The 144,179-nt window shown below is 46.1% G+C and overlaps 2 protein-coding genes across 3 annotated transcripts in view; both read right to left on the minus strand.

Annotated features, from left to right (window-relative positions):
* Positions 1-10,739: 10,739 nt before the first annotated feature.
* On the minus strand, positions 10,740-87,389 carry MN1 (MN1 proto-oncogene, transcriptional regulator). Its single transcript, XM_038763578.1, is given in 5 exon segments — positions 10,740-15,746; positions 83,266-83,503; positions 83,537-84,053; positions 84,055-84,215; positions 84,217-87,389. Coding segments are annotated over 5 exon segments (3,933 nt in total). The 5' UTR covers positions 87,049-87,389; the 3' UTR covers positions 10,740-15,561.
* Positions 87,390-123,881: 36,492 nt separating this feature from the next.
* Positions 123,882-144,179, minus strand: part of PITPNB (phosphatidylinositol transfer protein beta) — an 80,684-nt gene continuing 60,386 nt past the window's right edge. The window contains exons 9-12 of one of the 2 annotated variants that reach the window (XM_038763577.1): positions 134,747-134,857; positions 130,466-130,588; positions 127,258-127,343; positions 123,882-125,885 (exon numbers count right to left, since the gene is read on the minus strand). In XM_038763577.1, coding sequence (XP_038619505.1) covers positions 127,296-127,343; positions 130,466-130,588; positions 134,747-134,857 — 282 coding nt within the window. In that variant the 3' untranslated portion in view covers positions 123,882-125,885; positions 127,258-127,295. The remainder of the gene's footprint in view (positions 125,886-127,257; positions 127,344-130,465; positions 130,589-134,746; positions 134,858-144,179) is intronic. The other variant, XM_038763576.1, reaches the window with a different exon arrangement.

Genomic DNA, 144,179 nt, shown 5'->3' on the forward strand with positions numbered 1-144,179 from the left:
AAGACTGTGAGCCCCCTGTGGGACAACCTGATCACCTTGTAACCTCCCCAGCGCTTAGAACAGTGCTTTGCACATAGTAAGCACTTAAATAAATGCCATCATCATCATTATTATTATTATTATTATTATTATACTCAGGTCAGACATAGTCCCTGCTCCACAAGGGGCTCACAATCTGAAAGGGAGGGTCGGCAGGTATTGAATCCCTATTTTACAAAAGAAGAAACAGAGGCACAGAGAACTGAAGTGACTTGCTCAAGGTCACACAGCAGGCAAGTGGCAGAGCAGGGATAGGAATCCAGGTCCACCGGCTGCCATCCCTGGGCTCTTTCCGCTAGGCCCCGCTGTCGATTAACCTTACTTTGACAGCTACCAAATCCCCTGCCCCACAGTCAGGGGAACTGGTGATTAGTATTAAACAAAATCTGAAACAACTGACAGATCATGTTTAGTACCAATGAAGAGAATCTTGGTCTCTTTCTAATTCGTCTGCAAGAGGGTTGGCTTCATCCCCCTCCACACAGAAGCCGCGATTGCAGAGTCAGATCTGAACGTCACCTCCCCAGGAAAAAAAAAAAACAAAAAAACCCAACACCGAGGTTATAATGACATATGATGGCACTAAGTGGGAGCAAATAAGAGCTAAGGAGGCTGGGAGACAGTATGGAGCCTGAGGCATTCTTAGAGTGGATCTCAGGCTGAAGAGAGGAGACACTGCTTAATGAGACACACCGAGAACAGTCTGCCAGATCAGGGTTAGAGAGAGTGGCATCACCAGACTGTGCTGGAAAAACATCAAGCTTCTCCTCCAAGATCCTGGGACCCCTGGAGACTCAGGTGGCTGAAAACAACTTTTTTTCTTCTTTTTTTAAAAGGAGTTGGGGTGTGGGAGAAGAGTGGAGGGAGAAAGAGCACTCTCCAGATCAATCAGGCATTCATGACAGTCACCCAGACTTTGTGCAGAAGGGCCTCTCTCAAAACTTATACAGGAGTTGGGCATATGAGATCATTCTGGACAGCATCTTTTTTCGGGGGGGGAGGGGGAAACGGTTGGGAAGGGTGGTGTGTGTGTACAGGTAGGAGGGGAGGGGGAGATGGACTTTCTTTAGGCCCTTTTACACCTCAGTCCTCCACAGCTATCACCAGCAATCACACTGCTGGAGAGATCGTGTCACCCGCTGTACAAGATCCAAGTGTCACCAGCACGCTCCTCAGCACGAAAAGCAAACAAACCATGAATGTTGACTGTGGCTGAAAACCAAGCATCACAGAGAAGGGAAAAGATCAATGTCTACAGACGTTAAAGAGCTATTTGTAAATATTTTTCTGTCTGCCTCTCCTGTTAGAGTGCAAGATCCTTGCAGGCAGGGACCACAGTACTCTCCCAAGTGCTTGGTACAGGGTTTTACACATACGGGGAGCTTAAACAAACATCATTACTACTGGAATACTAATTAGGGAATTTGTTAAGCCTTTACTCTGTGTCAGTGAGAAGCAGTGTTGTCTAATGGTTGGAGCACAAGCCTGGAAGTCAAAAGAAACTGACTGTGAGCCCCTTGCTAGACAAGGACTGATCCGATCTAATTCACTTGTATATGCCCCAGCACTTTGAACAGTGTTTGAGATGTAGTTTAACAATCTGGGGTCTAATCCCAGATCTGCCACTTGCCTGCTGTGTGACTCTAGGCAAGTCATTTTACTGAGCTTCAGTTATCTGTAAAATGGGGATTAAGAAGCAGCATGGTACATTGGAAAGAGCACGGGCTTTGGAGTCAGAGCTCATGGGTTCAAATCCTGGCTCCGCCAATTGTCAGCTGTGTGACTTTGGGCAAGTCACTTCACTTCTCTGGGCCTCAGTTACCTTGTCTGTAAAATGGGGATTAAGACTGTGAGCCCCCAGTGGGACAACCTGATCATCTTGTAACCTCCCAGTGCTTAGAACAGTGCTTTGCACATAGTAAGTGGTTAATAAATGCCATTATTATTACTAAGATTGTAAACCCCATGTGAGACATGGACTGTGTCCAACCAGATTAGCCTACCCCAGTGCTTAGTACAGTGCCTGGCACATAATAATTGCTTAATGCATACCTTTTTTTTTAAAAAAAAAAAAAGCATAGATCAACCCTCACAAGCCTGGAATTGAAGGAAAAAAAATGTGTACTGCCAGGCTAGGAGAATTTGGAGTTGGAACCTCAAGGCCTGAGGCCTAGTTTTAACTATACTGGTTATTAGCTGTGGCAGCTTGGCAAGATCGTAATCTTTGTCTCTCTGGAGCCACCTGTGTAAGAGTCCCAGCCCACAGGAGAACAATCCAGCAAGAGGAGGTGAAGTGGAAACAGCTGGGAAAACTCTGAGCCAAAAGAACAGGCCAATGGATCAACAGGGAGGGGCAGGGGAGCCAGGCAAAGGGAATTCGCAGGAGAGGGGAATTTAAAGGGCCAGAAATAAAGACAGAAAAAAACAGTAGGCGGGGAATGATCATTATGATACTTGTTAAGCGCTTTCTATGTGCCTAGCTCTGATCTAAGTGCTGGGGTAGATACAAGTTAATCAAGTTGAATACAGTGCCTGTCCCAAAAGGGGCTCACACTCTTAATCCCCATTGTACAGATGATGTCACTGAGGCCCAGAGAAGTAAAGTGATTTGCCCAATATCACACAGCAGACTTGTGGCTGCATTGGGATTAAAACCCAGATCCCTCTAACTCCCTGGCCTGTGCACTATCCACTAAGCCACAGGGAAGAGGGAAACTCTGAAAAACCTCGTTGTGGGCAGGGAATGTATATCATCTCAGTTACACTGTACTCTCCCAAGTACTTAGTATAGAGAAGCAGCATGGCTCAGTGGAAAGAGCACGAGCTTTGGAGTCAGAGGTCATGGATTCAAATCCCAGCTCCGGCTGCATTGGGATTAAAACCCAGATCCCTCTAACTCCCTGGCCTGTGCGCTATCCACTAAGCCACAGGGAAGAGGGAAACTCTCTGAAGAAGCTCCTTGTGGGCAGGGAACTTGTATCATCTCAGTTACACTGTATTCTCCCAAGCACTTAGTATAAGAGAAGCAGCATGGCTCAGTGGAAAGAGCACGGGCTTTGGACTCAGAGGTCATGGATTCAAATCCCAGCTCCACCAATTGTCAGCTGTGTAACTTTGGGCAAGTCACTAAACTTCTCTGGGCCTCAGTAACCTCTTCTGTAAAATGGGGATTAAGACTGTGAGCCCCTCGTGGGACAACCTGATCACCTTGTAACCTCCCTAGCGCTTAGAACAGTGCTTTGCACATAGTAAGCGCTTAATAAATATCATCATCAGTATTATTACAGTGCTCTGCACACAGTGGAAGCAGCTTGGTCAAGTGGATAGAGTATGTGCCTGGGTTCTAGTCCTGACTCTGCTCCTTGTGTGCTGTGTGACCTTGGCCAAGTCACTTCGCTTCTCTGTGCCTTAGTTACCTCAACTACAAAATGGGGATCAAGACTGTGAGCCCTATGTGGGCCAGGGACTGTATCCAACCTAATTTGTTTGATTCTACCTCAGTGCTTAGAACACTGCCTGGCACATAACATATACCACAATTACTATTATTACTACACCATGTAAGTACGCTCTGATTGAAAACCTAAAGGGGAGGCTCTTCAGCATGGAGGTGGAAGCTTTGAGGTGGCCTCAGGGCAAACGCTGGCCAAGACTGATGGCTAGTAAGGGAGAATAGTAATAGCCCCAGTTTTTGTTAAGCACTAATTGAGTGCTAAGCACTGGGGTAAATATAAGATAATCAACTCATAATTCCCGGGCCCACACTGGAGCCAGGAAAACCAGTAAGTATTGTCATTTTTACCACAGAGAGAACTGAAACCTAGAGAATCAATTGGTGGTATTTATTGAGCGCATACTATCAGATAGATAGTTGTGGTTAAAGTAAAAAAAAAAACAAAAAACAGAACACGTAGGGAATCCATACTGCAAATTTACTTACCTAAGAGAAGTTAAAGGACTTAACGCAGGTCATCTAATGAACAAGTAGTAGCATAGCCGCTTCAGAACCGAGGCCTCCTGACTCCTCCTTTTTCCACTAGAAGGTGAGGAAAGCCTCACGTACAAGCAGCCTGGTTTGGCCTACAGCCCCTCTGGCACAACTGGCCCTAAAGCCGGAAGAAGGGAAAATGAGGAGTGGCAAGTGGGTGTTCCAAGGAAAGTGGAAAAAGTGGGATGGGAGGGGAGAAGCAGTGCAATTAAGAGTAAATGGAAACTCCTGAAAGAGGAGGTAGTTAAGGGTGGAGGCGATTCCTCTAAATACTACAGAACCCAAGCAGTGGAACACAATATCTAGGAGGCCTTCATAGAAAAAAAAAAGCTAGATATGATCTTGACATGAGATAGATATGAGAAGCAGCGTGGCTCAGTGGAAAGAGTCCGGGCTTTGGAGTCAGAGGTCATGGGTTCAAATCCCAGCTCCACCACTTGTCAGCTCTGTGACTTTGGGCAAGTCACTTAACTTCTCTAGGCCTCAGTTATCTCATCTGTAAAATGGGGATTAAGACTGTGAGCCCCACGTGGGACAACCTGATCATTTCATAACCTCCTCAATGCTTAGAACAGTGCACTGCACATAGTAAGCACTTAATAAATGCCATTATTATTATTATCATTATTATATTTCTTCAGGAAACAAGAGCATGGATAGCAAGGACACAAAATCAACACAACAAATAACTGGAGGGCTTCTCTCTGGTGAGAGGATTGAGGCCTCCAACAGAAGTGAAGGTCTTTCGGTACCACATGGGGAGGAAGTGGGTGAGAGCTACAGGATGTGTGCTAATACTGGACACTGAAACAGGAAGGGAAAATGTTGAAGATGATTTTTTCATCATTTATTCATTAATTCATTCATATTTGAGAGCTTACTGTGTGCAGAGCACTGTACTAAGCACTTGGGAAGTACAAGTTGGAAACATATAGAGACGGTCCCTACCCAACAGCGGCTCAAGTCTAGAAGGGGGAGACAGACAACAAAACAAAACATATTAACAAAATAAAATAAATAGAATAAATATGTACAAATAAAATAGAGTAATAAATATATACAAACATATATACATATATACAGGTGCTGTGGGGAGGGGAGGGAGGTAAGGTTGGGGGATGGGGAGGGGAAGGAGGGGACTCAGTCTGGGAAGGCCCCCTGGAGGAGGTGAGCTCTTAGTAGGGCTTTGAAGGAAGGAAGAGAGCTAGCTTGGTGGATGTGCAGAGGGAGGGCATTCCAGGCCAGGGGGATGTCGTGGGTCGGGGGTCAACAGCAGAACAGGCGAGAACAAGGCACAGTGAGGAGATTAGTGGTAGAGGAGCGGAGGGTGCAGGCTGGGCTGTAGAAGGAGAGAAGGGAGCTGAGGTAGAAGGGGGCGAGGTGATGGAGAGCCTTGAAGCAGAGGGTGAGGAGTTTTTGCCTGATAAGCAATCGATCATCAGCAATTGAAGGATCAATTGCTAGTTGTCAATCCCTTAATGTTAAATCATCCCCACCGGGCTGATCTATCCGCTAACAATGTCACCAAAATCTCATGTACTTTACTTTTTAGTGTCTCTCTCCCCGGCTAAATGGTACGCTCTTTGAGGTCAGGGAACACACCTACTAACTCTACTGTATTCTCCCAAGTGTTTAGTAGAAGGGTCTGCATGCTATAGGTGTTCAATAAATTGTTACAGATACTTTTCAATAATAAATTGATAGTACTTAATGATTGATTGAAAACTATCTGTAACCTTAAAACCAAAACTAGCCCTAGCGCTCACCCTAGTTCTAGCTCTGGTTCCAAAGTTAATGGAAGCACAGGAAGCAAAAGGTTATCAAGTTGAATTCCTCCTAATGTGTTCATTTTCAAATGAAGCAGATGGTTTAACCTTTGCTTACTTTTCCTTTCATCTGTGTAGCTTGAACCTCTCATTTTTCTAACTTTAAGAAGTAGCATGGACTAGCAGAAAAAGTCTGGGGCTTGGGAGCCAGACATCCTGGGTTCTAATCCCAGCTCCATCACTTGTCTTTCTGGGTGACCTTGGACAAGCCATTTAACTCTTCTGTATCACAGTTTCCTCATCCATAAAATCAATCAACCAATTGTATTTATTGAGCACTTACTGTGGGCAGAGCACTGCACTAAGCGCTTGGGAGAATATGAGGATTCAATACCTGTTCTCCCCTACTCTTAGACTGTGAGCCCCAGCACTGATTATCTTGTGTCTACCCCACTGCTTAGTATGGTGTTTGGTACATAGACAGCGCTTAACAGTACCATTATTACTATTAACACTTTCTAGGCCTTTCTACCTATATTCCTACAAAACTCAGCTAATAAATTCTTAAATAATCCTTCAGCATGCCAAAACACTTTCTTTTGCTCCCCACACCCTCCTATCCTGTAACTATTTCTCCCTCCTTTAGCAAAATGCTACAGGTTTGAAAGCATAGTTTACCCACTCTTTTAAATTCTTTTCAACATTTTCCCTAAAAAAACAAAAACCAACCAAAAAAACCCTCACGTCAAAATGCCAACAGAAGATGTTTTAGAATTCAGACACAGCCTGATGTTTATCTAAGGTACAAATGACCTGATTGGCTCTGCCTGGGTCATACAGATCTCTTGGTTCTTGCACATATGGTCCCCTTAATCAAGAATGATTTTAAAGCTTTCTAAACAAATTATCTTTAAAAGCTTTCCTGACTTCTGAGAGGAGGTAAGATATAAATATTACCACGTACAACTTCTCCCCTTTCCCGGGGTTTATATATAAACAACTGTTTTACTTTATCCAAGGCCTTCTATCGACTGGCTCGTCACTGTTTGGGAGAGACGGCTTGGTCTCTGTTGAGATAAACAGGTGAGCCCTAATTGGGCCTTCCTAGGCAATCATAAAATCCAAGATTTTTGTTTTGTTGTTGCTAACACAAAACTCATACCATTCCCGCACTCTTATGCAATCCTGTTGATGCATCATTTGGCAAGGATTTGGAGAGTATTTCATTGGAAAAGAAAAATAAGGGAAACAAAACATATGACAAAAATTAAATGCCACACTAACTTCAGTTCTGTTTTCCAGTATTTTCAGCTGTCATAATATACCAGCAAACAGACTTACTCCCCCGTGCTTTGAAATAGATTGGAAGTGTCTGGTAAACTTCCAGACCTTTCAAAATGCTGGCCCTCCAACTGGGCCAGATTCACTCCCGGTATAATTCACTCAAATTCCTGCTTTAGACTCGCAGCTCTCCCCAGAGGAAACTTACACCAACTCCGAGGTGAGCTCATGGGTAGCTTTCGATGCTGGTTGCTTCTGGGCTGAGTGAAAGGACTGCATTCTGGGAAGGATTTCCCCTCTCCCCTTCACACCCTCCTCTGCCCACCCGAAACCCCATCACCTCTCTAATTCAGCCCCATCGCCCCAAGTCACATTGGCCTGATAGCTGCCTCCATTTGCACATAATAATAATAATTATAATAGTAGTAATAATGCTATTTGTTAAGCACTTATTATGGGGCAAGCACTGTACTAAGCGCTGGGGCTGATCCAAAATCACTGGGTCCCACATGGGGCTCACAGTTTAAGTAGGAGGGAGAACAGGGATTGAATCCCCAGTTTGCAGATGAGGGAACTGAGGCCCAAAGACGTGTAGTGACTTGCCCAAGGTCACACAGAAGAGCCAGGATTAGAAAACCAGGTCCTCTGACTCCTAGGCCTGGGATCTTTCCAGTAGACCACGCTATATCCCAGGCTGTTTATGTACTTATACCTTTCCTCAACATATACATCTGTATGCACACTGAGTCATTTATTGCTATCTCTTCCTGACATATTTGGGCTACTCTCTGTTATCTCTTTGTTCTTCTCCCTATTCCCTTTACCCTGGAAATACTTTCAGTGGGTGTCCCCCATTAGACTGATTTAGACTGAAGAAGCTCCTTGTGGGCAGGGAACATGTCTAACATCTCAGTTATACTGTACTCTCCCAAGTGCTAGTACAGTGCTCTGCACAGTGGAATCAGCTTGATAAATATGACTGATTAATTGGTATACCCTTTTCCAATGCTTAGAACAGTTCTCTGCACACAGTAACTGCTTAATCATACTATGGGCACTACTCCAATCAATCAAATTAATTGATTGATGTCCCCCCTCCCCTTCACACCCTCCTCAGCCCACCAGAAACCCCATCTGCTCTCCAATTCATCCCCATCACCCCAAGTCACATTGGCCTGATAGCTGCCTCCCCTTGCACACAACAATATTATAATACTAGTAGTAATGCTATTTGTTAAGCACTTATTATGGGGCAAGCACTGTACTAAGCGCTGGGGCTGATCCAAAATCATTGGGTCCCACACGGGGCTAGTGGAATCAGTTTGGTCTAGTGGATCTAGAGTATGGGCCTGGGAGTCAGAAGGACCTGGGTTCTAGTCCTGACTCTGCCCCCTGTCTGCTGTGTGACCTTCGGCAAGTCACTTCACTTCTCTGTGCCTCAGTTACCTCTTCCCCGACTAAGCCTTCCTTTCCTCTTCTCCCACTCCCTTGTGTCACCCTTACTTTCTTACTGACTTACCCACACACACTCCTAGCCCCACAGCAGTTATGTATATATGTAATTAATTTCTTTCTCTTAATGTCTGTCTCCCCTTCTAGACTGTAAGCTCCTTGTGGGCAGGGAATGTGTCTGTTATATTTTTGCATTGTACTCTCCCAAGTGCTTAGCACAGTGGTCTACACACAGTAAGCACTCAATAAATTGATTGGAGTAGTACCCAAAGTATGATTAAGCAGTTACTGTGTGAAGAACTGTTCTAAGCATTGGAAAAGAGTATACAAATCAGTCAATCAATCATATTTATCAAGCCCTTACTAAGTGCAGAGCATTGTACTAAATGATCGGGAGAGTACAATATAACATGAGGCAGCAAGGCCTAGTGGAAATGGCCCGGGCCTGGGTGACACAGGATCTAGGTTCTAATCCCAGCTCTGCCGATTGGTTGCTGTGTGACCTTGGGCAAGTCACTTAACTTCTCTAGACCTCAGTTTCTTCAATCTTATAATGGGGACTAAATGCTACTCCCTTCTATACACAGAAAGGGTTAGGTATCACTTCTCTTTAAATGTGCCTTTTCAGGCTAGGACTAGGGGACTCTTTGATAATAATAATAACAACAATAATAGTAATTGTGGTATTTGTTAAGCACTTACTACGTGCCAAACATTGTTCTAAGCACTGTGGTAGATACAGAATAATGGGGTTGGACAGATTCCCTGTCCCACATAGTCCAGTCTTAAACCCCAGTTTACAAATGAGGGAACTGAGGCATAGAGAAGTGGAGTAACTTGCCCAAGATCACACAGCAGGCAAGTGGCAGGGCTGAGATTAGAACCCACATCCTCTGACTCCTAGGCTCGTGCTCTTTCCACTAGGTTGTGCTGCTTCCTATTTGATCTTTGACCCAAGTTTCGTTGGGACAATAAAAACTGCCAAAGCCCTTGACACCCAAGTTTTGGCTTAGAGATGATTAGATGGATGCAGGAATGCATCAGTTCTCCTACCTAACAAGATGCCCTGCTGGGGTGGAAGAGGTGGGAGGCAGACGGGTAGGATGACCATCTGTCCGGCTCTATACCGGGCAGTCTAGCTTACAGCTGGGCCATCCTTCATCTGGTACAGGAGGGGCACTGGATGCCTCTGTGTCTGGTGCCTTCATCTTCATTTCCCAGCCCGCCTCCACCGCAGCTCCTGCAGCCGAGTGCCGTGGCTCAGAAGCGGAGTCCATGTTCCCGATGAGCCGGGAGAAGAGTTCAATCGCTCTGGAGCAAGTTGGAGATCCTGGGGAGAAACACCTTAGGATCGGGCAAACTTTTGCAAAATGTTTGTGACATCATTATGCCACCATAAATCCCTGGCATGAAGCCACAACTGTATCTGCTGCCTGGAATCTGCTGGTTCTAGATCTGGCCCCCAAATTCATTAGCATCACCATTTCACTAGGACCTGGGTTCTAATCCTGCTCTGCCACTTATCTGCTGTGTGACTTTGGGCAAGCCACTCCACTTCGCTGTGCCTCAGTTACCTCATCTGTGAAACGGGGATTAAGACCATGAGCCCCACGTGGGATATTATGTGTCCAACCTAATTTGCTTGTATCCACCCCAATGCTGAGCACAGTACCTGGAGCATTGTTAGTGCTTAACAAATACCACAATCACTGTTATTATTATTCCTACTCACTGTACCTTGATCTCGTCTATCTCACCGCTGACCTCTCACCCACAACCTACCTCTGGCCTGGAGCATCCTCCACCTTCATACCCAACAATCACTTTCCACATTTTCAAAGCCGTATTAAAAGCATACCTCCTTCAAGAGGCCTTCCCAACTAAGCCCTCATTTCCTCTCCTCCCACTCCCATGTCGCCCTCATCCCTTCTATTCAGCCCTCCCTCAGCCGCACAGCACTTACATACATATTCGTAATTTATTTATATTAATGTCTGTCTCCTCCTCTGAACTGTAAGCTTGCGGTAGACAGCGCAAGTGTCTGTCAACTCTGTTCTACTGCCCTCTCCAAAGCACTTACTACAGTGCTTGGCACACATTAAATATGACATTGTTTTTGATTGATTCCAAAACTTGCAGGAACCTATCCAGGAAGGCAACATCCTTGCAAGGAATAGACAAGGGCCACCATTAACATCATATTTATTGTTATTTAGTAGCTCAGTAAAACATATACAGATATATACAATATGCATGAATACAGAAGACTGCACTTTACATATTTTTTTTAAAAAAAAGAAAGAAAAATAACACTCAATTTCATGAGCTATTGTCACAGTCTTCCAACCAAGCATTTAAGAAATGAATTTTAACAAGAGTCAAAAAAGATTACAGGATTGCCTAACACACCGCAGGGTCAAGTTCTCATATTTTACATGTGCAATAACATTTTTCAGAAGAGTTTGCTATGCAGTATGGATTACCGGTGTTTTGATTTTTTTTTTCTTCCAACGAACCAAATTTGAAGAAATAACATCCTTTTGCTTAAGGCTGTTTTAAAGCTGTTTCATTCTTGGGTCCTGACGAGATAAAAGTTAAAACTGCCGAAATTCACAGCCTGCAGTTTCAGTCGGTCAGAATTCACTTGTAGCTGGTGGATTGGAAAGGAGAAATTCTGAAGTCAGGATTAAGATGTTTTCTCCCTTAGCATCAAGCCATCGAGGGAAAACAATTTGCAAACAGTTGCAAATATAAAATTTAAATAAAGGGACGCTGCAGTTTTTCAAGGAAAATATCCAACCCCCTAGCTAATTGGCTGTGTTCCCCTCCCTCCCGCCGCCAAATATTAGAACAGCAGGAATTGGTTCAGCACCCGTTAACAAGGTTTGTAGTCAGAACACACACCTCCTCTCTGAGAGATTAATGCAATCTCAGCCTCAGGATTGTGTCTTGAGAGACCGGGGACAGAAGGCCCAAAAGGTCAGGAGGTGTCAGCTCTGACCATCATCAGTCAGTCCTAAATCAGAAACAGAAAGGGGGTGAGGGGTGGGGGGAGGGAGTGGAGAAGGAAGACGAGGAAGAGGAGGAGAATGGGGGCAGCAGAGCTTTTCCATCCCCTATTACCCTGTGAAACGTCTGGAATTAAAAGCACATGTGACCGTGCCTCCTCTTCCCTCAGCTCAGAAATCGTGGTGACCCAGGACTTAAAAAAAATCCCCAGAAGAGCATTTAATAAATAACATGCCTATTCGTTTTTTGGCCAAGAGAATCGTCATTCTTCATTCAGCTCACCAAAGACCACATCTGGTACCCAAGCGGCCATTCCAGTGCCCAGGACACCCAAAGTCTCATTATTTTGGACACCAAAACCAAGTAATCAACAATTGAGTCATCCCCCATTCAAGGATCTGGAACTCAGCCCTGCCAGCAGAGAGTCGGGCCGTTCCGTGTTCGATCGTCATTCGAACCATTTCCAATCCATACCTGGGCAAGCAGAAAACCCTGAGGTGGCTGGGCTGCTAGAGAAGCTTTCATTTCATTTTCCCCTTATCCAGTGGTCCTCCTCAGCCCCCTGGCTGAGACAGATGTCTGCCCTTGAAAGGAAACTAAAGGAAGGAAGCAACGAATCTGGGGTGGGTGTTTTTTGTTTTGATTTGTTTTTAACATTTGGAACACAAGGGATGTGGAAAATACAGTTGCTAATATCCCCCTTCTGTGGGTATCCAACTCCACCTTCCTCTGCTCATTAGCTAAAATTGTAATTACCTGAAACATCCAACCGTAACCAAGAAAGCGATCCCTCCCTCCCTCCTCCTCCTCTCTCCCTATTTGTGGATGAGTAATCTGTTGCTCAGTCCTTACCAACTTCCAGGCCGGCCACGGATGGTTGGGGGAATACCGTAAGCCCCTCTCCCACGGATGGGGAATGTATCTAATTCCCACCGGTGTATTCTTTTCCAAAGCACTGTGCTAAGCACTGCCGACAAAAAACCCTTAACGGATACTATCACTGCTACTTTTCCTCCCACGTTACCAGGCAAGAAAAGACACTGGTTTGGATGCACAGAGGTGCAGTCCCTTTGAACAAGAAAAAGTTTTCCTTTGCTCTGGTGCAGTGGAATTGTGTAAAAGATGGAACTTTCTACAAGAAGATGGTGTGGATAGCTGGCTGTCTTCACACACCCTGAGTGTGATAGACTCAAGCGATTATATGGCCAATTTGCTCCATGGAAACAGCTCACAAGGGGAGACCAAGCCCCCAAAGGCCCGAATGATCCATTTAGGTTTCAAGTGGAGCCTTTGGACTTGATGTTTGCTCATTTCCACGACCCTCGGGCTGGATTCCCCCCTGTAAAAAGGGTTGGGTCCCAGCTTTCAGGCTTAGAGAGACACAGCTGTCCTCCAGAAAAATGTCAGAAACTTTGACTTCAGTGGATGGGAACCTGCCAGTTACCCACAACTAGAACGTAAGCTCCTTGAGGGCAGGGATCACATTTACTAATACTATTGAGCTCTACCAAGAACCTAGCAAATGAAATGTTCTGCACACAGTAGATGCTCTGGACATATTATTGACTGACTGATCAAAAGGGCCAAAATCCCTTCTTCCACCGCACATGGCTTCATGTTCCAAAAAGTTCAAAGCTCTTCTCAGGAGACAGGAAAGAGCAAGGCTGTGCAAGAAGAATCTTCCGAAATTTACCTGGGGTGAAAGAATGGGGCAAGGAGTCCAAACTTGGTAAGTTCCAAAACAACCAGTGTCATCTGGCTGTGTGCAAAACAGAATTTGAAGTACCTTGAGTTAGATCGGGAAGGGGGTGGGGAAGAGGGGTTTATTCACCTTTAGCATCCCAAGTTCAAATGCTTCCGAATCTTTCAGCTCTCTCTCTCTGTCTCTGTGTCTGTCTCTCCTTCCTGCATTTAAACAAGTTTGCTTCTGACCTGCAGCCATAATTTTCAGTGCCAGGTTGAGCAGGATCCCCAGACTAGGGGAAGCATGAACTAAATCGGGGGAGCAATGTCCCTTTACTCTTTCCAGCTTTAAAGCCACATAACGTAATAGCGAAGAGAACGAGACTCTTTTGTTTCCTCCTGAGTGGGATCCAACTTTCTGTCCAGATAAATGTTATCAGCGGGGGGCAGGAAAGACTGCCTTGTCTCTCATTGTCTATCTCTCATAATACCATTTACCGCTGCTCTCCCCATCAAGGGCCAGAACACAGAGAGACTGGGAATCACAAAGAGCTATGGATCCACTTCAGCTGGCTGCCCTCACTCTCTCTCTCTCCCGCTCCATTTATGGCACAATAACCTTAGGTGGCAGATTAGGAGTTCAAGTCAAAGCAATTTTTCCTCTCTCTAGCATCAGCCCTAAGCCCCCGCCTCTCTGTGCTGATACCCAAGGATTGTCCAGTTCCTCATCAAATGACTGGGCAGCCCACAATTCAGGGCGGGGGGCGGGGGTGTAAGGGAGATTTCTGAATCCGTTTAGGGAGGTGGCAGGATCCGGTGGAAAAAACAAGGGGTGGAGAGTCAGGGTGTGTGTGTTCTAATTCTAGCTCTGCCCCTGGCCTGCTGGGTGACTCTGGGCTAGTCTCTTGACCCCTCGAACCCTCAGTTGGCTCACCGTACAATGGAGATGATAACATCTGCTTCTCCCTACTTCCCGGGGATGCACTTTTAAGTTAACACGAGGAGGCTGACCGCCCTCCGTGTCAGAGAACCATCTTGGGCCGGGTGAAGGCAAGGACTCGGGCTGAGGTTAAGTCCTTTTGCTTCCCCGTCAGGGACAAAACTGAAATCTTTGGGCAGTCAAAGTTCACGGCAATCGAGAGCTTGTTGGGAAGATTCCAGGAGTCCTCCGTTTTGGCCCGGCAGGTTTTCCACGAGGGGAGCCTTACTGGAGAAGGTGAGAAGGAGACATTGATGGGTGGGAGGTCGAAAGACGATCGATGATTCTGCTGTTCTGCTGTCCAAAATCAATGAGGTACCTGTGCCACCCCCCTCACTGGGAGACTGGGAGAGAATGAAGAGCATGCTCAGTGCCACGGGAAATTCCTGAACCTAAAGACAGAGGGAGGGGGAAAAACGAGGGGAGAGGCAAAAGTCTCACGTCTTGAGGGCGTAGTCCATTTCCTTCCAAGAAGAAAGCCCATCTCAGTGCTTCCCTACCACGTTATCCCCTGGCTTTATATTCAAGAACACAAGTTTTAAAATAATAGCTATTGGGTGAGAAGGCTAAAAAGCCCATATTGGCTCCAAAAAGGAAGGCAGATGTGTCTCTTGTTGACAAGCAATGAACAGCAGTTTTCACCCTAAACGGGAGAGCAAAATCTGCGTGTGTGTGTATGTGTGCATGTGTGTATGTACACATTCGGGAAAGGAGACAAAATAAAAGCCCAGGCAGAACACCTAACTTGGTATTAATTGTTGGGTTATATGTGACTGACGACATCTTGGTGTCAGGATGTAAAACTGTGATGACAATTTGACTTCAACCGGCATTATTCCAGAACTGCTATTCTCCAAGATTTCCATTTTAATAAACACTGAAGGAGAAAAAAAAAAGTAGAGCGAAGAAAAGAAAAGTATCTTTTTTGTCTTATTATGACATACACTACTTGGACATACAAGCAAGATGAAAAAGAAGGAAAAGGCCTCATCTAAAAATGTATGCCAAGATTACAGAATAATGGGAAAGAATAATCTAGCAGGAAAAAAAAATTAAGCGAAAATGTGCTAACTGCAGAAGGGTTAACACTGGTAACATACTGTGGCAGAAGAATTTTTTTCCAAAAAAATTTTCTTTTTGAGGTTTCCTTTAAATTAACCCTTTTCGGTACATGTGCCACGAAGCAGGTACCAACCAAGAAAACAATAGTCCACCCGAGTGTGTGTGTGTGTGTGTGCTCGCGCGCGTGCGTGCACACGCGGGAGGGTGACATGGGGATGGATGACACCTTTCAAATTAAAAAGAAGGGATGATGGGGAGGGAGGGTGGGGCGCTGCAGAGGAAGGGGGGAAATATCTGTTTCTTCAAGTGAGGGCAGCCACAAAAGTCCCGAATCTGTTGGAGATGTCCGAGTGCAGGGATCTCCAGGTTGGCACAGCAGTCCGGCCTTTGGCCTCGCCCACGTCATCAGTGCAGTGGACCGAGAGACACTGCAGGTGGCTGCCAGGCTGCGCGGAGGCTGAGGTCTTGTTCTGGGGGAGGTCGTGGGCTGCAAGGGGTCAATAACAACAACAACAACAAAGGAGGCGTTAGTCACGGGGCTGGCGACTGACCCTGCTCGAACACTTGAGGCAACTGGGTCTTGGGGGCTCAGGGGAGGGTTTTGGAGAGGTGGGCAGAGAACAAATCCTCCCCCTCCCCCGACCCGCCCCTATCCCCAGAGCCCCGGGGGTGGGGCAGACAGCAAGCCAGGGTGGAGGTAGGGGGCATCTCTGCCTTTGCTCCAAGCCTCCCCTGGGGCCAATATATGGATTCTCCCTTCCCAGTTGTCCCCCTCCCCACCAAACGTCCTCCCCTGACCCCCCGGCAAAACCTCTGAGGCTGGGTCCTCACTGGAAGACTACCTGGACAATTCAACTCATCGATAAATTATGGTCAGGCCTCACCGTCAGCTTTTAGGCACTCAACTGGTGCTCTCTCTCCTTCCTCCCTTAGCTCGCTCCTCCTCTACTCCAACCAGCCCGCGCACTTTGTTCCTCTAACGCCAGTGTGCTCACTGTACCTCCATCTCATCTACCTCACCGATAAGCACTTGCTTATGTCTTTCCTCTCGTTGTAGGCAGGGAATGTGTCTGCTAGGTCGCTATGCTGTTCTCTCACAAGCGCTTAGTACACAGTACATGCTCGATAAAAACGATCGACTCCATCCCCCCATCTTACCTCCTTCCCTTCCCCACAGCACCTGTATATACGTATATATGTTTGTACATATTTATTACTCTATTTATTTATTTTACTTGTACATATCTATTCTATTTATTTTATTTTGTTAGTATGTTTGGTTTTGTTCTCTGTCTCCCCCTTTTAGACTGTGAGCCCACTGTTGGGTAGGGACTGTCTCTATATGTTGCCAACTTGTACTTCCCAAGCGCTTAGTACAGTGCTCTGTACACAGTAAGCGCTCAGTAAATACGATGATGATGATGATGATGATGATGACTGACTCCTTAATATTCAACAGTCCATCACTCTTCCCACTTTCAAAACCCTCCTAAAATCACACTGCCTCCAAGAGGCCTTCCCAGACTAATCCCTTTATTTCCCCTATCCCCCTCCCCTCTACGTCAACTATGCACTTGGCCGTGACCCCCTTAAGCATATGGATACACACTCCAGTCCCACAGTACTTATGGAAATATTCCTATACTCTATCTCCTCTGTCCATAATTCTGTTTTAAGTCTGTCTCTCCTGTAGGCAGGGATCATGTCTACCAACTCCGTTGAATTGCAGTTTCCCAAGCACTTAGAACAGTGTTCTGTACAGAGTAAGCACTCAATAAACACCACTGATTGATTGATAATAATAATGGCGGTATTTGTTCAGCGCTTCCTATGTGCCAAGCACTGTACAGATATAACATAAATCAGATCAGACAAGGCCTCTGTCCCACATGGGGCTCAGCGTCTAAGTAGAAGAGAGGATGGTACTGAATCCCATTTTACAGAAGAGGAAGCCAAAGCTCAGGGAAGTGATGTCACTTGCCCAAGGTCACCCAGCAGGCAAATGGCAGAGCTGAGATTAGAACCCAGGTCTTGGGACCTTTCCACTAGGCCATGCTGGTTCCCAATCACCAACATATTTTAGTGTCCATCTCCCCGCTTTCTGGACAAGCGACATCCACCAGAAGTGTCCAGAGAGTTTATTCATTCAATTGTATTTACTGAGCGCTTACTGTGTGCAAAGCACAGTATGAAGCATTTGGAAGAATACCATATAACAACAATTAGATACATTCCCTGCCCACAATGAGCTCACAGTCTAGAGACAGTTCATCCCATGATGGACATTTTACTGAGAAGAAGGGCAGAGGTGATGGAGGGAGGGGAGAAGAGCGGGAGATGTCAGTCAACTGCATTTATTGAACGCTTACTGAATGCAGATCACTGTACTAAGCTCTTGGGAGAGTACAATACAATATGACACATTCCCTGTCCTCAACAAGCTTACAGTCTAGATTTGGGGGAAGTTAAAAGGGAAAGTGGCTTGTGGTCAATAATAATAATAATGGCATTTATTAAGTGCTTACTACGTGCAAAGCACTGTTCTAAGCGCTGCAGAGGTCACAAGGTGATCAGGTTGTCCCACGGGGGGCTCACAGTCTTAATCCCCATTGTGCAGATGAGGGAACTGAGACACAGAGAAGTTAAGTGACTGGCCCAAAGTCACACAGCTGACAATTGGCAGAGCCGGGACTCGAACCCATGACCTCTGACTCTAAAGCCCGTGCTCTTTCCACTGAGCCATGCTGCTTCTCCATGGGGTTAGCCTTCTGGCCCTCCACATCAACAACACTGGGTAGCAATTCCCCGGCCAACCCATTATCCCATCGAGCAGGCATCCCAGGGGTGACAAAGTCAGACCTCAGTAGCAAACACACCAGACCCAACCAAAGAAGTTGGCATGCAGCTCAATGTGCCCAGCCAACCCCTAACTGCAAAGCGCCCAACACAGGTCTCGGTTTAAGTGGAACCTGGGGCAGGGTCAAAGAAGAGTAACGTCAAAGCAATTTCGCTAGACTGAACACTGGAAAAGTTTGCCTAAGGTCTCTTCGACCGCTCCTGAGACATGGAAGCCGGCGACTAGGTCCCGATGCTCCGACACAACCAACTGTCTTTACTGAGCGCCTACTGTGTCCAGAGCCCTGGACTGAGCGATTGGGAGAGTCCAGTGTGATCTTGGTGGACAGAAGAAGGGGCCTGGATGTCAGAAGACCTGGGTTCTAGTCCCATCTGTGCCACGGGTATTCTGCGGGTGACAAGCTTCGCTGTGCCTCAGTTCCTTCATCTATAAAATGGGGACAAGATCAATCAATCCACTGTATTTACTGAGTGCTGTACTAAGCACTTGGGAGGGTACACTATAACAAAGTTCATAGACATGGTTCCTGCCCATAATAAACCCTGGTCTTTCTCACCTCTTAGACTGTGAACACCAGGTGGGACAGGGACAGTGTCCATCTGATTCTCACATATCTAGAAGAAGCACGGCCTAGTGGATACAGCATGGGCTTCGGAGTCAGAAGGTTACTGGTTCTAATTCTGGCTCTGCCACTTGTCTACTGTGTAATCTTGTGCAAGTCACAACTTCTCTGTGCCTCGGTTACCTCATCTGTAAAATGGGGATTAAGGCTGTGAGCCCTATGTAGGACTGGGACTGTGTCCAACCAGATTATCTTGGATCTACCCCAGTGTTCTTGTTAAGCACTTATGTGTCAAGCCCTGTTCTAAGTGCTGGGGTAGATATGAGATAATCAGGATGGACACAATCCCTGTTCCACATGGGGCTCACAGGCTAAGGAAGAGGGAGTATGATTTAATCCCTATTTTACAGATGAAGAAACTGAGGCCCTCGAGAAGTTTAACGATTGTCCAAGGTCTCACAGCAGACTAGTGGCAGAGCTGGGATTAGAACTCAGATCCTCTGAGTCCCAGGCCCGGACTCTTTCCACTAGGCCATGCTACTTCTAAATTGTCAGAAAAGGCTCAAATAGGCTAGGGAATCTGTCACAGGGGGTGGGGACACTGAAGCCCCTCATAAATCTGTTATAAAGACACCAAACCTGCTTGCCACATAAACTTCTGTCCAAAGCCATGCTTCCCTCCTCAAATCTGACAGACCACTACTCTTCCCCCATCTTCAAAGCCTTATTGAAGGCCCATCTCCTCCAAGAGGCCTTCCCTGACTAAGCCCTCCTCACTTCTTCTCCCTCTCCCTTTTGCATCCTCGTGACTTCCTCCCTTCATTCATGCCCCACTCCCAGCCCTGCAGCACTTACATCCACATGTGTTATTTATTCATTTCTGTTACTGTCTGTCTTCTCCTCTAGATTGTAAGTTCGTTGTGAGCATGGAAATGTGTCTGCTATATTGTACTCTCCCAAGCACTAAGTACAGTGCTCTGCATGCAGTAAATGGTCAATAAATACGACTGAATGACTAACTGACCCTCCCTGCTGAGGGTCATTTAGGTTCAACCTTGGGCTCCTGAGTGAGGCCCAGCCACTGGAAGAGTGCTGCTCTCAGAGGCCGGGACCTCAAGTCAGGAGATCTGGGCTCTAGCATCACCTCCACCCGCTGAGTGCCTTTGGTATATCTCCAAGAAAGGGACTCAACTTCCTCATCAGTGAAATGGGGATGTCTTCAGCCGCTGGTGACAGAGGGCTGTGTTAGATCGTTTAACCCTTTTTCTAACCCCAATCAGCAATACTGAGAGAAGCAGCATGGCTTAGTGGAAAGAGCACAGGCCTGGAAGTTGGAAGCTTAAGGGTCCTAATCCCGGCTCTGCCACTTGTCTTCTGTGTGACCTTGGAAAAGTCACTTGACTTGTCTGGGCCTCAGTTACCTTATCTGGAAAATGGGGATTGAGACTGTGAGCCCCACGTGGGACAGGGATTGGGTTCGACCCGATTTGCTCGTATCTACCCCAGGTCTTAGTACAGTGCCTGGCACACAGTAAGTGCTTAACAAATACCATAATTATTGTTATTACTGGGGGAAAAGTGTTTGGCCAGGACCCCCGCAACAGATTCCTGGGGAGGCGGGCTGCTCAACTACTCCAAGGCATTTTCCTCGCAAGCCAATGAAAGATGCTGGTCAAACATAACCTCCAGAAAAAAAAAGACCCCCAGAGATCACCCCACCTTATCCCCTCTCCAGAGGTGACGAATGGCTCGCGGCAAGCCGAGAAATCTGGAGGAACTATAATTCAGCCTTGCAGACAGCCACTTGCCCGTGTGCCCGCAGACAGTAACAATTTATGACCTTATTTAATTTAGGATCCCAGGCGCGGAGGTCTGGAGTTCTGAAGGAAAGGCGGGGTGATATGAAAACAGGGAGTTGGTAAATTATTTCACACTTCGCCCATGGGACTGCCAGGGGCAAGAAGCAACCCAAGGCCCTCAGTGACATTCTACCAAGAGTTTTCGGAACACTTCACTGGGCTGGATGATAACGACAAACTTGCACTTATTAAAAAGTTCAATGAATTGGGATTACTTAGTCCAGAGCTAAAAGGATGGGAAATGATTAAATAATTCTCTTCCAGGATACTTCACTGGGCTGGATGATAATAACCAACTTGCATTCATTAAAAAGTGCAATGAATTGGGATGACAGTCTGGAGACAAAAGGATGGGAAGTGATTAAATAACTCTCTTCTAGTAGAAGAAAGAATACAATATATTAAAGATAGCCAACTGCCATTTTTTGCCTCTATTAAGATAATACAGGAGGAACCGAGATTAAAATGCAGCAGGAGGAATTTCCGGAGGAGTCGTGCCCGATCTATAACATTACCAAGGACACATCTCTCCCAGAATGCCCCACCTCCATCTGCAATTGTTCTGGTAGTATATCCATAGAGTTTTCTTGGTAAAAATCCGGAGTGGTTTACCATTGCCTCCTTCCGCGCACTAAACTTGAATCACTGCCCTCTACTCTCTCCCACGCCGCTGCTGCCCAGCCCGGTGAGTTTTGACTTGTAGCAGAATGCCTTCCACTTGCTAGCCACTGCCCAAGCGAGCAATGCAACGGGTATGCCTTTGCTTGACTCTCCCTTCTGTAGTCGAGTCTGGTAGAGTACTGGAAACTCTTCAGGTGTGACCCTAAGAGGGGTATCTACTATGTACTGAACATTTTATTGAGCAAAGTGCAATGGAATTAGTAGACCCAATCCCTACCCTCAAGGACTTAACAATCCAGGTGGGGAAAACAGACTCTAAAATTAATTAGAAAGGAAGAAGCAATTTAGTCTGAGTCTGCGAGCCCCACCTAATTAACTTGTATCTGTGTCAGTGCTTAGAACTGTACTGAACATACAGTAAGCATTTAAATACCATTAAAAAAAGATGCTTGCATAAGTGTTAAGGGGCTTGGAGGAGTGCGTGTTAGCCAATTATTATTATTTATTACTGGTAATAATAATAATTTTGGTATTTGTTAAGCGCTTACTATGTGCCAAGCACTGCATTAAGCACGGGATAGATACAAGATAATTGGGTCAGACCTAGGCCCTGTCCTACATGGGGCTCACAGTCAAGGTAGGAGGGAGAACAGGCCCTGAATCCCCATTTTACAGATGAGGAAAGTGAGTCACTGAGAAGTGACTTGCCCAAGGTCACACAGAAGAGAGGTGGCAGAGCCAGGATTAGAACCCACGCCCCCTGACTCCCAGATCCAGGCTCTTTCCATTGGTCCACGCTGCTTCTCAACTACGAACAGGAGCTTCCAGGTAAGCGCTTCAAGACTTTTAGCAGGTGTCCCAACCCAAGTTTGCCAGACCATCAGCATCGTCTTCTCACATCAGCCTTCATATTTCCTTTCCCAGTTTTGAGAATGGCCATTGAGCCATTGAGCAGACCCCGCTCTGCTTCACATTCTCAGCAACGGGAAGAGGATCAAACAGTACCCTCCTGCTCTTTTGTGCCCCAGCCATATTTTTATAATGGTATTTGTTAAATGCTTACTATGTGGCAGGCACTTTACTAAGTACAGGGATAGATACAAGCTCATCAGGCTGGACACGGTCCATGTCCCACATGGGGCTCACAGTCTTCATTCCCACTTTACAGATAAGGGAACTGAGGCACGGAGAGATGAAGCGACTTGCCCAAGGTCGCAAAGCAGACATGTGGGGGAGCTGGGATTAGAAACCAGGTCATTGTGGGACTCTTAGGATCTTGATCAAAACTCTGAGGCAGCCAGATGTTTTAATCTTGGCCGGAACTCTGCCCATCCACCTGGTAAAATTTTTCATTCCCAGGGAGCTGTCTCTGCTGTAGGCTCAGTGATCTATGCTCTTTGAGATTTTCCTGAAACTTCCAGTGGACAACCTGAGCCAGAAGGCCCTACTCACTGTCCCTCACCCTCTTCTCTCACCGCCAACCCCTTGCACATTGCCCTCCCTTCTGACTGGAATAACGAAGGAGAAGCAGTGTGGCCTAGGGGAGACAGCCCAGGCCTGGAAGTCAAAGGACCTAGGTTCTAATCCCGGCTCTGCCACTTGTCTGCTGTGTGACCTTGGACAAGTCACTTCAATTCCTCTGTGTGGGTCAGTTACCTCACCTGCAACATGGGAATCGAGACTGTAAATCCTATGAAGGGACAGGGACTGTGTTCAACCTGATTATCCTGTATCTACCTCAGCGCTTAGTACAGTGCCTGACACATAGTAAGAACTTAACAAATACTATTTTAAAAAAAACCAACACCCTCCCTCCTCCTTCATCTCCAACGGACCACATAGGGTCTCCCCTCCTTCAAATCCCTCCAGGAGGCTTTCCCTAATTTATTTCTCATCTCCCCACCTTGTCTCTCCCCCTACTGCCACTACAGCACTTCTGTATCACCTAAGCACTAGATGCTCGCAACCCCTACAATCATTCAATCAGTCGTATTTATTGATTACTAACTTATTTATTACTGTGTGTAGTGCACTCTACTAAGCATTTGGGAAAGTACAATACAACTGAGTTGGCAAGCACATTCCCTGCTCACTGAGAGAACAAAGATTGGAAAGGGAGACGGACACCGACATAAGTAAATTTCGGATATGTACATAAGTGCTGTGGGGCTGAGGGGCGAATAAAAGATGCAAATCCAACTGCAGGGGTCATGCAGAAGGGAGCAGAAGAAGAGGAACTGAGGGCCTAGACCAAGAAGGCATCTTGGAGGAGATATGCATTCAATAAACAGCATGGCTCAGTGCAAAGAGCCCAGGCTTGGGAGTCAGAGATCATGGGTTCTAATCCTGGCTCCGCCACTTGTCGGCTGTGTGACTTTGGGCAAGTCACTTTACTTCTCGGTGCCTGAGTTCCCTCATCTGTAAAGTGGGGATTAAGACTGTGAGCCCCACGGGACAACCTGATCACCTTGTATCTCCCCCAGAGCTTAGAACAGTGCTTTGCACATGATAAGCACTTAAATACCACCATTATTATTATTAATAAGCCTTTGAAGGTGGGAGAGAGTGACCGACCGTTGGATAGGAAGAGGAAAGGCATTCCAGGCCAGAGGGAGGATGTGAGTGAGAGATCGCCGGCAAGATAGATGAGACTGAGGTACAGTGAGTAGGTTGATATTAGAAGAGTGAAGTGTGCTGTCTGGGTTGAAGTAGCAAGTCAGTGAGGTAAGGTAGGAGGGGGAAAGGTGATTGAGTCCTTTAAAGACTATGGTAAGGGGTTTTTGTTTGATGTGGAGGTGGATGGGAAACCACTGGAGGCTCTTGAGGAGTTATATAGCCTGAAGGTTTTATAGAAAAATGATTCGGGCAACAGAGCGAAATATGGATTGAAGTGGGAAGACAGGAGGCAGGGAGGTCAGCAAGGAGGCTGATGCAGTCAACAAGGAAGGATAGCTTAAGTGCTTGGATTAACGTGGTAGCAGTTTGGATGGAGAGGATAGGGCAGATTTTAGCGATGTGAGGGTTGAACTGACAGAAATTAGTGATAGATTGAATATGTGGGTTGAATGAGAGAGATGAATCCAGGATTATTCCAAGGTTGCAGGCAGGCGTGTGAGACAAGGAGGATGGTGGCTCTGTCTACAGTGACAGAAAAACCAGGGGGAGGGCAGGGTTTGGATGGGAAGATAAGAAGTTGTGTTTTGGACATGTTCGGTTTGAGGTATATCGCAGGACATCCAAGTAGAGGTGTCCTGAGGCACAAGTGTTATAACTTAAGCAATTAGGTACACATTGTTACACTCTGGTGCTATCTTTATCTGTAATTTATTTTAGTGTCTGTCTCCCCAACTAGATTGTTAGCTCCTTGGGAACAGGGATTGTGCCTTTGTCTTTGGTAACTGTGGTACTTTTTAAACGCTTTCTATGCTCCAAGGACTATACTAAGAGCTTTCCCAAATGCTCAGGACAGTGTCCTGCATAGGATAAGTGCTCAGTAAATACAACTGATTGAAACAGAAAAACAAGAACACTGGGTTACACATCTGTTTCCCCAGCTGAATTACTTTTGGCCAATTTAAACTGCAATTGGTGGAAAACTAAATTTGGTGTAGAATTAATTGTGATTTTGACCCTGCATATTTTAGAGGAGGAAAATCTTCTTCCCTTAAGTCTTTGGGTGGGTGAATACTCATGCACTTCTAAGACTTAAAATAAATGGCTCTGACCCACAACCGCAAATATGGTTTAGGGGACCTTCTAATACAGACTCCTAACAAGTCATCAAAACCTGGTTTCCACTCCCAGTCTGGGTGGAAAATGGTTGGCCATGACCTAACTTGAAAATGAAAGAGCTGAATGATCCATTTTGAGGTAATTTGGGAAGGGGGAGGGGAAGCAGTGTGTTTATATGTGCAAAATTTTTAATTTCTCTTTTGACTTCAAAGCAAAAGTACTGACATTTTTTTCAACTCAGCAAAATAGCTACTTGTCACCACTCTATTCTGTGTTTGGATTGAAAGTAATCCTGCTCCACTTTCAGCAGGCCACAAGCTAAGGTGTTCACACAGTTGAAATGTTCAGCCCCCACAAACATTGCTGAGAGGACATTTCCTCACTTCTTTCTGGACTAGCAAAGCCCAGACTCCTCACCAGAGCAACAGGAAATTCATTCCCAAAGAGAAGCAGTGTGGCCTAGTGGCTGGAGCCTGGGCCTGGGGGTCAGAAGAACCTGGGTTCTAATCCTGGCTCCAACATTTGTCTGCTTTGCTTAGACAAGTCTCTTCCCTTCTCTGTGCCTCAATTATTTTATTTGGAAAATGGGGACTTTAAGATTGTGAGACCCATAAGGGACACAGACTGTGTCCAACCTGATTAGCTTGTATCTACCCCAGAGCTTAGAACAGTGCTTGGCCCTTAGTAAGCACTTAACAAATAGCATTATTATTATTATTGTTATTAAGTTGTGACAGAATAAGCTCCTTGAGGGGAGGGATCATATATACTAACTCCACTAGACTCTCCCAAGCACTCAGTACAGCACTCTGCACACAACAGTCCATCAGCTCTTTTAGGGCTGGAATCATGTCTACTATTTCTATTACACTCTCCCATGTGCTCCGTACAGTGCTCTAGACACAGTAGGCTGGAAGCCCCAGGAGAGGGGGCCATGACTACTAATCAATCAATCGTATTTATTGAGTGCTTACTATGTGCAGAGCATTGTACTAAGTTCTTGAAAAGTACAATACAGCAAATAAAAAGAGACAATCCCTGGCCACAGTGGGCTCACAGTCTGGGGCGGGAAGGGGAGGGGAGAAAGACATCGATACAAGTAAATGGGCATCAATATAAATAAATAGAATTATAGATATATACATATCTGTAGCTATATGCATATCTATCTGTGGGGTGAGAAGAGGGAGGAAGAGCAAAGGGAGCGAGTCAGGATGATGCAGAAGCCAGTGGGAGCTGAGGAAAAGTGGGGCTTTATCTGGGAAGGCCTCCTGAGAAGGTAAGTCTTCAGTAGGGCTCTACTGTACTCTCCGAAGTGCTTAGTACAGTGCTCTACACACACACACACACACACACACACACACACACACACACACACATGCTTGTAAGCTCCTGGAGGGCAGAGATCATGTCTGCTAATTATCTTGTACTCTCCCAAGCGCTTAGTACAGTGCTCTGCCCAGAAGAAGGGCTTAAAAATACCACAGACTGATTGATTGAAGGAGGTTGTCCACACTTGGCAGTCTCAGTGTCACAGGGGCTGATTATTTTGGAAAAGGAGGGTGGGGGGTCTTGTTCTAATGGTAATGCGCCCAACAATTAAAGATCAACTGGTGGTCTTGTCCCCATTCTCAAGCAGTAGGGGAAATTCCTCACTGCTAAAAAAAAAAAGCCTAGATTCCTATGGAGCAAAATATTCAGTCCCTGGAACCCACGGTGGGAGAAACATTCTGCAACCCGACTTGATCGATGAATGGCAGATGTCAGGGAAAGGAGTGTTTCCTATATACAATGTTCAAAGGAAAAATAGAATGTCTTCTTGAACAACACATCAGGAGTGTGATGCTGGAACAGCACTTAGAAAACAAGGCAAGCTGATATCAAGAAAGGAGCAGTTCTTTTTCTTTTTATGGTACTTCTTAAGCGCTTGCTGTGTATCAGGCACTGCACTAAGCACTGGGGTGGATGCAAGCTAATCAGGTCGGACACAGTCTATTCCCACATGGGACTCACAATCTTAATCCCCATTTTCCCCCTCTAGACTGTAAACTCATTGCGGGCATGTAATGTGTCTGTTTATTCTTGTATTGTGCTGTCCCAAGTGCTTAGTATTTAATTAATTTTGGTATTTGTTAAGCGCTTACTTTGTGCCAAACACTGTTCTAAGCACTGGGGGAGATACAAGGTAATCAGGTTGTACCACATGGAACTCACAGTCTTAATCCCCATTTTACAGATGAGGTAACTGAGGCTCAGAGAAGTTCAAGTGACTTGCTAGCTGATAAGTGACGGAGCCGGGATTAGAACTCCCAAGCCTGTGCTCTTTCCACTGAGCCATGCTGCTTCTCTGCACACCGTAAGTGCTCAATAAATACGACTGAATAAATGGATTTTACAGATGAAGTAACTGAGGCACTGTGAAGTGACTTCTCCAAGGTCACCCAGCAGTCGCTTCATAAGGATTCATAAGCTTCATAAGACATGAGGCAAAAAAGGAGAAAAAAACAAAAAAGGTCATGCACTGCAAACATAATAATGATGGTATTTGTTAACTGCTTACTATGTGCCAGACACTGTACTAAGCACTGGGACAGATACAAGCAATCGGGTTGGACACAGTCCCGGTCCCACTTGAGGCTCACAGTCCCTGTCCCACTTGAGGCTCACAATCAATCTTCATTTTACAGATGAGGTAACTGAGGCACACAGAAGTGAAGTGACTTGCCCAAGGCCATACAGCGGAGCCAGGATTAGAACCCACGCTATCAAGCATGACCACAAAACAGTGGACAACCTTTTTGTGTGCACAAAATATGGCTAGACCGTGGGTTCCATGTTGGCCTTTTGGGCCACACATGGGTTACACGGTTTCTACTGTGCTTCAGCCTGCATGATTCAATCCAGCTAACGTGTCATTTAAGTTGGGAACACTGATAATCCATTTTCAGACTCGGGAGAAAGGGATCAGCCCGAGAAGACTGGAAACCCTACTCCCTATTCCCCAACCCAGGCTATACTAACCTTGAGACACTGAGAAGTGGCTTGGCCTATGGAAGGAGCCCGAGCCTGGAATCAATAAATCGTATTTATTAATTATTATTATTGTGGTATTTTTTAAGCGCTTACTACGTGCAAGGCACTAAGCACTGGGGTGGATACAAGCACATCAGGTTGGACACAGTTCCTCTCCCACCTGGGGCTCACAGTCTCAATCCCCATTTCACAGATGAGATAATTGAGGCACAGAGAAGTTGTGAGTTTATTTTTTTGTTTTTTTTTAATGGCATTTATTAAGCACTTACTCTGTGCAAAGCGCTGGGGAGTTTACAAGGTGATCAGGTTGTCCCACGGGGGGCTCACAGTTTTAATCCCCATTTTACAGATGAGGTAACTGAGGCCCAGAGAAGTTAAGTGACTTGCCCAAGGTCACACAGCTGACAAGTGGCGGAGCCGGGATTTGAACCGATGACCTCTGACTCCAAAGCCCATGCTCTTTCCACTGAGCCATGCTGCTTCCCTTGGGCAAGTGAGTTGCCCAAGGTCACATAGCAGCCAAGTAGCGGAGCTGGTATTAAGCACTTGAGTACTTACCATGTGCAGAGCACTGCATGAAGCACTTGGGAGAGTAAGCACGTACCCTGTCCTCAGGGAGCTTACAGTATAGAGGGAAAAGTCAGGAGACCAAAATTCTAATCTTGGCTCTGCAGTTGCCTGCTAGGTAATCTTGGGCATGTTGCATAACTTCCCTGTTCCCTACTCCCACATTCCGCTCCTAGCCCTGCCCCTGGCAAGCTATGGGACCTTGTGTAAGTCACTGAACCTCTCTGGGCCAGGAAACTGAGGCCTAGAGAGGTCCAGGAACTTGCCCAAAGCCACCCAATAGGCCAGGGTGCAGCAGGGATCACACTGGAGTCTCCGGACTCCCTGTCGAAACAGAAGCCACCTCTGCAGGGTGCCAGACCATTTCTAAAAGGACCAGGCTGTGACTGTGGCAGTGTCCCCGACCCTTGAAATCTTGGGGACTGGGTTCCCCTGCCATCCCCCTCCAGATTACTGCTAGGGCCTCCCCAACTTCCAGCTGGGCACACAAGCAGGACACTGTGAGAACCTTTGAAGGGCCGTACCTACCTAGACCTTGTCTCCCATTTGGCATCTCTGGGCCTTTTCTGTCTACATCTCAAAACCCTCAGCTCACATCCCTTCTCATAGTTGGCTACCCAGAATCTCCATCCTCTGAGAGGGGAATGGCAACACACAGGGAAAATGGTGCTGCGGCCGAGTACTCTTGGGATTCAGCCCCTCCTCTACGCCACTCCATAGTAATTATGTACATCTCTAAAGCATTACTTCCCCCTTACCTGGACTTTATTTTAGTGTCTTTGTCCCCTGTTTGATTGGAAGCTCCTTGAGGGCAGGGATTGTGTTTGCTAATTCCACTGCACACCATAGGTGCTCAAAAAATATCACTAACTCCCAATTTCTTGAACATCTACTGCATTTGCATTTCAGTTGGTGTTCAGCTGAATCCAACTGGATTCCTGCATCAGCCTCCTTTCTGATCTCCTATCCTCCTGTCTCTCCCTGCTTTAGTTTATACTTCACTCTGCTGCCCGGATTACCTTTGAACAGAAATGCTCTGGGCATGTCACTCCCCTCCTCAAAAATCTCTAGTGATTGCCTATCAACTTTCAAATCAAGCAAAAACTCCTCATTCTCGGTTTCAAGGCTCTCAATCACCTCACCCCCTCCTACCTCACCTCTCTTCTCTCCATCTCCAGCCCAGCTCGCACCCTCTGCTCCTCTGCCGCTAACCTCACTGCGCCTCATTCTCGACTGTCCTGCCGTCGACCCCTGGCTCACGTCCTACCTCTGGCCTGGAATGCCCTCCCTCCAAACATCCGTCAAACTAGCTCTCTTCCTCCCTTCAAAGTCCTACTGAGAGCTCACCTCCTCCAAGAGGCCTTCCCAGACTGAGCCCCTACTTCTTCCTCTCCTCCTCCTCCTCCCCTCCCCATCACACCCCTACCTCCCTCTGCTCTACCCCCTTCTCCTCCCCACAGCACTTGTACATATTTGTATATATTTATTACTCTATTTTATTTGTACATATAGCTATAATGATGTGCATATAGCTATAATTCTATTTATTCTGATGGTATTGACCCCTCTCTACTTGTTTTGTTTTATTGTCTGTATCCCCCTTCTAGACTGTGAGCCTGTTGTTGGGTAGGGACCATCTTTAGATGTTGCCAATTTTTACTTCCCAAGCACTTGGTACAGTGCTCTGCACACAGTAAGCACTCAATAAATACAGCTGAATGAATGAATGAAAGAATGAGTTCAAAATGTATAAATACCCTGCTATGTGGAAAGGAAAAATGATGGGAGGCTGGTAGAAGGTTTTGTTTGTGTGTCTGTGGGGAGGGGCTAGTAATCTACTCAACTCAAATCTTTATTCATATTTCTGCTAGATATACTGAACAAGAGCTTGTATATTTCAAAATACAGTCCAATTCCTACCTGTGCACACTTTCCCAGTGCTTAGTACAGTGTTCTGCACATAGTAAGCGCTGAATAAATATTACTACTACTACTACTGTTCCAAAATAAGATTCCCTCCCTTCAAGGTTTTGTGGCAGAAGGCAGGATGGCCTGGGGGAAAGACTACAAGATCAAGAATCCAGAGACATGGGTTCTAGTCCCAGCTCTGCCACTGGCCTCTTATATGGTTTTGAGAAAGTCACTTAACTTTTCTGGACCTTAATTACTCATCTGTAAAATGGTGGGTAGTTGTGAGTTCCCTATGGGGCAGGGACTGGGTCCTATCTCAAAATCTGATATCTACCCCCACCGGCAGTAGGCACTTAATAAACGCCATAATTATAAAAATAATCGAGCAGGTGCTTAAAGCAAAATAGAGTCTAGAATAACTATGTTACTTCACAAAGATCCCCCAAATGGTATTTTTTTCATTCTCATTCCTAACTCCTTACACGCAAATACAAGTTGCGCGTCTTTCCTTAGTTGGTTAGCCATGGCCTCCAAATGCTGCAGGTCACGGTGCCACTGCAGGCCACAGTACCTCTGCAGGTCAAAGTGCTTAGTACAGTGCTCTGCACACAGTAAGTGCTCAATAAATACGACTGAATGAATGAAAGTGCCGTAGCAGGTAATGGTGCCCCTGCGGTACCGGCAGCAACTAAACTGCAGGGGGTTTGTGCTCCTAGGTATGAGGGGGCAATAAATCCAAACCTGAATTCTAGGGGGAAGAATATGGAAACTAAACAAAGCAACAAACCATGCGTGGCAAAAAGCAAACCCGAACCCAAACCAAGGGAAGGCAAAAAAAAATTTCAACCCAACAAGTAAACAAACACGCCTTTACTGCCACCTTAACTGACCTGTGGAAAAGTACAATATCGACAGAAACAGAAAGAAAGGAATGGAGGAGATGTCTGACCAGCAGTGGGAGACGCCATGTGGCCTACTGGAAAGAACAAACAAATAACTTGGAAGCAAGATAATGGGTTCTCGTTCCAGCTCTGCTGTTTCCCTGCTGTGTGACCTTGGCCAAGTCAATTAACTTCTCTGAGCCACAGTTTTCTCATCTGTAAAATAGGATAAGCTCTCTCTTTTCCCTCCCTCCTAGACTGTGAGCTCTAGGACAGGAACCAAGTATGTTCCGATTAGCTGGAATCTAGGATGTTGCTTGCCACGTGGAAAGCATTTAATATCATTGTTATTATTATTATGTATCAAGCCAAAATAGACAAATCTAGACTATCCCTGCTAATTTTGGGGTGGTGGGGGTTTCTAACTGCACAGAACTGAAATCCATTTCTTTTATTATTATGGTAGGGATTAGGTATTACTACATAGAGAAGCAGTGTGGCTTAGTGAAGAGAGCACAGGCTTGGGAATCAGAGAACATGGGTTCTAATTTCGGCTCCGCCACGTGTCTGCTGTGTGACCTTGGGGAAGTCACTTAACTTCTCTGTGCCTCAGTTACCTCATCTGTAAAATGAGGATTAAGACTGTGAGCCCCACGTGGGACAACCTAATTACCTTGTATCTGACCCAGTGCTTAGAACAGTGCTTGGCACATAGTAAGCACATAACAAATACTGTTATTATTATTATATACCAAGTGCTGTGTTTGCTCCTGCAGTAGATACATAACACTCAGATGAGACCCACTTCCTGCCTTCCTGAGGCTCACAGTCTTAAGAGGTTGGGAGAGCAGGGATCTTATCAATCAATCAGTCAATCAATCAGTGCTTACTATGTACAGAGCACGGTACTAAGTGCTTGGAAGAGTACAAGAGAATTAGCAGACACGTTCCCTGCCCATTGTAAGCACTTACTAAGAAGCATTGAAAAATATTTTCCAGCTCTTCCCTGACCTCTGGGAAGGCCAGGTTTTACAGAATAGAATCCAACTTGCTTCTTCCTGTGGATGGTTTACCATTGTGGGGGAGGTTTCATCCCTGTTAGATCTCTTCACTGGAAAGGAACCTGGGTGTTTGTGAGTTGCTGTTCTAATTCCACTTCCGAGATGACCCACGACCAAAGAGCTTCACTTCTGGGAGTCCACATTTTCTAAAAGCAGGGTGTCCTAGTGAAATGGTTACAGGCTTGAGGTCTAGGTTAGCTTACAGTCTAGAGGAGAAGACAGACATTAATATGAATAATTTATAATGTAATGTCTTATCTACATTATCCAAACGAGGAAACTGATGCCCAGAGAGGTTTAGTGATTTGCCATGGTCACAGAGTAGGCCAGAGAGAGAGCTGGGATTAGACCTGGGTCTCCTGACTCCCCGGGTTTTTCCCATTGAACCATCAAGAGATGGTATTTGTTTCCCCCTCTAGACCATAAGCTCACTGTGGACAGGGAACACATCTATCAGCTCTGTTGTACTGTACTCTCCCAAGCGCTTAGTACAGTACTCTACACAGAGTAAATGCTCAATAAATACCACGGATCGATCAAGCATCAACTAGGTGCAATACGCTGTTCTAAGCACCGGAGAAAGGAGGAAGTCAGAGAAAGCTTTCCAAACAAAGTTCTCATGCAGTATTTTTCCAAGACTGTTCAATTTCCCCAATCCTCCAGAGAAGCAAAAACTGGTGAGAAAATACGATAATAATAATAGTGGCATTTATTAAGTGCTTACTACGTGCCATGCACTGTAGTAGATGCAAGATAATCAGATCGGATGCAATCCCTGTCCCAGATGGGGCTCGTAATATAAGTGGGAGGGAGAGAGAACTGGAAATTTAATCCCCATTTTACAGATGAGGAAACTGAGGCACCCAGAAATTAAGTGACTCGCTTAAGGTCACACGGCCGGCAAGTGACAGAGTCGGAATTAAAACCTAGAACTCAACCCTGTAGACATTCCACTAGAACACCCTGCTTTTAGAAAATGAGGACTCTCAGAAGTGACGCTCTTTGGTCGTGGGTCATCTCGGAAGCAGAATTAGAACAGCAACTCACAAACTCCCATGTTCCTTTCCAGTGAAGAGATCTAACAGAGATGAAACCTCCCCCAAAATGGTAAACGAACCACAGGCATAAGCAAGATGGATTCTATTCTGTAAAACTGAGAGCCCGCTGTTGGGCAGGGACTGTCTCTATATGTTGCCAACTTGTACTTCCCAAGCGCTTAGTACAGTGCTCTGCACACAGTAAGAGCTCAATAAATACGATTGAATGAATGAATGAGTAAAACCAGGCCTTCTCAGAGGTCAGGGAAGAGCTGGCAAATATTTTTTAATGGTTCTTAGTAAGTGTTTACAATGTGCCAGGCGCTATAGTAAGTGCTAGGAGAGATCGAAGATCATCAGGTTGGACACAGTTCCTACCCAAACATGGGGCTCACAGTCTATGTTGGAGGAAGAAGTATTTAATGCCCATTTTACAAATGAGGTAACTGAGGCACAGAGACACTATGTGACTTGCCGAGGTCACACAGCTGAACAGTGGCACAGCCAGGATTAGAACCCAGGTCATCTGACTCCCAGGCTTGGGGTCTTTCCATTAGGCTATGCCACTTCCAAATTATCTAGTCGATTCAAACGCTTAAGGATGGCTCAGGCTGCCCATGTCCAGACTGATCCAGATGAGTCCCTACACTACTTGAATTCTCCAAGAAGGGAAAGATAGTCTATTTCCTGGTTAAGATATACATGACGCCTAGGAATAAATCCAGAATACAATAGTACAAAGGCAAGAAAAGGAGCTCCAAAAAAGAAGGCTGGAGTCAGTCAATTGTATTTATTGAAAGCTTACTTGTGTGAAGAGCTCTGTAGTAAACGCTTGGGAGAGTATGCTACAATTATAAACAGACATACTCCCTGCCCACAATGAGCTTACCATCTAGAGAACATTATGGATCAAGAGAGTGAATTAGAGACAATAGGAGGGATACTAAAATCCAAAAGAGAGAAGGAAAAGAATAGTAAAAGGAACATAATTACGATGTAATGGATGGGCTGTCAAGATATCCAATATAATCATTGCCAAGTGGAATTTCTGGAAACAAGGGGTGGAATAGGGAGAGAAAATGGCACTGCACACAATACGCTCAGTTTTGGATTAATTAGCGGTACTTCTAGAGTGCTTACTATGTGCAAAGCACTGTATTCGGCACTTGGGAGAATACAAGAGTCGGTAGACATGATCCCTGCCCACAAGGAGCTTACAATAAAGAGAGGGAGACAGATATTAAAATAAATGACAGATAGGGGAAATGGCAGAGTATAAGATAGTAAGCTTGTTTTTGGGCAGGTAAAGTGTCTGTTAATTCTCTGCTGTACTCTCCCAAGTACTTAGTACAGTGCTCTGCACATAGTGCTGAATAAATACGATTCATTGATTGATTTATAACAGTAGCCGAAAAACATACATTAAAGCGGTCAAGGGAGACGAGAGCGGGGGAAAAAAATCTTTTCAACATGTAACCTCAAAAGAATGTTTCCTATTAATAATGAAAGTAAAGAATGGGATAAATAATGACTCCAACAAGGCTGGAATGCACACAGCTTTTTAAGAATCTCAATCGCTATGAAGAAAAGAAGAGAAACACTCCCTCTATGGGAAACAAATGACTCTTACTAATGAAGCTATTAATAAAAATACAGTAGTGGCATTTACTAAGCACTTACCTCACACCTGGTGTGTTGTGCAAAGCACTGGGCTGGACAGGTCATCTGACTGGACACAGTCCCTTCCCCACACGGGGCTCACAATCAACCAACCAATTGTATTTATTGAGTGCTTACTATGTGCAGTGCACTGTACTAAATGCTTGGAAGGGTACAATATAACAGAGTTGGTAAATACGTTCCCTGACTTACAATGTAGAGGGGGAGACAGACAAATAAATAAATTACAGATATATACACATAAGTGCTGTGGGGCTGAGGGAGCGGCGAACAAAGGGAACAAATCCAAGTACAATCTAAGAGGGAGGCCTCAACCCATTCTGCTGTGTGACCTTGGGCAAGTCACTTCACTTCTCTGAGCCTCAGTTCCCTCATCTGGAAAAATGGGGATTAAGACTGTGAGCCCCCCGTGGGACAATTTGACCACATTGTATCCCCCCCAGCGCTTAGAACAGTGCTTTGCACATAGTAAGTGCTTAACAAATGCCATTATTATTATTATTATTATGAGGAAACTGAGGGACAGAGAGCTTAGGTATAATTGTGGTATTTGTTAAGCACTTACTATGTGCCAGGCACTGTACTAAGTGCTGGGGTGGCCTTGAGTTCTAATCCCGGCTCCACCACTTGTCTGCTGTGTAATCTCAGGCAAGTCACTTCACTTCTCTGTGCCTCAGTTCCCTCATCTGTAAAATGGGAATTGAAACTGGGTGCCCCATGTGGGACACGGACTGTGTCCTATCCAATTTGCTTGTATCCACCACAGCATTTAATACAGTGCCTAGCACCCAGTAAATGCTTAACAAATGCTGCAATTAATATTATTATTATTATTCAAGCAAATCAGGTGTTACACAGTCCCTGTCTCACACAGGGCTCACAGTCTCAATTCCCATTTTACAGATGAGTTCAATGAGGCCCAGAGAAGTGAGGTGACTTGCCCAAAGTCACTCAGCAGACAAGTTGCAGAGCCAGGATTAGAACCCATGACCTTCTGATTCCCAGGCGCATGCTCTCTCCACCTAATCATGCTGCTTCTCTGACTTGCCCAAGGTCGCCCAACAGATAAAAAGCTTGATAGCTGGAAACACAGGTAAATTTTTTGAAAGTCAGGGAATGGGCTATCCCTCCAAATGAAGGAATACTTGGCAAGTTTTAAATTAAATCGTCCCGAAAACAACAGTGGGTAGACAAGCAGTGGTGAGAAATGGTTTCCCAGAAAGGAAAGAGAACACTTTCCTGGCAATTACCTTCGGGTAAATACATGGAAATGAAAACTGGGGGGAAAAGCTGTGAAAATCAAAAGAATAACTGAGCAGTGACTGATAGTAGTACCAGAGGTAAGTCCTGTCAGACAATCAAAAACAGATTTGTTAGGTAGAACTGGAAACCACAGATAAAAGTTCAGTCGCTGAAATTCCTTCACCGGGCCAAGCGTTCTTATGGCGTCGGCAGCTTTACGTGGGAAATTAAGCTGTCACGACAACTGAAAGCTGGCTGAGAAATGGAAAAAAAGCAGCCCAAAATGGAAATAGCGGAATTTGGGCCATTCGGAGTTGAAACACCTAATGGGAGTGGAATGGGTGTTTGTGCTTGGGGTGGGGGAAGGGACAGAAATCAGTAGATCTAATAATAGTAATAATAATGGTATTTGTTAAGGCAGGTCAGTCAAAGTGCCCTGAGAGAAATAACTGTTTAAGGGCAAATATTATCTCAAAGGGATGGCACTGGTTCTTCCTCCATGGTATGTGATGAGCGCCTCCCGTGTGCTCAGTACATATCATTGATTGATTGATTGCACAGCAATGTATGAGGCACTTGGAAGAGTATCACAGCAGCAAGACACAGGTTTCTTGCCCATTGGGAGTTTCCAATCTAACAAGGGAAGCAGCATGGCCTAGTGGCTAGAGCATAGGCCTGGGAGTCAGACAGTCATGGGTTCTAATTCTGGCCCCACCACTTGACTGCTGTGTGGCCTTGGGAAAGTTGCTTCACTTCTCTGTGCCTCAGTTACCTCATCTATAAAATGATGATTAAGACTGTAAGCCCCACATGTGACAGGGACTTTGTCCAACCTGATTACTTTGTATCTACCCCAGGGCTCAGTACAGTGTCTGGCACATAGTAAGCATTTAACAAATACCATTATTATTAATACTAGTACTAATTTTAGTATTAGTATTAATACTAATATTAGTAATAATCATATCTCTGGGGTCCTACTTGCAAACAGTAATTTGGGACTCTTCGCAGGTGCACCCCATAATGCCCACATAGACAACAGTCACCACTCCTAGACAGTCTTCCCAAAAAGGCACAGGGAACATTTGGGGGTGTAGCTAACTAATCCTGTGTCCCATAGGCAAAGAATGGGGTTGTTGGGGGCGGGGGGCGGGTATGCCTATTACCTAGAATCCTCCCTGGGAGAGCGAATCTCTCAATTCCCAAATTGACCACCCACAGATAGCTGCCTCATGACCCCATATGCAACAAAGCAGGCTTCAAACACTCTTTTCCCCTCCACGATTTGGCATTCTAGGCTCAAACCTCTGTCATCCCCCAAGTCAACACATATTTAGGCATTCAGACTGCTGGAAATTAGTTACAATAACGATAATAATATGGTGTTTGTTCCTTTCTATGTGCCATTTTTCCCAGGTGGGGCAGGGGCTCTGTCCAATGTATTATCTCATATTACCCCAGAATTTAGCATGGTGCTTACTAAGCACATGTCAAGTGCTCAGTGAATATCACGATCATTATTAGTAAGCACCGAACTACGCTGTGGAGCTGATATCGATAAAATGTGGTCAAATGTAATCCCTGTTCCACACAGAGCTCAGAGTCTACGGGGAAATCAATCAATCAATCAATTGTATTTATTGAGCGCTTACTGTGTGCAGAGCACTGTACTAAGTGCTTGGGAAGTACAAGCTGGGAAAGGAAAACACATATTAAATTTCCATTTTACAGGAGAAGAAGCTGAGGCCCAAGGTCCTACAGCAGGCAAGTGGCGGAGCTGGATTAGAACCCAGGTCTTCTGACTCCCCGCCCTGTACTCTTTCTACTAGGCCATGTTGCTTCTCAGCTTTTCCCAGGCAAAGAATATTACACAGTTGGCAAAAGCCTTTCCCATGAGCTAAGTTTCCCATTCCCTCTCTCACGGTCACACCTGGAGAGTTTCCAGTCCCTCTACCAGTCTTGACTACAGGAGGGAGGGTCAAGCAGTGGCCTGACCATTCCATTCCTAGCTTGGCCAGCAGCTAGGGAGTGGCAGGGAATCTGCTACATGTCAAAACTCCCCTGTGCTAGGCAATAGTGGCATGTGATCTTGGGCAAGTCACTTCACTTCTCTGGGCCTCAGTTACCTCATTTGTAAAATGGGGATTAATACTGTAAGCCCCATGTGGGACAAGGACTGGGTCCAACCTGATTACCTTGTATCTACCCCAGAGCTAAGTACAGTCCTAATACTACTAATCCAAAGTCTTGTAGGCTTTTGGAAATGAAAACCATTACCACAGTAAATTCGATGTCCCCCTCCCCATCCCCCCCATCTTACCTCCTTCCCTTCTCCACAGCACCTGTATATATGTATATATGTTTGTACATATTTATTACTCTATTTATTTATTTATTTTACTTATACATATCTATTCTATTTATTTTATTTTGTTAGTATGTTTGGTTTTGTTCTCTGTCTCCCCATTTTAGACTGCGAGCCCACTGTTGGGTAGGAACTGTCTCTATATGTTGTCAACTTGTACTTCCCAAGCGCTTAGTACAGTGCTCTGCACACAGTGAGCGCTCAATAAATATGATTGATGATGATGATGTAAGAGAGTTGAGAGCAGAGACTCAGGTTTACTGCACGGAAGGAGGCAAGGGTAAACCACTTCTGCATTTTTACCAAGAAAACTCTAAGGATACACTACAAGAATGATTGCAGAAGGAGGTGGGGCGTTCTGGGAGAAATGTGTCCATGGTGTCGCTATGAGTTGGAGACGACTTGACAGCAAGTTCCCCATTGCCAAATGTTCCAGAGCAGTGTGGCCTGCTGGATAGAGCCCAGGCCTGGGAGTCAGAAGGACCTCGGTTCTAATCCATGCCCCGCCGCTTGTCTGCTGGGTGATCTTGGGCAAGTCACTTCACTTCTCTGGGCCTCAGTTACCTCATTTGTAAAATGGGGTTTAATACCGTGAGCCCCATGTGGGACAAGGACTGGGTCCAACCTGATTACCTTGTATCTACCCCAGAGCTAAGTACAGTCCTAATACTACTAATCCAGAGTCTTGTAGGCTTTTGGAAATGAAAACCATTACCACAGTAAATTCGATGTTGTTTAATTACCAGATTACTATACAAATTGTTACTTAAGATAGAGGGTGCATCACACACCTGACTGACCTTCTCCTGGGTGTGAAAGAGGATAAGAAGAAGAAAGAAAAGAGAGAGGGAAACAGAAAAAGAGATGTAAAGAGAGGATGGAAGTGAGAGAGAGGAGTGAGTTAGTTTGGCCCTGATCTAACAATAAAAAAAATTATGATAATAATGATGATGAAAATATTTAGTAAGCTCTTCCTATGTGTCAAGCACTGTGTTTAGTGCTGGGGTAGATGAAAGATGATCAGATCAAATTCCCTATTTCATACAAGATTCACAGTGTAGGAGGGAGGAATCTTATTCCCATTTTACAGATGAAGAAGTTGAGGCCCGGGGAGGTTAAGCGACTTACCCAAAGTCACCGGCAGGCAAATGGCAGAGCTGGGATTAGAACATAGATCTTCTGATTCCTAAAAACATGCTCTTTCCAATCAATTAGTTGGTCAGTCAATCATGTTCACTGAATGTTTACGATGAGCAGAGCACTATGCTAAGCACTTGGGAGAGAACGATAGAGTAGGTAGACTTGATCTCTGCCCTCAATGATCTTTCTCATCTATTGTGTGCAGAGCACTGCACTAAGCACTGGGGAGAGCACAATAGAGTTAGGAGACACAATCCTTGCCCTCCAGGAACTTACAGTCTAGCAGGAAAATTTACCATCCAGGCCTCACTACCTCTAAACTTTACATCTCGCACTTGAGTCATTGAGAATTTTCCTAAATGACAAAAACCTTCCAAACACAGAGGTTAACTAACTTACAAAATCAAAGGCCTTGTTCAAATTTGGTCTTCGAACTGCCAATTTCCTCCATATTTTTTCATGCCGGGACAGGGACTGTGTCTGATTTGATGATCAATCTTATATCTCCCCCAGTGCAGTGCTCAGCACATAGTAGGCACTTACTGAATGCCACTATCGTTATTATTTTTATTATTATAGTGCTCCTCACAGCCCCCTCTTACCCCCCGCCCAACCCCTACACTCCTGGCCGGAGAGGGAATCTACGTGACAGCTGCGCCTCAGCTCTGGAACTAAAAATGTGTCACTTCCCTGCACAAACCTCACCTCTAATCCTTCCTGGTTCTTTCTACCACATCCAGTTGACTCTTCCAACACCCCTTAACCCCAGGTGTGACTGGTTGCAGGGAGAAGACTGAGCTTTTTAATAATGCAATAAAAACCAGAGAAGTCACATCAGAATGTTAAAACCTTCCTGGTATCACACATCGGGCTGCTTCCCAGCTCAGACATCTGTAAACCTAATCCCATGAAAATGTAGTTTACCTATGTGATTCATTTCCCAGCACCCTGAGCCATATCTCCTCCACAGCCAATTCTTAAACTTATGAACTTATTTCAACCCTCCTCGGTATTCAGGAATTACAGGTACTAAGTTATTTACCTCAGCCACTTTAGTTGCCAATAAATTTGTCTTTCCAATTAATAATAATAATAATAATAATGATGGCATTTATTAAGCGCTTACTATGTGCAAAGCACTGTTCTAAGCGCTGGGGGGGCTACAAGGTGATCAGGTTGTCCCATGGGGGGCTCACAGTCTTAATCCCCATTTTACAGATGAGGTAACTGAGGCCCAGAGAAGTGAAGTGACTTGCCCAAAGTCACACAGCTGACAATTGGTGGAGCCGGGATTTGAACCCATGACCTCTGACTCGAAAGCCTATGCTCTTTCCACTGACCCACACTGCAATTAGAGGCTAAACTCCTTGAAGACAGGAAACATAGAACTTTATTCTTCTGAACTTCCCAAGTGCCTAGTACAGTGGGAGTAGGGGCTCAAGAAAAGACACTGGTGCTGCTCCTGCTACTACTACTATTACTACTAATAATAACTAATAATAATTATGGCATTTGTTAAGTGCGTACTATGTGCCAGGCACTGTACTAAACGCTGGGGTGGATACATGCAAATCAGGTTGGACGCTGTCCCTGTCCCACATGGGGCTCACAGACTCAATCCCCATTTTACAAATGAGGTAACTGAGGCCTGAAGAAATGAAGTGACTTCATTCATTCAATCGTATTTATTGAGCGCTTACTGTGTGCAGAGCACTGTACTAAGCGTTTGGGAAGTACAAGTTGGCAACATATAGAGACGGTCCCTCCTCAACAACGGGCTCACAGTCTAGAAGATCACTTCTAGACTTGCCCAAGATCTCATTGCAGACAAGTGGTAGAGCTGGATTAGAACCCATGACCTTCTGACTCCCAAGCCTGTGCTCTAGCCACTATGCCATGCTGCTTCCTAACTACTAACTACTACTGAGTAGTGACAGTTCGTGGAGTAACCATTCTAAAAGGGAGTCTAAGGGACGGTAGAGGCATTTAGAAGGGTAGTAAAAGGATGAATCAGCCCATCAACCAATCATACTTATTGAGTCCTTACTCTATGCGGAGCACTATACTAAGTATTTGGGAGACTATAATAAAGTTAGAAGCTCTGAACCCAGTCCTCAAGGGACTCAACACCCTAGTGGGGGTGGAAGAACAGATAAAAGATTATTCTCAGAAAGGGAAGCAGTGTGGCCTAGTGGAAAAATCACAGGACTGGTAGTTCAGAGACTCAAATCCTAATCCTAGCTCTGCTACTTACCTGCTGTGTGACTTTGTCCAAGCTGCATAACCTCTTTGTGCCTTAGTTTCCTCACTGTAAAAAGGGGATAGAATCCCTTTTCTCTCCCCCTCTTAAGACAGCAGAACAGGGACTGTGTCTGATCTGATTATCTTGTATCTACCCCAGCGCTATGCACAACGCTTGGCACATAGCAACAGGTACTTAATGCCTCAATTATGGCTAGGAAGGCAAAATGGATACTCAGAGGAGAAAATGCTAAAATAGCAGGGGGTGCAAGCTGACAGATATAGAAGTGCCTTGGGTGTGCAAGTGAGAGAGCGTCCGGAGCTGATGGCAAGTCCACAGTGCCAAACTTGCATTCCTGGAATAACAAGATCATCTCCCTCCTCCCCACTCTCCTTCTCGTTATTTCAGACACAAAAACCCGAGAGTGAGAGATGCCAGGCTGGCTGAGGCCTGGTTTGATCTAGGCTCCCCAATGGCTGCTGCCATTAATGAAAGACTCAAAGGGGTCTCCCAAGCACTTAGAACAGTGCTCTGCACATAGTAAGTGCTCAATAAATACCACTGACTGATTGATGAGTCCCATGGTTAGTACAGTGCTCTGCAAGCAGTAAGCCCCTTCAGGTCAGGGATCGAGTCTTCAACCTCTACTGCACTCTCCCAAGCACTCAGCACAGCGCTCCACTCAGTAATTCCCACCGACCGATTACAGAAACTTTGGAAAAACCAGCTTCACTCCCCTTAAATCAAAGAGGATAATAATAATAATAATAATGTGGTATTTGTTAAGTGTTTACTATGTGCCAGGCACTGTACTAAGCACTGGGGTGGATACGAGGAAATCGGGTTGGACACAGTCCCTGGCCCAAATGGGGTTCACAATCTTAAACCCCATTTTCCAGATGAGGTAACTGAGGTACACAGAAGTGAAGTGACTTGCCCAAGGTCACACAGCAGATAAGGGTCTGACTCCCTGGTGTGGACTCTTTCCACTAGGCCATGTTGCTTCTCAAATGGAATGACAAAGAGGAAGAGAAATGGAAGCTGCCCAGGCCAACCCAAGGAATTAACAAACCAAGAGAGCCATGAATCTCTCAGTGCTCCAAAGAGCTGGTTGTTCTTCAGGACCTCTCAATGCAAGCCACAATCCATCTCCCCTGGCTTTGTTCAGGAAATGGTGACCTTTGCCCTCTACCGGAGACCCCGCCATTCAGCTGACGGGACGGGGGGGAGGTGGGGAGTTGGCAAGGAAGAATCTGAAGAGGTGGTGGCCGCCCCCTTGGTCTAAAAGCCCAGCCCGTTCACCCTTAACCCCGCCGTACTGGTCCACCCGCCCTTGAGAGGCTCGACTAATTTCCCAAGAATCTTCCTCCATCAGCAGCAGGATTAATTGGAGGCACTTGGCATTGAATAGGGGCCCAGGATCAGACCATGAGGCAAAGATGTCTTTGTTCCTCTAAGGATCCTGGAAGCTGGCAATGGACTTCGTTAATGCTTCTCATTAGCCCAAAGGTGGGGTCCAGAGTATGAATTTTTTGCAGGGGAGAGGGAAATAGCCTCAGAACGGGAGGTTTCTTTCACCTATAGTATAGATTTCTCCTTTTTCTTTTTTTTCCCCTTACAGTATTTACGTGTTACTATGTGCCAAGCACTATTCTAACCGCTGGTTAGATACAAGTTAATCAGACCAGATAAAGACCCTGTCCCATGTAAGGCTCACAGGAGCAACGTGGCCTAGTGGATAGAGCATAGGCCTGTGGAAAACAAGGACCTAGTTCTAATCCAGGCTCCGCCACTTAAAAATAATAATAATAATGGCATTTATTAAGCGCTATGTGCAAAGCATTGTTCTAAGCACTGGGGAGGTTACAAGGTGATCAGGTTGTCCCACGTGGGGCTCACAGTCTTAATCCCCATTTTAGAGGTGAGGTAACTGAGGCCCAGAGAAGTGAAGTGACTTGCCCAAAGTCACACAGCTGACAAGTGGCAGAGGTGGAATTTGAACCCACAACCTCTGACTCCCAAGCCTGTGCTCTTTCCACAGGGCCACGCTGCTTCTCTTGTCTGCTATATGGCCTTGGACAAATCAGTTCACTGTTCCTCCATTCCCTCATCTGTAAAATGGGGATATTAAGTCTGTGAGTCCCCTCCGAGACAGAGACTGTGTCCAATCCAATTTGCTTGAATCCACCCCAGTACTTGGTACAGTGCCTGGCACACAGTAAGCACTTAAATGCCACAATTATTATTATATGATTATTATTATTGAGGGAGGGAGAACAGGTATTCAATCTCCACTTTGCAGTTGAGTAAACTGAGACCCCAAGAAATGAAATGACTTGTCCAAGGTCAGACAGCAGGCAAATGGAGAAGTCAGGATTAGAACCCAGGTCCTCTGGCTCCCAAACCTGGGCCCTATCCACTGGCTCACTCTGCTTCTGATATGTGTATGTATGTATGTGCATGTGTATGTATGTATGTATGTGTATGTATAGCTGCCCATTCCTGAGTAGCCAGCTAGGAAAATGGAGCCAGAGTCAGAACAGGTGCAAGGGAGGGCGAGAGAGGCAAGGAAGCCCCTAGGCTGAAAGGCAGTGATGGTCCGTAACAGCCCTGCTGTGGCCTCCACATTGACATTACCAGCTCTTCCCTGCACTTGCCCTTTGGTCCACTGGGACCAAACTGGGAATCCTACCCAAAAGGGCAGCAGCGTCCAGCTGCCAGCAAGGTAGACGGCAAGCAAGCAATTGATCTGGATGGATATTTTCTACAAAAACATTCAGGCCATGTTTCCCCGCTCCTCAAGAACCCCCACTGGTTGCCCATCCATATCCACCTCAAACAAACTCCTTACCATCGGTTTTAAAGCACTCAATCACCTTGCGCCCTCTTATCTCACCTCGCTACTCTCAAAATACAACCCAGACCATACACCTTGTTCCTCTACTGACAACCTTCTGTGTACCTCCATCTCATCTATCTTTTTGCTGACTTCTCGCCCACACCCTGCCTTTGTCCTAGAAAGCCCTCCCTCCTCATATCCCCCACTTTAAAGCCTTATTGAAGGCACATCTCCTCCAAGAGGCCTTCCCTGACTAAGCCCCCACTTTCCTCTTCCCCCACTTCCTTCTGCATCGCTCTGACTTGCTCCCTTTATTCATCTCCTCTCTCAGCCCCACAGCACTTAGGTACATATCTGTAATTGTATTTATTCATATTAATATCTGTCTCCCCCTCTAGACTGTAACCTCAGTGTGGGCAAGGAATATGTCTGTTATAGTGTATGCTCCCATGTGCTCAGTATAGTGCTCTGCATACTGTAAGCATTCAATAAATACAACTGACTGACATGGTATTTATTGAGTGCTTACTGTGTGCACAGTGCTGGACTAAGAAATTGGGAAAGGACAACAGAGTTGATGGCCATGATCCCTGATGACCCAGTAGCATTAGCATTAGTGCTTTATCTGTAATATATTTATTTCTATTAAAGTCTGTATCCCCTTCTACACTATAACCTCACTGTGGGCAGGGAACCTGTCTGTTATATTGTTCTAATGTACTTTCCTAAGCACTTAGTACAGTGCTCTGCACACAGTAAGTGCTCAATAAATATGACTGATAGACTGACTGACTGCTTCCTCTGGCCCTGAGCAGAGTCCTGAGCACAGATGCTGGGTCCTCGCAGGAAGGCTACCTTGGAACAGTAGTGGTCAGGCCCTCTTCCGGCCCAATAATAATCACAATAATACTCATATTTGTTAATCACTTCACGACATGCCAACACCACGGCCAATACAATACAATCAGATCAGACAGAGTGCCTGTCCCACATGATGCTCACAGTGTAAGGAGGAGGGAAACGGTTACTGAATACACATTTGCTAGATGAGGAAACTGAGGCAGAGAGCAGTGTGACTAACAAAAGTTCCCACAGCAGGCAAACAGTGATGCTGGGATTAGAATTTATGTCTTCTGACTTTCAGTCCTGTGATTCTTCCACAGGACCACACAACTGTGGATTCAGCTGCTAAATCCAGAGGATATACATCAACTATTGAGCACTTACTATGTGCTAAGCAATGGGGAAAATACCAGATCATCCACTCAGACTTACTCCTTGTCCCCCATTCATCCATTCAATCGTATTTAGTGAGTGCTTACTGTGTGTAAAGCACTGCATTAAGCACTTGGGAGATCACCACTATGAGTTTACGGTCATGGGGCTCACAGGCTGAGGGAGGATGAACATGTATTTTACCCCCATCTTGTAGGGCCCCATGGTGACCCAGCAGGCCAGTAGGCAGAGCCAGTACTAGGTTCCAGGTCTCCTGACTCCCAGTTCTGTGCTTTTTTTCACTAGCAACCCCCACCACCCCGAGTTCATTCATTCATTCACTCAATCGTATTTATTGAGTGCTTACTGTGTGCAGAGCACTGTACCAAGCTCTTGGGAAGTACAAATCGGCAACATCTAGAGATGGTCCCTACCCAACAACGGGCTCACAGTCTAGAAGGGGGAGACAGACAACAAAACAAAACAAGTAGACAGGTGTCAATACCATCAGAATAAATAGAATTATAGCTATGTACACATCATTAACAAGTAGAGTAATAAATATGTACAAATATGCACAAGTGCTGTGGCTAGGGAAAGGGGGTAGGGTAGAGGGAGGGAGGGGGTGATGAGGAGGGGAGGAGGAGGAAAGGAAAAAAAAGGGGGGGCTCAGTCTGGGAAGGCCTCCTGGAGGAGTTCAGCAACCAATCCCCGATTTCTGACCCTGGAGACCGGCCCTGGGAAGGTGAGCCCATCGGCGAACTCTCAGCCCCACTGGGAAGGTTCAGCGGTCCCTCCCCATTTGCGGAGGTTCCTGGGGGAGGCGTCGCCAACCCTCCAACACTCACTTTGGTGAGGAAGGAGCAGCACCCCAAGATGTGGACCTTGGCCATTGGTGTTCCCTGAGTAGGGTCCCCCCAACCTCAGGGTCCCTCCATTCCTTCTGGGCTCACGGATGACTGTTTCTGAGGAAGGGGGGGCCCCCAAAGGAGTCAATCTTGTCTGCTGTGTGACCTTGGGCAAGACACTTTACTTCTCTGTGCCTCAGTTACCTCATCTGTAAAATGGGGATTAAGGCTGTGAGCCTCACATGGGACAACTTGATGACCTTGCATCTCCCCCAGTGCTTAGAACAGTGCTTGGCACATAGTAAGCCCTTAACAAATAACATTATTATTATTACTAATAATTAATCACTGGTATTTATTCAGCGCTTCTATGTGCAGAGCACTGTATCAAGCACTTGGGAGAGTACAATACAGCCAAATTAGCAGATACGCTCCCTACCTATAAGGATCTTCAGTCTATCAATCACTCAATTTAGCACTTACTATCTGCAGAGCACCGTACTAAATGATTGGAGATGAAAATGCAACAGAATTAGTGGACACATTCCCTGCCCATAACAAATTTACAGTCTAGAGGGGGAGACAGACATTAATATAATAACTTCTTTAATTTGAAGATATTCATTCATTCATTTAATCGTGTTTATTGAGCACTTAGTGTGTGCAGGGCACTGTACTAAGCACTTGGGAGGTACAATTCAGCAACAAATAAAGACAATCCCTGCACATAACGGGCTCAAGTTCCAGCACTGAGGGGTTAGGATTAGGGTGAATATCAATTGTCCCAAGGTCACAGATCTAATCCCCTACCCCTCAAGGTGAATTTTTAAATGACTTGGGTAAACTGAAAGCAGATCTTTTAAATGTAATGATTGTGGGACCAGTTGAGCCCTTGCTATGTGCCACTTAAGGAGGTACCAGATCATCAGATTGGACACAATCCCTGCTCCACATGAGGCTCACAGTCTAAGGAGGAGGAAGAATGAGTATTTCATCCCCATTTTACAGATGAGGAAATTAAGGCACAGAAAACAGCAACAATAACTGTGGAATTCATTAAGAGCTTACTATGCAACAAGTACTGTACTAAGTACTGCGGTAAAATACAGGATCTGCAGATAGGAAACAGTCCCTGTCTCACACAGAGCTCACAGTCTAGAGAGGAGGAAAGAATCAGCATTACATCCTTATTATACAAAAGAGGAAACTGAGGTGCGGAGAAGATGCGTGACTTGCCTACAGTCACACAGCTGACAAACAGTGAAGCAAAGGATTAGAACCCACGTCTCCAGACCCCCAGCCTTGTGTGCTGCCCACTAGACTAGGCTGGTTCTCGTTCTGCACCTCATAGCTCCCTGTCAGCTCAGCCACCTCTTTCCCTCCTAAAACCCCACAAGGAAATGGCTCTTTGAAGAAAAACATCCAACCGTGGATCTAGAAACCCCCTCATGTAGACTGTAAGCCTGTAGTGGGCAGGGAACAGGTCTACCAACTTTGTTGCATTGTATTTTCCCAAGTGCTTAGTACAATGCTCTGCCCATGGTAAGCGCTCAATTAATATCGTTGTGCTGATTGATGTATTGATTCCCCTGCTTTGGGGAATCCTCTAAAAGGAAAGGAACAATTTCAAAGATTCAAAGCTTTTACCTAATGGCCACCACTATGGGAATTTTGATTCCCCCCCATTTTCCCTCTCTCACCATCAATTCTCAGTTTGCATCCCAAGCAGGTGAACCGAGTCTCCACTGTGGGCAGGGAATGTCAGTATTTATTATTGCACTGTACTTCCCCAAGCGTTTAATACAGTGCTCTGCACATAAGTGAGTGCTCCACAAATATAACTGAATTGAATGAATGAAGCACAGAGGGTCCGACCAAGGAATTCCAACCCGAGCTAACTGTGTGGGTGTTCTTCAATGAAGACGCATCAAATCTCCCTTCCGATCTTCACATGTCCTTCCTGGAAAATGTTTTTCTGAAATATCAGCTCGATTGAGAGTCACGGTAAGAATTTTGGGATTTGTTCAGCGCAAACTAAATAGCCCAGGCTCTGTGGTTCATCTGACCCAACCTGATCAGACCCAATCCCTTTCCCATAGTGGCCACATAGCCTAAGGGAAAGCAGGTATTTAATCTTCCTTTCACAGATGAGGAAACTGAGGCAAGGAGGACTCAAGCAACTTGCCCAGGTCACACACAACAGGCAGGTGGCAAAGCCAGGATTAGAACCCGGCTCTCTTGACTCCCGGTCCTGTGCTCTTTCCACTGGGCCACACTGCTTCTCTAGCTGACGCCTTATACTTTCCTGAATCTAGAAGGAATATCATACCTGTCCACTCCCTCTCCCATTCTCCCTTGCAACCAAGCTTGTCAATTGATTCTATTTGTTGAGCAGCTCCTGTGAGTAGAGCACTGTACTAAGCACCTGCAATGGGACAACACAGTCAGAAAATATGATCCCTGCCCTTGAGGAGCTCAAGCCAAAATTACTTGATTTGCCCCGGGAGAGAAGTGATAGAAAATCTCAAAACTTTATAAAGCAGAGAGAATGCCTGTAATCCAAGACCTTGGGGAGAATACAAATTCAAACTTCAATTTGAAGCTAACAGCACCCTGCCAGGTGCCATTGATAAATAGAAGCTCATTCATCCACTCATTCAATTGTATTTATTAAGCATTTACTGTATGCACAGCACTGTACTAAGTGCTTGGGAAAGTACAATACAGCAATAAAGAGTGACAATCCCTGTCCACATTGAGCTCACAGTCTGCGGGGTGGGGGGGGTGGGGAGACAGATATCAATATAAATAAATAAAATTTAAGATATACACACCCGAACTGTAGTTTCTCTGCCTACTGCCCTGGTCCATATGAGAAATGCCAAGACCCAGGAAAACAAGGTGGATTATGCTACTTTCCCAAGCACTTAGTATACCGCTCTGTACAGAGTAAGTGCTCAATTAATACTATTGGTTGGAACCCTTCCCAACTGGGGAGAAGGGATGGATGGAAGAAAAGGTATTTTTCTTGATCAATCCCACTCCTCTCTCCTAATCTAAAGGACTGGGGCAAGGACTGTATCTTCTAACTCTACAGTATTCTCCAAAGTCTCAGTACAGTGCTTGGCACATAGTAGGTGCTCAATACATCCCTGACTGGCTAAGAACCTTGGCCTTCACCTTATTGGCTAATTTCTATTTTTAAAATAATAATAATAATAACAGTAGTACTTCTTAAGTGCTTACTATGTGCCAAGCACTTGTTCTAAGCACTGGGGTAGAGACAAGTTAATCAGATTGGGCACAATCCCTATTCCACATGGGACTCACAGTCCTAATTCCCATTTTACAGATGAGGCAACTGAGACGCAGAGAAGTGAAGTGACTTGTCCAAGGTCACACAGCAGATAAATGGTGGAGCTGGGATTAGAACCCAGGTCCTCCTGATTCCCAGGCCCCTGCTCTATCCACTAGACCACGCTGCTGCATTTCTTAGCTTCTAGAAGATGTTGGAAAAACCTTCATCTCTAAGACAAATACCCTGGAGTGGAGTGTAGACTAATGCAGAGTGAAGATAGTCTGAAGTGGGGTGTAGACACACCAAAGGGGACATAGACACTCTAACATAAAATGTAGATACCCTAACGTGGAGTGCAGGTGCTACAATGTCGAGTACAGATATGCTAAAAGGAAGCGTGTCCACACCATTTTCTTTAACTTCCTGATGGGGTGGAGACCCATGTCAACCCTAAGCTTCACTCGGCATCACCTGCACCCACCTCTTCAGCCCCATCCAACATCTCATTACTGGGGCTATATCCAATCTCATTATCTTGTATTGATCCGAGCCATAGCACAGCGTTTGGCACTTAATGAGAGAACTAATATTTGTTTTAAGTGCTTGCTATATATTTAGCACTGCAGCATGGCTCAGTGGAAAGAGCACGGGCTTGAGAGTCAGAGATCAAGGGTTCTAATTCCGGCTCTGCCACTTGTCAGCTGTGTGACTTTGGTTAAGTCACTTAACTTCTCTGGGCCTCAGTTACCTCATCTGCAAAATGGGAATTAAGACTGTGAGCCCCACGTGGGACAACGTGATCACCTTATATTCCCCCCAGCGCTTAGAACAGTGTTTGGCACATAGTAAGCACTTAACAAATACCATTATTATTATTATTATTACTAAGTTCTGGGGTAGCTACTCGGTAATTGGGGCAGATACAGTCCCTTATCCCACACTGGGCTCATAGTCTAAGAGGGAGGGAGAACACATTTTACAGATGAGGAAATGAAGGCTCAAAGAAGGTACGTGATTTGCCCAAGGTCACAGAGCAGGCAAGTGATGGAGCTGGGATTAGAACCCAGGCCCGGGGTCTTTCCAGTAGGCCATAAATCACAGCTCTTACCTCAGTAAACACTTCATAAATACCATCACTATTAGACTCCCCTAGGTGATAATCATTGTTTAATTGGAAGCCCCATGTGGGACAGGGGATACGTATAATCTGATCATTTTATATCTGTCTCAGTGCTCAGCACAATGTTGGGCACCTAGCGAGTGCATAATAAATGCCATAACTAATAAATTAACCAACATTGATTTCTCCAAACCTTAGTTATTTGGGAAATCCACGCTGAGAAACCTTTGGAATGTTGCAACCTCAAACGGATTCTACAACCTACTCACTAGACATATCAGCAAATATTCTCCTTTTGCCTTTAAAGTTCTGGGCTACCCTAGGGCTAAAAGCAGGCCACCCAGTCTGCCTGGCCCACCATAAAAACCCAGAGACCCTCGTAAAAGTCAGGAGAGCCCACAAATATGAGAAACTTCCGCAACCTAAGGGCAAAAACACCTTTTCTGAACAGACGCACAACCTGGAAGCTTGTGGTTTAGGTTACGTCTCCCACAGCACTCAAACTGTATCCACCTTTGCTTTCCTAAGTCGCAGGGAGCTCCCAATCAACCACTTATCAATCAATCAATCATATTTATTGAGTGCTTACTGTACACAGAACCCTGTACTAAGCGCTTGAGAGAGTGCAATATAACAGTCAATACTGACATTCCCTGCCCACAAAGTGCTTACAGCCTAGCAGCGTGGCTTAGTGGGAAGAGCACGGGCTTGGGAGTCGGGGTCATGGGTTCTAATCCCAGCTCCGCCACTTGTCTGCTGTGTGACCTTGGGCAAGTCACTTAACTTCTCTCTGCCTCAGTTACCTCATCTGTAAAATGGGGATTAAAAGTGTGAGCCCCATATGGGACAACCTGATTACCCTGTATCTACCCCAGCGCTTAGAACAGTGCCTGGCACATAGCAAGCGCTTAATTAATACCATAATAATAATTATAACTATTACTATTATTATTCTTATGAACTCACTGGGTCCTATCTTCAGTCCTCCTGTGTAGCAATATCTATTCAATTACTTATTGGGCTCTCTTGAGACTTGTACACATTTTTACAACAGGCATCTCCCATTACAGTGGAAACTCTTCAGGGGGCAGGGGCACTTCCTTATTCTATGCTTCCCCACATGCTTAGTAAAAGTGCCCTGCAACAAATAGGCACCCAATAAATACTACTACTACTGCTACTACTACTACTTCTATTACCGCTGCTATTACTACTACCGCTACTTTTCCCACTACTATGACTACCTGTACTATTACCAACACTACTACTGCTATTACCACTACAACTACTACCACTACAACTACTATTACTAATAATTGTGGTATTTAAGTGCTTACTATGAGTCAGGCACTGTACTAAGCAATGGGGTGGATAGAAGCAAATTGGGTTGGATACGGTCCCTGTCCCATGTGGGGCTCACAGTCTCAATCCCTGTTTTACAGATGAGGGACTGAGGCACAGAGAAGAGAAGTGACTTCCCCAAGGTCACACAGCAGACAAGTGGCAGAGCCGGGATTAGAACCCATGACCTTCTGACTCTCAGGCCCGTGCCCTAACCACCAGACCATGCTGCTTCTTCTGCTACTATTACTACTTCTGCTACTACTGCAGGGAATGTGTCTATTAGTTGTTATATTGTATTCTCCCAAGTGCTTAGTACAGTGCTTTGCACCTAGTAAGCACTCAAGAAATACAGCTGAATGAATGAATACCACTGCGACCACTACTATTACCACTACTACTTCTTCCACCACTATTACTTCATTCCTGAGCTTCTCACATCCATTCTAATTCACCTTATGCTTCTGGAGGAAGCCATCTGCTTAGAGCAGGTGAATCTCCAAATCCTGACATCTCAAAAAGGTTCCTTCTCCTTTATGGACACCTGGCAACCTTTGTCCCTTCAGATGGAACTTCACTAACTCGTTCAAAGGAAAAACAGTCAGTTGACTTTCAGAAAATGTATTTTTGGGGTTTCATTTAAGTCTACCCCAGCCAGGGTGGGAGAGGAGGAGGGAAACATGTTACTCAACCCTGAAACAGTTCACTCAGTTTGGTTCCTTAACCAATCCTGGGATTATTCCAGAAAGAAAAATTAAGAGAAACCCTAGGAAGCAGCAAGGCCTAGTGGGGAGAGCAAAGGCTTGGGAGTCAGAGGTGCTAAATTCTAATCTCAGCTCCATCACTTACCTGCTGGGTGACCTGGAGCAAGTAACAACTTCTCTATGCCTCAGTTCCCTCATGTGCAAAATGGGGATTATAAATACCTGCTCTTTCTCCTACTTACGCTGTGAGGCTGATGTGGGACATGATTATCTTGTATTTACCTACCCCAGAGCTTAGAACAGTGCGTGGCATATGGTAAGCACTCATCAAATCTCATCAATCTCTCATCCTTTCCCAACTGGATTACTGCATCAGCCTCCACTCTGATCTCCCATCCTTCTGTCTCTCCCCACTTCTATCTATACTTCACTCTGCTGCCCAGATCATCCTTGTGAAGAAACACTCTGGGTACGTTACTCCCCTCCTCAAAAATCTCCAGTGGCTGCCTGTCAACCTACACATCAAGCAAAAACTCCTCACTCTCGGCTTCAAGGCTCTCCATCACCTTGCACCCTCCTACCTCACCTCCCTTCTCTCCTTCTCCAGCCCAGCCCGCACCCTCCGCTTCTCTGCTGCTAACCTCTTCACTGTACCTCGTTCTCTACCATCCCACCATCGACCCCCAGCCCACGTCCTTCCCCTGGTATGGAATGCCCTCCCTCTGCACATCCGCCAAGCTAGCTCTCTTCCTCCCTTCAAAGCCCTACTGACAGCTCACCTCCTCCAGGAAGCCTTCCCAGACTGAGCCCCCTTTTTCCTCTCCTCCTCCCCATCCCCCCCACCCTACCTCCTTCCCCTCCCCACAGCACTTGTATATATATTTATACAGATTTATTACTCTATTTTACTTGTACATATTTACTATTCTATTTATTTTGTTAATGATGTGCATACAGCTTTAATTCTATTTGTTCTGACGATTTTGACACCTGTCTACATGTTTTGTTTTGTTGTCTATCTCCCCCTTCTAGACTGTGAGCCTGTTGTTGGGTAGGGACAGTCTCTATATGCTGCCGACTTGTACTTCCCAAGTGCTTAATACAGTGCTCAGCACACAGTAAGCACTCAATAAATACAATTGAATGAATGAATGAATCAAATACCACAATTATTATACCCTTATTTGACTGCTTTAAACTGCCACCTTCACAATTAACGAGTAGTTGTATTTCTTCAAGGTGACTGATGCCTACAATTTCTATGCACTTGGCTCATGTGGGTTGCCCCTTCCCATCTCACTATTCATCATCTCAGAGTCTCCCACCAACTGGCCATCCACACTATTATAAGTTCAACTCTTTGGTCATTGGAATCCTTTATCCCCCACACAACCGCAGGTTGGAAGAGAAGAACACACTCTAAGAATCTAGATGTCCCATTTTACAGATTCCCTTCCCACTTTTCCCACGGTTCATAGCTTCACCTCATGAAACTAACCTTGGCCTGGGAGTCGGAGAACCCCTCCCCCCACTTTTTTAAAATGGTACTTGCTAAGTGCTTACTATAAGCCAGGCGCTGTACTGAATGCTGAGGTAGATACAAGATAATTGGGTTGGATACGGTCTCTATGCCAAATGGGGCTCACTGTCTTAATCCCCATTAACGTAACTGAGGCTCAGAGACATGACTTGCCCAAGATCACCCAGCAGACAAGTGGAGGAGTCGGGACTAGAACCTAGGTCCTCTGTCTCCCAAGCCCATGCTCGTTCTATTACACCATGCTGCTTCTCAATTAGGACCCGAGTCCGAATCCTCACTCCACCAATTACCTGCTGTGTGCTCTTGGCTAAGTCACATCACATCTCTGGGCCTCTGTTTCCCCATCTTTGAAAATGGAGAGTTGATGGTGCTCTCTCCCCCTTTAAGACTGTGAGCCCCATGTGAGACGGGAACTGTGTCCGACCCAATTAACTTGTCTCTACCTAGTGCTTAGTACCATGTTCAGCACATAGTAAGTGTTTAATACGACAAATTTTTTTAGTATTATTATCATTATTAGGTCTACATGGGCTCCTAGCACTATCCCTCCCTCCAGTGTAATGAGGTTTTTCAGTGAGCTGGATTCCCTTCCAATAGCTGTACTAAAATATGCCCAAGGGGCAATGAAAGAGAAGTGTCATAATGGGAGAGAATTGGCAAATATGACACATTCATGATGGTTATTCATGGGTTCAGGCAGAGACTAAAACAGAAAATTCCATCTCTCTTATTCGCTACTAAGAAAACTACTATTCCCCAGTTATTAAAAATGCAGAGATGCCACCAGACTAAGGGCCAGATGGAAACTGAGGCTGTACTAAGCAATATTTTCCTTAAAGGGGCAGAAAGAAAGATTATTCAGAATCTTTGTAGTCTTCCAGTCCTTGGGCACCAAGTAACTGATCTCATTTGATAATTTATAACGAGATCCATTTCCCTTATTACATAAACCTTCTTGGCAATCGGCTCTCCTACAAGCCTCTTTTTGGGTGTTTTTACAGAGCAGAGCATAGAGTTAACCGGGGTCACTTCCCTAAGTGCACTGGAGTTACATTCCCTTCTGAAAGAAAGGACTTAGGTATGCCCCTGCTTCACTCAGCTCTGTCTAGGGCAGTAGTCTTTTGCTATTTGTACTAATGCCAGACCTCTAATTCATAGTTACAACAGACTTCCAATTCATAATTTCCAAAGTCAACAACTCCCTTGTCATCTCACACACACACACACACACACACACACATACATTCTCTCTCCCTTGACTACACACACCCAGTCTCTCGGTGACTGAAAGAACATATGTCAGAAAACAATGTATTTTAGTAGGAGGGCTCATGTATAAGACGCATGAAAACACTGCATTGATTTACAGTGGTCTTACAAAATAGCTACAGAAAAGACCATTCCGGGTCTTTATCTAGTCCAGTCCCATTTATTCGTTAATATTACCTTGAGATATCTCCCAATCCTCTTTAGGAGCCTCCATTGTAATTTGTTTTCTTAGAAGCAGCAGTTTTTACAGTGAGTCCCTAGCAAACGGTCTGCCCTAAAATCAAAAGGAGTTCAATCAATTTTACCACTCAATGTAAGAAAGATTTTTTTTTTAAAATTCTTCTCCCCAACAAAACGAGAGCAGTTCCCTTATCTCTGACAGGTTTCCTGCCCCCTCCCCTCCAGAAAACTCAGACAAGGAAACAAAGGACTGGCTCTGGATCCCAAGAACCCTGCATACCATGTGACAAGCCGATTCAGATAAATGTCATGTGGACAGTGGGGAAAACGTCTGAAAGGGCTGAGAGCGAGCTCTTCTTTCCCTAGAATGCACCAGTGGTCAGACACTTATAAATTCACACAGTTAGAATTCAGCAGTGGAGGTATGAGCTTCAGGGTACGTGGGAGCACTCAAATTGTTCTTGATCTGCCATATTTTTTTATGGTATTCGTTAAGCGCATTCTATGTATCAAGCACTGCTCTATGCACTGGGGTAGACAGAAATTATTCAGGCCAGATACGGTTCTTGTCCCACATAGGGCTCACAGTCTAAGTAGCAGGGAAAATGGGGATAGAATCCCCATTGTGCAGTTGAGGAAGCTGAGGCACAGGGCAGCTAAGTAATTTGCCCAAAGTCACAGAGCCAGCAAGTGGTGGAGCCAGGATTAGAACCCAAGTCCTCTGGTTCCCAGGTCCATGCTTTTATCCATTAGGCCACGCTGCCTCCCATGTACATTTATGTAAATGCTGTTTCCCGTGTATGGGTACATTTAGAGACTCAGGGTTAGCAGTTTAAACCACTAGAAACAGCACAGGCGGGAAGTCAGGAAACATGGGTTCTAATCCTGGCTCTGCAACTGGCCTGTTGTGTGTCCTTGGTAAGTCATTAACCTCTCGGTGCCTCAGTTTCCTCACCTGTAAAATGAGGATTCAGTACTAATTCTCCTTCCCCCTAAGACTGTGAGTCCCAAGTGGGTCAGAAACGCTGTCCAATCTGTTTGCATCTCCTCTACCCCAAGGCTTAGTACAGTGCTTGGCACTTAGAAAGTACTTAACGAAAAGCACAATTACTATTCTTAATATTTCTCTGTGCCTCGTGTGGGACAGGCATTGTGTCTGATCTGATTATCCTGTACCACCCCAATGCTTAGCACTGTATTTGACATGCTGTAAGGGCTTAATAAATACCATTATTACTACAGTTATTACACAGGGATCAAAAGGGTTGTCAAACCCAGTTTTACTTACGCTTGTGTTTACTATGCCTTTACCCACACAATCCAGCAGGCCCTAATTTCAATACCATTAAAAATGCAGCCCAGTTTTTGTGGGGTAAGAAATGATGGCAGGGAGCGAGAACGGGATGAAGTGGATGGGAAGAAAATTCCAGGGAAGTCACTGAGGACCAAGGGGAGGTATTGACGGAAACCGTCAACACAAATTTAAAGGGTGGCGTGGGCCAAGTGCCAGTGTTTAGGTTGAAAACATTCTTTCCAGAAACCACAGAATCTCAGAAACCCAGTGCTTAAATGAAAGCCCTGGGCCGATCCCTAGACCTTCCTTCTCTGGGGCTGAGAAAGGGCAGGACAAAAGAGATAATTAATAATAATAATAATAATAATAATAATAACAGTATTTGTTAAGTGCTTATTAGGTGCCAGGCACTGTACTAAACACTGGGGTGGAAACAAGCAAATAGGGTTGTATACAGTGCCTGTCCCACATGGGACTCACAGTCTTGATCCCCATTTTACAGATGAGGCAACTGAGTCACAGAGAAATGAAGTGACTTGCCCAAGGTCATACAGTAGAAAAGTGGCAGAGCTGGGGTTGGAACCCATGTCCTTCTGAGTTAGAGGACCATGCTCTATCCATTACACCACACATCCTTCTTTCAAGCCTCCTCAGATTCATTCCCTGCCCTCTAAGATTTATAAACCCCTCAGCCACCTCTAAGACTAGAATTTGTTACTACTCAACTTCAGCAATAATAATACTATCATTAATAGTAATAATTATTGGTATTTGTTAAGTGTTTATTATGTGCCAAGTAGTGTTCTAAGCGCTGGGGTAGATACAAGATAATCAGGTCCCAAGGGGGCTCATGGTCTAAGTAGGAGTTAGGACAGTTTTGAATCCCCATTTTGCAGATGAGGGAACTGAGGCACAGAGTAGTTAAGTGACTTGCCTGAAGTTACACAGCAGGTAAGTGGCAGAACAGGGAATAGAACCCAGTCACTCTAATTCCCAGACCCGAACTCTTTCCACTATGCCATACTGCTTCAAAAATGGAATATGAGACCAGGATTCGAACACATGCACACAAAGCACAAGGGATGCAAATTGTGCATGCAAAGCACAATGGTTTTACTTCAACCATTCAGCTACCTCAGTCAACAGTACTTTGCAACATACGAAGCTCATTCAAATTTTATGTTCGGTTATCCGTCTTGATTATTCTACTTGTAAATATTTTCTCCATGTGCCAGAATCCAGCTAGACTCCTTGTGATCGGGAAAAGTATCAGTCTTCGTTCTGTACTTTCCAAGTACTTATGACAGTGCACTGCACCACGTATGTGCTCAAAAAATGCTATTACTACTACTGCAATTTGAGAGCAGGGAGTGTGTCTTCTAACTCTACCAAATGTTCCCCAGTGCATAGTATAATGATCTATACACAATAGGTACTCAATAAATACTGTAGGTTGACAGACTAGGTTCTTAGATTTAAAGGTTAGCAGCCACCTTCTCTTTGAATGGTGCAAGGAGAGAGCTCCTTCCCAAAGAAGAGTTGTCGGGATAACTGTAAATTTTGTTAGGTGGGTACTATGTGTCAAGTAATTGCGAAGCAGTGTTGCCTAGTGGATAGAGCACGGGTCTGAGAGTCGCAAGGACCTTAGTTCTAATCCTGGCTCCATTACTTGTCTGCTGTGTGCCCTTGGGCAAGTCACTTCACTGGGCCACAGTTGCCTCATCTGTAAAATGGGGATTAAGACTGTGGCCCCATGTGAGACACGGACTGTGTCCAACCTGTTTAGCTTGTATCTACCCCAGGACTTAGTGCAGTGCCTGGCATATACTATTCATGGATGACAAAAACAGGGTCTCTGATTTTTGTCTGTCTCCCTGGCACATAGTGAGGATTTAGCTAAGACCGAATAAAAAAAAAATCCTTTGGCTTGCTTACCTCCCACTAGTGAAGAATCCTGACAACTCCCTGTTCTGTCCCCTGCTTGAGGCTCTGGTGAAGCAGAAGGGACACCCCCTCCAACCTCCTAGAAAAAAGGGGGTGATGGGGTTGGTTGACCCTCTATGTATGTGAGGTCACTACCTAAATCTTTTTTTCACCTAAGTGGAGCGATAAGTACAGAAGTGGGGAAGTCTGGGAAAGGGGTTGGAATTGCCCACAAAGCTATAATTACTCTCCTAAACGCTTAGCCCAGTGCTCTGCACAGAGTAAGCACTCAGTAATTTGATTGATCGACTGATTGACTGATGGGATCCCAGTCTGAATGCTCAAAAGGCTCCCTTTCACATTTAGCAATAGTAGAAGCAGCACTTAGTGTATGTCCACTTGGTGTAATGCACCATACTAGCTGCTCCAGAAATAGAGAATAAATAAGTGATGCGATCCCTGGCCACAGTCAATCAATTGGATTTACTAATGGTACTAAGCACTTGGGAGAGAACAGCACTTTATAGGTGGTAGACAGGATGCCTGCCCACAAGGAGCTTACACTTTAACTGGGGAAGACAGACCCTACGCCCTGAGCTCATTGTGGGCATAGAATGTGTCTGTTTATTGTTATGTTGTATTCTCCCAAGTCCTTAGTACCGTGCTTTGCACACAGTAAGGGCTCAATAAATACAACGGAATGAGATAACACAACATCGGCAATTCGAGAAGTCAAAATAAATATCCAAATGACTAAACGAACAAACAGGTGATTTTAGCTCTGAGCTCTTGTTACCAAAATCCGTGCATCCTGTTCAAAACAGAAGCTTCGTAAAACAGAGAGCAGTCACTGGTGAAACATCCACCTCCAACCCATGACGCTTGAGTCCCCGTCTTCTGTCCGAAAATAGAATCCAACGGTCTCTCAGTTCTCCCTACACATCTTCCCTTCCCCACTGTCCCCTGTGCACAGAGCATTCCTTCCTGGACCCTTCTTGGCTTTAGCTTCCCACTGCAGTTTGGGGAGGTTTTTTTTAATATCTAAAAGGTTGTTCTCCTCTAGCAAGGAATTTGGGGGCAAGAGGGACCCCCCACTTGCTCCCAATGACCACTAAACTACCTTGAATCTGTTGCTCAGCAAAAAGTAGGCTGGGGCAGGAGGCTGGAAAGAGTTAACCTTCTCTTCTACCCGGCTCCAATTTCTCCGAATGTCAAAGGCCCGCTCCTCTGGTTGCCTGACTGGCTGAGGGCTGACCTCCTGACATTTCCACTCTGCTCTGTCCTTGCATTCAGAAAGTAAAATAAATAAATTACTCACCGACAACCTAAATTAGAAAAAAAGGAGTTAGCGGTTCCCTTTAATCAACCAATCAATTGTATTTATCGAGCACTTGGTACAGAGCACTATACTAAGCACTTTGGGAGAGGACAATGCAACAGAACTAGCAGACACATTCCCTGCCCATATGGATTTGATTCCCAAAAGAGAAAAAGAAACTGAGTAAATCTCACTCCCACTCGGTCCGACGTGGATGGGCAGAGTAATCAGTCCTGATCTCCCCACCTTTTTCCTCAGGAGACCCTGCCCTGTGCAGTTTAAAGACAGGGAGAGTCCTCTTGTGTGATTCACTTAGAGGCCCTGAGGGAGTAGAAATCCTATTCAGAGAACTTACGTGTTTAAAGCCCGAATGATAAGGACTTTATCAAATAAGATTGAACAGGCAAACCCTAATTAAGAGGTTATTTTCTGGTTTAATTGTATTTTAATATATGCAGTTCACATGCAGCAGCTGTAGTTTCACAATGACCTAATGAAAACATGCAAATTGAGAACGGTCCTCCGGCCCGGTTCTACTGGCCAGGCTGCCTGGCCAGAAATCTTGGGCTTCCAGGTTGGGGTGTCTCTCCTTAGAGAAGTAGCATGGCCAAGTGGATATAGCATAGGCCTGGGATGATGATGATGATGATGGTATTTGTTAAGTGCTTACTATGTGCCAAGCACTGTTCTAAGAGTCGGGGTAGATACAAGCTAATCAGGTTGTCCCACGTGAGGATTAGAGTCTTAATCCCCATTTTACAGATGAGGTAACTGAGGGGCAGAGAAGTGAAGTGACTTGCCCAAAGTCACACAGCTGATAAGAGGCAAAACTGGGATTAGAACCCATGACCTGTGACTCCTAAATCCATGCTCTTTCCACTAAGCCATGCCGCTTCCAACTTCTGGGAGTCAGCAGGTCATGGGTTCTAATCCTGGCTCCGCCACCTGTCTGCTGTATGACCTAGGGCAAGTCACTTCACTTCTCTGTGCCTGTTACCTCATCTGTAAAATGGGGATTTAGATTGTGGGACACATGGGACAGGGTTTGTTTCCAATTTGATTGGCTTGTAACCAACCCAGTACTTAGTAGAGTGCCTGGCACATAGTAAGTGCTTAACAAATACCATCATTACTATTATTAGCTTTGGACTACGCTCCAGTAGCCCATCCCAACTGTAGTAACATTAATAATAATAATTGTGGTATTTACTCGGCGCTTACTATGTGCCAAGCACTGTACTAAGAGCTGGGGGAGATATAATATAGGTAGATAGGACCAATTCCCTGCCCCCCATGGGACTCACAGTCTAGGAGGAGGGAAAACAAGCATTTAATCCCGTTTGGAGAAAAGGAAACTGAGGCACAGAGTCATTTTTCTTCCTTTCCACTATCCACCCTTGCCACACTTTTGTCTTAGTGCCAGTCTCAATGTGGCCATCCCCAAAATTCCACTTTTCTCCGAACAGACTGAAATCAATCTGTCCCTAGATTCTTGTGTTTCTTTTTCTTAGCACACATGAAACATGAAGGTCCAAAATTTGGTTCACTGAAAAACAAAGTAAACTCTCTGAGGGAAGGAATTATGTCTTCCGACTCTACTGTACTCCCCCAAGTGTTCAGCAGAGTGTTTGGCATCTAAATACTAATTGCATGATAAATACTAATGGTTGATTGAAGGGTGGTGCCTTCATCTTTAGATGAGTTGCATACTGAATCGTAAGGAAGAAGATACACTCCACAGGCACAATCCACCGGCGAGACAATTTCCTGGATCAGTCATTTGAGAATTAGGAATATTTCAGTAGAGAAAGGACCCCGAATTATATTAACTCAATGATTATTCATTCCTGTGGCATTTACACACCCACACACCCACACACCCACACACACACCCACACACCCACACCCCCCCCCCCCCAAACACAATTCCGGAGACCTCTCCAGATTCGCAATAAGTGAGGAAAAAAATGTTCCTGGCCTCTTTTAACAAAGAGCAATATTTCTGACCTGTCAAGGTGACTACATAATCTACATTTGCCCTCCTTTGAAGCCATGGATGGCACCTCACAGCGCCTCACAAGCCTGGCTTCTCCATTTTCCGTCTCCCAAGATTCCACACAAACCTGAGGTGTGAGGGATGCTGTGTAGAGGGAGTTGTCCAGGGGATACCCGTTTGTTCAGAGACAACGAATGGCCCTTTGCAAAAGGGTAGTCTAATGGGCTTGGTAATTCAGTTCCACGTGAGGTTTTCACTTCCCTCAAGCCTTCAGGACTCCTACCTCAGGAGAAGAAGCTGGGCGAGGGCTGCTTGAACTGGGAATTTTTTCTTGACAGAGTACCAGGGTATGGTCCTGTTATAACCAAGCATTCAAACTGGGTGGTGTATTTAAACCCACTAAGGGACAACCATCAGATATGAAGGATTCTCTCTTCAGGAATGAGGGATGAAGCTCAGCCCTGGGGCTTCGGGACAGAGAACCTGGGAGGAGGATTTGATTCTGGCACTAGTGGAAGGGCAGCACCACTGGTGCTCTCTCATCCCTGTCAGTTGTACTCTTGCTGGGGCCCAAGGTGCCACAGGAGAGCAAGTGGGCAAAGTGCAAATGCGGCCTTCACCTACATTAACCGGGCCTCCTGATTCCTAAAGCAGGGCTCTTTCTGCTGGACCAACAGCAGGGCTTGCTTCAAATATAGCATCTATTGATCAATCAATTAATGGTATTGAACAGTGTGACCTAGTAGAGAAGCTTCGTGGTCTAGTGAATAGAGCATGGGGCTAGGAGTCAGAGGGACCTGGGTTCTAATCCTGGCTCCATCACTTGCCTGCTGTGTCACTTAACTTCTCCTGTGTCTCAGTTACCGCATCTGTAAAATAGGGATTAAGACTGTGAGCCCCATGTGGGACAGAGACTGTGTCCAACATGATTAGTTTGTATTTATCCCAGAGCTTGGAACTGTGCTTGGCACATAGTAAGCGCTTAACAAATACCATAAAAAAATACAGCACTTACTGTGTTTAGAGCACAGGACTAAGTAATAATAATGTATGCTTGGGAGAATACAACAGAGTCTTGTCCTGTGTTATGCTGTCGAGTTGTCTGACCCATAGCGACGCCATGGTCGCATCTCTCCCCAAAAACCCCCACCTCCACCTGCAATCATTCTAATAGCGTATCCATAGAGTTTTCTTGGTAAATATATGGAAGTGGTTTACCATTGCTGCCTTCTGTGCAGTAATTTACTCTCAGCCCTCGACTCTATCCCATGCCACTGCTGCCCAGTACGGGGGAGTTTTGACTTGTAGCAGATTGCCTTCCAGTCAGTCACTGCCACTGCCCAAGCTAGGAACAGAATGGCTATGCCTCTGCTTGACTCTTCCTCCCCTAGCTGATATTGGTAGAGTACAGAAAACTCTCCAGGTGCCATCCTGAGAGGGGGACAACAGAGTCGGTAGATGCAATCGTGCTTACATGAGTTGAACCACCCAAATCCTACAATCTGTTATTATTATTGCAAATAACAATAATAATGATTGTGGTATTGGTTATGAACTTACTATATGCCAAGCATTGTCCTGGGGTAGTTATAAGCAGATCACCCTGTTGCTGTTCCACACAGGGCTCACATTTTAAGGGGGAAGGAGGGAAGTATTTTTGCCCCATTTTACAGATGAGGAAACTGAGGCACAGAGAAGTGAAGTGACTTGTCCAAAGACATGTAATAGGCAAGTGCCATGGCCAGCATTAGAACCTAGGTCTCCTGGCTCCCAGACCTGTGCTCTTTCCACTAGGCCATATTGGTTCCAGAACGCCGAAAGCCAAAGGGTCTCTGACTTCTAAACGCAGCTCTGACATCTGCTCTTCATCATCGTATGCCGGAGGCTCTTCTAAGCAAGGGTCATATCTACCAACTCTGTTGTACTGTACCCTCCCAAGCGCTCAGTACAGTGCTCTGCACAAAGTACATGCTCCATAAATACAATTGATTGATCATTGCTGGTAGCTCAGTGGCCCACCGTGAATAAACCCCAAGCACCTTTCCCATTTCAAAAATGTGTGAGGACTAATGAACAACCAGCCAATCAATCAATGGTATTTCATGAGTGCTTACTTTGTGCAGAGCGCTGTACAGAGTGCTTGAGAAAATACAATATAGTTGATAGACATGATCCCTGCCCTGAAAGAGCCTACAACCTACTGTGGGCAGAGCACTGTGCTAAGCACTGGGGAGAGAACACTAGAATAAACAGAAGTGATTCCTACCTTCAAGGAGTTATAAACATTGTGCTAGGCACTTAGGAGAGTATAATACAGTAAGTAGACATGATCCCTGCCCTCAATCAATCAATAGTACTTATTGAGCATATACTGTGTGCAGAGCACTGGCCTAAGCAGTTGGGAGTGTACAATATAACAGAGTCGGTAGACACATTCACTGTCCACAAGGAGCTTGCAGTTTATAGTGAGGAAGCAGACGTTAATATAAATTGTGAATATGTATGTAAGTGCTGTGGGGCTGAGGGTGGGGTGAATAAAGGGTGCAAACCAAATGCAAGGACAACGCAGAAGGAGGAGGGAGTAGAGGAAAGTAAGGCTCAGTGAGGGAAGGCCTCTTGGAGGAGATGTGATTTTAATAAATCTAGACTGTAAGCCCGTTGCTGGGTAGGGATCGTCTCTGTATGTTTCTGATTTGTACTTCCCAAGTGCTTAGTATAGTGCTCCGCACACAGCAAGCACTCAATAAATACGATTGATTGAATGAATGAATGAATGAATAATAAGGCTTGGATGGTGGGGATAGTGATCATCTGTTGGACATAAAGGAGAATACCAGGCTAGAGGCAGGACGTGGGTGAGGGAATGGCAGCGAGATGGACTGTAAACACCTTGTGGGCAGGGAATATGTCTACTACCTCTGTTATATTATCCTCCCCCAAGCGTTTAGTACGGTGCTGTGCACACAGTAAGCGCTCAATAAATACGACTGGTTGGTAGATGAGATAATAATAATGACGGAATTTATTAAGCGCTTACTATGTGCAAAGCACTATTCTACGCGCTGGGGAGGTTACAAGGTGATCAGGTTGTCCCACGTGGGGCTCACAGTCTTAATCTCCATTTTACAGATGAGGGAACTAAGGCCCAGAGAAGTGAAGTGACTTGCCCAAAGTCACACAGCTGACAAATGGCAGAGCTGGGATTTGAACCCATGACCTCTGACTCCAAAGCCCGTACTCTTTCCACTGAGCCACGCTGCTTCTCCTAAGGTACAGTGAACTTAGAGTTCACTAAGATCTGTAATGTACATAGATATCCTGGTTGGAGAGTCATGTAAACATAACGCAGCACTGAGATCAAGTTAACTGCCCTGAAAATCAACTCAGTATTCTACAAAACCCTGAGATAGCTGGGAGTGTAATCCATAATTAATTCTCCTCCTCCAGTTAACGAGGACAGACACTAGAGAATCTGCATAGCAGGTTCTTCTTAATAAACAGATTTCAGCAAGCCAGAGTGGATGGGGGGAGTGGGGCGGTGGCAGAGGGGCCATTGATTTTCTTCTTATTTATCTGCCTGCCAAGATTGAATGACTGAAATGCAAATTGTTTTATTTTATGGGGGAAAATTCAAAAGTTTGTTGGGGCAGGTGTAGGCAAATCCACTAGACTGTAAACTCCTTGAAGGCAGGAATCGTGTCTATTTATTCTGTTGTACTCTTCCAAGTGCATAGTACAAGAGCTCTGTCCACAGAACCCACTCAATAAACATCACTGATTGATTGATTAAGCTAAACAGCCCAAACCAATGAAAGCAGCTATGAAAGCAGAGCAAAGACAGACAGCTCAAGTGGTCTACCACTAATTCTTTTAAGTGTCGACATAGGTATTTGCTCAAAATTACCTTGAGGATTCCAACTTCCAATTACAGCTCGTAGTAATAATATATAACAATAATAATAATAATATTTGTTAAACATTCACATTGCACTCAGCACTAGGGTAGAATATACTAGAAGCAAAGTGGACACAGTCCCTGTTCCACATGGAGGAGGGAGTCTAAGTAGGGGGAGAATTTGTACCTTACTTCCATTTTTACTGATGAGGAAACAGAGGTCCAGAGAAGTTCGGCAACCTGCCCAAAGTCACACAGCAGACGAGTGGCGGGACTGGGATTAAAACCCAGATTTCCTGACCGCCCCAGTCCAGTGTGCTGCTTCTCAATGCTTTTTTTTTTTTGCCATTACGCGATTTTGTGTATTTCTAAGGACAAGGCTTGAAAATAAACCATTGCTCTTCACTGTACGTCATATATAAGCTGTAAAAAAAAATTGTCAGAGGCAATGGAAAGATACCTGTTCTCCCCTCTACTTATACTGTGAGCCCCGAATGAGACAGTGACTGTGAGCTCCATGTGGGACAGGGATGGTGTCTGATTTGATTATCTATTTTCTACCCTTGCGTTTAGACCACTGCTTAACACATAGTAATTGCTTAATACAATAAGAATAATACTTCTCCCAGCTAAGTCTCTTAAAAGTTATCTATTCTAACACTAAGATCTGATTTCATTTTAATCAAATGTCCATTTGCTAGTTCATGGCTCTGATTACCATGTGCCAGAAAGATGCTCTTTTTAAAAGACTAATTTTTAGAAATCGAAGTTCCTCCCAGAAGGCTCTTCTACTTGGAAGAGGCTCTCTTTCAGTGAAATCAAAACCTACCTTGGGAGGAAGATCCTTACTGAGGCTCTAAACACAAAGGTTTAATTTCTCGTTGCCTGAGACTGGATTGTTTATGACCACGGCTTTGCTCCTGGGGAAAAGTCCTTAGGATCCGAGTGTGTGAGCTCATCTCATGAATACCGTCATCTGGGGAAGAATGACCATTACTCACTCATATCAGGGAGCCGTTCCTTCTAATCCAAGGAAAAGCTGTCAGGGGAAAGAAAAAAATAGCTCAGTGCTCACATACAACAGCCAATGACCCATGAATGCGCAAAGCCAGAGTCAATGACAGAAGCCCATTGGGGTCTGGCTGTGATATAATTGGCCTAAAAAAGAAAATAGCATATAAAAATCACCCTCCAGAGGGAGAAAAAAAAAATCTCGGCTGTCCCTTCAAACAGACTTACATGGGGCTTTTGGGTTCACCTCTTCTGGATGGGTGTAGTGCTATTGTTCTGAACTTCTACAGTAATCATAATGGTTTTTACTTAACCCTTCCCATGTGCCACAGCACTGTGCTAAGCATTGGAGTAGCTTCTCGATAATCAGTCAGAGGCAGTTCCCATTCCACAGGGAAGGGGGAAGCGCAGGTATTTGAGGGTCAGAGAGGTTAAATGACTTCCTCGAGGTCATACAATGAGTTGGGGAGGCAGAGCTGGGATCAGAACCCAAGTGTCCTGACTCCCCGGGATCGTGCTCTTCCCACTGCCTCGAGGAACGTGGAAATGCTTAATGAATCTTCTAAATTGGTGCAGTCCCAGGATACATGCAGGCTCTGGTCCCGTGCACGGACTGGCATTTGTGGACCTCGAGTTAGGAGTCAACAATAGCGTTGCAAACTGCTGCCCTTGGGGGGAAGAGCAATTTCTGACTCAAGAGATGCCCCAATCCCCCACAGAGGGGAAATTCTGATCCAAGAGAACAAATCAAGCAGTGATCACCTAGCTAATCCCCAAAGCAGGTCCCTCTGAAGTGTTCTTGCCTAAAGGGCGTATGGGATTTACACTGCTAGGCTTGTCCTTCCCTTACTTTGGATTTTTTTTTTAACTCTTTGGGGAAGACCTCCCTAGCAAGTTCTCTGAACAGTTAGAGCCACAAAACAATGTACTCTTCCTTCAGTTCTAAGAAGTAATCACAGCCAAAAAAAAAACCAACCAAAAAACATATGCCTGAAATAGTCCGATCAGTCAGTATGTCATGTATTTTGGGTGATTTTGCTAGGGATTATAAGAGAAAGAAATGGATTAAATTCATTTCTAAATTAGCTAGGGTATTTATCCAGTGCTCACTACGTGCCAAGCACTATGCTGAGAGCAGGTAAAGTTACAAGATCATCTACAATGTTTAATATTTCATAAATGCATTCTGAATACCATTTTGGCAAAATAGCAGCACATGCTCTGATAAAAAAGCACCACCAAATAGCCCATCTGTGTGCCCAGTGCTTCTTTACAGGACAGATTGTTTATCACTCTTATAAAGCTGAAGTGGGTGGTGGGGATGAAGAAATCATCTAACACTGATTTACCTTTGGGAGTTAGAACTTTAGCAATAGTCTATGAGTGAATGACCAAAATTTCTGAACATTCCTGGCACTTAGAATGGAAGCTCTAGTCAATCGATGGCACTTCCTGAGCACTTAATATAATGTAAGAAACCTGTCTCAGGCTTCTGTTGTATTTTCCCAAGAGTTTGGAACAGCGTATTGCACCCAGTGGGCATTCAATAAATACCATTACTACTACTGCTACCACTACTTCCACTACTACTACTACTATTATTACTAACTACTACTGAACAGAAGCATTTCATTTGGGGTGGGGTGGGGTGGGGGGAATAGTTGCAAACCATGCTGAGAATCCAAAAAGAACAAATAAACAGCTGGAATTGAATATATATTTTCTCTATTTTCTGAAAATATGAAGTGTCTCATAAAACCACATCCTGCAGAAGAAAAGGGGAAAAAAATCTAATTTTGTGAATACCCCAAACACCTCCCCACTCTAGGTTAAACATGGATGATTTTCACCAATTTTATGAAATATTCACTTGAAATACTTGGCTCAACAATATTCAGCAAGTGTATGTGGCAGAGGGAGGAGCTGCTAAAAACTGGGACACCACTTTTGAAGGAATAAACACAGATCAATTTTCCCCTTAAAGTTTAAAATGAAACACTTCTATTTGGGAAAGGAATTTCATTAGGGTAAAAATATAATATAAAAATACCCATTTGGAAAGAATGTGCTATTAATTCTTAGCACTCTATGCAGAGGGGAAAATTGCATTTTTATCTAAATGGTTTTTCTGCATAAGCCATTTACAATATTCTTTCACAGTTCAGTAATAGGTACTGCTCATATTAGTATTTGGGCCAGACCAATGTTGAAGGTCAGAGCAGGCTTCACTCATATTTAATAAATAACTTCTTAAAATCAACTCATTTTTCCCTCCCTACTTTCTTTTGGGGGGGGGGGAGAAATAAAAACAGCAAGGAAGCTGAAGGGGAGGAGATTGAGGGTTTGATTCCAACAAATTCTTCCAATCCAGGAAATAGATACCATTTCTGTTTGATTGCAACTGGAGGTCTAACTAGTTCGAAGTCCACCATGGAGGGTTATGACCAATCTTGGCAACTGCACTTGGTGATTTTTGCAGACTGTGTGGGTATAGGAATCAACCATTTCCCCTAGTGCACCAAGTCAAGGAAAGAATGAAATCCAGGATATGAAAACAAACTATTTTTAACCGGTAAAGCAAACAAGCCAACTTGGTAATACTGCTAGTTTCCCATTCAAAGTATTTTCTCTCCATTTGAAAGTGAACATAATCCAAACAACAGTTCTAAATAGGCGACGCAGAGTTTGGGTGTTGTGGCCTGTACCCATCCATAACAAGCTGCAGAAATATGCTCCGTGGAGAAGTGAAAACAGACCTGGGAATGAGGCATACTTTAATTAGATTTTGCCAACCCAGTGCTTTGCTGGATAACAGTTGCAGATTTGAACATAAAGCCAACCCCCAAAATGGGTTGACTCAAAATCTGTGATAACTTTCAGTGTTTTTCAAAAAGAAAACAAAGTTCTCAATAACCAAAAAAATGCTTCAAATAAAACATTTCCCTTCTGTTCATTCCCAATTAATATCAAACATCAATCAGTCAGCTAACTGAATTTATTAAAGAGATACAAGGCCCAACAATAAGAAAAAAACAACACCATGACAACAACTTTCATTGCTGAAGTTAACCTAGCATTCTTTTTGAGTTCCTCTCCCAACAAATTTCTTTTTCAAAATCTGAAGTCCAGAAGTGTAATGGTTATAATTGATACAGGGAACAGGTGGTCATTCTCCCTACAATCTCTACCAAACACACTCTCTCTCTCTCTCTCTCTCTCTCTCTCTTCACCAATAGATTTACTGACCTGGCTGGCAATGTAGTAATTGCTGGAAACTATTTCCGTTTTAAGGGCTTAGATAAAGACCCTTCCAAATTTAAAGCCAGGCACATACCTTCTATTATGTCTAATAGGCCCACATAAAAATGTAATTGTATCACCATCTCTCCAACTACATTTTCTTCTAGTTCTCGAAGTTCATTTCTGTCTGACTCAAGGCCGGTAGATTCTCAACCCAGACTTGGTGAGAGAAAATGTTGGGGGTCTCTTGATAAATAGTTTTAAAGAAATAACCAAATAGACTGCAGGAAAGAATTTATCCATACACATGCTATTCCCTCTCAATCAATTCATCATAGTTGTTGAGTGTCTATTTTGTGCCATGCACTGTCCTGAACATGTAGGAGAGAACAGTGAAAGCAAACGACACTGTTCCTGCCCTCAAGGAGTTTACGATCTCTAATCAAACACTCATTCAATCAATCCACATTATTTGGGCATGAACTGCATACAGAGCACTGTACTAAGCACTTGGGGAGAGTACAATCCAACAGAACTGGTAGAAATAATCTCTGCCCACAAAGACCTTAAAATCTCCCTGTCTACCTCCCTAAAAGGGAAATTTTTAATGACTCGGAGTCAGACATCGCTCAGAGACAAGAGGATGATCTGAGTGAAAAAAGCTCAGGTCTTGAATCACAACGTATTCTTCAGTTCATTCGGAATGAAACCCGACCCCTTGTTAGGAAACAGGAAAGGCTATATTTTCCACCACAAGTGACATGTATGAATTTAACTTCTCCTGACTTTTAAGTGAAACAATGGATTTCTTAGAAAGCCAAAACACCCTCCTGCTTCTGCAAGCCAAAAAGGCATATGTGCCACAATTCCAAAATGTGTATCTAAGTTTCAATTTTCTAACTTCCTAGATAACCCTTTCCTTAGACTTTGGCATTCCCAAGGTAACAACTGGGCATGTAGCTTTATGTAGGCAGCTAGGTGAGAATGAAAAATAGATGCCCTGAAACTTTCTACTGTCCCAGAATAAAAAAAACACAGAGGAATTCATGCTAATTTGCAGCCTGTCTTTGTGAGCACCGGGGCCCGTCAACCAGAAAGGCACTTTAGGTGTCCAACTTTCTCTTTCCTTCTCTACAAACTAAATTCAAGATGAGAGATGGAAGGAGAATTTGTGGTCCTCTTATTTGGAAAGCAGAGAGGAGGCACCTGCAAAACTTTTAACAACAATCACAAAAAAGACCCAGTGTTGGGATTTTAAAGAAAATGATACTTCTGGTAGAAACAGTTCTAGCAAGCCTGCAAACAAACCTACTTCTCTTGCAACAAACCGGGAAACCTGTCCATTGTTATACAGAAGAAATCCTGGTGTTTCGGTGATCTGGTGCCTTTTTCATTTTCATTATGAAACTTTTCAGAATCGCATGCCGGGGAGAACTAAAACAAAACTTTTTCTCCCATCACCGTCAAAATTATTATAGTTTAAGAACTATGGAATTCCTCCTGTTTTAAAACCCAATCTGGTTCATACCCTCTCCTTCCCCAAATCAATCAATAGAATTTATTGAGCACTTACAGTGTGCAGAGCACTGTACTGTTTGAGAGAGTACAATTATAAGAGTTCCCTGCTGTTCAAAAGTCCTTTGTAATTTCAAAAAAGGTAACAGAAAAAAAGGAACATCAGGAAACTAAAAGAGGTCAGTTTATCACTCTCTTAGTTCTCTTTATCCAGCTTGAAAGGGGGAGGGTTCCCCATTACTGCAATTTGTGGGTTACCCTTAGGAAAGAAAAAAATAAGACCTATCCTCCAGGCTTGAGTTACCTCATGACCAAGTTCTTTCAACTTATTTCAGTTTCCCTCCCGCTTTTCCATCCAGAAAAGCACTGTAGGAGGAAAATGTTTTCTCCCCAAGTCCCAGGCAATGTCAGTTTATCATTGTCAGTGAAAACTCAGTAAACTCTCTTGTAGGTAAACAGAGCCTGCAAAATTCCTCCCCATGAAAAAAACAAACTCTATTATACCCTCCCAAGCTCATACTACAGTGCACACAGTAGGCGCTCAATACGACTGGCTGAAAAAAATGCCAGGCAACGAGAAATAATAGGCCGAGTGAAAAGGTTACATAGAGCGAGGCTCTGCATGCATCATTTTTCTCCCCCTCAATGTTTGGGGTCTTGATTGCGCTTTGGTAATTAAATCAGACTCTAAAACGGCTTGCCCGGGGGGGTTCCATTTGCAAGTGGGCGTGCTACTAGCTATTCATGGGTGGCAGAGCCAATGGCCGTTTTCTGTCTTCCACATGGTTCTCCTGCTATCAAAGCTCGAGGAGTCCCCTGCGTAGAAATAACAATTGCTTGTACACACATCAAATCATGTGGTCATTTGGTCATGTGCCAATCGTTTTTTCAGACCACAAAATGCCATTTCTGGCCTCTGAAGCACAATTTGAACCCGGGCCTCTGTAGATAGAATATGGCCAAAAATTACTAGAAGTCACTGTTCTGCAGCCCTGAACTGAGAGAGCCAAGTATTGTGTTTATTTATCCAAGGTAAATAGCTCTTACCAACCAAATTAAAGTGCCTGCCCTCCAAGTATGTATCTCATCCCTTTCCCAGATAGAGTGTGCAGTTTTCCTTCTGTGTGTAAATTTCTCTCTGATTTCCATCCTTCTCTTCTCACTCATCTGAACGTTCCTCTCCTTTAAAAGGCAGTGAGCTAATAAAGTCTGCCATGTAGAGGAAAGAATGATAAACACACCCAAAAATTCAGGATTCGGTTTGGAACAGCCCAACTATAATCACCCCAAACATCCACTAGTGAGCACAAATGAATAAATAAATACCTTAACCACCCATGCCTTCTCCCCCCCACCGTGCGCACACATGCATGCACACACGCGTGCGCGCGCACACATACACACACACACACACACACACACTCACTCTTCTTCCTTTATCCTCTCACCCTGGGGAAATGGAAGTGAAAGACAGAAGGCTAAACCCAAACATGACTCTTGAAATTTTAATTGTGTCTCTATTGCTTCCATTTTTATCAAGAGCTACCTGCTGTTCGGGACAATTTCGGCATTACTCAATTATCGCCTCCTGTTTGCTCCCAATATTCATGAAATACTGGGGTTCTACAAGTTAAGCCTATCTGAATATACCATTCCAAAATCGAGACGTGACACAATGCCTCTTCGCCATCACAGGGTTGACACGTGGGAGTTGAGCACGGGAAGGCAAAAGGACTCCAAACTCGTTTCATACTCCTCGCTTTCCAAAATGCTCCCAACCCTCTATGAACAGGGGAAAATAACAAAATCCCAAAGTTTTGCTCCCGAGCAAAGCCACCTAATGCAAACGACCACAATTGGGCAAGAACAGTTCTATCCTGGGATCTTCAGACTGAATACTGTTTTGAAGGCTTACCTTCCACGAAAGGTACCTTAATTTGATAGTTCACATTTTCACACTCAGAGATGGGTACAAATCATCATTTCGATAATCATAAAAGGTTCAAAATTTAACACACCCTTGCTATTAAGTCTTGTGTAAGGGAATAGCATATGTTTAAGGAGGAGGCCGCCCCAGAGGTTAAAATGAATTTTCCAAATTATCTTAGCATGTAGCTAAGTGGTCCCAGTTGTTTGTCAAGACAGGACAAAGGCAGTCTATTCTCGATTTGACTGCTGAGGACCCTATCCCAGACACATCCTTAGCAAGAAAATGGTTTTAAATGAGATACGAGTAGATGGTATTGGGATGATCTAACCTTATTCAAAAGGTAAAACTTGGAGAGGGTCCTTGTGCAATAAAGGCAAGCGGGGCCCTAGCAAAATGATCTCACTGTAGAGTTTAACCAGCTTTTGTGAATTAGTCAAATGCCCTTTTGGTTTTTAACAGGAGAAAACCAAATCTGTCTCTATTAAAAGACTGGCATCATTTCAGGTAAGAAGAAATATAGCCAAACAGATGCCAGAAGGATCCTTCAAACACAGATCAGAGAACTAGGTATTTCACTGAGCTGCAGCATTATAACTGAGGACAGCATGAAAAGGCATAAAGGCGTGAAGGCATGAAGGCCCACAATTGATTAGATCAGCTAAGAGGAAAACCTCTGTGAGCTTTGTCATTTGAAAGCAAAAGGGTTTTCTGTGGATTCTTTTTTTTTTTTGGCAATGCAATACTCTCTCAAACATTCACTCCAAAGTAAAGAAAGAGTCAGCTTGTTAAAATTAATAGATCAGACCACCCCCCACCCTCGGCCCCCTTGCTCTTAAATTTGCTGCCTTGAATTTGGGTCAGAATTATCTCCAATATAGAAACTAAATCTGCAACTCCAATACACTTCCCCATTAGAAAATTCTCTTTCCATGGCATTTCAACAATGGGAACAGAAAAAGGATTCTTGATATTTTATTACTGATGGAACAATCTGCAGCGAGTGACTTCCAATGATGGTGAGCTATGTCCCCAAGCTGGGTGACTCTCTGCCAATGTCTACTGTCACGACCCCTTTTACGCTGAGCACAAATTCAAGGTGGAGAGAAATGCTTTGCAGCTAAAATGTCCTCTCTGACTGAGGTTGGGAGTTAGAATTAATTAGGGGTTGGAAAGAAGGGATCAACCTGGATTTTAAGACTTGGAGACGTGATGCCATTTTTCTTCCCCGGTATTTCTAGGTGCTATGCAATGATCAGATTTGGCTCTGATTATCCCAAAGCTAAAAACCATCGGATTAAAATACAGTATACTAAAACAAAGCGGTTTGGTCTGACCTATCATAATTACATCCTAAATGAAGAAAGCGGTCCAATGTCTCTCTGAAGTGAATGAAAAAAAAAAACAAAAACAACAAAACAGAGCTATAGTGGGAAGAATGGAGTTTAATCTGCGGGACCAAGTAAATTGCCTCTATTAAACAGATACTAAATTCTTTCCGAGGCTATCTTCCCACCAGCATATCGCCAACTGATGGTTTGAAGACTCCCAAGTTGTAAAAGAAACCGGTTGTAGATCAATATTGTAGGAGGATCATAGATACTATGTAAATGAAGTTCATTCCAGTCTAGGAGGACCAACTACTGCTACGAAGAGGAGGGAAGAGCCTGCTGCCCTGGAAATACCTTGTTCTTCTGATTATTTTTAATGGCATTTGGAATCAACTAGCATTTCTGCTCAGGGAACTTCAGACAGTCTGAAATTAGATTGTGAATTCAACTGTCAGGGACCCGGGTTCTAAGCAATACCTACGATGATAAATATCAAACGACGATGGACGCATATTTTTGTAGACAAGGAGCATCCTCTCTTTGGAAAACTAAACCCAATCCCAATTACGAAGTATTCATATCTGGGTTTAAACCAAATGAATGCGAACATCACATAGACACGTATGAATTGAGCAGGGAGGGTCACGATCCATAGATCTCCTAGTGAAACAGAATGGGCACTGGGAAATACTGTTAACTGTATCAAAATCACCACTGCTCTGAACACAGCGGAGGCTTCATAATTATGATCCTTTAAAAATCTGCTTAATTTTAGTTCTCCCATTCAACCACTGACAGAACCTGCAGATTAGAAGCATGTATAGCCATGGCTTCCAGAATATAACTAAGGTCTAGATTGTTTTACTTAAAAGAAATAGTTTAAACAAGCAGATTATTTGTCAGAGACATATTTTACTAGCAGAATAGTGAACAGGAGCTACTCTTGCCTTCTCTCTCAAGACATTTTGGATCAGGTCTGTCCTTTAGCCCAATGCCTAACTAAATTCACTGAGTAGTTCATTTTACTATGGTTGTCTGAAAAGCCTGGCAGGAATCAGGCTGTTCAAAAATGTGTTCAAACATTTCCCCCCAGTACCTCTTTCCTCACACTCGACAGCCTTCCCTTGAAATGATCAACATTGGGGCTCCAAGGCCACAATTCCACAACCCCAAATCTGCCCACCTCAAGCTACACCAGAAAGAGAATTTACTGTAAAACAGATGCCTTCGAGAATCAAAATGTGACAAACCCCAAGGAAATAAGTTGTCAATTCCCTCTTCTTGGTTCAGAAAACTTGAATGGAAGGTTAACCCAAGACTGAGGAGAGAAAGAGGAAATTAAAACAGAGTTAAGGGCTTTCAAAAGTGAGCGAATCTCGCGCAACGGCCCGTAAGTTAATACTTCGGTTTTTATGATGCCACAGACTCAAGAGAATCCACTTCCCTTGAGAGCCTACCTGCCCAATTACTACCCTCTGACTTCTGGACAACAGAGATGTAAATATTTCACTTTTAAAAAACTTAAGACGAGCGAAGCAAATATTTAAGAGAGGCATGCATGCCCCTAAATGAAGCAATACAGCTGAGAGCTAGTCAGAGTAACCGATATGAGGCTGATGTAATTCTCACAGAGCCAGAGAGGAAAGGCGAAATCAAGCTGAATTTTCACAGATCCACAGAGTTGTTAAGAGACCAGGCTGAACCCCGCTAAACACAGAACGAGGCCTTCACCCTAATCAACGGTGGGAGAATCCTCCTTCTCATAAATCACTGTGCTCACCTAGGTCATTGATTAAAGATGTATACTTCATATCAGCGGTGTTTATCTTACCACTTTTTGGCAAGGGCCACTGCAGTTTCAGTACTCTTGAAATTGTTGGTGGAAGTTTAAAATACTTCTGTCAGGCGAACAAAATTTACCAGCAATGATGGAATTTCATTGCTAAAGAGAGAAAAATTAGTTTAGCTAAGACTCACGCCTTCCAAGAGACCTCAGGAAAACAGACGAGCATTTCAATAACCTATTGCTTTCCGGACTTTTTAAATGCCAGAAAGATAGTCACAAGAAATTGCCTTTGAACTGATGTATACTATTAAAGGTTACTCCCCAGTTCAACTCTGCAGCTCCCCCTAAAATAAAACGAAAAGCACCGGCTATCAAAAACAGAAACAACCACAGAACCCAGGAGGCGAGACAAGAGAAGCATCCACAGAGTTAATGTGCCTCTGCCCTTTATTAATATTTACTGGAAATGTGTAATTTCAGATGTGAGCTAGGATGGGGACTTTGGTTGGTTAGCTTGTCTAAAAGACAGGTTTATTACTGCAATTAAATATTAAACAAGCACTAAATATCAGTAGTTAAATGCGCTAGACTTGTAAATGAAAATACACCGAGGGCGAACATAAGAAGCAAAGACTACCATATCTATTTACCTTTACCCATCTTAAACACCTACAAAGAACTGGGTTACATATTCCTGCAGGGAAAGTACCTCAGGATCACATCTTTAGGGACCCGAGAAGTTTCAATGAGAAAACAAGGATTTGAAACTCTGGGGTCTTCCCAAAAAATAATCGTGGTTCACTAGGAGTTTCAATAAATGTGAAATTTTTAAGTTTCTTAGCCTGCCCAAAGGTAAAGAAAAACTTTCCCAATTAATTTCCAACCTTATCAGCACTGATCATTTGACCCGTTCCTTCTTTCTTAGTGAGGTCGGGTCTGGGTTCACAAAGTTAGCAGGAGAGCTGAGTCCATTTTCTAGAAATTGAGTCCTTTTTTTCTTTTTTGAAAACTCAAGAAAAAATATCCTTTGAGTTTTTGCCTCAAGTAACTGGACACTGCACATGAAAGCATGTTTTAACTCTAAAGCATTTGGATTTCCCACCATTTTCCATTTCGCTCTGCTGGCTGGGACTCGGACAGAATGACGAAATGATGTACCAAGTTCCCCATGTCGTGATGCTCCTAAAGGGGTTTATTTTTAAATCCTGTCTGATAATTTTTTTTTCTGACTGGGCCTTCAAAGAAAGCCTGAAATTCCAACAACTTTCTTCTGAACCATTTTAAACTACACTTCCTAAAAGACATGTATGTTTAGACATATAAGGCGAATATGGAAAAACACTTTCCACTGAAATGTTTAAGAAATGGTGTCTTGGACTTCTTTTAGCAATTTCTGCACTAGTTATTACCAGAGTTAGAGAAAAGCGGAAATCGGAATGAAACTAAACTTCTTGAAATATTAAACTTTCAATACAGCAAAAGTGAAGTATTAAGACTACCCACACCCACTGCAAGTGGTGCAAACTAACCCATTTTTTAGCAGAATCTAACCCATTTTGATAGTATAATCTTCAATATGCTATCATCACCACCAATCGTATTTATTGAGCGCTTACTATGTGCAGAGCACTGTACTAAGCGCTATCATGAATTAATTATCGATCCACAGTATCCCTGCCATAAAGTCCAGAAAATCCTCCCCATGATAGAACCACCGAGACATGGCGGAATTATTTTTCAATCAATGGTAACCTTTGAGACCCTCCAGTCTCCTAAACCCTTCCGACCCCTTTGTGAAAGTACGCGCACCACCATAAATGTAATTTTTAATCTTAGGCGTTTATAGTTTCCATTTACCTCTTCTAAAAATTAGAAGTCTTTCATTGTGTTGGGGATTTAAAGACTACTGGAATGGACTCCGCAATCTTTAAATACATTTTTTTTAAGTGAATCACAACTGGAAACTGCATCTTAGCAAGACTTTGGGATGAAAATCTCAATCCTGAGGGATGCGGATTTTTAGACTTTCAAGAGCCGGCACTTCCAGCAAACTTCACACTGTATATATCTATCCCAGTAAAAGCAAAAGCCCATAGGGGAATCTGATCACGTCCCAGTCATTTTATGCCGTGTGCAGTACAGAAGAGTTATTTTTATCTTTCTAGTCTTGTTATGGATCATTTTGTTAAACACAGCCCAGCGTTTTGTCTCTGTAGCTAAAATTTCAGACACAATGTTAATATTTAATATTTTTACTACATAAGTATTTTACCACATGACAAAATAAAGCATCTAGGCGAAAATGTCCATTTCTTTAAAGCATCAGGTCCTCTCTGTGCTAGTCTGAGGAAGAAATTTTGGACGGCACAATACATCTTTGTTGGACAACTGCTTATTGTTTCAAGCTCAAGCTTCGTTTTGGTTGGGGGGGGGGGGATGCATTTATATGGATCTTAAAAAAAATACCAAACCCTGGTCTTGTGAAAACCTCTCACTACTTATCACAGTCCTACCCACTCGAATGCATACATCCCCACTCCTCGCATCAATTATTCAAATTTCTGCAATAATTGCAGCTAGGACTTGAGGTTCTCAGGCTAATACGAAGTTTAATCATTCTTCTGGACTACTACTGAGGAAAACTACAGTTGATCGGGACACCACTGATAGCTTTCAGGAGCAATTAAAATGAACACTTGGACTGATATTGACCTAAATTTTGGTCTTGATCTGGGGAACTGTTCAGCTTTGCTCCTTCCCACATAGAAGAGGGGAAAACAAAGAAAGTCAAGTGGGTGCCCCCTGCCTAATTCCCACTGACTAGAGTGACAGCTCTCCCACCACAGTACTACCCTACAGCTAATGCTTATGGAGAGACACCAGGAACCTCATTTTCCTTTCAAGGAAAACCAGCCCAGAGATGACTGGCTTTTCCTTCCAAGAGTATTTATGATAATCAGGCTGTGACAGTAAAGAGCCTTTTCATCTGCTCGGGAACTAGGCCGTTCGGTTTGCTAAAATCAAAACGAGATGGATTTGATCCTTAAAAGAAAATCACCAAAAGGATTAGTCCATCTGGTACCTCTGCATTTACCTCACAAACTACATAAAAAGGAAAACTTTCTCCAACATATGTCCTATTGATTTGTCTTTCGTTTCCTGATCAGTTGAATTTTAAAAACTTATTTCTTTGCCTTTCCAATTCCCTCTCACACCAGATTTGACCAATCTGCCTTTATTTTTGGGGATGGGAAGAGGAAGGTGTGTGTGTGTGTGTGTGTGTATGTGTGTGTGTGTGTGTGTGTGTGTGTGCGCGTGCGTTTGGGGGGGCTGGGGAGAGGAGGGGGAGAGGGAGGTGCCTGCCAAGGTAGAAGTGACAGGAGCTGTGTGATTTGTGCTAACTAGCTATTGATCCAGTCCGATCGGGATGTTGTATACAAGAAACAATAAAAGAGAAGGATCCAGGAAGGATGCTGAGTGCAACTCCATTTACAAATGGGAGAGAGAGTGAGAGAGAGGGGAGAGAGGAGAGAGAGAGAGAGAAACGGGCCCCCAAACAAACCAATTTATGTCCTTGCCTGGGTGAAGCATGGAGAATGCTGATGGGCTTTCTAGTGTCTGCTGTGCATGCTAAACATTGTGGCTTCAAATGAGGGCGTCCCGAGTTGGGCATTAAACAGGAACAAAGAGGCAAACAGCAGGGGCCCCGCATTCACGCTTCAGAAAACCAAAACTGGAAAGCCATCCAAAACTGACACTAGGAAATCATCGGAGTTCTCCTTTAACCACCCAAACTCTCTTTTCGTTTTCACAAACCAGCCCTTACCTAAAATCCTGAGTCAATCGGGAAAGTGCTTAGCCAAAGATGCTGAAGGCTATTGGAAGGGGAAGTGGGAGGCGGTGCAGAAACCGGGAAAAAAAGCATAAAAGAAAAAAAAAGGGTGAGGGTCGCTGGAGGGGGGTTTAATCGGACTGCTGCTGGCGAAATGACAGTACACTGATAAGTGAGGGAAAGGGGCCTGATTGAAAAATACATTTTAAGAAACCGCTGGCTTTAAAAACGGGCTCATTACAATAAACGGGTATCTACACACGGCACAATCATCTTAGGGTTACAAAAAACCAATTTATCACGTTTTCCATTTAAAGGTTTTTTTTTTTTCTTTTTTCCTCGACTTCCAGGTTGAGAATTGAGACACACCTTTAAGGAAAACGAACGCCTGAATGAAACATCTGTCGCCAGAGCCAGGGGTTTTATTATTATCATCGTTATTATTTACAAATTCCGGTCCTTTGTGTCTCATTGTAATTTTCACCCATACCCACCCACAGCCACACACAAGCACAGACTCCCAGAACCTCCAACCCTGCAAAAGTTACTGCGGCCGGATCCTGTTCTATAAGGTCTCCAAACGTCCCCGACCCCCCCCTCAACGAGCGGCAGGTCAGTTTGGGGGGCTTTCGGTGCAACCCGAAGGGGAACAAACGGCCAATCATTAGGAACAAATGGTCGAATTGGGCATCGCCTCCGAGTAGACGAGAGCCCAGCCAAGACCTCTGTCGGCGATGCGCATCCCTCCCTGCCCGGACTGGGGCACGTCGCCCAGAAAGGCGACAATTGGTGGGGGGCAACTCATGGGGGCGACCTGGCTTGGCAACCAGCCCACGGCCCCCCTCAAGTGAAGACCGGGAAGGGGACGGGTCCGGTCCGAGGGAGATGGGGCTGATCCAACCCCCGGAGCCCCCCTCTTTTCCCACCCGACCTCGCCCAAGGTGCCGCGCTCCTGTGGGAGAGTTGGGGGTCCCGGCTGGTCCCCCCCTCCCCACGACATCACCTCCCCGACTCCCCACGCTGGGGGGCGGGTCGCCTGGGTGCCAAGGGGTCGGGAAAGCTTCTACCTGCCCCATTTGTGGAAGGCCCCAGCCCCGCCCGACGGAGGCCTGGGGTCACCTCGTGGAGTCAAATCGGGGTGGCCTAGTAGAAAGAGCCCGGGCCGGGTCGTGGGTTCTAATCCCGGCTTCTCCACTGGTCAGCCGGGTGACTCGAGGCAAGTCACTTGACTTCTCTGCGCCTCAGTTCCCTCATCTAAAACGGGGACTTGGTGAGCCCCACGTGGGACAACCTGATAATAATAATAATAATAATAATAATGGCATCTGTTAAGCGCTTACCATGTGCAGAGCACTGTTCTAAGAGCTGGGGGGGGGGGGATACAAGGTGATCAAGTTGTCCCTCGTAGGGCTCACAGTCTTAATCCCCATTTTACTGATGAGGTAACAGGATCAGAGAAGTCAAGTGATTCGTCCAAGATCACACGGCACCCATGACCTCTGACTCCAAAGCCCGGGCTCTTTCCACTGAGCCACGCTGATGACCCTGTATCTACCCCAGCGCTTAGAACAGTGCACGGCACGGGGTAAGCGCTTACCAAATGCCGGCATTACCATTACTATTATTAGATCTGAAGGCCAGGGGGAGGAGCCGCCATCCGCGGAATCCACCCCCGCCAGACCCTTCCCCTCGTCTGGACGCTGGGCATCGCAAGAGGTGGCAGGAGGAGAGAGAGGTGTCAGAGTCCCGGGCTCGGGGTGGAGAGGGAGGGGACCCCGCGACCCCCGACCTTACCTTCTTTGCTGGGGGTCTGGGGCTTGGCCTTGTCCCACGGCGCCAGGGCTTTGTCGTCGTCCGGCCCGTCCATCAGGGCCTTATCGGCGGGCAGGTACCAGGCGGAGCCGTGCTCGGCCATCAGGGAGTCGAGGTCGATGGTGCTCATGGCGCTCTTCACCGCCTCCGAACAGCAGCCGTTGAGCTCGCTGTCCCCGTTCTGGCCGGCCGAGCAGTCCGCCGCCCCCGCCGCCGTCTTCTTGCCCCCTCCCCCGGGGCCGGAGCCCCCCGCCCCCGCCCCCCCGGCCTTCATCCCCACGGGCTGGTCCTCCGAGATGCTGAACTGCTGCCGCTGCAGTTGGATCTGCGCCTGCAGGATCTCCAGCGGGTGGATCTCGTCCTGGGGGGGCGTCGAGCCGTTCCCGCCCCCGCCGCCCCCGGGGCCGGGGGTCCGCCCCTGCCCCTCCAGCCCCGGGGTGCCCGGGGGTCCGTAGCCGTCCGGGGTGGAGGTAGAGTTGGCGGTGGCGGCGGCGGCGGCGGCGGCGGCGGCCAGCAGGCCCAGGCCCAGCGGCTTCTGTCCGTTGTGCAGGCCGGGGTCACCGGGGGGGCCCGGCCCCCCGCGGGACCTTGGGGGAGCCGGCGTCCGGGGGGCTGCGGCCGGCCCTGGCCGGGGGTCCCGGGGCGCGGTCGGAGCTGGACGACACCTCGTCCTCGTGTCCGTAGCCGGCCTCGTCGGGGAAGTCACCGGGCCGCGGGGAGGTCCCGCCCGGCTTGGCGGCCGCCCGCAGGCCGCTGTCCAGCGGGGGCAGGAGGTCGGCCGGGGGCTCGCCCAGGACCAGGTCGCCGGCCTTGGCCCAGGCCGGGGGCGTCGGGGCCTTGGCGTCGTGGGGGGTGGGCGCCCCGCGCGGCTCCGCGCCCCCTTGACGGCCGGGGCTCAGCCCGGGGCCGCCGTCCGCCGCCGGCCCCCCCGCCGCCGGGCCCGAACTTGTCGAAGAAGGCGCCCGGGCTGACGTGGCCGCTGTCCCGTTTTCTCCGGCCGCGGCCTCGCCCCGCGCTGCCGCCGCCGGGCCCCGGCTTGCCGTCGTGGCCGGGACTCGGCTCCAGGGAGTAACCGGGGGACAGGCCGGTCCCCTCCCCGCCGCTGGCGTGGGCGGCCGGTCCGGGGGCCTTCCCTACGGGGAAGTAGTCGGGGCCCCCCGCAGGACCGGCCCCGGCCCCGCCCCCGCCGGCCCCGTCCGGCTCGGCCGGGCTGAGTTTCCTCTTGCCCTCGGCCTGACTCTTCTTGTTGAAGGTCACGTTGAGGTTGGGGGCGCCCAGGCTGGCGATCATGTTCTGGCAGGCGGTGGACAGGGCGGCCAGGCAGCTCTGGCCGAACAGGTTGTCCTTGGAGCTGGGCTTGCTGAAGGAGCCCAGGGACAGGGCTCCCAGCTTGCTGGCCGCCGCGGCGCGCTGGCTGGACGGGAAATCGGGCGGCGGAGGAGGCGGTGGCGGCGGCGGGGGGTAGGCCGCCGCGCCCCCGCCCCCGCCGGGCCCGGTGCCCCCCGCGGTGCCCCCGCCGGGGGAGGCGCTGAGCCCCGGGGTGCCGTGCGGGGTGTTCTGCCGGCTACCGGGCCCGAAGGGGAAGCCCGGCTGGCCGCCCAGGCCCGGGCCCGCGAAATCGGGCGGCGGGGGCGGCCTGCGGTCGGAGGGCGCCCCGGGCATCCCCACCCCGGCCCCCGGGGACTGCAGCTGCGCCAGCCCGCCCCCGAACTGGGCGTGCAGCCCGGCGGGCGACGGCAGTCCGGGCCCGTGGCCCTCGCCCGCCAGCCGCAGGGGCTCCTGCAGGCCCAGGCCCCCCGCGCCCCCGGGCCCGCGGAACAGTAGGCCGGAGCCGGCCCCGGGGGGCAGCCCCAGCTCGTGGGGACCCCCGTCGGCCGGCAGCGGGGGGGCCCCCAGCCTCCGGGGCAGGAGGTCCCCCGGGGGCGGGGGCGGCGGCCCGGGGAACCAGGCGCTGTCGGGCCCCAGGTGGTGCGGGGCCTGCGCCTCGAAGCCGGGCAGGCGCCCGCCAACGCCGCCGGGGCCGGGCCCGTCCCGCTCGAAGGGGGGTTGGGGCAGGCCGGCCGGGGGCCCTCCGTGCACCGGGCCCACGTCCCCCGGGTGGCCCAGCTGGGGCAGGGTCGGCGGGCGCAGCCGCTGCTGGGTCCGCGATGCCATCTGCTTCATCATCAGAGCGGCGTTCTGCCTCTGCTGCTGCTGATGTTGATGCTGCTGCTGCTGATGCTGTTGGTGTTGCAAGGCCTGGGGGTCCTGGGCCGGGTGCTGCAGGGGCGGGCCGGGGCCGAAGCCCTCGGGCCCCGGCGGGGTGAAGTCGCCCGGCAGGCCCGGGTAGGCCGAAGGGGACAGGTGGCTGTCCAACCCCGCCCCGCTCCACGATGGGCACCGGTCCACGGCCGGGTTGTTGGCAAAGTCGAAGCGGGGCCTCTTGGCGACGTTCAGGTAAGGGGCATCGTAGTGCTGCAGTCTCTGGTTGGGGGGCTGCTGCTGCTGAGGCGGCGGCGGGGCCGGGGGCTGCAGGTTGAACACGGGGTCGCCGTAGGGGTGCATATTCCTGTTCTCCAGCCGGTGGATGGGGTACTCGAACTGGGCGTGCTGGTTCTGCAGGAGGGGCCCGGGATCCTGATGCAAGCTGGGGTTGGGGGCGCCGGCATCCGGGGGCGGCGGCCGGGGGATGGCCGGGGGGCAGGAGTTCTGCCTGGGCAGCATACCCGGGGGCTGCTGCTGTTGCTGGGGGGCCTGCTGCTGCTGAGGTGCCTGCTGTTGAGGTGCCTGCTGCTGCTGCTGCTGCTGCTGCTGCTGCTGAGGTGCCTGCTGTTGTTGCATTAGAGGATGCCTGGCATTCACTCCGGTTTCCATGCCCACGGACATCTTCCGAGCGGCGCCAAACCTCTCAAAGAACACCCCGTGCTGCTGCTGCTGCTGCGCTTTGGCCATGCCCCCCATCCCCGGGGCCCTGGGCAGGGCGTTGGTACCGGGGAAGGTGCCCGCGGGCATCTGCCTGGCGGCCCCGTAGTGCGGCAGCTGGCCGTCGGCCTCGGAGGGCGAATAGACGGGCAGGTCGAAGTGTCCCGCGGGGCCGTCGCCGGGGTAATTGTATTCCAGGGAGTCGACGCCTCCCGGGTTGGCCACCCTCCTGGGCTCCAGGCCGTGTGGGTCGGAGGAGCCGGACGCGGGCAGGCCGTGGAAGGAGGCGGCCCGGTTGGGCGACTGGTCCAGGGGCAAGCAGGGGGCGGGCACGGCGGGCCCGGAGCCGCCCGAGCCGTGGGGCTGCTGGAAGTCCGGCAGGTTCCCGGGCCGCTGCTGCTGCTGTTGTGGCTGCTGCCCGAACCCTTCGCCCCCGGGGTGGTCGGCCAGGGGGTCGTAGCCCTCGGCGAAGGCCGGCTGCCCCCCTCCGGCCCCGTAGCCCAGCAACCGCCCCCCGTGCAGGCAGGAGGCGCCGGGGTCGGGCCCGCCGAAGCCGGCCCCGAAGTGCGGGTGTCCGGGCAGCGGCTGCTGGCCGCCGAAGAAGCCGGGCACCGGCTGCAGGGCCCCGGCGTGGAGGTCGGCGGGGCCCCTTGGCGGGTGGTAGCCGTACGGCTCCCCGTTCATGCCCAGGTTCATGCCCAGCAGGGGCCCGTCGCCCAGGGCGCCGAGGGCCGCCGGGTCCTGGAAGGCCGGGGCTTTGAAGTGGCCGTTCATGCCCAGTCCGGACTCGTGCAGGTGTCTGTGGGGCGGGCCGGCGCTCCGGCCGGGCAGCGGGGGCTCAAACTGGTCCCCCAGCCCGAACATGCTCCCGGGGGCCGGGGGCGTCAGCGGGGCATGGCCTCCGGACGCTCCGCCGCCCCCCCCCCCACCAGACCCTCCCCTCCGGACGCCCGGTTGGCGCCGAGAGCACCGCCCAACGTTGGCTCCGCCGGGACCCCGGGCTTGGGCGGGGGGTGTCGGGGGTCCCTCACATCCTGCGCCGCCCGAGGGCCTCGGCTTCGCCCCCGGGGCGCGGAGGGCTGAAAAGTTAGGAGGGGACCCCCTCCACCGGTCCCGGTTGGGTCGGGGGCGCAGAGGGCGGGCCTACCGGGGGTCCCGCCGAGCGGGGCACCATTCAGAGCGGCGGCCGGCGCCGGAGGAAGGAGGCCGCCCCCTCCTCTCCCTCGCCGGGGTCCTCCCGTCTCCTCCTCCTCCTTGTCCTTGTCCGGGGCCGGTCCGCTCACGGGGTCCCGCCCCGAGAAGCCCCCCTCCCGGGGGCGGGCATGGTGTCCGCGGGGGGCTCCGAGGTCCCCCGGCCCGGCTGGACGGGCGGGCGGGCGGGCGGGCGGGAAGCCGGGGTCCGCCCCGCCCGTCAGGAGCGCAGCGCTGGGCGCAGGGCTTGGCGCGCCGGGGGTCTCCGCTTCCTTCGGCTGCCCGGCTCCGGCTCCGGCTCCGGAGGGCGGGGAAGGGCTCTGGGGGGGACAGGAGGAGGAGGCGGGGGGGGGAGGAGGGGGTCTGAGCTCCCCTCTCCGGGCTGGGGAGGGAGAAGGGGGGTCTCGGCGCGGGCGAGGGTCTCCTCTCCCCTCCGCCCGGGTCCGTCCGCGTCTCGCCCGGCGTTGGAGGAACAGCAACAAGTTTTGCATTTCAGCAATCAATTGCAGCCGTGAGGTCTGCGCCAATCAGCGGGGCGCCAGCTGGGGGCCCGGGGAGGGGCCGCCTCTTAAGGTGGTCCGGACCCGGGGCTGGCTCGCCCCCCGCGCCGGACCCTCCCTCCTCGCCCCCCGGACCCCTCCTCCTCTCCTCGCCCCCTCGGGGTCCGGGCATCGCCCTTTCTAGCCGGGGTCCCCCCCCTTAGCCCTGGGCCGGGGCGTGGGGATGATGGGCGTCCGGCGGGGGTCTTCGGAGTTGGACACCCAACTCCCCCCACCTTGCCCTCCAAAGGGTCCCCGTGTCCGCGACCCTCGAAGGGGCCGGCCCCGGGGGTCACCCCTCGCCCCCCTCCCCAAATTGGCAGGACCTCGGGGGGGATCGGACGGTGTCTCCTCTTTGAGGGAGCAACCTCATTGGGGCCCAACGAGCCCTAAAGTTCGGACGCCGAGGATCCCCCCCCTCACCCCAACCTTGTCTCCTCCAAAGAATAATAATGATGGTATTTGTTAAGCGCTTACTATGTGCCAAGCACTGTTGTAAGCGCTGGAATCCCAGCTGAACAACTGTCCTCGCCTCCTCGGCCTTGCCTGGTCCAGCCCGTTTGGGTCTCCTGGCGAGCAGGAGCCGTCCTGGCCAGGTTTCGGGGGTCGCAGGGCCGGACAAGACGTCTCCGCCCTCTCCTGCTGCAGCAGGAGGGCTGGTGGTTAGACCGGGACCGGCCGCGCGTCTCTTCGGCCCAGACAGGGTCGCCGGGAGCGAGAGAGGAGCTGTTTTATCGCCCCCCCCCCCCCCACAACTAATTTTTTTAATTTTCTGCGCGAATCGGGCTGGTTTTAGGGGGCAAAATGATCGAAGCGTCAAACCGAACTTCCTTAAGAGATCAATTAGTCTAAAGGGGCTAAGGAGTGGAATTCGGTTGTGATACGAAAATCGATAGGTGTAATTTAATATCTGCTCCGCGCTTTATGAAATATTTATCCCAATAATCTTAGTTAAAATGTTTGGGTCTTTTTGATCTCCACTGGGGCTGAAATCCATCATGCAATTAGAAGTTTGTGTGAGTGTGTGTGTACGTGTGTGTGTTGTAGCTGTCTTAAAGAAGGCGGGAGGGGGGCTAGAGGAGGGAAAAGGTTTCTTTGAAATCAAATAGCACAAGGAGACCTTGCTAATGGGATAACATTCTTGAAAAACTCCTTTTTGAAACGTCGACCGTATCACTATTAAATCTAAATAAAATTAAGCATGGTGTAGAAAATGTTTTTTTCTAAAGTATTTATCGCCCAAGTCTGTCTAGCGTTTGCTAAATTGCGCATGAAATCTGAAATGAAATAAACGTTATAATAAAATCAACCCCGGAGCCTATTTTATTTAAAAGGCTCAGATTAAACAGCCCAACCTCCGCGGCGCGTGTTAAAAGTCACCACGTCGAAGGATACAATTCATCGCTCCCCCGAGCTGATTAGAGCCCTCGGCTAGGCTTTGTGGAGCCCCAACGCTTGAGGAAAATCATCAAGATAAACTTTGCGGCTTTATTTGCGGACAGGTACTAGTGGGAGCGAAAACGCGAGGCCGCAGCACTTTTCCAAGAAAGCGCCCTTTTAAAAAAATCCGAAGGGTCTGAAATAAATGGCCATAGGAGGCCTTCCAGGTGTTTGTGTCTCGGGGTTGTCAATAGATTTTTTTTTGAGGGGGAAATTAAAAATGAAAATTACCCCCACCCAAAATGAGATCTATAAATAAGCGGCCAGAAGAGGTATTTGTACAGGGCGGTGGAGTTTTAAAAGGATTTTTCTGCAGGATCAGGATGTTGGGCTGTGATTAAATATTGATTTTGTGTAATTAGTTTTCAGGTGAACTATCCTCCTTGCTGATGGCTTGGTGATTTCAGAACTAGAAAAGAAATGGAATTGGACATGGAAATTATTACTTTAGCCAAGTGACGGGGTGGGGGGGGGGGGTGAGGGGAAATGGGGCAGGGGCGAAGACGCCGCCGGGCCCTGAGATGTGCAGCTGGCGATGAAGAAAGCCGCGGACAATGAGGCCCGGCGGGCAGAGGCACAAAGAGGTATAAAGGGCCTCGACTCTGGTCGCCCCCACCCCTGTCTCATCGCCCCCCACTCCGCTTTCCTGGGGCAAAGCCTCCCCCACCCCCTCCTTTCAGGTCCCCCGAGCAACCAGAACGGACCCCCGCTAGCCCCCGGCCCGAACCCCTCGGGAGGGATCACCGCAGTCGGCGGGAGGGAGGCCAGGAAGGAGGAGGAGGAAAGGACCAAAGAAGGGGTTGGAGGATGAGGTGCTGGGGGCTAGGGGTCGGCCCCTGAACGCGGTGCCCCTGTGTGCCAGAGTGGGTGTCCACGACGACCCTGGAAATGGGGTGGGGGAGTCCATCAGGCTTGCGTCTACGTCTGCATCTCTGGAATGCGTGAGTGTGCATCACCCGGCGGGCCCGGGGCGGCCTCTTCCAGGTGTGTCTACCGGGACTGACTCCCGGAGTCTCCAAGAAGGAAGGGAAGGAGGGAGGGAGGGAGGGTCTCTACCGAGCGACTGCCAGTGAGAAAAGCATGTGCCAGCCTGCCGGGTCTAAAAGGTATGTATGTGTACGTGTGTATATGTGTGTGTGTGTGTGTGTGTGTGTGTGTGTGCGAGAGAGAGAGAGAGAGAGAGAGAGAGAGAGAGAGAGAGAGAGAGAGAGAGAGAGATTGGAGTCTGTTTTCCCAAAGCCTGGATCCCCTTTCAAATATCTTAGTCCCGTTTTAAAGAATTGCCAGTCTTCCAGGGTTCTGCCATAGATAAATCCCAGGGTGTATTTGTGGGGGAGAGATTGGTCTGTGCAACTGTCTTTCAAAGGTAGGATGTGTGCCTGCGTGTGCATATGTGTGTATGTATGTGTGTGTCTTTTGACGGGGGAGCGTCCACAAGGGTCCTAAGGAGTATCTTCTCCAATGCGGTATGGCTTCGCTTAGAAAGTGTTTCTGTGAGCATGGCATAAGTGAGCGTATGGGTGACTAGTCCGGCTGCAAGTCCAAGGTCTGGATTGCCCTAAGGATGGTGTACATGTCCACATCTGAAAACCATGCGGGTGGCGGGGTGGTGGTGGTGGTGTGTGTGTGTGTGTGTGTGTGTGTCTCGTAGGCCTGGGGTCTACGTGGGCTTGTAATTGGGCCCAGGGCCGGTGTGTAGGTGTCTCCTTCACTTGGCCTCCCAATTGGGCCCAGGGCCGGTGTGTAGGTCTCTCCTTCACTTGGCCTCCCAAGGCGCATGTGTGCCAGTGTGGGTCTGAAAAGAGGGTGTGTGTGTGTGTGTGTGTGTGTGTGTGTGTGTGTGTGTGTGTGTGTGTGTGTGTGTGTGTGTGTGTGTATACCTCTGTAAGGGATGTGATGTGGGGTGTGTGTTTATGTGGCCCTGAGTGTCTCACTAAGGGATGTGTAAGAAGAATGGGGAGGGGGGGGGTGTCTGTGGGTGTGAATCTGTATGTGTCTCTGTAACGGATGTGTGTTTATGTGTCCCTGCATGTCTCTGTAAGGGATGTGTGTTTGTGTGTGTGTGTGTGTGTGTGTGTGTGTGTATCCCGGGGTGTCCCTGTAAGAAGGATGGAGGAGGGTCCGTGTGTGTGTGTCCCGGTAAGGGGATGGGGGGGGGGGGCGCACAGTGTGTAAGAGAGTGTGTGTGTGTGTGTGTGTGTGTGTGTGTCCCTGTAAGGGGTGCGAATCGTTGCGGGTTGCGGGGTGCAGGGAACGGGGTTTGCCCTGCGCGCCCGCAGAGGCGGCGGCGGCGGCGGCCAAGAGTCTTCGGAACAGACACACTGCCCCCTAGTGCCCAAACTGCCGCACGCCGCCCCCGACGGCCCGCCTCAGGACCGGTCCGGCCTGACCCGGACCCCCAACCCGGACCCAACCGGGCCGGAGGGGACAGGAGGGGGGAGGGGCGAACTCAGACCCGCCCTCTGTCCCCGCTGCTACCCTCCCGGGGTCCGGCCCGCTTAGGGAATCCCCCCCTCCCAGCAGGACCGGGGATGGGGGATGGAGAGAGGGGGCAGGGGGGGACCCCCACCACCAAACCCCCGCCACCAAACCCCCGCCGTCGACCCAGGAGAGGAGCAGAACCGACTGGCCGCCCAAGACCGACCGAAGTAGAGCCAGGCTGCCCATCACACCCCGCTAAAAACTGACTCCAAACCCCAGGGCCGATCCCCCTCACCCGGCCCTCAGCATCATCCGCATCATCGTCACCATCAGGGTCCTCTTGCCTCACACAGTTTTCCCGATTCCCCTTCCCTGGCTATCCTCAATGGCAAAATCGTTTGTTTATCGATGGTTTCATTAACCATTTACTATGTGCTAAGTGCTGGGGTAGATATAATGTTACCAGATGAACTCTGTCCCTGTCCCACGTGGGGCTCCAAATCTATCTTCATTTTACAGATGAGGAAACTGAGGAGCAGCGACTTGACCAAGGCCACACAGTAGGCCAGTGGCCAAGCTGGGACTCAAACCCTAACATCCATTTTTTTAAAAATGGTATTCGTTAAGTGCTGACTATATGCCAGGCACAGTACTAAGTGCTGGGGAGATACAAAGTAATCAATCAATCAATCAATCAATTGTATTTATTGAGTGCTTACTGTGTGCACCGCACTGTACTAAGCACTTGGGAAGTACAAGTTGGCACCACATAGAGATGGTCCCTACCCAACAGTGGGCTCACAATCTAGAAGGGGGAGACAGAGAACAAAACAAAACATATTAACAAAATAAAATAAATAGAATAGATATGTACAAGTAAAATAGAGTAATAAATACGTACAAACATATATACATATATACAGGAGCTGTGGGGAAGGGAAAGAGGTAAGGCGGGGGGATGGAGAGGGGGAGGAGGGGAAGAGGAAGGAGGGGGCTCAGTCTGGGAAGGCCTCCTGGAGGAGGTGAGCTCTCAGTAGGGCCTTGAAGGGAGGAAGAGAGCTAGCTTGGTGGGTGTGGGGAGGGAGGGCATTCCAGGCTGGGGGGATGATGTGGGCTGGGGGTCGACGGCGGGACAGGCAAGAATGAGGCACGGTGAGGAGATTAGCGGCAGAGGAGCAGAGGGTGCGGGCTGGGCTGGAGAAGGAGAGAAGGGAGGTGAGGTAGGAGGGGGCGAGGTGATGGACAGCCTTGAAGCCGAGGATGAGGAGTTTCTGCCTGATGCGTAGGTTGATTGGTAATCAGGTTGGTAATCAGGTTGGATTATCACAGCTTCAATCCCATTTTACAGATGAAGTAACTGAGGCCCAAAGACGTGAAGTGACTTGCCCAAGGTCATTTAGCAGACAAATGTTGGAGTACTGGGGAAAACTATACACGCAAGAGACAAGGCCCTTAAACCTCCAAGAGCTCCCAATCTAAAAACAGGGTGGGGAGGGGCTTGGAGACAGACACAGGAGAGACATACACATTACATACACTCAAGATGACATAGAAGATGACATAACCAAAGTACAGCGTCTGACAAGGCAGGAATTATTATTATAAAAATTATGCCTGTTTTACAGATGAGGAAACAGGTACAGAGAAGCTAAATGACTTGCCCAAGGCAAGTCAGTAGGCAAGTGGCAGAGCCGATACTAGAACCCAGGTCTCCTGACTCCCAGCCCCATCCTCTTTCCATTAGATCATGCTGCCCTTCCCAGCCGGCACCTACCACTTTTCTGCTGTGTGGTTTGGGGAAAGTCACTTGACTTCTCTGTGCTTCAGTTTCCTCCTCCTTTCCCTCCCCCACAGACTGTAAGCCCCATGTGGGATAGGAACTGTGTCCAACCTGTTTATCTTGAATCTACCAGTGGCTAGTACAGAGCTTGACACGGGGATCGTGTCTACTAACTCCACTGCATTGTACTCTCCCAAGCACTTAGTACACAGGACTTGGCAGACAAAAAGTACTCAATGAAAACCACTGATTGACTGAGCACAACTAGTATTATTGTTATTTTCATTGTACTGGAAGGGTCAGACAGGTCCCTTCAACTCTATCCTGACTGACCACGCCATCCTGATTATTATCAATGATCATCACTGGTACATACTGAGCGCTTAACGTGTGCAGAGCACTGGACTATCTTTCCGATGTTCTCAGAGCAGACACACAGGCCGACTGGTTCCAGGCCCTACATTTGAACCTTCACTCTCGGTACCCCAGACCTGAACAATCAGCATTACCCTTCTTGCGTGCTTTCCCAAGGATTCTGTCAATCAAACACCAATCGACCATATTTACTGAGCGCTTACTCTGTACCGAGCAGTGGACTACCTCTGTGATGTTCTCAGAGTAGACTCGCTGGCAGACAAGTTCTAGAATCAATCGTATTTATTGAGCGCTTACTGTGTGCAGAGCACTGTACTAAGCGCTTGGGAAGTACGAGTCGGCAACACATAGAGACAGTCCCTACCCAACAGCGGGCTCACAGTCTAGAAGGGGGAGACAGAGAACAAAACGAAACATACTAACAAAATAAAATAAATAGAATAGATATGTACAAGATAGAGTAATAAATATGTACAAACATATATACATATATCCAGAACCCTGCAGTTACAGTACTGCAGAGCTGAAGAATCAACACTCCCCATGAAGCTACCTTCGACATCAAACAGAATCTCCTCACCATTGGCTTTAAAGCAGTCAATCACCTTGGCCCCTCCTACCTCACCTCGCTGCTCTCCTACTACAACCCAGCCTGCACACTGCACTCCTCTAATAATAATAATAATAATGATGGCATTTATTAAGCGCTTACTATGTGCAAAGCACTGTTCTAAGCGCTGGGGAGGTTACAAGGTGATCAGGTTGTCCCACGGGGGGCTCCCAGTCTTCATCCCCATTTTACAGATGAGGGAACTGAGGCCCAGAGAAGTGAAGTGACTTGTCCAAAGTCACACAGCTGACAACTGGCAGAGCCGGGATTAGAACCCATGACCTCTGACTCCAAAGCCTGTGCTCTTTCCACTGAGCCACGCTGCTTCTCTAATTTCTCTGCTTCTCATGCCAACCTACTCACCCTACCTCCACCTCATTTCTCTCGCCGCCAACCTCTCGCCCACCTCCTGCTTCCGGCCTGGAACGCTCTCCCTTCTTCATATCTGGCAATGACTCTCCCCACCCTCAAAACCTTATTGAAGGCACTTCTCCTCCAAGAGGCCTTCCCTCCCTAAGCCCTCCTTTCCTCTATTCCCACTCCTTTCTGGGTCACGCTGATTTGCTCCCTTTATTCACCCCTCCCGCAGCCCCACAGCACTTATGCCCATATCTGTAATTTATTTATTTCTAATAACATCTGTCTCCCCCACTGGACTGTTGAGCTCATTGTGGGTAGGGAATGTATCTACCAACTCTGTTGTAGTGTATTCTCCCCAGTGCTTCATACAGTGCTCTGTATATAGTAAGCCCTTAATGAATACAATACAGTCAACTGACTGATCTTCCACATCTTCCCATCTTCCACCAGGGCTTCAGACCGCTCGGTTCACCTCAACACCTGGAAACTCACAGGGGTGATTATAGTTCCAGCGAGCGTAAACTCAGGGCTGGCATTCATTTATTTCTCTTTGCAAAGAAGTGTTGCCTCCGCAATGGGATGGGAGACAGCAAAATGGGATTTCGGTTGTGAAATAAGATAAACTGCTTCAAGTGATTGGGTTCGAAAACTCAGACTGAGTTAAGAGCAAGGGCTACTCAACTCCACTAGGAAAAGTTGTAGCTTGGTGTATCGCAAACCACACAATTAGTAAGCAAATGCTAAAGTTCAGCTAGGTTCATAATTATTCACAAGATGCAATCCAGAACGTTTTTTTCCCTTCCCTCCAGCTATCAACTCTGTGGGTTCATTATCACTGAGAATCTAGCTGGCAAGCCAGCTTTGTAAACTGCACAAAACAGGGAGATGTGGTGTGGGAAACTCTCTCTATTATGTGTGTGTATATATATACATATATATACATACATGTGTGTGTGTGTGTGTGTATTTGTCCTTCAGACTCAAAGAAGATGCCACTGATGGTGAAATTTATGAGTGATTGTGTGGCTGCAAAGTCCAATGTGGGGGCCACATGATGCATGGAAAAAGAAGGCCCTCCTTCTGCCATGAGCTGTTCTGTCTTTGGCCTCTATGTCCCTTGCTCCTCACTATGCTTTTGTGTATAAAGAACTGCACCTGTCAATGACATTTGTTAAGCGATTACTATGTGCCAGGTACCATACTAAGCACTGGGATAAATCCAAAATAATCAGATTGGACACAGTCCATGTCCCACATGGGGCTCACAGTCTTAATCCCCATTTTACAGGTGAGGTATCTGAGGCCCAGAGAAGTTTAAGTCACTTGCTCAAGATCACACCGCAGACAAGTGGTGAACAGGGATTAGAACCCAGGTCCTCCTGACTCCCAGGCTCTAGGCCATGCTGTGTCTTGCACTTACGAATCTATTTATGCCCATCCTTGGTGCTTGTTGTATGTACCTACATACACATGTACGTACGTACGCACACGCACACACACACACCTCCCCCCGTCCTTGAGTATTCCATTTTATTTGTTCTGATTCTGCTGCTTATGTTTACCTCCCGAGTCGAGTGTAAGCTCCTTGAGGGCAGGAAGCATGTTGTGCTTCTGTTGTACTTCCCCAGCGCTGCATACAATATGTTACTCTCAGTAGGTGCTCAATAAATAACATTACTACCGTCCACCTACTCACTATACCTCAATCTCATCAGTCTCACTACCGACCCCTTGCCTGTATCCTTTCTCTGGCCTGGAACCCCCCTCTCCCTCCTAAAATCACATCTCCTCCAAGAGGCCTTCCCTGAGTCCTCATTCCCCCTACTCCCTTTTCCCTTCTGCATCACCTATGTTCTTAGATCTGTACCCTTTAAACATATTCACCTCACCCTTTGTCCCACACCACTTATGTAAATAATCCATAATTTATTTTAATGTCTGTCTCCTCCTCTAGATTCTAAGGTCCCAAAACAGCATCTATGAACTCAGTTGTACCGTACTTTCTCAAGTACTCAATAGTGCTCAGCACACAGTAACAGCTGAATAAATACCAACGATTTTTTTTAATGGTGTATATTAAGTGCTATGTGTCAAGCACTGTTGTAATCGCTGGGGTAGATAAAAATTTATCAGGTTGGACATAGTTCCTGCCCCACATCTGGCTCACAGTTTAGGTAACACTGATTTATTGATCACTTCCATTGTTCTGGAAGGGGTAATCTGGGCTAGGAACAGCTTCTTGTTGCCAAGTAGCTCAGATCAATCAATCAATCACATTTATTGAGTGCTTACTGTGTTCAGAACACTGTACTAAGTGCTTGGGGGAGGACAATACAATAGAGTTGTTAGTCATGTTACCTGTCCCCATACCAGCTCTTTCTAAATGTTTCAAAAGCCTTACTGAAGGCCCAGCTCCTCCAAGAGGCCTTCCCTGACTAAGCCCTCCTTTCCCCATCTCCCACTCCCTTCTGCATCGCCCTGACTCGCTCTGTCTATTCATCCCCCTCCCAGCTCCACAGCACTTATGGATATGGATATCCTTAATTTATTTACTTCTATTAATGTCTGTCTCCCCCTCTAGACTGTGAGCTGATTGTGGGCAGGGAATGTGTCTGTTTATTGTTGTACTGTACTCTCCCAAGTGCTTAGTACAGTGCTCCGCACACAGTAAGTGCTCGATAAATACAACTGAATGAAAAGCCATCCCTGTTGGCCCAATTTTCCAGAAGCAGACACTAAAGTTGAAAGGTGCAAATGTCACCAGCCACCTGGTGAGTTTGTGGGAGGGCCCCTAGCTGAGCATTAAGCTCTCCAGCCCTACCTCTCCTTAGCTTATCTAAGTTTGCCAACTCCCAAAGAAGCCAGAAGTGTTTGTTCAAAATGTTTCAGGCTTAGAGAGCTTTAAGAGCTAAAGTATTATACCCCCTTTCCCTCAAGAAAGCAATCTGCTATAACTCAGCGAGTCCTTCCTTCCTGAAAGCTGAGAAGATGGATGTATCACTTTGGGCCTCACATCACCCAAAAGGAAAATGCATCTTAAATCAAATGCAAGTGTGCAAAATCAGTGGTGCAGGTGCAGAAAGCTGCCGAATGGGAGCTCAGTGATCCTGGGAAAGGGACAGGACGGAAGATTCATTCACTCAATCAGATTTACTGAGCGCTTGCTGTGTGCAAAGCACTGTACTATGCACTTGGGAGAGTACACTGTAACAATATACTAGACACCTTCCCTGCCCACAACGAGTTTACAGTCTAGAGGGTGACAATGAAGAAGTCACTGTGGCCTAGTGGAAAATGTATGAGCCTGGGAGTCTGGAGGCCTGTTCTAATCCCAACTTCACCACTTGTCTGTAGAGAAGCAGCATGGCTCAGTGGAAACAGCGCGGGCTTGGGAGTCAGAGGTCATGGGTTCGAACCCCAGCTCTGCCACTTGTCAGCTGTGTGATCTTGGGCAAGCCACTTGACTTCTATATGCCTCAGTTCCCTCATCTGTAAAATGGGGATTAAGAATGTGAGCCCCAGGTGGGACAACCTGATCACCCTGTATCCCCCCAGCGCTTAGAACAGTGCTTTGCACATAGTAAGCACTTAACAAATACTATCATTATTATTATTGGGTGAACTTGGGCTAGTTACCTCACTTCTCTGTACCTCGGTTTCCACATCGTTGAGATGGGGATTAAATACTTATTCTCCCTCCCCCTTAGACTGTGAGCTGCATATGGGATGGTGATTGGGTCAGATCTGACAGTACTGTATCTGCTCCAGTGTTTGGTATAGTGAACGCTTAAGAATTGTAGCCTAGTGGAAAGAGCATGGGCCTGGGAGTCAGATGAGCTGGGTTCTAATCCTGACTCTGCCACTTCCCTGCTGTGACCACAAAGCAGGTCCCTTAACTTCTCCATTCCTCAGTTTCCTCAACAATAAAATGGGACAATCCCTGTCCTACCCTCCTATTTAGGCTGCGAAATCCATGTGGGACAGGTATTGTGTTTGACCTGACTATCTTGTATCCTCTCCAGGACAGTGCTTGGCACATAGTAAGTGCTTAAAAGGTACCACAATCACACAGTAAGTGCTCAATAAATATGACTAAATGAATTATCATTATCATTATTATTAATATAAAATTATAATATGATAATAATCAGCTCATCAAAGGCAAGGAACATGTCTACCAACTCTATTATACTGTACTCGCAAGCACTTAGTACAATGCTTTGCCCACAGTAAGCCCTCAATAAATATGATTGACTATTACCATTATTTACCACAGCTATTATTTGCTGTTCTCTATACTACTAGTACTAATAATAATGATTTAGTACGTGCCAAGCATTGTTCTAAGCACTGAGGTAGGTACAAGGAAATTAGATTGGACACAGTCCCTGTCCCACATGGGGCTCTCAATCACTTGATCCCTATTTTACAGATGAGGGAACTGAGGCACCGAAAAGTGAAGTGACTTGCCTGAAGTCACACAGCAGACAAGTGGCAGAGCCAGTATTAGGACCCAGGTCCTACTGACACCCAGATCAATACTTTATCCACTAAGCAACACTGTTTCTCAGTGAGAAGCAGCATGGCTCAGTGGAAAGAGCCCTGGCTTGGGAGCCAGAGGTCGGGGGTTTAATCCCGACTCCGCCATTTGTCAGCTGAGTGACTTTGGGCAAGTCACTTAACTTCTCTGGGCCTCAGTTCCCTCACCTGTAAAATGGGGATTAAGACTGTGAGCCCCACATGGGACAACCTGATCACCTTGTATCAACCCCAGCGCTTAGAACAGTGCTTCATTCATTCATTCAATCGTATTGAGTGAGCACTTACTGTATGCAGCACTGTACTAAGTGCTTGGGAAGTACAAGTCGGCAACATACAGAGACGGTCCCTACCCAACAACGGGCTCACAGTCACTATGTGCCAAGATTCGCACATAGTAAGCACTTAACAAATGCCATTATCATTATTATTATTATTTTACTGTAAGCTTGTTGTGGGCAGGGAACGTTTCTATCAACTCTGGGGTATTGAGGTATTGTATTCTCCCAAGCATTTAGTACAGTGCTCTGCACACAGTAAGCGCTCAGTAAATTCTAGTGATTGATCGTCTTCATAGAGAAATGACTCTGTCAATGATTCTTGTATCAAACCACTCATAAACGGGTGGGTTTGTTGGCCAAATTACTCAGAAGGATGTGGCCCATAGGGCCCTCTTGTTGTTCTGCTGTCTGGGCCTCTTCCTCCTCCTCCTCAAACAGTTGAGGAAAGGCGGGCGGAAGTACAGGCCAGGGCCAGCCTCAGGGAGGAGGTGGGCCAAGGCACTGTGAGGAGCATCACCGATGTGGAGCACTATCAACCCATCAATGGCATGTAGGGAGCGCTTACTGTCTGCAGAGTACTGTACTAAGCACTTGGGAGAGTACAATACAACAGAGTTGGTAGATACATTCCCTGCTCACAAGGAGTTAACCATTCGGAGGGAGACAGACAATAAAATGAAAAAGCAATTATGTGCCTAAGTGCTGTGGGGCTGAAGGTGGAGTGAATATCAAGTGCTTACAGGGTATGGATCCCAGCTCATAGGCAATGCAGAAGGAAGAAATGAGGGCTTGGTCGGAAGGCCTCTTGGAGGAGATGGGATTTCAGTAAGGCTTTGAAGGTGGGGAGAGTGGTGGTCTGTCGGATATTCATTCATTCAATCGTATTTATTGAGCGCTTACTGTGTGCAGAGCACTGTACTAAGCACTTGGGAAGTACAAGTTGGCAACATATAGAGACGGTCCCTACCCAACAACGGGCTCACAGTCTAGAAGGGGGAGACAGACAACAAAACATGTGGACCGGTATCAAGTCCTCAGAATAAATAGAAGTAAAGCTAGATGCACATCACTAACAAAATAAACAGAATAGCAAATATGTACAAGTAAAATAAATAGAGAGGGAGTTTCAGGCTAGAAAGAAGACATGGGCAAGAAGTCAGTGCTGAGACAGATGAGAGCAAGCTACAGTGAGGAGGTCGGCATTAGAGGACTGAGTTTGGTTAGGTGCCCAAGGTGCTGTTGGATGGTATTTTTTTTCATTTTTAATGGTATTTGTTAAGTGCTTACTATGTGTCAGGCACTGTTTTAAGAGCTGAGGTAGATGCAAGCTAATCAGGTTGGAAACAGTCCATGTCCCACATGGGGCTCACAGTCTTAATCCCCATTTTACAGATGAGGTAAAAAGCACAGAGATGTTAACTGATTTGCCCAAGGTCACCCAGCAGACGAAAGGCAAAGGCAGCATTAGAACCTAGGTCCTTCTGATTCCCAGTCCTGCACTCTATCCACTAGACCTTGGTGCTTCCAAAATTCTAGTGAGAACCACCAGAGATCGAGGCTTGAATCCACCCCAGTGCTTAGTACAGTGCCTGGCACCTAGTAAATGCTTAACAAATACCATTATTATTATCAGTATCTGATTATCTTGCATCTGCTTCAGCGCTTGGCCCATGCTAAGCACGTAATCAATACAGTTCTTGTTGACAGGAAACGGAGTCCAAAGTGGATTACAATTACAACTGCAATGATAAGGCTCTTGCAACAATGCACTGTTCCTCACACTTTCTATTTTTCACAAGCCAACTGTCCTGGCACTCTGCCCTCCTGGGAAGGGTTAAAATTCTTCCTCTTCCCAATGGCTGCTTTTCTAAGGTCATGTGACCCTCCCCCCCAGCCCCCCATCCTGGTTTGGTACAAAAGGCCCGATTTACTCCTAGTTGCAAAACACTCACAATGTGCTCCTGGATTTGTAGCAATGTCTGGCTCTCAGGTTTCTCACTAATATCCCGGGCACAGCCCCAGACAAGACCAGGAACAAAGACTTCTTTGTTAAAAAAAGAATCCCTAAAGATATTAACAGTGCAGGAGAGTTCAGGCTGCTAAGTGATTCAAATATTAGTTAATGAACACATTTGAAATGAGGTATTACAACCCAGAACATTTAGGTGATCATTTCTAGTGAATCTGCCCCGTACTTTCCTTCCGTAAACAGACGTGACTTTTTTCAAGGTTTAATTAGAGCCATTCTACAGCCTGTTCAAGGAACTTAGGGTCTACAAGCCCTTTTCTACTTTTAGCGTAGAACTGAGCCTGTCACTACTAGGGCTGATAGAAATCCTTTAATCATACTGAATGGATCTGGCTTACGTGATATGCAAAACGACTATTAAATCTCTGGGAGAGTTTGAAAGATTCCTAAAAAATAGTTAGCCCTGCGTGAGTGATTGTTCTTTTGAGTTAGAAGACGATGCTGCTGAGAGTGAAATTTCATCCGAATACCAACTATTATGTGACCTAACGGAGCCCCTCAAGCAGTAATAGTAAAGGTATTAGTGTAGCAACCCCTGGGGGGAATTACACTATACAGCAGTTTGGTAGACAAGATACATTCCCTTCCCACTAGGAGCTTACATTCTAATGTGGGTAAAAAGATATAACAAATTTTAAAGCCACAAAAATAGTCCTTTGCTTTGCTGTTGAGCTACCCCTATACTCCGTTAAATTTATGGTAGCCACGCTAGGACATGGGAATCAAACTTCCAAATGGAGTAGGGGAGTCTGAATTTGATGATTGAATATATTGTATTTTATCACAAAGTAGAAAATCGGGCCTTTTGTACCAAACCAGGATGGCGGGTCACGTGACCTTTGAAAAGCAGCTTTTGGGAAGTGGAAGAATTTTAACCCTTCCCAGGGGGGCAGACTGCCAGGTGAGTTGGCCTGTGAAAAATAGAAAGTGTAAGGAACAGTGGATTGTTGCAAAAGCCGTAAGCCCCTACTCTGGGCACAACACTGTATCAAATGGTGGGAGAAAATACACAGGTGAAAATGAGGCCCAATCTAAGAAAAAGTGGGAGGGCACAGGACAGGTGGCAGACCCAAAAAAGGATGAGATAATGAAAATACAAAACAACAACAGAATAATGATAATATTTGTCAAGTCCTTACTTATGGGTCAAGCACAGTTCACATGGAGCTCACGGTCTAAGAGAACAGGTATTGAATCCCCATTTTACTCTGTTTTTACTAACTGTTAGACTGTAGTAATAATAATTGTGGTATTTGGTGAGCACTTACTATGTGCCAGTCATTATACTAAGCACTGGGGTAGATACAAGATAACTGGGTTGGGCACAGTCCCTCTTCTGCATGGGGCTCACATTCTCAATCTCCATTTTACAGGTGAGGAAACTGAGGCCCAGAGAAGTGAAGTAAGTTAGCAAGATCCGCCCTTTCCTCTCCATCCAAACCACTACCCTGCTCATTCAAGCTCTCATCCTATCCCGTCTGGATTACTGTATCAGCCTCCTCTCCGATCTCCCATCCTCCTGTCTCTCCCCTCTTCAATCCATACTTCACGCCGCTGCCCGGATTGTCTTTGCCTAGAAATGCTCTGGCCATGTTACTCCCCTCCTCAAAAATCTCCAGTGACTACCAATCAACCTATGCATCAGGCAGAAACTCCTCACCCTCGGCTTCAAGGCTCTCCATCACCTCGCCCCCTCCTATCTCACCTCCCTTCTCTCCTTCTACAGCCCAGCCCGCACCCTCCGCTCCTCTGCCGCTAATCTCCTCACCGTGCCTCGTTCTCACCTGTCCCGCCATCGACCCCCAGCCCACGTCATTCCCCTGGCCTGGAATGCCTTCCCTCCGCACATCCGCCAAGCTAGATCTCTTCCTCCCTCCAAGGCCCTACTGAGAGCTCACCTCCTCCAGGAGGCCTTCCCAGACTGAGCCCCCTCCTTCCTCTCCCCCTCCACCCCCTCTCTATCCCCCCCGGCTTACCTCCTTCCCCTCCCCACAGCACCTGTATATATGTATATATGTTTGTACGTATTTATTACTCTATTTATTTTACTTGTACATATCTATTCTATTTTATTTTGTTAATATGTTTCGTTTTGTTCCCTGTCTCCCCCTTCTAGGCTGTGAGCCCACTGTTGGGTAGGGACCGTCTCTATATGTTGCCAACTTGTACTTCCCAAGCACTTAGTACAGTGCTCTGCACACAGTAAGCTCTCAATAAATACGATTGAATGAATGAATGAATGAAAAGTGGTGGAGGATAAGGATGAGGATAAAAGTACGGGCAAGCGAGAGGGATAGGGCAGTGCAGCTATCGGGAGCAGAGTTTGGGGCTCCTCTCGGCTCAGAATCTGACAGTCCCGGTTATGGCCGTGTAGCTTTGGCCACACCCCTCCCCTCGTTCTCCCTTCCGGAGAAGGTATGTTGCCGGCTGAAGGAGGCAGAACCTTAAAGCTTTTATTGCCTATAAAATTACCCCCAGGCTAGCTGCTAGAGTGTTTTGGAAGACCCACTCACATTTGAAATGCTGAATCAGGCAAACTAAGTAAATATGGATTTCTCTTCCAATGTTTTACCAATTAAATCACAGGAAGGTCAGACCAAAACCAGAACTTCAAAAGGAAAACCAAAAAGTGACACTGGCCCCGCTTTTGCCCTAGAGGCTGGTTCTACTCCCAACTTGCCATTGGCCTGCTGCATCATCTTAGACAAGTCTACCTCTCTGGGCCTCAGTTTCCCATAGCCCTCCTTTCCTCTTCTCCCACCCCCTTCTGCATTACCCTGACTTGCTCCCTTTATTCATCCCCTTAACACTGATGTCCATATCTGTAATTTATTTATTTATATTGTCTGTCTCCCTCTCTAGACTGAAAGTTCATTGTGGGCAGGGAATGTGTGAGTCTACTGTTATATTGTATTCTCCCAAGCTCTGCATACAGTACAATAACTATTATTGAACGAATGAATGAATGAATAGGGATAAGATGCTTGTTTTCTCTCCCTCTTACATGGTGATCCCAGGGTGGGACAGGAGCTGACTCTGCTCTGTGTATCTTATATCTTCCTGAGTGCTTGGCACAGAGTAAGCATTGTAAAACTACCACGATTATTATTAAATATTATAATTTTTTATGGCAGTTGTTAAACTCTCACGATGTATTAGGCAATGCCCTGGGGTAGATACAAGAGAGTTGGATAAAGCCCATGTTCCACATGGGGTTCACAACCTTAATCCTCATTTTATAGATGAGGCCACTGATGCATGGAGAAGTAACATGCCCAAGATCATACAGCAGACAAGTGGTAGAGCGGGGATTAGAACCCAGTCCCAGGCTCTATCCACTTGTCTTGTCTTAAACTGTCAAGTTGTCTCCAACCCATAGCAACGGCATGGCCAAGTCTCTCCCAGAATGCCCCACCTCCATCTGCAATCGTTCTACTAATGTATCCAGAGTTTTCTCTCTGGAAGTGGTTTACCACTGCCTCCTTCCGCACAGTAAACTTCAGTTTCCGCCCTCGACTCTCTCCTGTGCCGCTGCTGCCTAGCATGACTTGTAGCAGATTGTCTGCCATTCGTTAGCCACTGCCCAAGCTAGGATTGGAATGGGTATGCCTCTGCTTGACTCTCTGTCCTGTAACTGAGATGAGTAGATTACTGGAAACTCTCCATGTGTGACCCTGTGAGGGGGCTCTATCCACTAGGCCACTATTATAATTGTTTACCTTCTGATACACTTGTTTCTGTGTAACCTTTCCTGGAGAATTAGTGCTGAAACAGGCCCAGAGAATGATGTAAAATCAGAACCTGTGTCTCTTTGAGAGTGAGGGTTAAGGTTACATTTGAATCAAAGGAAAGGTCAGTCAGATTTATGGAGCACCTGGACAGGACTGTATTGAGTGCTTGGGAGACTACCATTGATAAAGGAAACACAATCCCTACCTTACTTTCACATCCTTAGGCCTGGTTTCTCTCTGAGTCTAAATCTGCAATATTGTGTTAGAGTCTAGATTTTCAATAGTTAGTCTCGATGCTTAAATTTCAGGGTTATTTTTTTTTTGACAGCTCGAGCAAAACCACCAAAATTACAAGAAGATATTTTTAAAAATACCCTTTTGCAGTACAAAATGTTCCTTGTGCTTAAAGAGTTGTTATTATTGCTACTTCTAGGGAGCTTCATAAATACTTAGTACAATTGCAGTTATGTAACTGCGGCTTCTGCTGTGGGGGTTGAAAACGGAATCCATCTTTTAAATGAGGGGAAAGCATTGGCGGGTGTGCTTTTTATTAAAAAAGCAAAAAAAGGAAATTGAAGACAAAACATTCTCAATTGATGAAACTCGGAGACGTAAAGGTTTAAGAGCCCCAGAATTGAGGACATAAAGAATTAAGGTTCTTCAGAGACATTGACTTCCCCACAGGGCAAACTTACGACAGATTCCAAAATCTTTAATTTTGACAGTGACAGTGTTAGTTATTCTGTGTTTCCGGAGAAGCCCTTCGTTTTTGCACTTCTCTACATGTGAAATTTCAAACGGAAAATGTTTATGACATAATAACAGTTTTTCTTTCAGTTACCTTCTTTCCTTTCGTTCAGAGACCTTTTCCATGAATACTCAGTGTTCAGTGTCCCCTGCTGGTTTGTACAGGAATAGTAGCCTAAGCCGATAATTTTTCGCAGAAAAGGCAGCAGCAAGAGGTTTGGAACAATCTGTTTGCAAAGAAACAAGGTCAGGGAAAGCGGGTCGTGGCGCTGATTGAGGAGAAGAGCAGGGGCAAGTGGTTCCTTCAGAATTCTACAAAAATGGAACTAAATACCAGTGACTTTGGAGAACTGAAAAGTCTCACTTAAATTACTGACTCTGGAATCAATTAAAAGTATGAATTGAGCACTTGGTGTTTGCAGAGCAGTGTACTAAGCGTATGGGAGAGTACAAATACAACAGAATTAGCAGACATGTTCCCTGCTCAAAACTATTCCTTTGAACTCTCCCAAGTACTTAGTTCAATGCACATGGGAGACTGTAAGCTTGAGGGTAAGGATAGTGTCTACTAACTCTATTGTACACTCTCAAGTGCCTTAGTACAGTGTTCTGCACACAGTATGAGCTCAATAAATAGACCTGATTGATTTGAAATGCTGTGGATGGGTTCTGCTAAATACAGTCAATTCAAAATCATCTATGGAACACGGAGAAGTTAGAAAAATCAGAAAAAAACCACAAGATAATCATAACCCTTATTTTTCTACCTCAGAGCTTAGTACTGATAAAGCACTTAACAAATACCACTATATTATCATCATTATTATTATTATATTAGCATGGCATAGTGGAAAGAGCTCAGGCCTTGAAAACACCTGCTGAGTGACCTTGGCCAAGTTACTTAAGTTCTCTGTGCCTCATTTCCCCTTGTCTGGAAAATGAGGATTCAATACCTGTGCTCCCTCCTACTTAGAATGCGAGCCCCATATGGGGCATGATTATCTTGTTTCTAAGCCAGCGCTTAGAATAGTGCTTGGCACATTGTAACAAATACTATTACTATTATTATTATTTACAATGCCATTCCTCCCAAACACAACTCCCAAGGGGCTAAGAATAGGAAATGAATTGGTTTGAGTTTTCCCAGCTCTCTGCCAACAGGACAAATAGAGCCTGCTCCGGAAACAATCAATAATAAATCAATCAATGGTATTTATTCAGCACTTAACTGTGTACAGAATCAATCAATGAATGTTATTTATTGAGCATCTACTATGTGCAGAGCACTGAACTTAGCATTTGGCAGCATGGCCTAGTGGATAGAATATGGGCCCTGGGAGTCAGAAGGAGCTAGGTGACCTTGGGCAAGTCACTTGACTTATCTGGGCCTCAGTTACCTAATCCGTAAAATGGGGATTGAGACTGGGAGCCCTATGTGGGAAAGGGACTGTGTCCAACCCCAGCACTTAGTACAGTGCCTGGCACATAGTAAGTGCTTAACAAATACCACAATTATGTTGATTATTACAATACCGCAGAGTTAGCAGGCATGTTCCCTGCCCGCAATGAGCTTACTGGCTAGGGGGACGTGTGACTCCGTGACATGTACCATGTTTCTACGCAGGGCAAATGAAATGACTCAGGAATCCATTCTTTCCATTAAGAGAAATGAACTTCCGAGTTTCACTGCAGTAAACATTGGAACAAATGAGAAGTAACTGGGCCTCAGTTACCTCATCCGTAAAATGGGGATTAAGACTGTGACCCCATGTGGGACATGGCCTGTTCAACCTGATTAGTTGGTATCTTCCCCAGCGCTTAGAATAGTGCTTGACACATAGTAAGCATTTAACAAATACCATCATTATTGTTATTATTATTGTTTCCTTTGTGTCTGGTTGAAGAGATTGTGTTCAACTGCAGTGCTCCTAGTCTCAGCAATCATCTGATACCATATCCTGGGAAATGAGCCATAGACTGTACTATGAGCTCACTGTGGGCAGGGAATGTATCTGTTTACTGTTATAAGGTACTCTCCCCCAAATGCTTAGTAAAGTGCTCTCCACAGTAAGCGATCAGTAAATATGACTGCATGAAGAAATGAACGAATGGATTTGTGGTGACCACAGAGCTGTTCATGGGTACTAAGAAACAGCAAGAGGATTATTGGAAAAGAGAAATGTTTCTGGTCAAGGGAAGAAAGGTAGACTGGGAAACTACAGGGCACATTTTCAGCTCTAATCTTTAGTATCTTCAATCTGCAGATCAATCGTATTTATTAAGTGCCTCCTCAGGGCAGAACACTGTACTAAGCACACAGTAAGTGCTCGATAAATACAAATGATTGATTGATTAATTGAGAACACAAGAGGGTTAGTAGACATGATCCCTGCCCTCAAGGAGTTTACAATCCAGCAGAGCAGCTGGATACTAAAATAAATTACCAACTGGGGAAAGCAGAAGAGTATAAATCAACCAGTTAATCAGTGGTGTATAGTGATTGCTTAGATCTCCCCCAGGGCTTAGAACAGTGCTTGGCACATAGTAAGCACTTAACAAATACCATCGTTATTATTATTTGTACATGCTTGCCGCATATTAGCACTTAATAAATACCACAATTATTATTATTAATAGTAGCAGTAGAAGTAGTGGTAGTAGTAGCAGTAGTATACTTTTCTAGCTATACACAGTGGATGGCCATCAGGAACACAGCTGAATGGGAGACTCACAAAACATCTCTCAATATTTGAACAAATACTCCAAGGAGCAAGTGGACAGCAAAATTAGAGCTCTCTTCCATGTGATGAGAGGAAAAAGGTTAAAATGATTGAGGGCTACATTCACAGTAGCTTTCCATCACAAAGAAATGAGAAAAGTGTTTGGGCACTCTTCCAAGATCTCTTTCTGAAGTACTGTGTTCAGTTGTCAGATACGGAAACACAACAGATAAACTCAAAGACTTATGAGAAGACAGAGAAGAATGAGGAAGCGTGGGGATGGAGTAGAGGGATTAAATAAATTACTTCGAGTCTACCTAAGTGAAGAGGGGCCTTAATAAGAAGTACTTGGGTGGCAGCTCCAAGAGAGAGAAGAATTATATAAGTAGCAGCAAAATTCCTAGACCAAAAGAATGGGCTGAAATCAGAAAAACAATAGAATGATCTCAAATAGCAAAAACGTATTCCTGACTAAGATCCATTCAACTGTGAAATAGTCTTATCAAGTGATGTGGTGAGACGTCCTTCCTTGGAGATTTTGAGCTGACAGAAAGAGGGAGAGAGAGGGGGAGAGAGCAAGATGGATGGAGAGGGAGACAGAATGGGAGAGAAAGGAAGAAGGAAAATGGAAAGCATGAGAGGAATTGATAAGGAGAGAGGGAAAAAGAGAGGTAGAGAGTGGGGGAGAGAATCAAATCAATTAATCAATGGCATTTACAGAGCGCTTACTGTGCAGAACACTGTGGCCTAGTGGAAAGAACACAGGCCTGGGAATCAGAGGACCAGGATTCTAGGGATCATGCCTGCCAATTCTATCCTATGCCCTCAAGTGCTTAGTACAGTGCTTCACCACAGTAAATGCACGATAAATGCTGTTGCTTTATTGTTCGTTTTAGAACTCATGCTGGAATCCGGTATCCTAGATGTTTAATAATACATTTCTAACCCTAAATTATTATTATGATTAACAACAATAATCATAATCCTCTAATAATGCTTAGGGAAGCAGTGTAGTGTAGTGGAAAGAGTACAGGCTAGGATTCAGAAGCCCTGTGTTCTATTGTAACTTTGCCATCTGCCAGCTGTGTGCCCTTGGGCAAATCACTTAACTTCTCTGTACCTTGGTTTTCTTTTCTGTAAAATGGGGAGAACATACTTTTCTTCTTCCCCCTTAGTTTGTGTTCTTGCGAGATAGGGCTTTCGTCCAATTTTATTACCCTTTATACACTCCAGGGCTTAGCACAGTGCTTGGAACAGAATAATCTCTTAACATACACCACAATCCTTATCATTACATTAACGAGACTATATGCCAACAGATAATCAAGTTGCCAAAGGTTTCAGACACTCATGCCCCTTATATAAGTGCCAAAAAGGAATATTACTGAAGAAACACTTGCCATGCAAGTGTTGTACATGAACCTCAAAACTAAGAGCTAAAATAAAACTTGACATTTTGGGAAATTAAAAGCCGACTTTTACCCAAATGTTTAGCAAAACAATAAAACCCACTAATTATCCCAGCCAAATTATATATATTTTTAACACCCCCACCAAATCTATACCCTACTATTTCAAAAATTGGGGGTTTTATTTCCGCTGTCATTTTTACGACTCACATACAACCGCATCTGTCAGCAAGTTGAATTGTCCTTTCATATGAAGATGTCTCTGCCACCAGTGAGTACACAGTCATGAATGTGAGAGCTTTAGACGGAGAATTGCTTTCATGCTTTGCCCTTCAAAATACAGTCGTGCACCATTCTTTGCCCCTTGCCATATGGGCACTGCTCAGACAATTACTCTCCCCTCCTTCAAAGCCTCAACGAAGGCACACTCCTTCAAGAGGCCCTCCCTAACTGAGCCCTTATTTCCTCTTCTCCCCTTCCCTTCCGTATCACCTTGACTTGCTCCCTTTATTCATTCCCCTGTCCCAGCCCCTTAGCACTTGTATTCATATCTGTAATTTTATTTATATCAATGACTGTTTCCATCTCTAGACTGTAACCTGGTTGTGGGGAGGGAATGTGTCACATTGTTCTATTGTACTCTCTCAAGCGCATAGTACAGTGCTCTGCACACAGTAAGCACTCAATAAATACAATTGACTCACTCACTAACTCACTTTCCACTAAAGGGAGAGGTTAAGCAGATTAAACACTCAGTTAACCATGGAATCTCCGTTACACTGTAAACTTTCATTCATTCATTCAATCGTATTTATTGAGTGCTTACTGCGTGTACAGCACTGTACTAAGTGCTTGGGACAATACAACAATAAACAGACACATTCCCTGCCCATAATGAGATTACAATAAACTTCTGGAGGGCAGGGATAATGCTTATGAATTCTAATAAAAATACTAATAATAATGGTATTTGTTAAGCACGTACTACACTTACGAGGGCTTAGTATAGTGCTTCTGCTCTGCTGAAATCATAACTCCTCATAGTAAGTGCTTTAACAAATACAATTATTATTATCATCACTCCTCGTTGAAGCCTCCTCAGACTAAGTTCTCAGCCCCCTCACCCTACTTTCCCTCTCAACCACCTCTACCAAAAGTACTCCCCCCTACCATCTTCACTCCCCCAGCACTTAGGTCCATAACCTTCTACTCAGTTGCTTCCCTTTCCTGTCAATTATTTTGATGGACTCTTGATAAATAATAATGATGGCATTTATTAAGCACTATGTGCCAAGCACTATTGGGAAGGGTAAGATCCACTTTTAAATGCCACTGAAATTTACTCAGTAACTATTGTTATTATTATTAATAATAATAATAATAATTGTGGTATTTGTTAAGCACTTATTATGTGCCAGGCACTGTGCTAAGCACTGGGGTAGAACACAGGTCCTGTCCCACAAAGGGCTCACTGTCTTATTCCCCATTTGCTACATTAGGGAACTGAGGCCCAGAGAAGTTGTGACTTGCCCAAGGTCACACAACAGCAGACAAGTGGTGGAGCCCGGATTAGAACCCAGGACCTCTGAGTCCCACATTGCTTCTCATAATATTTGGCAAACGTTCCTACGAGCAAACAACCCTTAGTCTCGGACTCTCTTTTGACTCTTCAAGATAAACTGGAAATTTAGTTCTTTTTCCTTGAGGTACTACTTGGGGCCCGTGTAAAGAATCTTTCTGCTAAATGTTTCTCAGCAGTTTTTATTCCATTTTATTTTCAGACTGGATTCCTTTCATTTGGTAGTAGCGTAGCAATAGTATTTATTTAGGGCTTAGGTTTTCCAAAGCACTGTACTAAGTTTAGTCAGTCTCTTCCCCCTGCACTCTATGCTGCTGCCTTTCTTGAACTCTTTAGGGGTCTCCAAACTGGATATCAGACTAGTGCATCAACTGAGTCCTGCCTCTAGCCATTTTGTCTGAATCCTTTCTGTTCTTCTTACCATGGAGGTGGCAGTCTTAGTGAATTAACTCCCCCTCGCATTGCCCAAAACACTCTGTCCCATTCTCACTCTTCTGCTACTCCAATCCAGGTGTGGCAGTACGTACATACATACACAGACACATATTCTCTCTCTCTTTCCTTTTTCCTGGGGGACGAGGAGAAGCATATGATCTTGCATCTGGTATGCCAGTCACTCAACCTACTGTGATGATGTCATGGGCACCATTTTGCGGAAGTCTTCCCGAAACCACCATAACCCAAAGCCTTCTTTTGGGGGACCCCTGGCCCTCCCCACTGCTTGCAATCCCCTCCCAGGTCCTTGTGAACTCAGGGGTCATCTCTGAGCCAACCTACTCACTGTACCTCAAGGTCATCTATCTCGCTGACAACCCCTTGCTCACATCCTGCCTTCGGCCTGGGACGCCTTCCCTCTTCAGATCTGACAGAGGATCACTTCCCCAACCTTCAAGGCCTTATTGAAGGCACATATCCTCCAAGAGGCCTTCCCAAGCCCTCATTTCCTCTTCTCCCACCTTTGCACTTGGATTTGTACCCATTATTCACCTTTCCCTCAGCCACCACAGCACTTATGTCCATATCCATAGTTTTACTTATTTATATTAGTGTGTCTCCCCCTCTAAACTGTAAGCTCAGTGTGGGCAGGGAATGGGTCTACAAACTCTATTATATTGTTCTCTCCCAAGCACTTAGTACAGTGCTCTGCTCACAGTAAGCACTCCATAAATACAACTGATTGACTGATTTGCTGATTGAGCCAGCGGATTCAGGGGCAGGAGCTGAGAAGGATGGGGGCCGGGTGCTGAAATAAAAACACACCCAGTGGCAAATCTGGAGCAGACAGGGGATGGACTAGCTGAAAACCAGACTGACGGATCTCAAACTAAACAGCCACCCTAACTGCATCTATCAAATCAGGAGCAGCTGAAAGAATAATTATGGCTTTGAGAATCGATGTTTGGTTGGTGCGTAACCAGACTGAATCAATTTTGTTTGAATAAAATCCGTGAAATGTTCTAATATGCCCAAGACTCACCTACCGCATTATGATGCTTCAAGTCACAAGGACACTTGATTTTCCCTTCAGACTGGAGATTCCAGGACCGGCAAGTATTCCAGAAGTTCTTGGGCTTTTGAACAATAGAACTTGGTCTTTTGTCCTCCAAAAATGAGACCTGAAGAACATCAAAGAACGTCTTTTTCACCCCTTGTTCTTCAGATCTCCCCCTACACCTGTGTTCTCTCTTTCAGACCACAATTGTCTGCAGCAGCCATGTGAATGACCAGTGCCTTTGGAAAATGAGCTCAGTTGATGCTTTGAGGAATGCTAGGGTGCTGTCTACTCAATTGAATATTCAATTGTTTATTTTGATTACTCTGTTAAGTATTTTATGTTCATCTCCCCATTAAAATGTAAACTTCTTGAGGGCAAGAAGCATGCATTTTTTTGGTATTTTCCCAAGCCCCTAGTGCAGTAACGATGGTACTTTTTAATCACTTACTATGTGCCAAGCACTGTTCTAAGTGTGGAGGCTCAATAATTAATCAATGGTATTTACTGAGCAATTACTGTGCGCTGAACACTGCACTAAATGCTAATATATGCTACTACTACCACTAGTACTATTTCATAGTGGCATAGCTGCCAACTTTTAATTTTGAGTAAAGGGGGTGGAAAAAGGAGCAGGATGTGGGGGGCCGTGAGGTCTTGGTTACGGGGAGGTTTCAAAGAGCTAACAGGACAGAAAGACAGACGACTGCCCTCCCTGTGTTCAAAGCCCTTCTGAAATCATATCTCCTCCAGGAAGTCTTCCCAGACTATGCTCTCAGCCATTCTACCCTATTTTCCCTCCTTACCGCCTCTAGCTTAGTTTTGTTACTCACTTAGTCCCACCTCTAAACATAGGTACTACCCTCCCCTACCCCACCTCCACAGTCTTTATGTCTACAGTCTTAGACTCAGTTGCTTCCCTTATCTGTAATTAATTTATTTTTATGTCTGTCTCTCCCATTAGGCTGTGAGTTGCAGTGTTGCCTAGTGGCTAGAGCCCGGGCTTGGGAGTCAGAAGAACCTGGGTTCTAATCCTGGCTCTGCCATGTCTCCTTTGTGACTATAGGCAAGTCACTTGACTTCTCTGGGCCTCAGTTACCTCATTTATGAAATGGGGATCAAGAGTGTGAGCCCCATGTGGGACAGAGGCTATGTCCAACCTGCTTAACTTGTATCTCCACTCCCGTGCTTAGCACATAGTAAGCGGCTAGCAAGTACCATGATAATTATTATTATTGTTAATGGTAGGGATCGCGACTACCAACCGTATTGTATCCTCCCAAGTGCTTAGTACACTGCTCTGCCCCAAGTAAGCAGTTAATAAATACTATTGATCGATGGATATAAACTTTGGGTCTCGATCCAAATTTTCCAGAGGCAGGGGTGATCAAGGCTTGCTAGCAAGGGGCAGAGTGGGAATCAGAGCTCCTGATCTCCTGACTGCCAGGCCTGGGTTCTTTCTGCAAGACAGCACTGATACCCGCTCTGCTTTGGATTGAGATTCATGAGAGTCTTCTCTGCGTCCAGAATAAAGAGAGCTTTTTCTGTTTCGGTAGCTGCTGGGGTTGGCACTCGGCTTTCAGAGGCGGAAACAAGGCATTTCAGAACCATAGAAGCAGCGTGGCTTTGTGGAAAGAGCACAGGCTTGGGAGTCAGAGGTCATGGGTTCTAATCCCGTCTCCAACACTGGTCTGCTCTGTGACCTTGGGCAAGTCACTTAACTTCTCTGTGCCTCAGTTACCTCATCTGTAAAATGGGGATTAAAAGTGTGAACCCCATGTGGGACAACCTGATTACCCTGTATCTACCCCAGCGCTTAGAACAGTGCTTGACACATACTAAGCACTTAAATACCATAATTATTATTCATTCATTCAATCCTATTTACTGAGCACTTACTGTGTGCAGAGCACTGTACATATCGGCAACATATAGAGATGGTCCCTCCCCAGCAAAAGGCTCACAGTCGAGAAAGGGGAGACAGACAACAAAACAAAACAAGTAGACAGGTGTCAATACCATAATTGTTATTATTATTATAATGTCTGTCTCCTCTGTTAGATTGTAAGATCCCTGTGAACAAGGACTGTCTCTACCAACTCTGTTGTATTATCCTCTCTCAAGTGGGCAGGGAATGTGTCCATTATACTATTAAAAGGTACTCTCCCAAGAACTTAGTACAGTGTCTTGCACACAGTAAGCACTCAATAAATACTATTGACTTAGTACAGTGCACTGCATATGGTAAGCGCCCAATAAACACAATCAATCAGTTTACTCTAGGCCTAAATCCCATCGCTTACCCCCTTTAGTATTTCAACCACAATAGGGTGAAATTGAGCTCATTTTGTCTTAAACTTAAGCGACTTAAGAAGGAGCATGGCCTAGTAGATAGAGCACGGGCCTGGGAGTTGGAAGGACCCAAGTTCTATTCCCAGCTCTGCCACTCGCCTGCTCTATGACCCTGGGCAACTCGCTTAACTTCTCTGTGCCTCAGTTCCCTCATCTGTAAAATGGGGATTAGCCGTGAGCCCCATGTGGGACCAAGACTGTGTCCACCCGATCACCTTCTATCTACCCTGGTGCTTAGCACAGTGCCAGGCACACAGTGCTCAACAAATACCATTAACAACAATAACCAACCCACCTTTTGGGGAGGATTTAGAGTTCAAAACTATTTACTTCGACTGGCAGAGGAGAGAGGTCACAACGTTCGAAAGCATCTGCATTCCCTAAAGATCTTGGTTAATTATAAAGGTAGAAGCAGAGCCCTGGGGGCATTATTTCCAGGAGTTCTGGGAATTGCAAGGACACCCGGCTGAGAGAAGGAAATTCATTTGTGTTGCAGGACACCCCCAAAATAGCTTTATCTGCCCAGGCAATGCAGAGAGTACATCCTGTGAGGTGCACGGTATACTACCAGCAGCATCACAAGGTCACAAGATCATCTACTCCAAATTCAAACCTGCCACAGAAAAGAGCCATTATTTTCCTTTCCCTTTTGTCCTCTACTCATGGCTGGGCCCAGAAAATGATCTTTTTTAAAAAAAATTTTAATGGTATTTGCTAAGGACTTACTATGTTGCAGGCACTGTACTAAGCACTGTACTAAGATTTTTAGCTCTGACTCCCCTGTAAGAGTCTAAGCTTCTTGTGGCAAGAAACTTGTCACTTTTCTATTTTGTAATAAGAAGCAGTGGGCCCAATGGAAAGAGTATGGGCCTAGGAGTCAGAAGACCTGGGTTCTAATTCTAGCTCTGCCACTTTCCTGCTGTGTGACCTTAGGCAAGTCAGTTAACTTCTCTTGTGCCTCAGATTCCTCATCTGTAAAACCTGTAAAATGTCCCACTTGGGCTGTGAGCCCTGTGTGGATAGGACTGTGTTCAATCTGAATATCTTTTAGCTTCCCCAGCATTTAGAACAGCAAATAGTAAGTACGTAAATAGTATTACTATGATTATGTATCCCCCTGATCTTACCTCCTTCCCTTCCCCACAGCATCATCAATCGTACTTATTGAGCGCTTACTGTGTGCAGAGCACTGTACTAAGCACTTGTACACAGCACCTGTATATATGTATATATGTTTATACATATTTATTACTCTATTTATTTATTTATTTAACTTGTACATATCTATTCTATTTATTTTATTTTGTTAATATGTTTGGTTTTGTTCTCTGTCTCCCCCTTCTAGACTGTGAGCCCACTGTTGGGTAGGGACTGTCTCTATATTGCCAACTTGTACTTCCCAAGCACTTAGTACACTGCTCTGCGCACAGTAAGCGCTCAATAAATACGACTGATTGATTGATTGATGTGGGGGCAGAGAAGGGCCAATACCAAATTGTAAAGATCATAGATCCAAGTGCATAGGCGACGTAGGAGGGAGAGCTAGCTAGGTAAAGGGGGCTTAATTGGGGAAGGCCTCTTGGAGGAGATCTGATCTTAAATGCTTTGAAAGTGGAATGGTGTTCTGGTGTATATTTAGGAGGAAGGATTTCTAGGCTAGGGGAGGACGTGGGAAAGGGGCCGGCGGCAAGACAGCTGCGATCAGGGCACAGTGAGGAAGGTGGTGCTACAGGAGCAGGGTTTGCGGGCTAAGCTGGAGTAGGAGATCAGTGAAGTGATGTAAGACGGAGTGAGCTGATTACGTGCTTTAAAGCCGAAGGTAAAGAGTTTCTGTTTGGTGCAGCGGTGGATGGGCAGCCATTGGGGGTTCTTGAGGAGTGGGGAGACATGAACTGAACGTTTTTCAGTCCCCAAGGATCAATGTAGGGATGGAGAATGAGAGAAGGAAAGCAAAAGAGGGATCAAAATGGTTAAGAATGGAGGCTTGAATGCTTCATCCACGTACCTTAATTTGTCTACCCAGGAGTTCCTGTGGTTTGGTGACTGGGTTCTGAAAACACACCAGACATCAGATAATACACAGAAGATGAGGAGCGACTTTTCTGATAGGCAAAGCTTTTCGATGCAGATTAGAGCAGAAATATTATCTCCCGCACCTTGCCTGTTCCCTCCATTCATACACATTCCCATATCCTATTTCTTTTTAAATAACTGACTACATTCCTGAATCATGCAACTAGGAGTCACCGATGATGCCCAGATCTTTTTTGGTTATATTTACATCTTATGGTGAGATGGTGAACCTCCTGTGGGAACTGGATCTGACCTGATTGACTTTTATCTGTCTCTGTGTTTAACAATGCTGGGTGCATAAGTGCTTGGTAAATATCAATCAATCAATGAGCACTTCATAAATGAGTATTTATTGAGCACTGACCATATGCAAAACACTGTACTAAGCGCTTGGGGCAGAATAATAAAACAGAATAATGCTCATGGTGGGCAGGGAATATGTTTATTGTTATATTGTGCTCTCCCAAGCACTTAGTACAGTACTCTGCACACAGCGCCAATAAATACGATTTAAAAAAAAGTTGTTAGACACATCCCCTGCCCAGGGCGAGCTAACAGTCTAGGGGCAAGTTCAGGCCTTCTGCAATCAGAAAATCTGAGTTTATCGATGCACAGACAAAGACTCTCCTACAAGTCCTCCAAAACATTCAAGGAACTCAACCTTTCCCATGGAACGCTGAAATCTTTGTGCAGTGGAGTTATTTATTGAAGTTCTACCGAAGCATGGATCACAGCACTCCACAACAGTGAATAAATATCACATCTCCATGTTCAGTTAAACAGAACTATGCTGCGCTTCTATTACTTCATGTGGATTAGCCATCTGGAAGCTGAAATCGGAGCACGGAGGAAAGAACGGAATCCAATTTTGCATTTACCAAAATGAGCGAAGCTCGCCTCGATTTATGGCAGACGGTAATGAAATCTCACCGGGCAAAGATCCCTTCCCAAAGAAGATGGTTTTGGCCAATTACCGTAATAAGATCGAGCAAAACCATATTCAATTTGCCTGGGCTTGAAATGTGTACTCCAGGTGGCAAAATCAAAGCACTTAGTACAAAAATCAAGCACTTAGTACAGTACTCTGCACACAGTAAGGGCTCATAAATACCACTGATTGCTAGCAGTGCTCTCCTCATTAAGATAAGGTGTGAAAACACTGTAGTACTGTTCTTTGGCTTTCAGTCCCATCTCTTAAAGGGATTTGGCAGGAAGAGATAATCTATTGGATGGCCCCTGGCTTGTGCTCTGAGGGCAAGAGACAGGCCTTACCCTGGGGAATTTGAGGTGATTTTCCACCTGAAGAGGTAGAATTACCACTAACGCCCTTAGAGAACCGCAGAAGTCTAACAGGCCAAGGCTGACTTTTCTGTCAGCTGGAGAGAGGAAAGCAGGGTGTAGGACAAGAGCCCAAGACTGGGAGGAGATCTGGGTTCTATGCCTGGCCCTACTACTTGCTGTGTGACCTTGGGCAAGTCACCGCACTTCTCAGTGACTTAGTTTCTGTAAAATAGGGATAAGATACTTGCTCTCCCTCTCTCTAAGACTGTGAGTCCTGTGCAAGACAGGGACTGAATCAGAAGGACCTGGATTCTAATCCCAGCTCTGCCAAATGCTTGCTTTGTGACCTTGGACAAGTCACTTAACTTTTCCATGCCTCCGTTCTCCTGTTCTCCCTCCTTCTTAGGCTGTGAGCCCATGCGGGACAGGGACTGTGTTCAACCTAATTCACTTGTACCTACCCCAGAACTGAGAACAGTGTGTGACACATAGGGCTTAATAGCATGAAAAAAAATCAGCTTTCTCCCCGCTACTTATCCTCGCTCCTTTTCTACTATGCTTTCGCTCCTCTAATGCCAACCTTCTCAAACTCATCTATCTTCCTGCCAACCCCTCGCCACGTCACCTCTGGCCTGGTACACCTCCTTCCTCATATCCGACTATTTCTCCTCTTCTCCCACTCCCTTCTGCTTTGCCCTGATTTGCTCCCTTGATTCATTCCTCCTCCCAGCCCCACAGCACTTATATACATATCTGCAATTTATTTATATTAATGTTTGTCTCCCCCTCTAGACTGTAGGCAGGGAATGTGTCTTGTTTATTGTTGTACTGTACTCTCCCAAAGCACTCAGTACAGTGCTCTGCACGTAGCAAACACTCAATAAATACCAGTAACTGACTGACCTTCAATCCACACACTTCACTCCTTTCAAGCCAACCTTTTCACTGTGCTTCATTCTCCTCTTGTCACCGAACTGTGGTTCACTCTTCCTTTTCTACCTAGAACTCTTTTCTCCTCCTCATCTGGCAGATCACCTGTCCCTATCTTCAATTACCTTCTGAAACTATATCTGCCCCAGGAGGCCTTCCTTGATTAATCCTTCATCATTTTTTTAAATTGGTATTCATTCATTCATTCAATCGTATTTATTGAGCGCTTACTGTGTGCAGAACACTGTACTAAGTGCTTGGGAACTACAAGTTGGCAACATATTGAGATGGTCCCTACCCAACAGCGGGCTCACAGTCTAGAAGGGGGAGACAGACAACAAAACAAGACATATTAACAAAATAAAATAAATAGAATATGTACAAATAAAATAGAGTAATATATATGTACAAACATATATACATATATACAGGTGCTGTGGGGAGGGGAAGGAGGTAAGGCGGGGGGATGGGGAGGGGGAGGAGGAGGAGAGGGAGGAGGGGGTGAGGTGATGGAGAGCCTTGAAGCCAAGGGTGAGGAGTTTTTGCCTGATGCGTAGGTTGATTGGTAGCCACTGGAGATTTTTGAGGAGGGGAGTAACATGCCCGGAGCGTTTCTGCACAAAGACGATCCGGGCAGCGGCGTGAAGTATGGATTGAAGTGGGGAGAGACAGGAGGATGGGAGATCAGAGAGGAGGCTGATGCAGTATTAATTGGTATTTGTTAGGTGCTTACTATGGACCACACACTATGCTAGGCGCTGAAGTAGATATAAGCTAATCAGGTTGGACACAGTCCATGTCCCACATTAATCCCCACTTTTTACAGATGAGATGAACTGAAGCACAGGAAAGTCAGTGACTTACCCACGGTCCAAGAGCAGACAAGTGGCAGAGCCAGGACTAGAACCCAGGTCCTTCTGACTCTCAGGCCTACGCTCTATCTACTAGGCCATGCTGCTCCTCTTCACCCTATTCTTCCACTCCTGCCACTTCATTTCTTCCACCGCATCTAAGCATTGGATTCTCATCTGTAAAATGGGCATGAAATACTTGTTCTCCCTTCTACTTGGACCTTGAGCCCTGCATGGTACAGGGACTCTAGCCAACCTGATTTTCCTTTATCCAGGATTTAGTACTGTTTGGCACATGGTAAGCCCTTAAATACCACAATTATTTTTCACCCCCCACCTCCATTTACACTTTTATACAAATACTTACACTCTTTTGCTTCCCCCTATTTGTAATTTACTCGAGTGTCTATCTCCCCCACTAGACTGTAAGCTGCTTGGGGGCAGAGAAAACGTCTACTAACTTTATTGTGCTCTCCCAAGCACCTAGTACAGTGTTCAGTGAATACTACTGATTGATTATTACTTTTCAACAATATGCAGCATCTGTGAGTCAATCATATTTATTGAGCACTTACTGTGTGCGGGACACTATACTAAGTGCTTGGAAGTGGACAACAGAAGAGACACAAACATGAAAAGGAAAACCTTAGTATGGTACTTTCTTCCTGACTGAGGAAATCTCAGTGAACAATTTTGCCAGTTACAGCCTGATACTCTCTATCCGCTCGTTAATGAATCCGTACTACTACATTCGTTTCATTCAATCGTATTTACTGAACGCTTACTGTGTGCAGAGCAGTTACCACATGTCAGCAGCCCTAAATAGAGGGAAAACTTAATGCCTTTCTCAGCAATAAAGTGTTTTTGCATTTCTGGAAAGAGATGGTGCTTTTTGGACGTCATAATAGCAAGGTAAATATTCATTCATTCATTCAATCATATTTATTGAGCGCTTACTGTGTATGCAAACAGAAATCTCCCATTTGGGCTTTACCAGGAATGTCTGAATGTTATTTTATGCCTCAACAACCTGCTTAACATTCTGATTATCATATTTAACATTAAGCATCTGAGGTTTCAGGGGCAAAACCAAACACATAAGAGACGTGGTTTTGCTTTCACTGAGCTAACGGCAATAACATTTACATTTGCACATGAAAATGCCAATAGGGAAAAACGTAAATTAATGCATTATGTTTTTTGATATTTATTTATCTGAAAATGGACTGTGGAAAAATAAAAATATAACGATTCTGCACTAAAGGTTTATTACTTTGGAGATTCCCGTGCTGCCTCAAACACTTGAAAACTGTTAAACAGGGGTGTTAAGTGGTTTTCAAGCTTTATCATTGGAAGGAGAGGGAGTATCAAATGGAGGTTAGTCAGTGGACCTATGTACTTTTGCTAGGGAACACAAGTAGCCTAGTGGATAGAGCACAGGCCTGGAAGTCTTAAGTACGTGGGTTCTAAAACTGACTCTGCCACCTGTCTGTTGTGTGAACATGGGCAAGTCACTTCACTTCTCTGGGCCTCCGTTACCTCATCTGTAAAATGGGGATTAAGACTGTGAGCTCCAAGTAGGACATGGACTATATCCAACCTTAGTAACTCCTATCCACCCCAGAGTTTAGTACAGTGCCTGGCACATAATAAATGCTTAACAAATACCATTTAAAAAAAAACAAAAAAAACCCCACACACAACCAAAAATAAACTGAGGGCTATTATGTACCTGCAGAATGGGAATGGCCATGAAGTCTGAAGCCAATATTCCACAGAGATTTTTTTCAAGCACTGCTTCCACTCTTCAGCAGGTCTGAGCATTTCAGAGCTCCTTGGTGATATCAGCTGGAGGGGAATCTGTGGTTAATTTTACATCTTCCCAACTTCCATCCCCCCAGTGACCACTTCAGCCCTCTTGGGTCATCAATTAGTGGTATTCATTGTGTGCCTACTATACTTACTGTATGCAAAGCATTGTACCAAGAGCTTGGGAGAGAACTCTGGACTGGTAACTCGCTCTGGACTGGGGACGTGCCGGCTAATTCTTTTGCACTGTGCTCTCCGAGCACTTAATACAGTGCTCTGCACTTAGTAGGTGCTCAATAAAAACCACCAGTTGACTGATACAATAGAGTTGGTAGAAACTTTCCCTGCCTGAAAGCAGTTTCAACTTACTACCCACCTCCCTTCATGGCATTTGTGTCCATATCTTGATTACTCAATGACTTCCTTCCACCTGTAATTTACTTTAGTGTTTATCATCCCTGCTGGACTGTATGCTCCTGGAGGGCAGGGAATGAGGTCTACTTACTCTATTGTATTCTCCCAGAGGGCTTAGGATAGTGCTCCTCACACAGTAGGTCTCAACAAATATTACCGACTGATTGGCCAGTTAAGGTTTCTCCCTTGATAGATACTTCTCCTAGACACAATCTTCCAGGCAGCAGTTCAGGCTGTGGGTAGAACAAGGAGACAATAAGAAGACTGTTAAGAACTGGAGCCAGCTGAGGAAAGGATAAGGATCAGGCTGTGCATCATCTGATCATACGGTACCTATCGCAGCCCTTAGCAGAGTACACTGTACTTTACACAGTACATAGTAAAAGTGTAACAAATATCATCATTACTATTGTTATGCAACTCCAACCACTCTGCTCTGAGAACTTCACCAGCTACATGGTCCAACAGGTGGCTTTGGTATTGAGCTACTGCCCCCCTGGGATATTTGCAAACACCAGAAAAGAGTGCCCAGGCCTCAAGAGAATGCCGATGTAAACATAATACAAACTACACTGAAACCTGAAATTTCTGACTCTTAGAAATCTAAATCCCATCTTTATCTGAATTACAGGGTGAAAAACACCCCAATGTTATCCCCGAATTATGGTCTTCATTCTGCAAAGCTGAGTGTCCAAAATCATACAACGTAAACCAGAGAAAAATAACCACCCATGGAGACAGAAATGGCATTTTGTGATCAAATTTATTTTTTTTTCCATGTCTTTGCCTTTGTTTTACGTTCATTTACAACAAGACGGTCAAGTAAACTAGATATTGTACATTCGCCAGATTTTCCCTCAAACCCCCATCGGTCGTCTGAAAAACATAAAAACCCCGGTGCCAAGGGTAGTTGAGTCCATCCGTGGGAAGAAAGATGGCCCTTTGTCTCACAAGAGGAGGAGCAGGAGCCCTCCTTGTCCTCCGCCGCTTTTGACCACGATTCCGCTTCAGTCGGAGCCCACCTCACCGTGACACTCAGGGAGTACACACCGTTTCCAACCCCGAGAACCCAGAGGACAGACGATGGGGGGAAGAGGAGGGTCCTGCAACCCAAGGAGGATGGGGAGGGCAGTCACAGCGCAGCCCGGCAACCTCATCCGAGTCACTGAAATCACTCCGGTGAAGGCCACAATCGCCCAGGGGAAGGGGAGAGGGGTTGCTGAGGCAGGGCTGGCTGGGCTCGGTGGAAAAATTCAGATGCAAACTGGCTTCCGCTAGATTCAGAGTTGGGTGTGTTTTCGGTGGCAAGAGGGGAAGAAGTGTGATTTACAACTTCATGGCTGAAACAAACCTCATCCTACACAGGCTTCTAGGACGGATTGTGGGGGCGTTGGGTGGGGCGGAATCCAAGTTCGACAGAGAAGTCCGATAAAATCTAACCTAGCTAACTGTTTCTAAAATAATTTTTAAAATTTGTTCTACCTACCAAGCATTTTAATAATATAGACCTAGGATATGCTCCATTTTAATATTTTCTTAAAAAATCCTGAAGACAATGTCCTTGTTGAGGGCCGCTGACACGAGGTTTGTATGCTACCTTCTCCTTTTCACCAGTTCTAACAGATGCTATAACTTTTGCACTTTCATCGCAGCTGAAAGTGAACATCTTTTTATTAAAGTGTATTTTCAACATGAAAAGAGCTCAGAGTCATCATTCTATTCCACTGTGTAAGTTGTGAGAAACCTAGACCATTTGCATAGTTTTTCCCAATGGCAATTTCAGAAAATAGTCATTTCTGAAACTAGGAGTTTCACTCCACTTCCAATTTCTATACACCCCCCCTACGGTACACCTTAAGACTAAATACCAGTATTACCAATTTCTTTTTTGCCTAACAGACTCCTGAAAAGTTTAAAGTGTTCATTATAAATCACAAGCTGTCATCTCCGTTTCTGCCAGTTTTTGCTCTAGAAAAATACTTGAAATTCAAACGTACAAAAAATCCAATAAAATGGGGATGTTTTCTTTTAAAGGATTTTCCCATCAAGGCAAGTAAAAAAAATTGGACTGCAACTGTATTCTTTACTCATGGAAATCTTCAAATTTGGCTGTGAGATAATGATCGTCCAGAAATAAATAGGCTATAAATACATTCATAGTTTACATTCCAGAATCAGAGGGATAACAAAAAAGGCAGAATAAACTTTTGCTCTGGGACTAAATTGCTTGCTTCTAGGCTAAAATAGAAAGTCGGAAGAGACTGATTCAAGGGAAGAAAAATCCATTAAAAAAGTACAGATTGGTCCACAAACTGATATCTTGAAACATACCGGCTAGCACATCGCAATCGAATCATCCTTTTAATGGCATTACTCCGTTAATTATTAAAATCTGCTTCAGGTATATATAATGAAAATATTTTCCTTTGCATTTTTGCTGAAGATAGGTACAGTACTTGGGAGAAATTGTACGAATCCCCTCAATAAATGTATGTATGTATGTACATATATATATACACACGTGGGCAAGTGTAGTATCTGCTCCTCTAGCTTTATGGGCCTCATATACAGCTACAGGCGAAGATACACCCACGTCCACATATACACACGGGTTTGTTGACGTGTACATGTACATACAGCGTCCCATGCACACATTTGTGAAACATCAACACTGCAAGTTTCTGGTCAGATCCGTCTTCATTCATCACTGGCAGCACTTGTTCCCCTCACTTGACCTTGATTACGTAACTGGAAGAAAACGGAAGGATAAAAGCGCAGTGTTATGGATTAGAAACTCGGCTCTCGGTACGGTACATTTATATGAACACGCTCCATGAAAGGAGAGGCTGACTGCCACAGGGTCTTTATCAGCAGCAAGTGATCTTAAACTCAGGTGGAGCAATTTAAGGGCAATCGATCTCTTCACATTTCGATCCCAACAGCAGGCCGACTGAAATCGAGGGTCGCCGCTGAAATACATTGCTGGGATGAACCCAAACTTTGCAAAACCAAGTTCAAATGTGAACCAGGAGTAAAGATGGGTCTTTCGGTTTGGGATCTAATTCTGTCCTACTACAGGTAAGGACCATTGACTTAATTCCAGGTGCTGGCAGCTCATATTTATGCTGTAATACATTCTTGAAGCCAGAGAGGAAGGGTGGTGAGTTTTCTTGGTTAATCCACTAAAATCTGAGTTATGCCAATGGATTTTCTGAACCTATGACCGGCTTCAACATTTTGGAATGGTTGGTGAAGTTACTAATTTACTCTTAGAAAGGAATATTTTGCTTCAGGCATAGGATCCAATACTCAAGTACTGCCAAAGTACTTTCATTGTGAGAGAAATTACAAATATTACAAATGAGAAGCAGCGTGGCTTAGTGGAAAGAGCACGGGCTTCGGAGCCAGAGGACATGAGTATTAATCCCACTTCTGCCACTTGTCTTCTGTGTGACCTTGGGCAAGTCACTTAACTTCTCTGTGCCTCAGTAACCTCATTTGTAAAATGGGGATTAAGACTGTGAGCCCCAGGTGGGACAACTTTGTATCTACTCAAGCACTTAGAACAGTGCTTGGCAAACACTAAACGCTTAACAAATACCATAATTACTATTATTATTAATATTGTATGAGTGAAATGACCAAAATTAAGTGGGCAGTGGAAGTCATCAGGCCCTTATCACAGAAGATGCTCCTAGGGTCAGGATTCCTGAGTGGGAATATTAGATTAGGTACCTAAAGGAGAAGTTAATGCTATTTTCCTCTGGTTGGACCAGACATGCCAACGCTTAACTTTCTGTGGGCTTCAAAAGGCAGAGCTGCAGGGTTCCAAAAGGCTGCAAGTAGCTCCGGTCCCAACTAAAACCTCTGCCAACAGCGAGGCCAGGGTGGCTGTGTCCACAAATATCTGCAAACGGGACTTCAAGTTGGCAAACCCCTGATTATCGAACATTTTTATTCCATCTGGGTTCTCTTCCCCCACCCACCAATCCCAAGTGAAATTCCCCCAGAGGTTCCCTGTGGTTCAGATCAAAGTTCAGAAAGTGAACTGCCCATCACCAGAGAGGTGGTTTTTTTTTTTTTTTGATTTCCCTGTTTATCACCCAACTCTTCCACTTACACAGCTTGATTTTGCCTCTGACTCTACAGAGGATTCATCTAGGCATCAGCCGCTGTTGTACCTCGGACGGAGCCCTTCTTACGCATCTAAACGTAAAATAAAACTGTGAGCTACTGTATAGAAGAATCTGAATTTGGGTTAGTAAGAGGAAAGGAGAGAAAAAAAAAAAGATGACTTAAAAAAGACCCCTCTGGTGATAGCTATATCATGGCTGCTCTTGAAGCTACGGGAGGTCCCCTAGGCAGCCTTTTCTAAACCATTCAGGACAGGCTCGGTGAAGGTTTGAAGCGGAGCAATTAGGCGAATCCCACATTGCCTAGGTCTGAAAATGATGTCTCTAGCAACGCTGAAGGTGATGTGGCCTCAGAAGTAGGACTGTGCTCCTCAACTCCCACTGGAGTTCTGACAATTTCAAGTGGCTTCTTGGCTCGGGTGCCCTGGGCCTGATTAGTCAGTCCTCTGCTTTAAAATGAATGGGATGCGATGTGCTATTCGGCACTTTCATGGGGCAGAGGAAAGGGGAGGGTGGACAGAGGTTGACAGACGAGGAGTACAGGGCGAAGCGTAGGAAGGAATGACCAAGCCCCAGAGACAAGTTATTCGAAGAGGGAAAAGCACGAAATGCTCAGCGTTACACATGTTGCAGGAGACCGAGTCAGGCTCTCAACAATGCTGGGCTTGAATAACGATGAGAGGGAAAGGAGGAAGCTCAGACAGGAAAGGAGGGGTGATAATCCAATATGAGAAATACAGATTTCCAGAACAATCTCAGATTTTTTTGAAGACAACAGTCAAGGTAATTCTTGGAGGGAGCAGCCTGTACAGAAATCAATCAACGGCATTTATTGAGCGCTTGCTTTACGCAGAGCACTATACTAATCATGCGTGGGAGGGCACACTCCCTGCCCACAAGCTTACAGTCTAGAGCTTACAGTTCCAAGCGGATAACCTCCTCTCCTCAGAACTGCAAGACTGTAGACTTTAAGCTGGTTGTGGGCAAGGGAAAGTGTCTGTTTATTGTTATACTGTACTCTCCCAAGTCCTCAGTACAGTGCTCTGCACACAGTAAGTGCTCAGTAAATAAGATCGAATGAACAGCTGAATGAACTGCAAGGGAGAACAGTGCTACTGTACCTAACACCTCCATTCTAGGAACCTTCCATTCTAGGAACCTTCTGGGCTAGGGCCAGCACTCATCCTCTGAACTGCCTACATGCCTGAAATGTTTGAGAATTACAAGAATTTCCATTCATCACCAGGTATCAAACAGGTGTCAGGGGAATGTGATTATCTTCTATCACCCTTTGTGTTTAGTGCGGTGCTTGGCACCTAGTAAGCAGTTAAGCTCACGATTAATTCTTGACCTGAAGTGGAAATTCTTCCCTGGAGAAATGGACTCAAAAATGTTTGGCTTGTGAAGCTGAGCTTCATGGGGGAAGAGCCCCTGCCCTGGATTAGCTCCTATCCACAGTTCACAGATGCTTGCCAACACATTTGGTTAGTAGACAAAGTAATAGCAACAAATAAAATGCATAAAATACATTAATTACAAAGAGCCCAGGCAACTCAAAAACTGGTTCTGAGCTGATGGGGACACTGCTGCACTTTTATCAAAACAAAATATGATGTGATCAGGACCATTATTGCTTTTTGAAATACTTTTTCAATTACTAAAATAAGTTACGCCCCTTTCTCCCTCACCCATACTTCCCTCACGTAAAAGGTAATTCGTTAAGAATAGAGCTTTCTTTATACGGCACTTAAAAGATGCACCCTGTAAGTACTTTTAACAAAAAAATTTCATCGGCCAAAATAAAAAGAATCAGGAAGCATTAACTATCAAACTGATGGTGAATAAGACCATTCAATATCAGCTCCTTTTTATACTGTGCTGAAAAAATACAATGATTTACATGTATTTTCTCTATTTCTCTTTTACCTAAACAAACAGGTTATCTCCTCCCTGCAGACCTGGAAACAAATGAAGCGGCATGGCCTAGTGGAAAAGAACCCAGGCCCGGAAATCAGAGGACCTGGCTTTTAATCTTGGTTCCACCATTTGCCTGCTGTGTGACCACTTAAGTTAAAGTACGCCAAATTAACCACTTAAATCACTTAACTCCTCTGTGCCTCAGTTTCCTAATCTGTAAAATGGGGGTGTGATGCCTGTGCTACCTCCTCCTTAAATTGTGAGCTCTAGGTGAGACAGGGACTATGGCTGTTCAGATTGTACCCATCTCAGCATCTAGTACATGCTTGGCATAGTAATAGAAATACTAATAATATTAATATTATTTTAAGCACCACCATATTTTATTATTATAATCACTTTTGTTATTACTGTTATTGTCGTTATTTTTACGCTTCCCAAGCTGAAATTCCAGGTATATTGTTCATCCACCTGGCCAAAGATACAGAAGTGTAAGCACCCTTCTTTGGATGGTCTTTTCCATCCTGGCCGCAAGCTACTACTCAGAGTGAGACTGGGCCAGTTAGATGTGGGCAAGGAAGAGTCAAGCAGAGGACACTTCTCCAGAGGGGCACTACTGGTCTTTAAGGGAGCCGCTTTAGAGTCCACACCGATAGCTGCCTGGAATAGTAACAGTTTGCATTTTGCTTTGGCACCAATGACCTCATTTTCCTCCTCAAAACAGCCCTGTGAGGTCGGGGGGCAGGAGGAGGAACGGGGGGAAGGGCAAATTAGCCAAACGGAGTGCAAGTTGGAGGACAATCCGGGGCAATTGGATGTTGAAAAGCGGTTTATACGGCTATGCCTCTCGCTTTCACGAAAATGTGGCCTCACCCAGGACCTTATGCCAAAAATCAAAGTTCATCTTGAGGAACTAAAATATTCTGGAAACTCGTGGAAGTGCTGTATTGTCTCTGAGCTTCCTGAAGAAGACCCAAGAGCAAGTCATCTGAGGTGTGAAGTAGTGAATGGCAAATGATACGTGAGTTCATGGAAGACTAATCTGATGTTTTACGGACATCAAGCGGCAAGAAAAACATCGCCTCAATTTTTTCAGTTAGAAATCTAGGCCTGGAAAGCTCTGACACAGAAGGTGTCAAGCCAAATCTAAAATGAGCTGATTCTGGGAATGGTAGATTGGTGATGGTCATGTATTTGGATAAATACTGGCCTACTTCAATCTAAACACACATGGAAAAGACAATGGAAGAATTTTCCCCTAGAAAAACAATCTCATACCGCTTCAAGCTCTTTCTGTGTTTCATCCTCCATTCTCCTGATGTCTTCCATACTCAGGTCAATCCACTTGTCGATCCAACAGAAGAGTTGGCGATGAAAGTTTGTAAATATCCTTTTTTCTTGCTTTTAAACAGAAATAAGACAGCATTAGGTGGCAAATACCTTCTAGTTAGCAATGAGGGGATACTTGCAATTGAAATGCAATCACTATCATTATATCTAGTGATTAACATGTTCTTTAGGCCAAAATACTTCTATTCTCCTTTCCCTGATGAGAGAAGAATGGGAGTATTTAGTCAAGGGGGAAAAAATCAACTTCTTCTCACTGACTTGCTAATAGAAAGGAAGGCTATATACAAGGCAGTAAAAATGAGAAAGACCTTTATGGGAGAAATCATGGACTAACTGGGAGTCAATAGCAACTGCTTCATATTAGAAGCCCCTGGAAGGGACTGAGGCAAAAAAAAAAAACCCCAACAAACCCTGCCACTAAAATGAGACACATAACCACCTTGCAGGGAGAGAGCATTGAACTAGAAGTGGTTTTTTTATTTACGAAGGGTGGCTCCATTTAGGAAACTTATTTTTGGCTGCCCAGTTAATCGCATGAATTTCATCCTTGTCTGCTTTTTTAATTGAGTTAAAACAGACCTGACAAAGCTACTCCTCCAGTCCTGACCAGCTGATTTTTCCTTCTGTGCCTGGGAAATCTCCATTTAGATTTCCATCCAACACTTAAAAACTCAAGTCCTTGTCTTCTGTCCCAAACTCTACCTTTTTCTTAATTTCTTGCCCCATTAGATGATGTTCTATACTTCTTGTTCTTTGCAATTGCAATGTTGAGGTTCTCTTTTGAGCCTCTTTCCAACTGTCCCTCAAATCCAATCAGTCATCAAGTCCTGCCATCCTGTTATGAGCCCTAATTCATGAACGCACCCCTTTCTCTTTCCATATAATAATAATAATGGTTGTAGTATTTATTAATAATAATAATGACATTTGTTAAGCGCTTACTATGTGCAAAGCACTGTTCTAAGCGCTGGGGAGGTTACAAGGTGATCAGGCTGTCCCACGTGGGGCTCACAGTCTTAATTCCCATTTTACAGATGAGGTAACTTAGGCACAGAGAAGTTAAGTGACTTACCCAAAGTCACACAGCTGACAATTGGCACAGTCAGAATTCGAACACATGACCTCTGACTCCAGAGCCCGTGCTCTTTTCACTGAGCCACGCTGCTTCTCTTAAGTGCTTACTATATGCCAGGCACTGATCTAAGCACTGGGGTAGATACCAGATAATGTCCCACTATTGCTTATTTGAATGTCTCGCTCCCCTACTAGATAATAAGCTCCCTGAAGGCAAGGGACCATGTCTACTAACTCTACTGTATTCATAAATGCTTATCCTCGCGCTAAGTAATAGCGATGGTCTTTATTAACGGCTTACTCCGTTTCCAACACAGTGTCCCACATGAGACTCACAGTCAGAGAGAATGGCAGTGCGGTTATCTTATCCCTGTTTTACCAATAAGTTAGGTGACTTGCCTTGGGTCACACGGCAGAGCCAGGTCTACAGCTCAGGTCTCCCAACTCTCAGCCCGCATGTTCTTTCCACTGGACCACGCTGCCTCAACACAATGCTGAAGGTTCACTGAATATTAATGTTCCTCATGAATATTTCACGGATCAGAGGAGTCCTCTCCACAGGCACTAGTCAAAGCATCACGATTGCATCTTTCAACTCCCGCGATTGCTCCTTTGCTGTTATCACCGCTTGCACTATCACTCTTCTCCCACCCTTCTGTTCTAAACTTGGGAGTCCAATCACATGCCCTCAACCAAAGCCTACCTGGGCTTCCATAGCCACGCTCATCTGGGTTGAGCTCCCGGACTCAGATTCAGAGCTCTCAAGCCTCTTCTCCCTCTCAGATTCAGAGCTCTCAAGCCTCTTCTCCCTCCATCTCCATCCCAGTAACATTTTCCACTCTGCCCAACCAATGCCTTCAGCATTTCCTGCTCAAGAGTCTCCCATCCTTGACTGATCACTCACTCCAATGGCCACACCTGCAACCCCCTCTGAAGTCTGCTTTGCCAACTCCGACTCCTGCCCCGCCTTCAAAACCTCTTCCTACATGAAGCTTTTCCTGATTAACCACTATTGCCCACCCCTACCCCCAGTATACCCAGTCACTTCAACCACCACAACCTCCCTTTGTATTTCTCTGCACTTACTTGTGCTTTGCCACGCATAGTTAACTCCTTGCATTTGAGAGTAAATTTCGAGGCCCGGGTCCCCTGTTTTAGACTTCTCTTGCAAATCCCTTAATTGATCAATTCATCAGTGGTATTTATTGAGCACTTACTATGTGCAGAGCACTGTACTGAGTCCTTGGGAAAGTACCATACCACAGAATGAGCAGGTATGTACCCTACCCTTAACGAGCTTACAGGCCAGAGGGAGAGACAGACATTAATATAATTTATAGCATATAATTTGAAATATATAATTTAAATATATGTACATATCTTAACACCAATTACAGTGATTAGCACAAATTAAGGTGCCATGCACTTCTAACTTTCACCATTATAGTAACTGTGGTATTTGTTAAACGCTTACTCTGTGCCAGGCACTGTATTAAGTGCCGGGGTGAAGACAAGCAAATCAGGTTGGACACAGTTCCTGTCCCATGTGGGGATCACAGTCTCACTCTCCATTTTACAGACGAGGTAAATGAGACACAGAGAAGTACACTGACTTACCCAAGGTCACACAGTAGACAAGTGGTGGAGCCAGGATTAGAACCCATGACCTTCTAACTCCGAGACCCATGCTCTATCCACTATGCCATGCTGTTTCTCATTACACATTACATGTGATTACCATTATCAGCAGCAATTGTCATTCTAGACAATCACTGTCAATCACACAGCTCCAACCTCAGCAGAGCTTACTATACTTATCAATAATGATGATGATGATGATCTTGGTACTTGTTAAATGCTTACTACATGCCAAGCCTCATACAAAGTGCTGGAGATATTTCTAAGACTTGCACACAAGTAGTGAGATTTTTCTGGTGGCCACTAAACATGGGTTGCTTGCCCGTTGAGAGGCCAGAGTGACTTCCAATGTGCTGGCCAGGTGATTATTCCTTCCCCACAAGGGGAGGGCAAAGGAGGCTTTTCTCCCTGCTGTTTCCAAGAAGGCAAGTGAAAGGCTTTGAGCACCCTGGATGGACGAGGGGCACAAACTGGAAATCAGAGTAGAGCTGTATTTTTTTTTAACAGTATTTGTTCAGGGCTATGTGTCAAACACTGTTCTAGGGTAGACAAAAGTTAATTAGTTTGGATAGCCCCTGTCCTGCATGGGGCTTACAGTCTATGTAGAAGGGAGAAGAGGAGAACTGAGGCACAGAGAACTGAAGTAACTTGTCCAACGTCACACAGCAAGCATTTGGCAGAGCTGGGATTAAAATCCAGGTCCTCTGGCTCCCAGGCCTGTGTTCTATCCACTAGGTCATACTGCCTCTATGAGACTTCCCAATTCTCTTACAGGCAAGCAAAAACCTGCTTCCTTCATAGCTTGCGCCTTCCTCTCTGCTAACAGTATTCTGTGATGACTGGTATTCTAACTTGCTACCAAAGCCTTTCACGTAGAATGACTTTTTTTTTTGGCAACATAGAATTGGAGTATAAACTCACTGTGGGCAGGGAACGTATTAAGTGCTTACTATATTCCAAGCATTGTTCTAAGCACTGAGGTAGATACAAGTTAATCAGGCAGGACACAGTCCCTGTCCTACATAGGGCTCACACTCTTAATTCCCATTTCACAGATGAGGTAACTGAGGCACAGAGAAGTGAAGTGATTTGCCCAACGTTCCACAGCAGACAAGTGGAGCAGCCAGGATTAGAACCCAGGTCCTTCTAACCCAAGCGCTGGGACAGTGTTCTGCACACAGTAAGTGCTCAATAAATACAACTGAATGAACAACTGAATGAATGACCTGCCATTTTCTAACTTTTTCAGGAAGGAGAGTCACCATTTTCTTGCCCCGTATAGATCTAAGTTCTGTACAGCGACAGCTCGTTTCAACAAACCACAAGGATTAGTAAGAGTGGATTGAGTTCTCACACAGTTGCCGCAGGATTTACTGCAGTATATTTTATCCAATTCACCAAACGGAACCCCTCATTATAACAGAACTGCCTCTACGGCAAAACTCCCTCTGGCATTTTATCTTTAATAAAGTTCAGTTTTTTTAAAGTAGGCCTTACCTTTTGGATAAAGTTTTCTACCTTATTCTGCAGTCCCCACCATTTGAATTTGATGGTGACCAGCTTGTAGGCACACATCTGAGGACAGTCTTCGTTGCTTGCCAGTTCTTTCTGGGGGAGGAAAATGAAAAAGGAGAATATTTTAAACATGTTTTGAATTAAAATCCTCCCCTAGGTCCAGAGATCATTTGGGCATTAAAAAAAAAAAACCCAAACTTAAGGTGACTGGCTTTAATTTAGATTTTTGGGACTTTCAAATCATTTCCAAATCCAAGGAGCAAAAGCTCCCCGCTGTTTCCCTCCTCCCCGGGACTGGGGCTCCGACCCAATTTTCAGGTTCATTAAGTACGTGGTTCGGCTCCAAGCCCCTGCAATTCCAAGGGCCCGTTAAACTTCAAATTCTGTCCAAGTCGCAACCATGTTGAACATCTTATAATGAATTGTTCTCACGCTGCTATGATCTCCCTCCCACTGTGAGGGTAGAAGGCAGTCCAACAGAAAGAGATTAAGAACGTCAATCTCCCTCTGCGGCAACTGGAGCTTTTCAGGGAATTCGACTTGAAAACGGAAGGAGCAGAGGCTGTTCGTAGACAGGTCAATTAGAAGCCAGGCGGGCCTCTTTCTCTTTTGCCCAGGCTGCTGGGGGCTGCCCACTCCCACGTGAAGAGGTGGCAGTGCGAGGAGGAGGACTGCTCAAGGAGAGGGATGTGGCTGTGCCTCCTGTTTGCTCCTTGCTGCCCAGGACCCAATCAGGAATCCCCCACAGTTCGGTTATCAGGGACTGTACGGTTTCCTCTAGACTGTGAGCTCCTGTGGGCAGGGAATGTTAGGGGTTTTTTGTTTCTTTGTTTTGAACGGTATTTGATAAGCACTTACTCTGTGCCACCTATTGTACTAAGCGCTGGGGTAGAAACAAGCTAATCAGGTCGGACACGATCCCTGCCCCACATGGGCCTCAGTCCTCACTTTACTGATGAAGAAACTGAGGCCCAGAGAAGTGAAGTTACTTGCCCAAGGACACACAGCAGACAAGTGCTGGAGCCGGATGAGAACTCAAGTCCTTCTAACTCCCAGGCCTGTGCTCTTTCCACCTGGCCACGCTGCTTTTCATGCTACTCCTACTAACTCAGTTGTATGGTACTTTCCAGAGTGTTTATTCCAGTGCTTTGCACACAGCTAGCGCTCAATACATACCATTAATTGATTAACTCAACGGGCAGAGATCGCTGGCGGCATCTGTGGCAGGCTAGCAACTGGATAAGGAACCATGAGTAGAGGGGCATGTGCTAGCAACAGATGCCTTCCACAGGATGGTACAAATCACAAAGTGGGCTGGGTTCGGCTTCCAGGATGGATTTTTGTCCCTTTCCAGGCAATGTCAATAATTGGGACTACTTACTGAGTGCAGTACCAAGCACTTGGTAGCGTATCACCGAGTTAGTTGACATAAGTCCTGGCCATAAGGAGCTTACAGTCTATTAATTATGGCATTTGTTAAGCGCTATGTGCCAGGAACTGTACTAAGCACTGGGGTGGATACAAGCAAATCAGGTTGGACACAGTCCCTGTCCCATGTGGGGCTCAGAGTCTCAATTCCTCATTTTACAGGTGAGGTAACAGAGGCACAGAGAAGTAAACTGACTTGCCCAAGATCACACAGCAAACAAGTGGCGGAGCCAGGATGGGAACCCATCCTTTCAGGCCCGTGCTCTTTCCACTATGCCAAGCTGCTTCTGTTTATTGTGGGCAGAGTGCTGTATTAAGCACCTGGGAAAGTACAACGGAGTTCATAGGCATGAACTCTGCTCTCAGGGAGGTTACACTCTAGCGGTAGAGTCTCAAAAGCATAATGCACACAGTGGTGGAAAACAAATCCCACATATTTAGCTAATATGGGGTATGCACATCCCCATAGTTGCTATACATAACCTGAAAAGCCTATCGCCAAAAATCAAATGAACAGATGAACCTGGTTTAGTCTTCTCTTCTTAGAAAAATTCTATTATAGCATCACATCCAGTTAGTGTGTTTTTTTAATTGTATTTTTTAAGCACATACTGTGTATCAAGCACTGTTTTGAGCACCGGGGAAGATACAAGTTAATCAGGTTGGCTACGGTCTCAGTCCTACATGGGACTTGCAGAATAAGTAGGGGGGAGAACAGGTATAGCATCCCCATTTTACAGCTGAGGAAACACAGGCAAAGAGAAGTGACTTGCCCATGGTTATACAGCGGGCAAGAGGCGGAGCCAGGATTAGAACCCAGGTTCTCTGACTCCCCAGCCCAAGCTCTTTCCGCTAACCCACGCTGCTACCCAGTTCCAGAGAATTACTCTTAAAATGCAGGTTATATGGTGTTATGTGTCTTTGTATAGCATCTGAATATAGCAGAACCACCTCTTGCTATTATTTTGTCACATTTATTAAGCGTGCTCAACACTGTGTGAAGCGCTTGAGCAAAAACAAGGAAGGTGAGACCCAATCCCTGTCCCTTAGGGGAACGATATCTAATAGGTAGGGAGACCAGGTGCCTTATCTCCATTTAACAGATGAGAAGGCCTCATATGCCAATCCCAAAATCAGGTCTACAGCTGGGACTAAAACCTAAGGCTCCTGATCCCTTCCCCATAGTCTTTCCACTGCACTGCTGTTTTGACTCACTGAGTCAATCAATGGTATTTATTGAGTGCTTACTGTGTGCAGAGCACCATACTAAGCACTTGGGAGACTACGATACTGCAGAGTTGGTTGTCCCGATCCTGACCCACAAGGAGCTTACAGTCTAATAATAATAATAATGATGATGGTGGTATTTGTTAAGTGCTTACTATGTGCAAAGCACTGTTCTAAGCGCTGGGGAGGTTACAAAGTGATCAGGTTGTCCCACGGGGGGCTCACAGTTTTAATCCCCATTTTACAGACGAGGTAACTGGGGCACAGAGAAGTTAAGTGACTTGCCCAAAGTCACACAGCTGACAGTTGCCAGAGCCGGGGTTTGAACCCATGACCTCTGACTCCAAAGCCCGGGCTCTTTCCACTGAGCCACACTGCTTCTCTAAAGAGGGATACAGACTCTAGACTGTAACCTCGCTATGGGTAGGGAACCTGTCCACTAATTCTGTAGTACTGTATTCTCCCAAATGCTTAGTTCAGTGTATTGCACACAGTAAGTGCTCAATACATACCATTGATTGATAAAGTACATTACAGCTAGGGGAAATGAGAGCATAAGGATACAGAGTGGGGGTTGGGGGACTAGTGCTTTCAGGGGTACAGATTCAAGGGCACAAGCTACTGTAACTAACATCCCAAATTCAGCTTCAAGATACAGAAGATGAGTGCCACAATGCTGATAAATACAAGTGCTTAGTTCAGTGCTTCGCACATAGTAAGTATTCAATAAATGCCACTGACTGATGGATTTGCTGTGTCCCCTGTAGCACTCAGCATGCTACTCAGCATGCTACTGTTGCCATCAGCAGCAGTACTGAGCTCCTGGTTTTACAAAAACTGGCACTAGTGGAGTGGGGGAAGTACAGAAGTATGAGGTGCGATCTGGGGCTAACGGTCAAGTGGAGATCAAAAATGCATAAAGATAACAATATTTTGCATACAATCCAAGTAACAGGGAGAACCAAAGCAATGTCTTTGGTGACAAAGCCAAACCTCAGGTGCTGTGACAGAGAAGCAGACAGGCGGGAGGGAGAAGCAGAACACCCTCAAGCACTGAGGGGAAGGAATGAAGCCTGTGAGGCACCTTGCCCTTCTCCAAGCAGATCCAGTGGGCCCCGATCTGCTTTGATCATGCATGGGTCCGATGAGGTGCATCCGCCCACCGTGACGATTTCAACATCGGCAGTCACCTCTGACTCCACTGTAACTCCACTCCACTTGGGGAGTCCCCCACCCAGTCGGAATTTTTTGTTTTTTAAATGGCATCTGTTAAGCGCTTACTATGTGCCGGGCACTGTACTAAGCACTGGGGTAGATACAGGCTAATCTGGTTGGACACAGTCCCTGCCCACGTGGGGCTCACAGTCTTAACCTCCATTTATCAGATGAGGGAACTGAGGCACAGAAGTGAAGTACTAATAATCATATTTGTATTTTTTAAGTGTTAATTGTGTGCCAGGCACTGTACTAAGTGCTGGGGTGGATACACGCAAATCAGGTTGGACACAGTCATTGTCCCACACGGGGCTCCCAGTCTCAATCTTCATTTTACAGATGAGGGAACCGAGGCACAGAGGAGTGAAGTGACTTGCCCAAGGTCACACAGCAGACAAGTGGGAGGGCTGGGATTAGAACCCATGACTTTCTGACTCCCAAACACATGCTCTATCCACAATGCAAGTGACTTTCCACATGGTGGACAAGTGGCCGAGCCAGCATTAGAACTCAGGTCCTTCGGAATTCCTGGCCCATGCTCCACCGACTAGGCCACACTGCTTCTCAAGGCTGACCACTGAGGCTTGGGGGCTGCACCCCCTCTAGACTGTAAGCTCGTTGTGGGCAGGGAATATGTCTGTTCTATTGTCCTCTCCCAAGTGCTTAGTACAGTGCTCTGCGTACAGTAAGCGCTCAAGAAATATGACTGACTGTCCCTTCCTGCTGCTCACAAAGCCTGCAGACCTACAGGACACCCGCTCCCCAATTCACTGGGCTTGGCAATGGCTTTGTCTTGTGAGTTAGCCCGCTCTGGGACATTCTCCCCTACTCTCTCCCTACCCACCCCCAGATTTTCCCGACAGAAAAGCCAGGCCCCAGTGGAATGAGTCCCCATTAGCAGGCACTTGGGGACTTGCTGTACTAATCTTAATCGCCTTAGGTAAGAAAAGCAATCGACTCATTTTTTCCTGCTCCAGCTGCCTCTGAAGAGCTCCTCTGCTAATGCTTCGGCAGCCAGCAAAACTGGATCGAGGCAACAAAGGCCTCTGCTCACTGCTCTTCCCCCACCCCCACTCCATAATTACCTGGAATCTACCCCAGAGGTTGGTACAGAGCTTGGCACATGGTACGCGCTTAACAAATACCATTAAAGGAAAACAACCCCAAGACCTTGGACCTCCTTGGAAAAAAAGAACACCATGACCCTGTCAGGTTGATAGACCAGGTGGGGACCAAGCTGCTTAACCTGCAGCTTTCCCTTCACCTAAGAGTAACTGTGGTATTTGCTAAGTGCTTTCTATGTCCCAAGCACTGCGCTACGGGCTGGGGGTAGATGCAATGCAATCAGATCAGACCCAATCCTTGTTCTGCAAGGAGTTCACACTCTAAGGGCTAGGGAAGGGCAGTGTGGCCTAGTGGAAAGAGGCCGGGCATGGGAGGCAGAGGACCTGGGTTCTAATTCCAACTCCACCACTTCTCTGTTTTGTGACCTCGGACAAGTCTCTTAACTTTGGTTTGCCTGACCTACCTCAACTGAAAAGTGGGGATTAAGGCTATAAGGTACACATCAATCAATCAATCAATCGTATTTATTGAGCGCTTACTATGTGCAGAGCACTGTACTAAGCGCTTGGGAAGTACAAATTGGCATCACATAGAGACAGTCCCTGCCCAACAGTGGGCTCACAGTCTAAAAGGGGGAGACAGAGAACAGAACCAAACATACCAACAAAATAAAATAAGTAGGCTAGAAATGTACAAGTAAAATAAATAAATAAATAAATAGAGTAATAAATATGTACAACCATATATACATATATACAGGTGCTGTGGGGAAGGGAAGGAGGTAAGATGGGGGATGGAGAGGGGGACGAGGGGGACAGGAAAGAAGGGGCTCAGTCTGGGAAGGCCTCCTGGAGGAGGTGAGCTCTCAGCAGGGCCTTGAAGGGAGGAAGAGAGCTAGCTTGGCGGATGGGCAGAGGGAGGGCATTCCAGGCCCGGGGGATGACGTGGGCCGGGGGTCGATGGCGGGACAGGCGAGAGCGAGGTACAGTGAGGAGATTAGTGGTGTGGTGGAGGAGCGGAGGGTGCGGGCTGGGCAGTAGAAGGAGAGAAGGGAGGTGAGGTAGGAGGGGGCAAGGTGATGGAGAGCCTTGAAGCCCAGGGTGAGGAGTTTCTGCCTGATGCGCAGATTGATCGGTAGCCATTGGAGGTTTTTGAGGAGGGGAGTAATATGTCCAGAGCGTTTCTGGACAAAGATAATCCGGGCAGCAGCATGAAGTATGGATTGAAGTGGAGAGAGACACGAGGATGGGAGATCAGAGAGAAGGCTAGTGCAGTAGTCCAGACGGGATAGGATGAGAGCTTGAATTAGCAGGGTAGCGGTTTGGATGGAGAGGAAAGGGCGGATCTTGGCAATGTTGCGGAGCTGAGACCGGCAGGTTTTGGTGACGGCTTGGATGTGAGGGGTGAATGAGAGAGCGGAGTCGAGGATGACACCAAGGTTGCGGGCTTGTGAGACGGGAAGGATGGTAGTGCCGTCAACAGAGATGGGAAAGTCAGGGAGAGGACAAGGTTTGGGAGGGAAGACAAGGAGCTCAGTCTTCGACATGTTGAGCTTTAGGTGGCGGGCAAACATCCAGATGGAGATGTCCTGAAGGCAGAAGGAGATGCGAGCCTGGAGGGAGGGGGAGAGAGCAGGGGCAGAGATGTAAATCTGGGTGTCATCAGCGTAGAGATGATAGTTGAAGCCGTGGGAGCGAATGAGGTCACCAAGGGAGTGAGTGTAGATTGAGAACAGAAGGGGACCAAGCACTGAACCTTGGGGAACCCCCACAGTAAGAGGATGGGAGGGGGAGGAGGAGCCTGCAAAAGAGACTGAGAAAGAACGACCGGAGAGATAAGAGGAGAACCAGGAGAGGACGGAGTCTGTGAAGCCAAGGTCAGATAACGTGTTGAGGAGAAGGGGGTGGTCCACAGTGTCAAAGGCAGCTGAGAGGTTGAGGAGGATTAGGACAGAGTAGGAGCCGTTGGATTTGGCAAGCAGGAGGTCATTGGTGACCTTTGAGAGCGCAGTTTCCGTGGAATGAAGGGGACGGAAGCCAGACCGGAGGGGGTCGAGGAGAGAGTTGTTGTTGAGGAATTCTAGGCAGCGCGTGTAGACAACTCGTTCAAGGAGTTTGGAAAGGAATGGTAGGAGGGATATGGGACGATAACTAGAAGGTGAGGTGGGGTCAAGAGAGGGTTTTTTTAGGATGGGAGAGACATGGGCATGTTTGAAGGCAGAGGGGAAGGAACCAGTGGAGAGTGAGCGGTTGAAGATGGAAGTTAAGGAGGGGAGAAGGGATGGAGCGAGAGATTTCATAAGATGAGAGGGAATGGGGTCAGAAGCACAGGTGGCCGGAGTAGCACTTGAGAGGAGGGAGGAGAGTTCCTCTGAGGATACCGCTGGGAAGGATGGGAGAGTAGCAGAGAGTGTTGAGAGCCGGGGGGTTGGAGAAAGGGGGGAAGAGACTTTGGGGAGGTCGGACCTGATGGATTTAATTTTGTTAATGAAGTAGGAGGCCAGATCGTTGGGGGTGAGGGAAGGAGGAGGGGGGAGGAACCAGGGGCATGGAACACATGGAACATGGACTGTGTCCAACCTTGTATCTACCCCAGAACTAAGGTACCTGGCACTTAGGGCTTAACAGACACCATTAAAAAAAAACCAACAACAAAAAAAAAGATATTCTAGCCTTGCCACTGTAGTGATTACTTGTGCCATTCACTAGATTCCACACATTCTTTCAACTTTCATCCAATTTTATCAGCAGCTATTTCATATCAACTCTCACCACACTGAGCTTTCACCTCTATTAGCAGCCCTTCCTAGAACAGATGAAGACGGCTCTTTCCAAAGATATGGAAGCACAAAACATTTGGGAAACTTAACTCGTGTTGACCCAAATGAAATCGCCAAAACTCGGGTCTTCAAAATCAGACTAATAATAATAGTAGTATTTGTTAAGCTCTTACTATGTTCCAGGCACAATTCTAAGCGCTGGGGTGAATAAAAGCAAATACAGTTGGACACAGTACCTGTCCCATACGCGACTCACAGTCTCAACCCCCACTTTACAGATGAGGTAACTGAGGCACAGAGGCGGAATTAGAACCCATGACCTAAAGACTAAAATGGTCTATCATAAAGACGGGCTTTGATATGACGACTGCAGATCATTTCCTTTTCTAGCAGTAAAATTATTTATGGTATTTGTTAAGTAAAGTGATTTCCCTGAGGTCACCCAGCAGACAAGTGGCAGAGCCGGGATTAGAATCCAGGTCCTCTGACTCTCAGGCCTGTGCTCTATCCACTAGGCCAAGCTGCTTCTCTCAATGAACAACAGCCACGACAATAATAATAATCATAGTATTTCTTAAAGTGCTTACTAGGTGCCAAGCACTATGCTAAGGGCTGAAATAAATTCAAACCAATTACAACCAAGAAGCCTGCAGAGTGAAAGCCCCCCTGCCTGGAAGCCCCCCAACTGAAGTCGCCATCTCCCCTGACGTCGGGCCCCTTTCGCGCCACTGGTCTTCTGGAATTCTACAACACTGAGGTTGGAGACTTTGTGGCATTGGCTGTGGTGACTGTTGGGCTCTGAAGAACCCGGGGTAGGGGTAGCGGGGAGCCAGGAGGACAGAACACTTGGGGTTCTGATTATTATCCTTGTCTTTTCAAGCTGTTTGTCTGCTTTCTGCTGTTTTACCTTTCCTAGCGAGGTTTCCTGAAGGCCAGGCAATCTAGTCTAACTTTCCCCAATCAATAATATTTATTGAGAGCTTTCTGAGTGGACAGCACGGTACTAAGTGCTTGGGAGAGTACAATATAACAGAGTTGAAATACACATTCCCTGCCCATAATAAACTTACTACAGTCTAGAGGAAACTAATCCCCAGCAATCAGTCAATCATACTTATTGAGTGCATAATCACTACAGTAGCCACTGTAATAAAGGCTTGGGAAAGTACAATGTAACAGACACACTCCCTGCCCACAACTAGTTTACAGTAGGCGCTTAATAGTAGTAGGAATAATAGAACTTATTAGGTGCTGACAGGTCAGAGCAACATACTGAGTATTGGGGGGGTGAGGAGGGACCCAGACTAAAACTCTGTCTGGGTGTATTCACGTCTGTCTCCCCCTTCTAGACTGTGAGCCCGTTGTTGGGTAGGGGACGTCTCTATATGTGGCCGATTTGTACTTCCCAAGCGCTTAGTACAGTGCTCTGCACACAGTAAGCGCTCAATAAATGCGACAATGAATGAATGAATGAAAAACTCGATTCGGTTGCACAATCGAGGGCAACAGGTGCAAGGGGAAGGATGACACGCCAAAAACACAAAGACAATAAAAAAGACAAAGACAATGATATGTATACATACAAAAGGAATGGAAAACTGTGGCTAGAGGAGCAGCGCTACGCTACTCTTACTTCTGCTGAAGATCCCGACAGCTCCGAAGACTGGTAAAGAAATTCCTCTTCTAGTGCGCACGCTAATG

Source organism: Tachyglossus aculeatus, chromosome 21 (assembly GCF_015852505.1).
Source record: "Tachyglossus aculeatus isolate mTacAcu1 chromosome 21, mTacAcu1.pri, whole genome shotgun sequence".
Lineage (NCBI taxonomy): Eukaryota > Metazoa > Chordata > Mammalia > Monotremata > Tachyglossidae > Tachyglossus > Tachyglossus aculeatus.